We start from the raw sequence: 133,775 nt of genomic DNA on the forward strand, positions 1-133,775 counted from the left end.
ATCTGTTTCAGTGTGTGTGTTGACTGCTTGTATGTGTGTGCCTTGTGGGCCCGGTGATTACTATGCATGACACAGACAGTGACAGTCGCCTTGCATTCCTGAGGTCAGAGAGGAGAAGAGAGAGAAACGGCAGAAGAAGGTGAAAGTGATTTACAAAGCAAAAGAAGTTAGATAGCAGGAAATAAGAGAGCAGAAAAATCAGATGAAAAGCAATGGACATGAAAAAAAAAAAACATCTGTCTTATTTTCAGCAGCATCTTCTAACAGGAAAGTAAAATGTTTCTTTTCATATCAACTTTGCTATTTTTTTTGTTCACTCCCTTGCTCGCTTGTGTGAAATCGCCTTTACTGTCCAGGCCACATTGTTGACATGTTTGACTGTGGTCACCCAGCACCGCGAGGTGCACACACCAACACCCACAGTCACAAGCTCAGGCACTTTAATTGTGGAGTAATTACACATACCATCGAAGGCAAGTGGGAGAGTGGAGAGCTGCGGATCCACTGATGGAGAGCATTCCTTTGTTGTTTGGATTGGTCCTCTCTTGGTCACACACACACACGCACACGCACGCACGCACACACACACAAACATTCACTCCAGTGGATCCCTATTGGCTTCCCAGGTTTCAAAGGAGAAGGCGACAACTCAGTCATGATCTTCAGGTTGTAATGGTCTCATGAAACTGCATTTTAAAATGTTGGCAAGGCAAGATCATCTTATTCTACAAACATTCTCGTCTGAATGGGGTGCAAACATTGAACTCCAAACTACTTCAGCTCCATAGTATATGGTGATTTAACAAAACAAAGCTGCACATTGGTTTATACAACCTTTACTTCCCCACAAGTTAGATCACACAGTCCAGTGGAAACATTTCTCTGTATTAATCAAAGGCAGACTTGGCTTCTTTACAGAAAAAACACATGTTGCAGTTTCCAGTCTCTAATGATACAAAAAGATTTTGGTTTCAGTTCAAGTTTCATTGTCACACTTGTGCTTTGGTTGCATGGTGTGTTTCTGTTAAATTAAGATTCATCATTATTTTTGGAAGCCATTTATGAAGTCGTACAAAGTGGTTAAACACTAGTCTACAAATACACTTGTGAGTAAATGGAGTTTGAGTAACCATGGCTATATCCCTGGTATTAGGTGATGTCAGTGACCAGTGAGTCGACTAAGTCTGACACATCCATTACACACAGATTTGTTAGAGCTCTCTTTAAGACCATGATGACTGTGGAAGTCAAGCTGCTGCAACAACAAATTATACTGTACCTTATACGGGGGGGGGGGGCATGACTATGCTCCTATCTTACTTAGCCAGTAAAAGAGGCAGTCCTCCAATTATCTGTCATTACTTTGTTATTAAAAGCATGTGGCTTGAATGTTTTTACCCACAAAAATACTCATAGCCAGACATCCAGTGATGATACCAGATTCCTCTGAGATTAAATGAACTGTCACATTCCATTTGTAGTGGTTTCAATTTAGAGTATTGATGTAAAGTAGTTTAGATGCTGATTCACAGGCTATTTTGTGCAGTACAATGGACGCATTTATGTACAAAAGAACAACCATTTGAGCATAAAGGTTTGACCAATGAAGACATATTTTGAAAAAGAGTCAAAAAGCCATTTTTGAAGGTTAAATCTCTCTCTCCAACAACTCCAGAGTTCCTGCTCAGCCTTCTGGGATCACATGGGTGTTCAGGAATTCACTTGGGAATGCTGTCAAACATTCGGCGACCCTCTGAAACCCATTGGCCTGGGCATGATGTCATTACAAAAGCTTTATAGCTCTCATGCTAGCAAGCATGCATGGACTCTTAATAGCCGCTTAATGGCTTCTGGAAACACTTGACATGAAAGAAAGTTTAAAAGGGAACTGCAATTTTAAGGAGCATTAAGAAGATAACACTTAGCGGGTCCCTTTTTGAGGATCCTTTGCTCTGTGATGGATTTCTTTATATCCAGCCAAAGTGTACACAAAGCACGTGTTTTTTGATATATATGTATGCTTTAAAAGCCCTTGAATGTAACCAAGCCACTAGGTCTCCATACATACCAGGTGTCATGAGGAGGAGCAGTGGAGAAAGTGGAGCAGGGCTGGGTGCATGAGCTCTCTTCCTGTTTATCCACAAAGAGATCCTCGCAGTGCCAGAGAGATAAGATCCGGCTGCCATGGATAAGCATGTGTGTGCATGTCCTTTTGTCTATGTGTTAGTCTGTACACAAACCCTACTATAGGTTTCAGTCCTAACCAGAGGACCAGTCTAAGGACTACATTTATCATTTTCCAGCCATAACAAAACACCGCAGTTGTGGTCAGTGCGTAAAGCCTCAACAAAATCCTGCATGACTATGGTTTCATTACAGTTCTGAATGATGCCTGTTGTTTTCTTATGTAAGCTCTGTTGTGTATTGTGGAATATTCTCAAACTTCTGCCAAATAAAATGACCTAGCTCTGATGTAAAAGAGCTGGCATCTGCTCCAGCTCCATGATGTCCTCTGTCTGATGCATGACAGTACATGTCGCTGAGATTTTTCAGATGGTGCACATAAATTATGTGAATAGGAGCCTGACACCGCTAATGCCTAAAGCTAAGGTAAGGTGTGTGTGTGGTATAAAAACACCTGTTTTCATGGTGTTTGTGAAAATAACAAATTTGAAAGTTTTTCCCATATTACTTCACTTTGATGGAAACATTCTATACGTTAAATTGCATGTTCTCTATTGACATAGTATCACATTCAGGAAGTCTCTAATTGTTTTGGTTTTCCTTTTTTTATTGGTTTGTTTTTTAATCGTTTAGGATGGAATAAAACCAGAAGCACTGATTTTAATCATTTTGAATAACCCCTCAAATCTGTTAATTTTTTACAATATATTGATCTATGGTGGGTAAGGTTTACTACAAGATGGCTAACGTTCATTTTCTGTGTATCAAATGCCATAATCATGAATAATGGTTAGCTTTGAGTTCCCAAAGGATAAGTTATTCATTATTTATTTGGATTTGTAAGCTGGAGACTTCTACCAAGCCTATTACAAAAGTTGTATTCAAACAGGAATGTCCATACTCTAAACTTATCACCCTTTATCCCTGATTTCAACTTCTTGGAGAATGACATGATCTGTACCATTTTGTTTGGGCACCAGTCTGGATCTTTCCCACGGACAGATTCCTTCAGAAGAACCATGGGCATCAGGTCTGGATTGTGTCCTGTGAAGGGAGAGTAGACTGCATTCCTAGTTTGATATCATAAGCCAAACATGCTTCTTACCCTGATGTATTTTCATATCACTGCTGCCAAGTGAAGGAGTTCTCTCTCTCCCCTTCTACCTCTCCTTGTACCTTTTTTTTATCCTCCCTCTCCCCTCCCCTTTTCTACATGTCTTTGTTGTCTCTTTGAGCCAGTGAGCACAAGGGGTCAAGAGTAGGTGGTCTGTTAACACCTGCACATTATGCTGAGTGTGTGTGTGTGTGTGTGTGTGTGTGCGTGGATTTGTGAGCGTCTATGAGAGAGAGAGAGAGAACGAGCGAGAGAGAGAGAGAGAGACAGAGAGAGAGAGAGAGAGACTCCCGCCTCTTGTTCCCTCTCTAGCTCCACTTCCAGCTGTTTGTTAAATTCCTCCACACGTCGCAATTGGCTGAGGCCGCCGGCTTTTTTACGTTTGTGTACGTTTTGTGTTCCCGTCATGTGTGTGCATGACAGTGTGTGAATGTGACAGAGGATTTTTTTTTTTCCCCCCCACCAGACTTTCCAAGCTGCTAATCAGGGAATGTATTCGTTGTCAAGAAGGAAACTGTAATCACACCAAGAGAAAAGGAAAAGGGACAGACATTTCCCAGGACTTTGGTGTGAGGGTCTTGGAGCAGCAAAGTAACTGCGTCTCTTCCACTGCACGATGACAGAAGTGGTCAGTCCACGTTCAATAATGGTAAGTGACTTGTTTTTGTGATAAATCGCAGTTATAAATGTTCTTATTATATTAAGTCTGTGTTCCTTTAAAATATGGTGACATATTTAATCCCTTTCATGGTGTTCCTACAGCAGCTAATGTTTGATCCAATGCTCTGGAAGTAATTTGTTCCTTAAGTGGTTGATAAGCTTGAGCTACTTTAAGTCGTTTGTTTCTGAGCAAATAAAGAGAAACTTTTGTTTGTTTATTGGCTGACTAAATGGAATTTTTTTACATGCTTTTACGAATTGCCCTCTATTTGTACAATTGAATCTGGTCAAAAGGGAGTAGGCTGCAGAGATGTTGTGTTTTTGTTTTCAAGTGTTGTCTGTTTAATGTCATGTAAGATATTGTTGGTGAGTGCATATAGGAGTAACCCCCATTCCAAAAAGAATCACAGATAATCAGACATTGGTGGATGGTACAGATACTCCCCCCATAAATTATTACATGACTCGTATGTGGATCTACATCTGTTTTATCACAGCATCCGTGCACTGTAAAGAACACAATCAAACACTAGAAAAGCCAACCAAAATGTAAGAAACCAGACAAAGATTTTTTTTCTCATCAGTTCCAACCTCTTTAAAAAGTGAGGTGTTAAAGTATTGACATATCTGAGGGGCATATGTGTGAGTTCGTAGGGTTGGCGCATTGTATATCTACATTGATTGTATTTGATTGTCCTGCCAGAAAACAATATACAGTGTGACATGTTGGTATGTCCAGTTACACAGAAGCAAGTTGTACAGTATGCTGCATGTTATGTCACTGGATGCTTAGACTCTGGTTTTGTCTTCGGTGGCACTCTACTCAAAGAGAATCACATCTGTGTATTTGGTGTCTTAGAGAATTACTTTATGTTGAAGTTAAGATCTCCACATGTTGTTTCATTCCTGCAAAACAGCCAACGCAATGCTAAGCTAATGTTAAAAACATTCAACCCGTCATGTTGGCTCTGACCATGATGTGGAAACCAGTAGATATGTACAACAGACCTGTCATAAGGACTCAATGTACCAATAGTCTATTGTAAATGATGGGAAATGCAGATAAAGGTCAAATATTGAACTTAAACATGGTCATTTTTTTTTTAACATTTTGCAGGAGTGAATTCCAAACATGATTTCAGGATATCGTTCTAGCATTTTCTTTGGAGTAGGCCTGTGCACCTTATATGTTAACTAAATTGGAGGCCATTGTTGCTACCGCAGGAGCCTTACAAAAACTCTTCCATTAATCTTTTTCATCTCTGGATTCTTTATCCTCTGTGTTTATCCATTTCCTTTCCTTTTATCTCCCAGATCCCCCGACATTCGTGTTATCATACGCTCCATCATTCTGCCTCCATCTTTCTTTACTATCCAGGAATAGTTCACAGTTCAGTTCACCCGCTGAGCTAAGTTACTCATGTGGGTTATATGTCCCTCTACAAATTCCCTGTCCCTCCTTGTCTTTTTGTCATATCCGGACCCTTAGAAACCCAAACATCACTTGATCCCCTGCATATGGTGGCGTAGGTAACCCAGGCTCTTCCTTAAAAAACACACACCCTCTTAAGAAATTCAAGTTTCCTCCAACTTTGAGTCAGCTGCAATAACAATAGAGTCTCTTTCCTGTGAGGATCTTGTATTTCGGTAAATGAAGAAAAAACCCTGATAGGAGGGTGAGAGAGTTTGAGTTGGAGGACAATGCTGGTGGATGTTTGTTGTGTTTTAAGCAAAGGCTCAAGGTCAAGCTGTCTTAATCTGCTCGTAAAGTTTTCACCAAAACACAAAAACAAATGCAATAATGGAAACACATACAATCACAGAAACATGCAGACAAGATTAAGTTAATTTAAGTTTTTTTTTTTTAGAGACTAGTTGCAAAAAAAGAGAATTATTGTGTGCCTATAAGTAAAGCCCATGTACATGTGTGTGGTGTGTGGTTTGTGTGTGTGTGTGAGTGAGGGAATGTTGACCTTTATGGTGTGTGGGCATACTGAAGGCATAAATTAAATTAATTAAAGTTTTGTTAAAGACTTAACTGCACACAAAAAATACAGTGTAGTGTAGAGAAGGGAGGAAGATAACCCCAGTTAGCCCGACAGAGAGAGAGGGACTCCATATTAAACAGCATCTGTGATACAATGCTGGCTTTGTCAGGTGGGAGGAGGAGAGGGTAACGCTGGAATGTAAGGGGAGGGGATGTTAGTGAGATATATAGAGGGATGGAGAGAGGGACAGATAAGGACAGAGGCAACGAGACAAATCAGGGAGACTGGCGAAGAAACTGAATTGAATGTTTTTAAAAGAGAATTAAACTCAACGAGAGCATGAGAGAGGAAACTGGCTGGGAAGACTAGCCTGGCCTGCCAGAACAATCAACAGATCCATTACCTCTCAATTCATTTTTTTTTAAATACGTTTTTGAACGCTGACTTTGGAAGACCAACATTTTTCTGGACCACCAACCAATCAGAGAAACAAAACATTGGGACTGCTAAGCTAAAAAATAGCTTCTTTGGCTTCTAGAACCAGACATAACAAGGACCGTTTTTTATGATATGATTAAGCAGTGAACACTAAGCTGTTCCATAATGCAACTGACCAACCAGTATGTAGTATTCCAGACTGTTTCACATGAGAGGCTGCCATGTTGGTTGTTTATGAAAGTGCTTCAGTGGCACTAAAATCAGCTCTATTCTAGTTGAAGTTGTGAATGAATTGACTTGAATCTGGTCAGATTGATATCTGTCTGAATGAATGGGAGCCAGACACGTCACCGAGAGTAAATAAAACATGTGCGCACACATTTCTACGGTTCCCAGGTTATGGAAAGATAGCTTTTTTAAAACGAGCCTGATTCAGAAACAAAAAAGACAGTGATTGTACTGAGGGCAATTGAGAAAGAAAAAACAAGATTTGTTTTTGGCTTGATAGAAATGAAAAGAAAGAGTCAAACACAAAGACATATGAGACCCTGGTATGACTCCAATTCATCGCTTTTAATGATTTTTTGGTCATTGTAAGAAATTGGAAAACTGCTAGATGGTGGAGTCGTGAGGAAAGGTGTTCAAATATTCACCTCAACACATGAAAAACTTCTCCTCAATGATATTCTGCTACCACTTTAATACTCTGATGACACAGTTGGGTTTGCAATAAGGTTAACTGAACCAATGAGTATCTGCGTCTTCCTGAGATTCTTTATCTGATGTGTTGAACTGCTATCTTTTCAAACGTGTCTGATGCTAACAACAGTTAGTTTTCATCGTTGTAGCAAGATTACGGCCAAATTGAAAGTCGCTGCAATTCCATATAGGTGTATTACTGTATTCCAGGTCTTATCTCCATCAGTTGGTGAACCCTTTAACCATCATGTTAAGGAACTGCCTGGCTTGGAAAATCCTCTGCCCAATACCAATATGGACTACTTTAATTTAGCAGCATCGTGCACTGAGGGAGCAGATTACCAACAATGAATTTATAGATTTAAAATAATCTGACTGTTTGTTCAAACACTCTGTTCTACCTGCTTTGTAACACTATGTTTGATGTTACCATATCTTAAATCTCAATCACAATATTCAGAATATTCAGTTTGTACTTTCAGTTTGCCTTGCTGACCAAAAACATTTGATTCCTCTTGTTTTTCCTTGTTTTTGAAGATTGCATCGTCCAGCTCAATACTTGCTCAAAAAAGCTTGTGCAAGTTACTTAACTATCCAACCTGTGCCCTACATTATTCTATTCCAAATAAGTGACATCCACCCCATTGGGACAGGCCTGAGATGTGGTTATATAAAAAAAAAGACTGCAACAAAAAACAGACAGCAACAATAATGCAGAAAGTACTTGAAACAAGAGAAAAATCAAAACAGATGTTGAGGAAATAGAAGCAGAGAAGGGACTCAACATGAAATGAGGGATGAAAGCAGAAGGAGAAGAAAATAAGAAGATGAAACGAAAGCAGTTTGAGAATGCTATGTCTTTCCTTAAGGTTTTATGAGCTCTCGTTCTTCCACCACTTTCACTTTTTTCTTGACCCCATATTTTTCTCTGCTTCGCTCTATCTCCATCTCCAGATGCAGGGGGAACTCAGCACTTTAGGGGGACTCAGCTGCTCTGCAGATGGGATCAAAGAAAGATTTTGTGCTTGTACACTTTCTTGTTCTTGGGTCCTTGTGGTTTTATAATGTTGTGTATTTATGACTTTGTTTCAGCTGGTGTCAAAGTATTCAAGAGGAAGTTGCAGGAGTACATCAGATTGAGAGTCAAGTTGGTTTTATAATCATGTTGGGCCTGTGTGCTTAGGATAGATACCCATTGGACAACTTTCCCTCAAAAGGAAAAATTAACCTTTGGAAACTTTACCAATCTCATTCTTTTCCAGCAGTATTTACCCTCATCTGCTTCGCATATCTCTAAATGATTACCTTTGTAGGTCAAAGATTGTCTATATTTCCCAGATTTAAGAAAGAAAATCACCTCGTTTAAGACACTAGATTAAGTGAGGAGTTGAATCTGATGATTTTTAACTTCAGAACACAATTGCAAGTTCTTGGAAAACGTCCTTGTTCTTTAAATCATAGGTGGAGAGCAACATCTGATAAAAGTAATTCTCTTATTATCAAATATTCTGTTATTAAACTTCATTGTAGGCTAGCTGTAAAGTAAATGTTGCATCATGTCCTCTGATGTTTGGTCAGAAACAATGTGTCGACTTAAAGTCGTGAAAAAACTACAGAAACCACAAAAGCCTGAGAATTGAAACTCAGTTGTCTTGTTCCTCACATATTTGTCATTCACACTGAACTGTGTGGTGTTGTTAATGAATAGTTAGGTTGTTGGTTAAATCCTTTGTCTTTGGTTGTCACAGGCCTGTTATAAGTCTCAATCATGCTTAAATCTGGAACGACTGAAATGATTGGATGGCTTATCTGCCTGTTATTGTGCCTATGTGCTGACCTGCCTACCTGCTCTCGATCTGACCTTACACTTATTAAACATAGAGGACTTGCTCAAGCTAGAGCTAGCAAGATGTCATAACAAAAAAAGTGTGATATGGTTAGCTACAAGAAAGCTAAAGGTAGTTTATATTCCTGCGTTTGGTAATTAAAAAAAAGACAAAAAAAGAGCTTTAACATTGTTTCAGCTGGATATCAATACTGTAGAACACACTTGTTAACATGACAACATAATATCCTCTCGTAAATGAGAAAATCACACTGCTTTCTTTTTTTATTTTACTTTGATAAGCAATTTTTATACATCCACTTAATAACATGTAGTTGTGCTAAAATGTTAGCCTTATTTGGGGTCTCGTTTCTGGCCCTCTGTAAATGCAAGTCTAGTGTTTATTCTCTTTCTCTGTTTCCTTCTCCACGGACTCCTTTAAAGCATCATTTCATACTCTTCTGCTTAAAGATGTTCCCAAGCTAGTTCGTTTTGCTGGTTCACCACAACATGTGATCTCTATCGAACAGCCATTTAATCCATTATTGATATATTTATATACAATGATTTATATATTTACATTTAACATATTTAAAGGCCGGGAATTAGAGGCAACAGGCTTCACATTTTTTATCTTTCTGTTTATGTGTTCACAAATTGTTGTTGGCTGCAAATTCCCAGACCATCCAATCATTTCATACCTGTGCTCTCATAGCCAGAGGCCATGATAGCATCAAGTGTGGTGGTTGGAGATTGGGATACCAGAGCTGAAATCTGAAAATCTAGAAGGGGGTTGACACACTTCACTGCTTTACTTAAACTAGAGTACAACAATGCAGATGACTTGTCTTGACCTGCCCAGATTGGAGCTCACCTGGGGAACAAATGCAGGCAAATGGGGCGGGGGTGTTAGCAACTAAAAGGTGAAAATAAGGATGAATGATGCGTGAAATGGGCATTGGGTTGATGGGAAATGAAAGCCATAAATGGCGAGGGAAAAGCCTTTTTCATCATACTCAAAATAGTCTCCCTTGGACTTTAAAATTTGCCTTTGCATTTGTCCAGCTGATGTTGCCATCATACACTGTGTGTTTGCTTTGTCTACACCAGGTATGAAAAAAGAATCAATGGAATGTTGGGCCCTCATATCTTCAAGTGATAACAAAAAAGAGCTGATGTGTGACTTTATTTGTGGATGTTTGTGCATGCATAGCGGTCAGACGGGTGGCTGAAGTGCAAAGAATAGCAAAGTGTGTGTATGAGTGGGTTTGAAGGCAAAAAGGGTGTCAAAGCAGCAAAGGAAGTGACCTCAGAAAGGAAGTCGGCGCTGAATTAGAGGAAGTGGTTTGAAGCTGACTTTGCTGGCTAAGATTAAAAAGGCAGGAGGAAGGGGCAGGGAGAGGAAAAATAAAGAGAGAAGAAGAACTGATGGAAAAAATGGGTAAAAAAAACACAAGAGCGCACTCCAGTAAAAAGGAAGAAGAAAGCTGGAAATAGTGTGAGGTGAATCTTGTATATTATTACAGGATTATTACAGGATAACAGGGAGGAAGGGAGTAAAACAAGGAGCGAGAAGAGGAGGAGGAAGGAAAGGAGGTGGCAGAAGGTGGAAAAAGGAAATGTGGTTGAGGTGGTTTCCCATGTACTGTAATCATCTCTGCTTTGGTGAGAAGCTTTTCACTCATTCATCTGGTGTGTGCACATGTGTGTGTGTGTTCCCTTTAATGTGTATGTGTGCACACAAATAGAAGCAGGACTGTTTTGCCTGGGTTGAATTGTAGGGTACTGCCGGCCTTGTTCTTGGCACTGCATCTGAGTGTGTTTTTGGCAGTTTTGATTGAGTTCTCTTTTATCTCGCTCTGTTTTTCATTCCTCTTTATAGTTGATAATTCTCCTCCTTTTAATGCCTGCCCTACTAGTGTCTGGCATCCCGCCCCCTCTCCCAACATTCAAACATTTTCACTTGATTTTTTTTCCGTTTATCTTTGACTCCACTGCAAAGTATTTCAAAACAAGGATGGATAACCTGAAGCCCAATTAGTGGCCCCTTGAGGCAGAAGTGTTTTACAATCCAATGTATTGGGTGAAGCAAACAGTACTGAATATTATATACTGCCCCTTCCCTTGCTCTGTACAGCATGCCCTTGACATTTTCCTGAGTTGCACACATGACCCTTACAGCAAGACGTTTTCACGGTCGGACGGGAGGTGTTTCAAGTCACAGTGCAATGTTTCAACATATACAAGATAGCATGCAGACTTTTTACTGGGGGACCGGCATTATAAAAGTCTGGAATAACGTGGGGTAGAAAAATCTGGCTGTTTGCATTCACACATACATTTCACCATACAATTTGAGGAACTTTCAGAAGTGCAGATCATTTTTGAAAGGGGCTAGATTTGTTTTTAATTCAAAAGCTTGCCCATAAGAGCAAGAGGAATTTTTTTTCAAGTCTCCAACGCTTATTTTCCTTGAGTGCTTAACAATCTGCCTGATTTCATTTTGTTATATGAATTGGAATTGTGACCCATCCTTTCAGAGTTGTGTGGACCTGTGATGTAATGGGTAAGATAGAATAGAAAAAAAATGTAACTCACATGACACAAACACTTTGAGAGCACCAGGCGGCGTGATGATAGACCATAAGCAACAAGTTATGGGAACTCTGTTTTCATGAAACATTTCTGCCAGTTCTTCCCACTGCAGCCCAGCCTGTGTGTGCCCTTGCATGTGTTTGTTTGTGTGTTTCCTCTCAAGTGGTATTTTCCCCATGGAACACTTTCACACAGGGATAACCTCACATGGCAGCAGCTGGCCGGCAAAGCACACTTGTTTTTCTTTGTGTGTAAGTGGCTGTCATTGGTACAGATGTGGGCACAATGTGACCCTGCTCTTGTCTATATAAGGTCTGCTTAGTTGGGGAGAATGTTTATATACCTGGACACTCTAAGTACCAATGAAGGCTCTTAATATGTTTAAATCTTTAGTTTATTTAGAAAAGTCATATTTGTGACTTAATGTCTAATTTTTTTTTTTTTAGAACATATAAAATAGACGTAGAAATGTAGAAAAAGCAACTATACACATTTAAATATAAAATCTAATTATTCAAGACGGAACCTAAATACACTCATAGATAATTAAATAAAATGTTTGGTCTGAGCTGTTGTTCTGTTCTCTCCATATTTACTGCAGGACTCTGAGATGATGTTCCAACCAGAGTCGGATCAGATGTCTCCAATTGAACCCAGGGTAAAGACCCCCCCCCCCCCCCACACACACACACACACACACACACACACACACACACACACACACACACACACACACACACACATCTTATTTTTATTACTTGTAATAAATCCATTTTGTTTGAAACCGACCTCTCCACCCTGACTGATGCTTCTAGTCTCCGCCCCTGGACCTGATCGACACAGGGAAAGGGCTGAAGGTGCAGACGGCCACACCTCATCTGGTGAGCCTGGGCAGTGGGAGGCTGAGTGTGGCAATCACCCTGTTGCCCCTAAAAGAAGGTAACACAATCAACAAACACACTCTCCTACAGCACACTCCATGGGTTAGAAGGTCATACAGTAACCGTCTCCCATCCCTTCTCCATTCATGTCTTGAAAAATCCCCACCTGTGGAGATACCAGACCTCTTTTGTCATTAACTCCTTTCTTCCTTCCTTTCTATCAGCCTTCTAACATTTTTATTCCATTTCCCTGATTTACTTCGTCCCTTTTTTTGCCCTCTTTGCATAATAGCTTAATTTCCATGGTTACCTGAGAGGTGTTATTGAAGAAAGCGGTACTCTTTACTAGGTAACAACAAGGTCAAGACCACAGCCTAAACTACTTTCCTCTTCAAGATTCCTTTAGACTAAAAAGAGATATTTACATACTCTACATTCACAACATAATGTTTTTTATCATTGTGAAAATGACGCTACTTAACATTTATAGTACAGGCCGACCCAACAGTTGACCATGCCATTTAGAACAACACTTTGCAGACAGACTGCAACACAAACAGCTGTCAAACATGGGATGATGACTCAAACTACTGTATATGGTTTTATGAGTTCCTGCTTTAACAGAGAAAAGAGACAAATTCTATTCAACTAAAAAAAACAGAACTCCACACTAGCCTTCAGAGAAGTGATATTAAAGTCAGTTCAAGCTGTTTTCTTAATTTTAGAAATTGCCATACATGGTGATCATTATGTGGGAACACGTACTTAACACACACTCATATGCAGGGTGATAATGGTGATGCATTTATAGTTATTTTTAGTTTGTCTGTCATCAGCCATCCACAGGTGTCCCACACTCTCCCTCTATCACTTTCCTCACAGACTCAAACACACACTCATCACATCAGCAAGCTGAAGGTGCCAAAGCCTAAATACTATTCCAGTTAGTTTGCCAATCACATAAAGACAAGTTGATGTAAGCAAAGACACAGTGATGGACATGATAAAGACAAAATCATTGATTGTATAGCTGATAATAGTGCAGGATTCTGTGGATAGATGCAGTAGTTTTTACAAAGTGACTAACTTCAAGCTGACCAGATAGAGTGTATCTGTCCATAGACTGATATTGGTAACTCTCACATGATTGAGTGAGCATGTCTTGTATGGATCACAGAGCTGTCTTTACATTTGTAATACAAAAAGATGTAAAGAAAGCCAAAATAATCTGAAAAATGTGTATTTGTGTCATCTGGTCATTGTTTTTATTTGCATTATTGCACAGAAAAGGTACAGACCAGGACTTAAAGAGATCAGACCAAAGGCTACTGCTTTAGTAAAGTCAACATTGTGATGATTCATATTATAGTTCTTTGTTTTTTCTTAGTTTTTTTTTGTCATAAGCACTACCACATTACCACACTCTTTCACAATCGCTCAGCACGATGTGCCCTCCTATTTCAGAGAGGAATGTTCGCAATGTGAATGAGCCGTTTTAGGAGAACTCAAGATCTGTTTTCTCTGGAACATTCATTGAAGGAGGATAAAAAGTTAAAATTCATAAAATTAACTAAAGATCTCAATCTATCCAAATACAGTAGTTCAACCATCTTTTTTTAAAATGTAACTCCTCAGTACTACTTTATGAATATATATTATCTAAAGCTTTTCATGTCTATGAAACCAAATTGTTTTCTAGTTTTCATTTAACTTTAATCACATGTGTATTACTTGATGTTCCAGGAGTGACCCGCATAGGCAGAGAAGATGCCCCAGTTCCTCAAGACATCACTATCCAGGGGCCTGGCGTCGAGGCGGAGCACTGTCTCATTTTTAATGAAGGTTGATGTCAGTTCTCTTTCTATCACATGATTTCATAAGGCCTCTGCTAATGCACTTGCCAAGGCTTAAGTGTGTAATATATTGTGGTTATTAATGGCCCAGTAACAGAAAAGGCTTTAATCTTAATGTATTATCTAAATATATCACAATTGTTTAGAACTGAATTTACTTCAAAGTTTTAATAGTGAATTGGACTGAATTGCATAACACTGTTCCTCTGACTCTATTATTGTCTGTAACACAGGAGGGGTGGTGACCCTGGACCCCTGTGGACACCTCTGCAGTCTGGATGGAGTCCAGGTCACTGTGCCTACACCTCTCACACAAGGTAAGATCATAGACCGTTATACACAGTCTCTGGGTAGGATACACACACACACACACACACACACACACATGCTTTGAAATGTTGCCACCTACTGGTCATTAAAGGAGGTAGCATTAAAGTTGGCTCAAATGCATGGAGTGAGCCAACTTGCAGTATTTCATAACTCCAGTGTGTGAGAAAGAGAAAGAAAGAGAGAGAGAGAGGGAGAACGAGAGAGAGGGAGAACGAGAGAGAGAGAGAGAGAGATGGAGAAAGAGAGAGAGAGAGAGGTTAGTTTGTGGTTTGGTTTACTTGCGTTCCTTTCAGTGTATGTATGACTCATATGGGCACAGTTAATATTGTGCTGACATTTTGCATGGAAACAGCGGGGTGTACTGTATGTGTGTGTGAGTTTCTGTGTGTATTTTCACATGAATGTATACACTAATGTGTGTGTAAGCATCTCAACATGCTTGTGTTTTGAATGAAGCAGTGCATGTGTGTGTGTGTGTGTGTGTGTGTGTGTGTGTGTGTGTGTGTGTGTGTGTGTGTGTGTGTGTGTGCCCCTGGTTTGGTTTAATTTGTTGTGGTTTGGAACAGCTAGATGCTACAATGAGTCACAGCTTCCAGCAACTGCAAAGCATGCTCTTCTAACTCTGCACTGTATAGAGTGCACAAACTTACAAAACACCCATATAAATGTAGCAGCCTCAAAATATCTAGTGAACTCCTTTTATTATCTCTCTGTCCATTCATGTCCACGTGCCAGTCTGTTTTTCTGTCTGCCAGATATCTTGATCTGTTTATCTCCTGTCTGTTCTCTATCTTCTCTCCTCTCCAGGGTTCTTATTTGGGGTTGTTTCAGCTGCAAAGCTCCCCCTGTTTCACTATTGCCAGCTGTAACAATTTCCACTCCACCCGGTTTTCCTTCCCTTTCCTATTCCTTTCCTTTCCCTTTCTTGTGTTATTTAAAAGAGCATGCAGTGCATTGGCTTTTCCCGAACCATGTGTCCAGCCTTTACTTATGCGCTTTTGTCATTGTCATTGTGTCCTGTGTGACTGAGCCATTTTAAGTTAAATATTGACAGGCCTATTTATTTTCCCGTTGAGCCTGGCCGATTCAAATATTGACAACATTTTGGTGTGCCTACGCACACAAGGCCAGGGTATTGTGAAGCAGCAGGGGTGCAGAAAGGGACTGAAAGACAAAAAGGGGTTAAAAAAAAGTCAAAAGGGCATGGTTTGGAAAATTATGGAGGGAGAGAGAGGAAGAGAGGGAGAACATCTTTCAGGAATATCCAGTGGCCTTGGATGCTCTGGGTTGAGTAAGTCTAACCACACGCACACAAACACACACAAGCATTTACGCACGGGACACATACACAGTTTGGGGCAGCCTGGAGATGATTAGCTATGTTTAGGAAGTGATCTGTTCTGTATTTGGACTTTGGAGCCTGACCTGAAATCACATCAGCTTCACTCCCTTACTAAATGGAACAGCTGGATGTCAGTCTTTAAACAGTGATCTGCTCATAAACATATGACACAAATGTGACTTATTGCATGGCAACAAAAATAATTACAAACGATCAGTAAGCAATAAAGGTTGTCTTGTGCTTTTTATGTAATGTGTATTAAATCTAATAGTGGGATAGCATCTTTTTCTGCATTTCAGATCATGTGTCAGTGGAGAAAAACCCAATTTCCCAGCATTCACACTGGTCTGTGGCAAATGCAAATCAATCTGCTGAACAAAACAGCTTCACAAATAAGGCCTCTCTCCAGTGTCTCACATACACAAGAAGTAGGCTACACATGACAAAATAAAAGGTAGGAGTGCAAAGTTCTACCAAAAAAAGGAAATATCTGTTATTTGCTCTTCAGCATATCTTACCTCTAGAAAGTCTTTCACTTTGTCTCCAGAAAGTCTGGCTGGCTTAGCTACTAACAAGCCCCTTAACTACCCTTCCTCTATTGTTGTTTGCCTCATAACAAGTTAAATTTAATTATTTTTAATGTAGATTATTTGGTGTTTAAATTGAATAAAGCCAGCATGTTAACGCGTGTTTTTGGTCAGTTTTCTCAGCATAAGCTTTGACTTGTCCTAGGTACTTTGAAGAGAAAAAGGAAGGAAAATAGGTAGGTAGACAAAGAAAAGCGGAGGGGGCGTCTACCAAATACCTCAATGTCTAATGGCCTTTGAACCTACCAACTACCAGTAGGGTATATGGCTTATATGCGGTTAGTAGAGATGTGTTTTCTAATTGACAATTAACATTTTTTTCTATTTTCTTTGCTGTGTTGTTCGCTAAAACAGTCGGTAGTGATAGCATGTTTTTTGACAGTTTTAGACACCACGTTGCTTGGTATATTCTTTCTGAGGTTCATCCCCCATTCAATGAAAGTTGGTACAGTCCGGGAGACAGACCTGTAGATGGTGAATGCAGCAACTTTCTTCCTCACGGAAAGAAGTCGGGAGAGTAGACATCCTGCGGCTTTGGAGGGAGGCAAACAACAACACAGGCATCGGCAGAAGTAGTGTAGTTAAAGATTATATATCGTTTTACATCTTTTTTATTATCCATGTAAAGGTTGTCATGATAATTTGGCTGAAGTTCAAAGGAAGACGATAATTGGTCCTGTCGGGATAAGTGCTCACTGAATGGGATTCACAAGGTTTGTAACGGATTTTTAAACTAGCTCTTATCACTTAAATTATACATTTAATCAAGTTTTTAACACTTCTAAATTATTTCATTGCAGACTTCTTTATATTGGCTCTTTGTTTTGTTTCTTGAATGACATTGTAGCCTACCATTGTGCAGTGACGACGAGGTATCTTACAGCTGCTGTAAAACACATCATCTTATAGTGCTGTAGAGCTACTAGCGGTATTTTAATGTTCATACTCTTCACTCTCCCCTTTATACTAACATTAGGCTACTTGGTTTTTAAAACGATGAACACATTTTATTGCTATTTTTAAAGGCTGGAAATGTTTGTTTTTTAATCTACATTGTGTACCTAATTTGAAGCTTTGTCTATAGACCTAAAAAGGCAGCAAAGAAACAGTATGTGCTCAACATCTGATATTATTGATTTTTCTTTCTAAAAGAATCAAAATTCATGGCAAAGAAGCCATGGAGGTGACAATTACATCCATCTGTCACTTTAAATCAAAGGAAATACTAAGCTAAAATCAGTAATTATTTCCATTTTTTTTTTTAATTGAACGTTTTTTTTTATTTTTATTGGGGAGTAGTGTAATCCATGCTACTGTATCAATGCTTTTTGCAGTCTTACTTTGGAGGCATTTTAGCACATTGACTGCACCTTCAATGCAAATGACCTGGGTGTATATGCATGCCCTGGGGTCACACATTGGCTGGCAAGTTCACAGACCAGTGTGACTGCGTATGACAAAGAGAACTAGCCTGTGGCTGCGAGGACAGGTTTAGGATACTTGACACCTAAATACAAAACCTGCTCCATTGTCTTGGATGTTATTGTGTTCTCAAGCCGTTTTCTGCCGGCCTCTGGCACATTTTTTTTTTTTGCCTTTTAGCAAATATTATATTGGAAATAAGTTAATAAGAAATATGTCCTTGTTATCAGTCTGCACAGTGTCCAATTTAGCTTTCTTTCTTTGTTTCAGATGTATTAGTTTTAAAGTGTTGAGACATGTGGTATTTACCAGGCATGCAAACGCTTGGATGAGTTTGAGATAAAGCAGTGAAAGATATCTAAACCTCTGAGCCTCTGGTTGGGGGCCAGATTATGCATCTGTGTGTGTGTGTGTGTGTGTTAGAATGAGAGAGAAAGTGTGAGTGACTGATCTAATCTACAAAGTGTCCCCAGAGAAAGAACAGTCTGTTTTTTTTATGGTGTTACTGTTGTACCCCATGTGCCCCATGCAGGGTTAATTTGTGGTTTTTGAGGCCAATTAACATTCCCATTGGGACCATTGTGTGTCTTTTCATGAAGAAGTAAACTCAACATCAGTTCAGTGCTTTGACGATTACAGAGCAACATTATGAAGGATACTGTTGTTCTTCTTCAAATGATTGATACTGTTTGATTGTAAGAAAGGGGGATATTTTTTAGGTTGTGTTAGGAACTTTTGGATTGTGATCACTGCTTTGGTAAAAAAAGAAAAAACCTGATCAATTAGCAGGCCATGTAGGTCCAAGCACATGTTCAACATGGGATCTTTGTAATTGGTTTATTTTTCATTCTAACCTAATGGTCTTAAATTGGGCAAATTCTCCACTTATGTTAACTAAATAGAGAAACAGTTTTGAGTTCCCCCTCCCATAACATTGTGGTGAGAGAGTTTAATTTTGTTCTCTCAGATCTACATGGGAACAGAAACAGGCACCAGGCGAGATACAGCTCCTACATCTGTGTCATCAAAGACTCTGAGGTCTGACTTTGTGGATCGCAAACTTTAAATTATCCTATAAATGTATACACAGACTTGTTTTCAGTCTGGTTGTTTTGGAGAGGGTCTGTCAATAAGTGTGTATGCATCAGGGGGTGCATGCCTCGACATGGGAGGCAGACTCAATTTGCTAGTAAACAATTAAACACTTAAATTAAACCTGTTTTGTTGTGGATGTCACAAACACACACACATGCTGCTGTTATTTATTTTTGCTGAAGATGTGAAGGAGGATAGGATTAGTGAGTGGTTATTTGTTAGCTAAGAAGTCCGGGGAGGAAATTAGAAAAAGCAGAGGGGTGGGGGTTGTGAACAAATCAGGTCGACACACTTTACCCTCCACTTTAAAGGTGGCACATGGCGAGGCTTTTGAGGGGAGGAAATTAGATTTTTACAAGAGCTGGCTGCTGGCAAAGAGAGGGAGTGTGTATGTGTGTGCTTCTGTTTTTGCTGTTGTGCTAAATACTGAGAGTTACTGTGAGTCACTAGGCAGTCACCGTTATGAGACACATTTTCACACACACATACAGAGAATGACAACATTCAAAAGACAAACACACGTTACTCATGTGTGGCAATAACAAACTCTTGTATTATTAGGCTTTGCTCACGTCATCCCTTTGTGTGTGTCACAACTCTTCTGATCTCTCCGTCATGATGCTTTTGCTTCACAGTATGTATGCACCCAAACCTGTAGGATAGTGTTTACATGAGTATGTATTTGAGACGTTCACAGTCCAGCTGTGTAGACTAAACATTCCTTGCACTGTTTTCATGTGTGTGGTGCAAGCTTCACCTCACGACTTCACTCAGATCTCCACCTGTGCTGGGAAACTACAATTATCAAGAACTCCTCTCTGGGAACGTCAAGGCAATGTTTAGACAGATAGGACCCCTCTTAGTTAAACTATAAGCCCTTATTTGGCTATTAGCATTTTTTTTTAGCTTAAATAACTTGCTGTGGAACTAGACATAGAGTGAGAGTAAAAAGGAACGATTACAATAAGTGAAGGGAAAAGAGAAAAAAACTGGGATATTTTTCCACTCAGTCTTTTTCCATTCACCCTCTCGCTATCCCCCCTCATGCCTCAGTGCTTGTGTCTGACTTCAGGTCTAAGGAATCTGATGTAACTGTAATGGAGCTATTAAGAAGGTGCTGTTTTAGGCTTCAACACACATGTGGGGGTTTACAGTACTGTAATGCTTATTTGAACCTTTCACCCGCAGAGGTGGTTTTCTGTATCCTCTTTACTCCTCAAAATGTGCATTTGGTGTTGGGTTTTCATTTTTTTGGTGCCATTTTTCACTTTAATTCTCCTTTTGTGTGTGTCAGCACTACTGCTGTCTCTTCCCCTCTGAGGTATTTGGACAGCTGTGTCTGGCTGTGTGTATTACAGAGGTTGCGACCCTGACATCTTGTTTAATACCTGGCCCTCTCAGCCTAATTGATGGCCAGAGCAAACACAGTGGTCTGGGATGGCTGGCTATGCACCAGTGCCTGCAAGTGTGTGTCTGGCTGTGAATAAATATTCCAGGCTTAAACAAATATGAAGCAGTACTCATGACTACCTCTTCATGCTTGGAATATATAATGCCTAATATACATGTCAACATAAACTAGTGTAGTAAAGTTAGTTCATATTGTTATACTCGTTATACAACTGTCTGCCTGACTGTAGATCACTCAGTAAATATCTGCTGTTTCTTTATTTGTTTGTGTGTTATCTCTCTCCAGGTTACTCATTGTGTCTGGGTAAATCCTATTTCTTCCGGTTCAACCATCCAGAGGAGGCCAGCAGAATGAAGAGCATGCTTCCCCAGAAGAGCCCTGTGTCTGCCTTGGCTTACAACACAGGTAAACAAACACATGAAAGCACAAACACACACTAGGGGTCTGCTAAACCTCTTCCTTAACCTCTAACCTGCACCTGATCCCTGTCCTTTTTTCCCTTGATATTCTCTCTGCCTTTGTTCTGCCACATCATCATCTTCTCTTCCAGCCCCTCTCCCTCCCCTTTTATCTGTTCTATATGAAAGTCCTTCAATTCCCACCTGTAGATCTTCATCTGCTTTTTTTGATGAAACATCAGACCCCCCCCCCCCCCCCCCTGCCAGAGTATAAAGTTACAGGTAGACAAGACCCACACAGGTGTGTGAGAATAGGATCTTAATTTTGTGTGTGTGTGTGTATGTGTTAGAAAGACTGAAGGGATGGGGGGAGGCAGGTATTTCTCTCAGTTCTCTCACATATCTTCCCTAAACATGTGCTCTCACTGTCAAACACATGTGAAAACTTAAAGTCAAAGCACATTGGAATGTTTTTGTCATCTGGCGCTCCTCCGTTGCCGTGGTGATACTTCTGTCTCTTTATTGATTGATCGGGCTGTAAGATAGGTGTGTGTCTGTTTGCCATAATCAGTGGAATCCTCCCTCCGTAAACCCCTTACATAAGGAGCGCACTCCTCCCTCCCCAGCTTCCAGCTCTCATATTCACACATTCATGCACACGCTTAACAGATTTTCTATTGCGCTATGCTAAAATCGTCACCATCATCATCCAGATCGCCAAGACTCACACACTCTAAAACACGCTCCTAAGGTGAAAACTATGAGCTCAGCATTGAAGAGAATAGAACGGAGTTGATGCACACCAGGCCTCCTGTATAAATCTGCCCATGTATGGACACTAACACCCTGAGTATGTGTGTCTAGCTGTGTGTGTGTGCTTCTGGATCTTATGATGCCTTTAATTTTCTGCCCCATTTCTCTCCACCATGTAAGGTTAGACGTTTTCTCACACTGGCTTATAATCAGCTATGATGTGCACTTTTTGGTGCTTTTGTTTTGTTTCTTTTTTCTTTTCAAAATAACCCATCAAGTAGTGTTAGTTAAGTATTCTCACTTATGCTTGAACATTTGAACGCATATGTTCACTCTTGGCATGTGTGCATATGTAGCATACACATAATGTTTTTCTCAGGCGCAGGCCCACATATGTCAGTTGTTGGAAAACCTTTTGTGTGTGTGTGTGTGTGCGGGCGTGTGTGTGCGAGCGTTTGTGTCAGTTAAACACTGGGTGGTCTTCAACATTGTAATAGGTCCTTTTCCACTTAAATCCACAAATGAATTCAGCAGACTGGACGGGTTTCTCAGATTTTGATTTCCCTTACCTTAGTGTTTTACTAGTGTATTTTTGATGATGGAATATTATATATTTTTTCAATTTGACTCTTAAAATAAAATAAATCAAGTGCCTTTAATTTCTATTGTCAGCATTATTCTGCCAAATGAAATTTTTTTTTTTTTTTGCTGATTTGGCTGCAAGATTTTTGGAGAAGGAAGTAAAAACTGACTGTCAGTTGAGGTTTTGAAAAAGACCCCCTCATGGCTAAAATGGCTTTAAATAAAGGCTTTAGGAAGGGCGGGGGGCCTCCTGAGAGTAGTCAAGAATATTTTGTGGTCTTTTTCATTTCCCCAAATCCTACTCTTAGAAACTGAAGTCAAAAAAGGGTTGCTATGTTTGTGTTGGATCTAATGGATGGTTTGTCAGAGGGTGTATTTGCATGTGTGTGTGATTGGACTCCTATTCTTGGTGGTTAGCTACCATTTTCAGATTGTTTGGGTTGAGTTTGTCCTGCCAAGGCCCCTATCTATGAATAGCTGCTGCTTCAGGTACATACACAGGCCCACTCCCCCCGCCTCATACTCTCTTCTGCAAGCATTTATGCCCCTGCCCCTCCCTCTTTTTCTTCTTCTACCTTCTTTGTTTCCTGCTACTGGTATTGTGTAGCTACATTTTCCAAAAGCTGAACAAATACACTATGTTACATCCATCCATCTCTCAATAGTTATACTTTATACTTGTACTTTGTATCTTCCCTCCTTTTTGTCTATTTTGTTTACCATTAATATATTCCTGTTTTCTTACAGGGTAATTGTAACCCCATATTCATCTTTTGAATTTCTTTCTCAATTTAACTCTTACCCATCTCCAGACTACCTGAAGTTCAGTAGTGACTATGGTCATGCAGTGGTGGGTGGCACTAGCAGTGCTAGAGGCATGCGATCAGCCTCTGAGCTCCGAGACTTGATGGACACCCTGCAGCGTAAGAAGATTGCCCTGGAGAACAGCCTCAGAGCCAACGGGAACGCCAATCCTTCCTACTTCAGTGTCACACAGGTCAGCTTTCATTGAGCTCCACATCTGAATGTATTATTCAGCCTTCTCTGTCAGGCTTATAGAGTCTGTATGGTAAGCCAGGATGTTTGTCTTGGGCTAAGCAGGGTTTCCTGATGATCTAAAAGCCCAGACATGTCTAAATACTGCTTACCTGTTATCACTGTCACAACTACAGTGTTAAACAGCAAAATAATGCTTATTCATTATTCCTGTTTATGTGACATCGCTTAAATGAGGTACCATTAGATGCAAAAGAGTAGTATTTATTGCTCTAAATTTGTCATATTTTTAATGCATTAGATATTACAGTATGTGTTTCCTGAGGTAACATCTGTTTTCCCTTTTCTACCAGTCTCCTCCCACCTCACCGACCACCAGTCCCGCCACATCATCCACAGCCTATCAGGAACAAGCAAGACGGTTCTATGGCTCAGATCGTCCTCCCATGTCTTTGAAATCTGCTCCCCCTCCTTCCCCTGGACGTCGATCAGACCCTTCTTCTTCCTCCCGCACCTTGATCAGTCGGAACCAAGAAAACTACAGCATTGGCGATAGCCGACGGCTGCACAACCCGGGCTCCTCTAATTTACTGTCCACATGGAACGGTGGCGGTTCCTCAATATCTGTGGATGGTAGCAACACCCTCCTCCTGACTCTACCTCCATCCTCCACCCGCACTCCATCAACAGGAGGTGCGGTCAGCATGCCCTCAAGCCCACGTCTTGGCCGCCGTAGCTTTGGCAACCAAGAGCCATTGCCCAGCAGTCGAACCAGGAAGTATTCGGCGGGCTCACTGAATGGGATGATAGTTGGTGGACACAGCCGCTCCCTGCCACGCCTCTGCCCCTCTACATCTCCCCGTGACAACAACAATGGAGGTCTGACCCTGTCAACCTTGCCCCCACGGCGATCTGATGTTGCCGGGGGTTATAAATATAGTAAAGACTATTACAACAATCAGAATGGCAATTCTGACCTCAACCACAACTCCAGCATCTCCAGTCAGCTTTACTCCAATAGAAATCAAATACAGAGCACCAACCAGGGGGAAGGTGTTGTGTCTATCTCCCTCTCTTCCCCTAAGAACGTGCCTTCCGTAACTCCCTCCATCTCTTCTACAACAACCCAACCTGACGTGACCATCCCATCGAAAGCAGGGGGCTCCTCTTCTCCTCGTGTTGCCAAAAAACTCAGCCTGACCTCCACTAGCTCCGTGGGCTCCATCAGCTCCTTGAGTTCCATCCCAGCAGAACTGGCAGGTCGTGGAGTTACAGGAGGAATGGATGCTTATTTGGGGGATAGGAGAGGGGTAGGACTAGAACTCAGCAGTGCCCCTGGGCTTGGATTTGGCGAGAGGAGGTCTTCATTTGGAAAGGCGGGTCTAGAACCTGGGGTGGGGCTGGGTGAGAGGAGGCAGTCATTTGGAAAGGCTGGAGTGACCCCACCTGGGGGTTTCAGGGAACGAAGGGGGAGTATCAGCTCACTGAGTGGGAAGGAGGAACTGACAGACTACCACCAGAGGCAAAAAGGGGAGAGACTACGGGAGCAGGAGGTGGAGAGACTGGTGAGTTTGTTTCCCTCATAGCCCCATTGTCCAGAAATTCAAATTACGGCAACGTAATGTCAGATCAAATTACACTGTGTAGATGAAGCCTGTGAAACTGCATCCAGTGGTTTAGGGTGTAATTTATTTAAGATTACAGATTGGCAGACTTTTGACAGAGTAACTATTTGTTACTGTTAGATTTATAAATGTGGAGATGAAAGTTGGAAGGTTGAAATCACACAAAGACACAAATGTCCTGGAATGACTTCAGGAATGTCTCCCTTCATACTAACCTTCTTCACGTCCCTTCAAACACACTCTCCCAGGGAGTAACACACACACACACACACACACAGTTAGGTCCACCATTACACAGATGCCTCTGGCTGCTTGCTGTGTAATACAGCACTATTCTTAACCCTGTGCTTGCTACATGTGTATGTTTGTGTATGTGCGGTGCATGTTTGTGTCAGTCAACTGGAGGTTCGCCCAGTGTGGTTCGGACCGCTGAAGAGCCACAGAGCACATCAGTAAGATGTCGGTCAGTGGAACCCAGAAGATTAGAGAGCAGAGTTTAAGTGTAGCAGGTGGATAAACATACAGATGCTCAACATATAATGACAACTGGACTCATAAACTCTCTCTCTTTTTGTCTCTCTCTTTCACACAGCCATATTCTGCTAAGTTGTCTTGTGGTTAAATCTGTGAGAAATAGTTTTCTGGAGGTTGTACAAACCAAACTGCTTATCAAGCTTCACACTGGTTTTCAGTTCGCTGCCAGATATCTTTGAATTGAAGTTATACAAGATGGAGTACAGTGGGCCGGCCCTTTTGCCATGATTATGGAGCCAAACTGAAAAGTATCAAGATGGAAAATGTACCTAACCCCAGCAGTTTTACATGATTATACAGACAATTATTTTTTAGTGTGTATCCTGATGTGGAAGCTTCTTGTTGCTTAGGTTACAAGATGTAATCAGTCTCAGTGTTTACTGTATACATTTATTTGCATTTTATGTTGATACCAGTTTCTGTGAGTCCATCTATAGAAAATGTTGTCTGACCTTAGTCTACCCTCTAGTGGTATAAGAGAAACTCTGCATGCTGTCCATACTTTTATGTTATTAGGTTGTGTGCATTCACAGCTTTATCTGGATATAACCTGGAAAAAAACAACAGTGGACAAGGTTAGATCTTGTGTCATTCAGGGTGGTCATCTTACATGCATCTGTTGAAGTCAAACTACGTTTAAGTTATTTTATTCTGTCTTTCCATTCTAACAAGTTTGCATTTGGCAAAGCATTTTCGGCTTAAATAGTTTGGAATTTAAAAAATACAAATACGAGTGCCACAATATCAATGTTGTAAGGCCAAGAGGAAGATAGAGACAAACATTGGAATTTAGATAATGTCCATACTCTTTCTTTAATAACTTTAATAACAAGCACTTCAGAAAGATATCAGATTCATTTAACTCAAATGCTCCTCATTAGTCAGTCTCATGCACCAGATTATTTTTCCCTCTTCCTTTTACACTTTCTTCCACTTTTTTTTTTTTTTTTTTTTTTCCATTTTCTTTCAGATATTTTCCCCCGCAATTTATTCACTATTGGCCTGGCTTTCCAAATGGATATGTCTCTCCCTTACTCTGTCTCTCTCTCTCCTTTGTGTCTTTGTAGTAGTAGACAGCTGATCACTAAACAGACTCCAGAGACTTGTGTGCATTAGAATAGAACAAGGTGACAAACTGACACAGGCTTGTTTAGCCTCTGGTTCATATTACACTCTATAAATGGGTTGTGTATGTTTGTTTGTGTGCATTTACACATACATGCAGTATTTTTCCCCTGTTAACTAATTATTTCTATTAATTCGAATACATTAGTTTTATATTAACTTTTCCTAAAATGAATGCATGAAATGATTATATCCTATTTAGTGAAACAAACGCTTCTGAGAAGCATCTCTTCAGCCTATCTGAACAGGTAACTTCAAAAGCCTATAACCTGCTTCAAATGCCTTCCTAGAGGACAATTTCCCAGAAAGTGTCTTGTTTTCTTAGTGTCAGTACAGCAGACACATTCCTGCATTTGGAGTCATGGCCTGCTCTTGTGCACACTTCCTATAGTTGACAGCTGTCCACCTTCTTATTAGCCTACTCTCTCTCTCTCTATCTCTCTCTCTGTCTCTCTCTCTCTATCTCTCTCTCACACATCACTCTGGACCATACCTTTTTTTCTAACCTCCTTTCCGTTTCTAATATCACATACAGAGGCATGTTGTGCGGCTTACACACCTCTCCCTCAACAGAAGTTACTGCTGAACCTATGAGAGGGTATTTTGACTCCCTGCAGCCCCTGTAACTCCCCATATAGCTCTGTTAGGGCGGTGAGACCTGTAGAAAGGGGAACTCTTGCTCTACGGATCCTACAAGGATAACAGAATCGTCTTTCTATTGCATGCATATCGGCTCTATTGTGTATGTTAAATACATACAGCAGTTGATGGTACTGAGCGTATGTTGGACTAAATGAGGACATTTTAAGCGGCGTGACTGACTTCTGCAATGCTTCCTCAGGTAACCTGAGCATTGGAAACTTTATTCTATGATGTAAAGACATAATAATACTGCAGCAGTGGAGCTGTTGTGACTCTAGTATGGAACATGTGTGCATTTATTTTAACATAAGGCCTAGGCAGGTAAAGTCGAATGTAACGTTGGCATGAGCTCAAAAATGATCTTATGTACTGGTTTGAATAGTCAAATGAAAGCTTGAATTGAGGTACACACATTTGATGCCTATTAGACGAGTCTCACCTTTTTATAACAGGATGTATGTAGTTTACAGATTATCAACCATGACAGACTTTTGAAAATTGTCTTTGTTACTTAGGACAGGGTTATACTTTATTTGTGTTGCACCAAAAGCTCTATGCTGTGTTGAGGTTATTGCACTGACTGAGGTGAAACCAAAAGTGTGTTGACTTTTGGTCAAAAAACACTACTAAAGAATATTGAAGCCTTTCAAATGTACTTCCCTAAAAAATAAAAAAAATCTCTGTTTGTGCTCATCTCAGGAGCGGCAGCGGCTTGAGACCATCTTGTCTCTGTGTACGGAGCTGGGTCGGTCTGAGAGAGATGGAGGTGGCACAACTACTGCTCCGACTTCGGCTGTAGCAGATCTCCAAAAGATCAATCAGGAGCTCGAGAAGCTTCAAGTGAACGACGACGACGATGACGACACACCATCAGTCTTTTCGGACTCCTCGGCTTTTAATGGAACCACAGAGAATGGACACACCGTCTCCCCTGGATTAGAGAATGGTTACTATGACAACGATCTACAGGTACGACAGAGACGCAGCAGCGGCGGCCAGCGAGACAACAGGGCAGAATCCCCTGCTGTCAGTCTGCGAAGCTTTGGCCCCTCCCCTTCTCCTCGTACACAGAGGAACAATGAGGTACATTTATTTGTACATATGAACCCCCCCTCCCCCTCCTTAAAATCTCTGTTGTCATACTGTATTAAGTATTGAACAGTTGACTGATACCTGAATTAGCAACAGACCAACTCAAAGGTCACTTCTTAATGCACAGAGATGTATAAAACATACATGTTTGCAGGGTCCTACCCCTATGACCCTCCTCCTTACCAAGGCTTAGAAAAAAACATTAAACCGAGAAAGGGAGACCTGAGTGCACAGATTGGTTCAATCTAGAGTTGAGAGAATTGCTGAACAGGACGTGATTTTCTTTTTTGGTATATTGGTATTCTGTTTCATTCTGTGGTTACAGACTGGAGTCAGATGAACATTGTTGACAGAGATTATAATCCATAAACAATCTGTTTGAAGTGGCGCCAATCCAGTTTAAATTCTGCCTCATGCACATCCTCTGTAAGAAAAGAGTGCAAGACTGCTAAAGTGGCACCTTTGACTTTGTTCAGCCTCTTTAAAGATTAATCCGGATTAATGTGGGAAGTGGTTATGTGCCCTGCTCTTTTTGGAAAACAGAAGAGTCACAAGTATCAACATACACATCCTTCACATACACAGATGGGAGATATTTACAGCCCATTTATTAGATTAGAGCAGGCCAAGTGTTACCATTCAGAACAGGCAGCTGGTGTTTATGTATGTGGGTGATTGTGTGCTTGTGTCTGCACACATTTCTTGGCTGTTGAAGAACAAAAGTTCCTCGTAGCAAAGGATGAGTAGAATTAAAAATGCTAAGTAGACCTAGTTTCCCCAATTATTGAATTGATAGTCAATATAAATTATGGCCATAAATCACCAATAACAGGTATCATAATTTAGATCTTATCAATGGTGCAATCCTTGACTTTGTTGATAATGCTGTTTCCAGGCTCTAGATGAAGCTGCTCGTTACCGTAGACAAGAAATGAGGCCATCAGAGGAGGAAGTGAGGCGTGTGGAGGAGGAGAGGATCCAGGTGCTGAACAACATGGAGGAGGTGGAGCAAAAGATCAAAGAGCTGGACAACCAAATAGAGGAGTCTTCCCGAGAGGTAAGAAAAATATGAAGAGGGAGGGTGGGGGGGGGGTTCAATAGATACAACACTTCTTTTACCTAACTTGTTTGTGAAACTGAAATGATATTATGTAACATAATGTACAGATTTTAATTAAAGTAAGGATCAACCAGGTATTCAAAATCAGTTCTGTTCAGAAAAATAACAGAAGACTCAAATGACTTCCTTACTCGTGTGTTTATCCTAGGTGGAGGTTGAGCGAGCTTTGGTGGAGGCAGAGATGGAGTCAGAGGCAGCTGCTCTTCAGCAGGAAAAAGATGCTTTAGAGGCACTCCACAACAAGATGGCCGACCTAGAGACCAAGTCCCAGCAAGAAAAAGAAAAGGTATTTGACAAACAGTCCTTAATTGTAAATGAAGAATGGCCAAATGGAAACCTCTCAGAGATTCATTATGATGACACAGCGGCCAAGAGCCTGTTAACATTCAGGCGAGTTAAAAGACAAGAGGACACTTGAAATGCTGAAAGAACTAACCTGAACGTGATTAAGACATTTGATGGTGCACTGTGCAAACAGATTGAACTTCTTTGCTCAGGCACTGGTAAGTGATATTACTGTGAGTTAAGAGTTTTCAACGTATGTATGTATGTATTTTTCCTCCAAAGGTGTTAGTGTGTGTGTGTGTGAGACGTTGAAAATAAATGTGCTATGTTGAGACTCTTATAAATTAAGGGGTCATGTGACTTGCTGGTAGGTGTTAATCCTTCTCATGCCGTCTTTGGTCCAAATATATATCTGTTAATAATGCCCAGGGTGTAGTGGTCACCAAGTGTTACTATCTTACACCCTCTCCTGCTGAGGGAGCGAGTGTGTGTGTGTGTGTCAGTCTACAGTTCAACCAATATATGGTATCATTCACTGAGTGTGAAGTGTAGGTGGAGAAACGTATTGAATTTGTTGTGTGTACGTGTGTTTGGATGTATGTGTTTGGTTTGGGTTTGGACTGAGTGGTTGCATCATTCTGAAACGTACATGAACACACACCCAGTAGATACTGTACTATAAAACCTCATCATGATACAGAGTGTGATTAAGGGAAAGAGAGGCAGATCAGTTAGAAACCAACTGTTTACTTTCTAAGACTTACTTAAAGGAAGTGAAGGTGAATGCTTGGAAAGGTTTGGGTGACTGTATTTGTTGCGGTATTCATAAAAAAACACATTCATCTTTTCATCCATGAACTAGATCATTTCCATTCAATCAGAGAGGAAAAATGACAACAGACAGAACTCATGGCACAATTTTCATTCTATCTCCATGCCACTCCATTTCAGTTTAATTCCTCCTTAGTTCTCCATCCCTTAGTATTTTATTTCTCCAGCTTCCCCGCCCTCCCATCCCTCTAGGCTAATCTTGCTGACCTGGTTGCCGTAGTGACTAACTGTTGCTCCCCCTGTCCCACTAACGCTGCCATCCTCTCTCTGTCCTGTGTATGTGTGTCTGTTTGTATGTGCACATAAACAAATGTGTACATTGGGTGTGTGTATGGGCATGTTTGTGCATCTCTGTGGACATGTGTGTATGTCAGGCGTGCGAGTTGCTGCAGGCAGAAAGGGGCAGAGTAGAGAGGTTGGCTCAGATTGTGTGTGAGCAACGCTCCCAGCTGGACAGCTGCCCTGAGGCCACCAAGGAGCCCCTGCAGGAGCAGCTGGCCAGGGTCAGTACACACACACACACACACTTCACAAATATCGATCAGCTTTGTAAGTGATCCATCTTTTCTATAATACAATTAATCTTTTAAAAAGCTTCTACATTTTAGTGTTTTGTTTGCTTCGCTCATGTATGTTATGGTGGGCAAAATATTAGGAACACCATTCAATATAATGTACTTGAAAAACATCATCACCCACTTCAGATTTAATGTCATATATGAAGTAGAAGTATCACCTTTCTAAACTTGCAAACAAAAATGTAAAATGTAGAAGTTTTGTGAAAGTAGATTTTATGGGAGGACTTTTGTATTGGATTGTATAAAATTGCATAGATGGTCATTATTTTATGGCTGATCTATGTGTACTTGACTAATATATTCATTAGAATATATATATTTTTTTTCCTTTGTTTTCTTTCCTATGTTTTTTTTGTTTCCTTTCTGCTTTTCTACTTAATAGTGTCTGTAAAAGCTCTGCATGCACACTCACAGAGAGGGAAACTCAGAAATTAACAGACGTATGTGTACATAATGACTGTTAACATTTGAAGTTTATGTATACAGAAGATCACAGACCCAGAAAAAAAAGAGCCATGTGAGGGCTAGCATACTATGAAATGCATGTGGACATGCATATAAATGTATTTTCTTAACTGAGTGAATTGCCTGGTCCATGTTGTTTCATGTTTTCTCCTCTATATTTCTAACCTTGTTGTTTGTCTACACATCATATTGTTTTAATAAAGAGGGTGAAGCCTGTAAGAGTCTGAAATATGATCAAAATAACTTTAGAAGTCATCGTAATCTGTGTCCCTATTATGAGCGTGCAACCTGCAACTCAATTGCTAGCCAGGATGAAACACTTTAATAGCCAACAGAGCCCCCTTGTGGTCAAACACTGAAACTGCCATACAGAGAATGTAAACACAGTAATAAGAAAATATGCATGTCCAAATGTTTGATGCAAATAACAGAAAACATCCACTTGTTTTCTATCATTTGGGATTTTAACTTTTTTTCGTTACATCCATCACAGCTGTAGTGTCTTATTTTAAACAAAACCAATTTTGTGCTTTATAGACTGGGGATGAATTTGATCTAGTTTGGGTGTGTTCTTGTCAATGCAACAAATCATTGTCCAATGCATGTCATCATTTTGGACGCGTCGATCTGTTTGTTTTACCTTTTCCTTGGCTTATGCCCCGCATAACTCAAGACTCCCCCCACAGTTCAGCAACAAATAAGAGTTACACATGTTGGCTCCAACAACAAACCTACAAGCACACAAAAGTACAAATTGTGGAGTCCAGAATAGAAACAAGTTATATTTGTAAAACCTAAAGTTGTTTGCCAGATTTAAGATAAGAGGAATCATGACTTATGCTTGTGCATGAACACACACAACAGAAGCTCACTACTCTTCACCAAGGGAACATGAGGAGAAGGTTAAAGGGAGAGAGGTGTGTCTACATAAACTATGGCAAGACTTTCCTACACCTGAATGTGTGTATTGACAGACACCAAACAATCCACCAATCAATCAATTCATGAATCAGCTATCCAATCTGTAAAGGTCGCTGACACGATTACACAGATGACTGCAAACTCATGATCAGAGCCATTTTATTTTTCTGGTCTTTAATTTACTTAAGCTGCATGTGTTTTCTCGTGATGCTCTGTTCTCCGTAATCATTTGTTTACATCATAGGAGTCTCAGTTTGTCTATAATTTAGAAGAATGCTTACAGTGTGTCCTTGTCGCATGTTTACTATAACTGGTTATGCTTTGGTGTCCGCATGACTGCTCAGTGTTGGAGAAACATCTGGGTTCTGTGTGTCTGGTTTGCATCACCTGTGTCAAATCAAATGTATTTGGGTGGAAGGCTTACAGAGCTTACAACCAGTGACAGGGGGTTTTCAACTGGAAAAATGTCAAATGTTCAATTTTAAAAAGGACATTTTTAACTGAAATCAAGTAATGTGTTAGACTGTTCATGAACTCTTGAATGTTAATCACTAAATCACCACTCAGCCCAGTTTTCACAATGTGTCTGAACCATAAAACCTAATGTTAATTACTGCTTTATTGCTGTTAAAATCCTTATTATTATTATTATTATTATTATTATTATTATTGTAAAATAATAATTGTATTAACATGTATTTAACCACCATTCATCCCTCTTTATGTATGTGTGTTTCTCAAATCCTTGTTGTACACTGGTGTCTTTTCTGAAGTTTGTTGCTCTCCTCGTGTGCACTGGCCTTCCACAGTCCTGCCTGTTTATCCCTGCTTTGTTTTCTCTGTGTGTTTGTGCGTAGGACTGTGAAGTGCTAGAGACGGAGACAAAGCGTTTCGAGGACCTTGAGTTTCAGCAACTGGAAAAAGAGAGCAGGCAGGATGAGGAGAAGGAGACCCATACACAACAACTCCTCCGGGAGATAGCTGACCATCAGCGAAGCACCGTCACTCGCAAGGTAACCGCTGTCACAGCAATTTATCCACGCCAGAAGACATCTTCAGTTTGCACTTCAATTACAGACAGAAAACATTGATAGATTCAACTGATAAATTGTTAAAAAAAAAACTTTGATGAACAGCTTAAGTGAGTTTAAATTGGTTTAAAAGAAGCTTTGGTATTAGTTTTAGCAACATGATCTATAAGGGAGCTAAAAACATGTAACATATTGTTTTTTCTTTTTCTTCAGGAGAGACTATTAACACTGAAAAAGCAGGCAGTGCAGATTACCCAGCAGGCTCAGCGAGAGAAGGAGAGCTTCATGAAGGAGAGAAGCAACCTTGAAGCAATGCTACAAAGGGTAGGAGAATTGTCATCGTCTTGTATTTGATTTATTATTAATATGAAAAGGGGAAGGGTCAGGAACGCTTTTAGTTTGAGTATCTTTTGACACGCCTTTTTTTTTCCTTTAGGAGAAAGAAAACCTCGCCACGCTTGAAAGAAAATATGCTGATCTCACCGGTGGCAGAGGTTTCACTCTAAGGGAGGTAAGTTTGATCGACAGCTGTGGGAACAGAGAATGAGAACTGCCTTCCCCTTTTAGCCTCCTAAAGTAAGCAGGATCCTCCTCCTCCTGTCTAATCTCTGGGGTTTCCTTCTCTACTCGTTAGGAGAAAGCCTTACTGGCTGATGTGTGTCAGTCTTTTAGTCATCGGTGCCATTACAACACATCTGCCACATGTCCTCCTCCAGTAAACATGTGTGCCCTCTCATCCCTCCTTTCCTCTATTTCTCTCAAGAGTGCTGAGGTACTTTCTTCTTATATTTCTCACATGTCCCTCTCTGTTCTTCTCTTTGTCCAGATTGTCCGTTCTCCTCCTTCTATCTAGTTCTTTGTATTTCCTCCCCCTTTTTTCCACTCGTTATAACTTGCAGAAACAGTTTGATTCATTTGATGCACAGCTCATACTCACACATATTAATTCCGTGGTAACCTTGTAAGAATGTCTTTTGTCTCGTGTAATCTTCTCAGTCTGTGTTAACAGTGTAATAACTTGTTTGTGTGTCTAAACTTATTTTGATGTGAAAAAGCTGCAATCACAGAATTCTGCATCGTTCTAACAAAGTTTTGTGTTAACATATTAATAAGGCCGACTGACTTCATGCAATGCCTCACCCCTTCTCTCTTCCCCACTCTCAACATGATACCTTTCAGGGCTATGTCACAGTCAGTGAAATCAATGAGCTTTACTCACAGCTTGGGGGGGAACTTAAACCCGCCCCCGCCTCTGCCTTGGCCAATGCCTCTCCAGAGTCCACCGCAAACCCCTCCCCTGATGGCGACACCTCAAAACCACCAGAGGATGAGGTGTGTGTGTAGAGGTGTAAATTGACTGCATATGTAGTGCAGTACAAAGACGTAGATTTTGAAAAGTGTGTGTGTGAACAATCGTGTGATTTTCCCCAATTTCCTTTCTTCTTCTGCACTGTTTGAGTTTTCTGACAATTTTCCTTTCTTCTTTTTCAAGCTCTGTCATTCTTCCTCACCTGCCGACTGTCATTCCTCTTCCTCCTCCTCTTCTTCTTCCTCCTTTTATCTAAATCCCCGCCCCCTTCCCAAAACCCCCTCTGTGCATTGGCCAGAGAACATGGTGTCATATCGAGACCCCTCTCCCCTCCCTGACTCCCCCCCACCTCCCCTTCCTGTCAAAAAACAACATCACCGACACAGGCAGGTAATATGTGTGTGTGTGTGTGTGTGTGTGTGTGTGTGTGTGTGTGTGTGTGTTTGTCTGTGTGTGTGTAAGTTTCAGCCACTGAGTGAGCGCCTTTTCTTGTTGTAAGAGTTATGTAAATGATGAACAATCGATAAATAGTTTACTGTGTTCGTCCCTTCCCTGTTGTGTCGTTGTGTGTTGGATCAGCAATTCCGTTTGTTGGAAGAGAGAAAGAGGTCTGAGAGAGAATCCGGCTCCCACCTAAGTGACACCCTACCCAGGAAGAGAAGCACACCCACCATGACGCCTCAGTTCACTAGCGCAACACTGGGACGCAACTTCTCTAACAAGGTATGCACATATAAGAGGGTCACGTGAATAAATCCACATCGATTATAAGGATGCCATCATTTTTCATATTGGTCCAAACGTTTCTTTCCTGTTTTTTTTATTCTATTGTTTTGTGTATTATAATGAAAGTAAAGAAACTACACACTGTGTCATTTTTTTCTGAATACTTCAAACATTGTTAATCTGTTTTATAGTCCCACCAGCCGCTGGTTCAGAGCACAAGTTGTGGCAGCATTCTTCCAAGAATTTTCTCCCTATCCAACAAGGAGACTGAATCTCGACGTCTGCATAAAGGTACACACCCTTCCTCACATGTACGACCTTCATCTGATAGACACAAACACAAGAGTAGTCTGGAATACATTTAATTTCCCTTACACAGACTTTCTGAATGTTTCATTATCCCTCTTCTCTTACTGTGTATTGACTCGCAAACATACTCATCTTTGGGCTTTCACAGAAAACAATGCACCATATATGGTGATGTCCACATTTTGTGTGCTGTTGTGCACCTCAGTTTTGTTTTATCTAATTTGTTTATCGGTCGTTGGAGATAACTCAGGAATGTAAGTAGTGGAGGGGCTGTTTCATCATGTTGGTGCAGAGTATATATTTCTGTTTGTGTGTCAGCATTCAGCATAGGTTCTGGATTCAGCTGTTACAGTTTGAAAAATGTAATAATAGTTTAAAATGACTGCTTAGAAGTAGATTTCCTCTGAGAAAATCAGCTTTTAACTCCACAAAGTGTACCGTAACACTGCCATATTTATGCTGGCATTTGCTTTTGATTCCACATGTTGCCTCTTCAACTTGAAAGATGGTCTGTAACCTCAGGGAAGCTTTTACCATTTCCGATTTTGGATGTTTTTATGGTCTGAGTGATTGAATGAAAGTTAAAATACTTAAGTGTATCTCAACCACATGTTTGAAACAGTTTTTATATTATAGACTTTTTTATTACACTTTCTCAGGTTAGATATCTTAAAGGATCTAGTCTTCTGAGTTTGGTGGAGTGTGTGTTGTAAAAGAACTGCTGTGTTTTCCGGACACACGCATGTATCAGGTCCCTGAGTCCCTTTGGTCCCTTGATCTGGCTCATCAGATGGGTGGGTCTGCTGCATGGGGAAGATGCTATCAGGTCTTTCTGTTTGCTTCTTTCTGTACCCAGAGGCTGAGTTAGTCTCTCTTTTTTAATATCTGCTCCATGATTTTGTCAACATTCCTGCTCTTGCTTTGGAGAACATCGTCTTTTCAGACTTCTTTGGACTGCATTAAATACTTCAGGACTTTGTTGTACTGCATGTACTCATTTTGCCGACTTTTTCGTTGGTTGTACGTTTGTTTGTGAGTCCTGCATTTGGACACAGATAGCGTCTTTTATCTTTTCTCTGAATGTAAAAAGAGCTTTTCACGCTGGCGGGGCTTTGTGATCCAAAATTGCAACCATCTGTGCAACCTGTTGTCCCAGATGAGGCGACACAGACAGGTAACTAAAGTGTATGCAGAATGGAGAACAGCTCATGCTGTGTGTGGTAAACATCTCTCTTTTTTTTCTTTTCTTTTTCGATTTTCCAGGTCAGCCCAGCTCCCGAGCAGCTTCCCAGACCAACGTGTACCTCGATGCCTTCGGTTACCGTGACAACCAGGCCTTTGACACAATGAGCATTGACAGTACTGATTCTATTGAAACCAGCATCTCTGCCTGCTCACCTGACAATGTCTCCAGGTCAGTGTTCACAGTAGCTGTTTTTGTGCATGCACAGATGAAGGTCTGTACTGTGTCCTACTGTCACGGTTGTATAAATGTAATTTTACTTGAAGGTTTTAGCGCATTAACATGAACCACTGCTGCTCCCATCACTCCTTTAGTCTGATGTAAAAAAGGTTGAGAAACAAAAGGCAAACTGTTTTCAAATGAATAGGATATGACAAAAGACAGAGAAATATTAAAACTTGAAAACACAAAAATGTCCCTTTGTGTCTATAATATGAAACATTGACTGAAGGAAGGAGATGGGGGGGGGGGGCAACCAAGAGAGTAGAAAGTGAGTTAATGTAAAAAGTGTGTGGAGAGGTTTCCCGCCTTGCATGGTCCCTCCTTAGGGAATAAGATGTGTAGTACTGTGTGTATTGTATGAGTTAGCAGGGGACTCTTGATTAGTGTTCCAAGGGTCAGGTTACGGAAGACGGAAAACATGAAGGTGTGTGTGTTTATGTGTGCATATGTGCGTGTGTTCAGTCAACCCCCACTGGTCCAGATGAACTGAGTAAACCAGTATAAATGTGGAGGTACATTTCAGGGGTCCACCCCCCTGTCTGGACTGAAACCATGTGTGCTTGCTTTCCTTCTCTCCTTTTTTACAGTGGTTGCATCTGTCTTTTGTCTCCCCTCCTCTTGTTCCTCTGAATGGTATGCTCTTGGTTTCTGCGTAAGGTTTCACAGTCGCAAACCATTTGCAGATTGACCTCTCTGCATTGTAAGTTTTCCTGGAAGAGAGACTGCCTCAGTGATCCTCGGTATGCTCTCAGTCGGACTGTGTTGTACGGCCTTACATTGGAGTGAAAGATGTGTGCAGTAGAGTCTGGATCAGTGCTGGACACAGAAGTAGTTTGAGGATAGAACTGGATTTCTTTTACATCTTGTCAGCGATGTATCCTGATCCCTGGAGTTACAGGTGTTGGAGCAAGACTTCAAAAACTCTTAAGTAATCCAAATTCTCGATTAGAGAGGTTTGAACTGGACTGTTCGACGATGACCATGAGTGCGATTCCCTCTCATCGACGGAGGTAAGAGAATGGAAGAGGAATGCAGGAAGAGGGGAAAAGATGGATGTTAAAATGAGGTTGGAGAAAGTTTAGAGTCATTTATTTCAGTTTAGAGTTTATTTTATTTAATATTATTGAAGTCGTTACAGGGAAAAGTTTATTTCGATTGTTAATACAAGTACTGGACTAACATTTTGCAAACAATGCAGCCGAAAATACTGATGTAAGTAATTATGCCCTTCAGTCATATTAAGTTGTATTCTCTGTTAGATTTCACTTCTTTTTTATTTCAAATGATTATTTGAGTACATTTGCAGCCTGCAAAAGAGAGAGGGATTGAGATGTGTGGTAATGATTTTGCACTAAGCTGGCAGATGCATTTGAAACAAAAACCAGGGAGCGGGAAACTTTTTTTGTTTCTTTTTTTCAAATCTTCCCTCCTGATCCTTTTTTCTCTTTTTTGATTACTTCGGTTACCCCACTTTTCTGTCTCTCTTTCTCTGTCACTCTTCTTTCCTTCCTGATTTGTTTAGACTGAGTCTAATGTGTACCATTCATCTTAACAATGTTGTGCCATCATCACAGATCAACACTGAGTATCCATTTCCTCTGGCCCTGAGTGTGTGTGTGAGTGCTTGAGTGGGTTTGTGTGTGTTTGTTGCCTTTTTAGTAGGAGCTTAAGCAAGAAAATGAGGGGGATGATTATAGAGAACGAGGGAGGAAAAATATAGTTAAACATGACAAACACACAAAATTCCTTCCTTGTGATGTCAGTCAATGCATTTCATGTGTAGACCGTGTGCTGTCTCTGAGACCTGAAGCTAGACAAGGCGGCTGTTTTCAACTAAACACAGACAGTGACACATCAGATAGTCAGAAAGTCCTGTGTGAAGAGACAGCTGGTCCAATCCTTACATCTTCTTGATTTTCAGACTTTCCCACCATAAAAGGCCTTCAATCAGTATGATAACAACTTTTTAATGAGGTTTCTCTGTACTTCAACCACTTTGATCTTATTTCTCAAACATGGATTGATCTTACAGTGGACTCGTCTTTAAGTATTTCTGTAATCTCACTACGTTGGCACTGACCTGAAGATTCACAGAAAATGTAACACCTGGAAAAACAGATGGAGAACTCCATCTGGATTCAGTTTGTCACGCTTGCTGCGAGTGTAGCAGGTTTAATTGATTGACTTGGCAGCTGCCCAGTTTCATTACATTTCAGTGTATTTCATGTTCAACCTCATGAAAGTTGATTTGGTGTTTGTATTTTCAAGACCATGTTTCTAATGTGTGTGTGTGTGTGTGTGTGCCGCAGTGCCAGTACTTCCAATGTGGCCAAGCTAGAGGAGATGGAGCGTCTGCTGAGAGAAGCCCAGGCAGAGAAGATAAGCCTCATAGAACACAAGGTCACTACAAGATAAAACCATAATCACAGTTACATCCCTTACAGTGTATTAATAGTAGAGACAGGCCATGTATGGAGAGCCTGAACTGTCCCTGGAGTTACATTTATAATAAATATGTCAATTTAAACACAGAAACGTCTTTGTATGCTAACAAAAAAAAATATAGAAACTCTGTAAAATATTTCTGCGATTATTAAAGAAAAAAAATGTAACCAGTCAAATTATTCCTCAGGAGCGAGAGATGGGCATACGAAAGCAGGCACTAGAGGAGGAGCGGAGAAGAAGGGAGGACCTGGAGAAAAGGCTACAAGAAGAGACGTGCAGACGCCAGAAACTCATCGACCGTGAGGTGAAACTGCGAGAAAAACAGAGGGCACAGGTGAGAAAGAAAAACCATTTCATGGGCACGTATAAAGACTTGTGCTTCATCTTCATTCAGAATCTCTCACTGTGTGATCCTTCTTTGGTAGAGATTGTTGTCATAACTCACTTTATCTGATCTAGATTGTACCATGTGAAGAATTCATAAAGGACACAAAGGATGTCATTTCATTTTTACCCCTTAGATCATTTAGATTTATTCACCTTTAAAGTAGTTGACCTTTCACTCTTTGGACAAATCTTTCCATCTTGTTTCTGTAGCTGATTTATGTATGTTTCATGCATACTCCCCTCCTTCTGCATGGTTTCAATCATGTCTGGCAGGTTATAGTATACGCTTCATCCATCTTCTTTTGTTCTCTGTCCTGGTTCATCAGCTGTTGGCAGCAGATGAAAGAACTTGAATCTGTCTTACCATATGATACACATCTGCATGATTACATAAACACCTCATTGTTATTGCATATTCCATCTCCTCTGCAATGAACCCTTCCACTCTTTTCCCTCCAGTCCCGGCCGCTGACACGATACCTGCCGGTGCGAAAGGACGACTTTGACCTGCGCGCTCACATTGAGTCTGCCGGCCACAGCACAGACACATGCTTCCACTTGTCCATCTCAGAAAAAACCTGCCGTGGCTACTTGATCAAAATGGGAGGCAAGATCAAAACCTGGAAGAAACGCTGGTTTGTCTTTGACCGTAACCGACGCACGCTCTCCTACTATTCAGGTAGAACAAGCAGCCTCCAAACTACTACATACAAAAAATACATTTTTATATTTTGTAATTCCGTTGTTCAGAATGTTTTATATAAAATATAAATCAATGAACTGAACATGCTACACTTCATTTCCTCACAATTGTGTTTCTATATTTGTATGTTAAAACACCCATCATCTTCTGCAGACAAACATGAAGCCAAACTGAAAGGAGTGATCTACTTCCAAGCTATTGAAGAGGTGTATTATGATCATTTGAAGAATGCACATAAGGTATGTGTGCATTTGTATTTATGTTGCTACAAACATGTTTTATGCAGGTATCTGATATCTCTAATTCTGACTTTTCCTTCTTCCTGTCACCTCTGCAGAGCCCTAACCCGTCTCTGACCTTCAGTGTGAAGACACACGACAGGGTCTACTACATGGTCGCTCCCTCTCCAGAGGCTATGAGAATCTGGATGGATGTGATCGTCACAGGTGCAGAGGGGTACACGCAGTTCATGGTGTAGGAACATGTGCCATCCTGCTGCCGTGACCCTTTCTGGCTTTAAAGACTTCCGTTTCCCATTTTATCTTCAGATTTTGAAAAATGATGAACGGACATTATAGTCACACATGCTGGAGAATTGACTCATTTTCTGTTCTAAAGACAGTGGCCTCAAGACACTCGAGATTCAGTTCTCACTTAAGAACAGTTCTTGCGCCTTATTCAGGAGATGTGCAGGGTTTACCCTCCCATGCCGGTCCGGGTTCTAACTCCAGAGAGGTTATTAAGTGATCTATGGCCCACTGTGGTGTCATAGAGTAAACTCATGTGTACATCAAAAGAGATTATTGTCAAAAAATGTTTTAATTAACTCTATTTTTCACAAGATTAATAAAACCCATTCCCTTAAATCATGGGCAGAATGTGACTCAAAGACAGATTGGCTAAATGAACCACTTTTAATAAATACAGAAGTGAATCAGAAAATGGATTCAGAAACGTTTAATGCCAACCAATTAACTTTTTCACCAGAACAATAGAAATTTTAAAATGGGTTCAACCAATTCTAAACAGTTTTTGTTGTGTTTGTGTTAAATAATGCATAGTGATTTAGTAAAGTTAGTTTTATTTACTTTCTTTTGTTTTGATTAAACTCCATATATCCTTACTGTGGCATACTCAGGTCTTAACTGTGGATGAGCATGCAGGCTCAGTATGCTCATGTGTGAGTTTATACACAGTCACTAAAGAAGTGCCTGTTCAGACTTTATGTACACATCCATTTACTGGGAGCTTTGAAAATAGCTCCAAGGTGCTATTCTTACACACTAATGATTTTAATCACACCTTGTGTAAAAACATTTAGATCAGGGTGTAGGTAAGCACTCATCTTTGTGATTATCTGTTATTTTTTAATGTGGATTTACCGCTCTGAGTTTACAATAATGTTACCACAGACTCAGAAATAAAGTTCGAACAACTGTCATAATATAGTTACTGCAGGTGATTTTTTTGTTTTACATATATATATAAGTATATATATATTGACTATTAAGGGTCTACTTTTTCGATTTGTACATTTTGTTTCTAAGTTGTAGTTAGTTTTAAGACAGTTATTGTGCATGATCAACTCATGACTCCTATTTGTGCCTTTTTTTAATCATATTTTTGTGACAGTATTTTAACATCAGTGTTTAAGGGCTCCATGTATCTACATTATAAACTAAATGCCAAGCTATCTGTGCTGAGGAAACACAAATGTGGAAAGATGTTCCTGAGTGGTTTTTCTTTTTTCTTTAAGAAAGTAGGATTAGGTTGTCTTTAAATGTGTTGAAATGGTACACACACACTCAAGTAGAGGCCTTAAGTCATCAAGACCGACTGACTGATTATTGTGCTGCTCTGGTCCACGAGCTTTTAATGCATCGCTTTTATTACCACTAATTCAGCGCCAGCTATTCCACTTTGAACACTAAGGCTGCTTTTTGTATCGTTTATCATAGTCTTGCCTCTTGGCATTGTATTTCTGTTCTGTTTTATCGACCAAAGTCAATGTTTATGTGGTGAAATGTATATGTGGTTGCTTTGACTTCTCTTTCATCAGTACAGTGAGAGAAAGAGGATATCTGTTTGTGTTTTTAAGACGAGTACCTGGATGTTTTCCACCAACAAAAAGGGGGCTGTGATAAAGGAAGCGTCATGAGCTTTACTTCTCTTGGAGTTATTATTTTTTATGTGGATTACACTGTATTTATGCCATAACCAATGCATGTATCTTAATTTTATATTCCCTTAAGAATAATAAAAAATGATATATTTTACCTTTTATTCAGTGTTCATGTTTTAATGAGAAAATATACATTGCCTCTTTTGCTGGGATAAGTGCACTGTTTTGACGACAACAGTCACTAGTATCAGGCACAAGACACAAGTTATAAAAGAGAGGACTAAATTTAAAGCATTCAGGTCTTGGTTGAAAAAACAAAACTCATCCTCCTCTGATTGATTCACAATCGAAGTGTGGTTAGCAGTTATACATTAGCCTACATGTAAGGTACACTTTTCAATTTTTTTATTAATTTAAACATTAATTGATAAAGACCTAGTTTGAATTGAATAAGGTATCCAGCTTGCATAAAAAAAATCACAAAGTAGCACTTGTTTATCTAATAAAATCCTTGGGGAGGATCCCAGACCCCCTACAAGGCCAAGGCCCTTCAAAAAGACTCAATGACTTCAGTCCTCTCACATAAATCAGCCATGGACCTATTCTGTAATCTCATGTCAGTAAAGTAGATCTCTATTGGATCACTGTGTTGTATAATTACATGGGATTTATGTAAAAAAAAAAAAATACATGCTCTGATGATGATAGATAGACTACCAGGAAGAGCCAAAAGATTGTCTTACGAGTGTCGGTACGAGTTATGAACATGGAAGTGGAGCACCACCATGTGGCTAACAGCGGTACTGTCAGACTCTCGGCATCAGATACATAGTGAATGTACTGATCCAGGCCTAATGAGCAGCACTTTGTACTGTTATAACTTTCTTCCAGTGCTACAATGTAACAGCCTACATACATAACATGAAGTAACAATGAAGTGAATGGAAAAGGATGACTTAAAATACGTTTCATCCCTCTTTGGTTCAGGTGTACATGTGTGACTGTAGCCTTAGAGCCTTACTCATTGGCTTGCTGGCATATCCCATCATGCTTTGCGGTCCTACTAAATAAAACAGTTTGAGGAAAAAGAGGTGTGGGCGGCTAAATCCTGTAAATCGGAGACGGCGTTCATGTTAAATTGTGCGGGCAAAGGAAGGGCTCTACAACAAATCATGCACGGTGCAGATTTGATCCGCGTAAATAATAACCTACCACCGCAACCCTGACTTAAAAACGCCAACTTTATCAATCATATAGACTATGTTACCTCAATGTTAGGGTACATTTGAGGCTTATGTATCCAAGTGTTTAGCAGCTCTTGCCCCTCGTTCAATTTATCAATCGCTATTTAATTTCGCAGTAACGCTGGTATGAATTAGCTCATGATATATCAAGTGAACTTGTTGATATGTAGTTTGTACCTTGTCTGTCACCATTATTCGTAAGCCTTTCCACTATGTAGGCCTTCTAACAAACCCCTTGAAGTCAACAAATAGAAATATGAAAAAAAACATTGTAAACCGTGAGTGAACTCAGTTTGACAACGAGGTGCTATATATACTCTTTGACTTGCTGTGTTTTATTCGGTTGGTCCGATGACAGTGCGATTTCAAATGAATGCTACAGTCAGAATCAGAAATCCTGTTTCTCCTCCCTCTCTCACTGTCGGCCTCGACCAGCCTTTTGATATTATTTAGCCAAAAGTGTAAGTATGCTGCCAATCCTTCAGTTTAGCAGGTGAAGCCGTCAGACTTGTACACACAGTGACTGATATTTTGCAAGATGTAGCCTATACTGTGTAGCTGCACTTCTCATATGTAGATCAGCTGAAGATGGTCTGTATTCAAAAAAACTAACTCTGCCATTGCACTTTAAATTGCCACTTCATCTGTTTTGCCACTTGGTCACTTTATCTAGTCACTTTAAATTGTTGTTACTAGTTTTAATGTTTTTCAATCAGCTTTGCTTGTTTGCTCGCTCATTTAAACTATTTATAACCACATTATTGTCTTTGCATTTAATCTCATATTCCAACCTCTACATTTTTCATTCTCATTTGACTTATCTAGCATCACAGTTCTAGAGGAAGAACATTTTCGACTCACTGTGTACTTTTTTTGTATATGGTTGAAATAATAATAACTTGGCTTGACTTGTAGGCACAACAAATGATGCATTTAAATGACTAATGAATTTCACTTGATGTACTGGTCAGTAAGAGTATAGGCTTCCTATTATTGAAAATGAAATACACTTCAAATATTGTTTTATAGTTTGAAACCATAAAAAGGTAGCTGTGAACTAAATAATGCAATTTTCCTATTTCCCAACCCTCAGTAAATTTTGATTGGGTCACCATTGAGTTACCCTAAAATACACTGAAACATAACACACCACTGTGTTCTTTAAAGTAGGACACTTAAGAGAAGTAAAGCCCGGATGTGTTGCCTTACTTGGGTCTTTTAGGTTTCAAACAACAACATAATTCTTAAGGGGGGAAAGTGTGTGTACATACACATTATGGGATTTTCTTTTCAGGGTAGGCTACATGAAAGGCCTCTTTTAATTTTTTTCCTACCTCAAAATGTTTGCACAATGCAACTGTCAGCTCTGACTCACCTGTCTTTTACTGATAACTGATAAAAGTACAATGTCAACAAACGCCTCGGTAAGGAACCATTGACAGGCTGAGTTTGCACATAGCACAGCAGATGGTCAGTGACTCTGTTCACATGCTTGCATGGATTTAAGAGTTAATATTTTCCAGCAAGTTTGGGGTGAGGGTCAAGTGTATGTACACTTCTCCTTTGTTCAATACTGAATTAGGATAAAAGGACCATTTTTATATTCACAAGTTTTTACACTCATCTTTTAAATCTGTTTGAATCTGTAAGTGTTCTGGGAACTTTTTTAATTGACAACAATGTTTGAAATATATTTTTCATATAACACCATAAACCATTGGTCTGAAGCAAACCAGTTCACAATATTGTCGGCCTGACTACATGTCTGCAGTGTACACACAAGTCTTGCTCCTTTAAATCATAAAAGTGTAACTTCATATTGCTGCCACTGGTCATTTAATCTGTCATCTGGCCTCTGATCAATGTGCATGGGAGGGTTCCTCAATATAGCTGTGGACCAAAACCATAATAAGTCATTGGGAGTTGAACCTGCTGCTTTATGTATTCCATGTCTCCCCTTTTTGTTTTATCTGTTCTACTTATGTGGCCTATATTTTCTTCTCATTTTATTTCAATTTGTGGAGTGGATGGGTTGGATTACAACCAAACCATGATGTGTCATGTAGAATAACCACCCTGTGAATCCTTGCCCTCTCATTTGGTCATCCAGCATTATAAATTGTAACACGCATTGCATGTAGGAGAAAAAAAAAGATGAATGTAATTTAGGGCATTGACAGTTTCAGTGAATGGGATGTTAAAGGATTCATTGATAATAAGATCAGTGGGCCACGGCTGCAGTGAGTGCTTCAGCGGCTATCCTGTCTGATTTCTCCCCTGGATCAGTTCAACAAGCCTTGGCTATAAATAGAAACAGTGAGTGTTCTTGGGCAGACCACTGTGGTAGTGTGTGTGTGTGTGTGTGTGTGTGTGTGTGTGTGTGTGTGTGTGTGTGTGTGTGTGTGTGTGTGTGTGTGTGTGTGTGTGTGTGTGTGTGTGTATCTTTAAGAATTCAGCTGTAACTCGAGCCCTACAGGCTAGAGAGAGAGAGAGAGAGCGAGAGAAAGAGGGGGGGAGAGAGAGACACCAGTCACCCTTCATCGTTTTTATAATCGAGCGTCGAGCTGCATGATCTGCACCTCTGCAATCACGCATGTTCCGTGTTGGGTTGGCTTCTCGGTAAACAGCGCAGCGCTGGCGCAGGCAAACAGCTCCGGGCTCGCTGCTGCTGCCGCTGCTGCTGCTGCTGCATCCCCCACAAGTTGTTAGCGTGTGTGGAGGCAAGAGGCGGGCTGGCTTGTTTATCAAAAATGACTCGACATGGCTGTGGCTTCTTCTTTCGCTCAACACACTCGGCTTTGCGAGCGACCCTGGAAACCATGACACGTTAAGTGAGAGTGAGGCGCAGATCATCTTGATGAAAGTCATAAGGTAAGTCAACTTTGGATCGTGTATGTTTTCACACCACGGTGATATTTTTTTCTTCTTCTTCTTTTCTTCCTCCACACATTTCCCAGCAACAGCAGCTGGCCAAGCCAATGCGACGTGAATTGGCCTTGTGTGTGTGTGTGTGTGTGTGTGTGTGTGTGTGTGTGTGTGTGTGTGTGTGTGTGTGTGTGTGTGTGTGTGTGTGTGTGTGTGTGTGTGTGTGTGTGTGTGTGTGTGTGTGTGTGTGTGTGTGTGTGTGTGTGTGTGTGTAGCCTACCGTTCTCCTTTAGAAAAACCTGTTTACACCAACAGTGGGGGTTGTCCTGCGTGTTTGTTTTCGGGTTCTTTTTGACAAGCATCTCTAAAATGCGATCCGGGGATGCACATAGCCGAGTTATTTTCGTGGAGCGATCGTTTCCTCTCGTCTTACGCAAGCGCACGTTAACCTTGTGTAGCCTACCAGTCGTTATAGAAACATTCCAGTGGGAAAACGGTCTCCTCTGTGGAAATAGACATCACTTACAAGAAAATGAAACCTGTTTTGTAGGCGGGTCCAAACACTCAGACAATAAATCTGAATAGGTCTGAATAACACTGCATGTAGATTTGAAATTAACTCCTCTTAACTCTTAATGTTCACTTTGTAAATGCATTTTCATGTACAAAGATTTGTATGATGATTTTTTTTCCACCAGTCTGAATTGTTTTCATAGTAATAAACACTTTCTATGAAACATGACAGGTCTATCTTTTAATTAAGGCAAAACAAGTCCTCCAGGCGGAACAGATTTTAAGAGGAAGTGTGTGAGCAGGTTGTTTTCTCTTACCTAAGAAAAAAAAAAAGAAAGAACAAACTGGTTTTATTGTTTACGTCTTATCGTTGCTCATAGTTTCGTTGGCTCATTAAAAGTGTTGCAAGTTCACCTTTTGACTCTGCGAAAAACACCGTCACGACAACAACCAATGTGTTTGTTCAAAAGTATTTTTGTTGATGTGTTCTTGTCTGCTGAGACTGCTTTGCTGTCCATTGTGTTGCAGCTGTTTCCTCTCCTTAAGTGACCTTTGTAACCGTTTGCCCTTGGTAACAGGGTCATGCCCGGGACTTGCAAGATACAAACATGCATGTGTGCACCTTAAACAATCTTTCACTGCTCTTTGTAAGGATAGCTGAACTTAGCCTTACTTGGACATGTATATATCCCCTCAGTAAAAGTCATAGAATAGGCTCCTTAAGTGCCCATCTTATAACAAAAAGTCTCTCTGCCCTGCAGCATGCTACATTAGAGTTCTGGTGCTTACTGCCCACTAATGCATTACAGGCAGGCACAGGGGGAGGCCTCTGTAGAAATTGGCCTTTCAGTTCCCCTGTGGCTTTTTTCTTGGCCACAGTGCTTCTCTGAAGTTCACTGTTTGCCTTTAAGCATTTCTTTTTGGAGTAAGGCAGGAACAAAAGCATGTATAAAAACACAGGGGCCAGAGCTCCAGGGAGGGAGATGTGTGTGTTTGTGTCTCTCTCTTGGGAGGTACTCTGTTCTACTTAATGGAAGATGTAAACGTGTCTTTAAAATTAACTTGATTGGCCTCTTTCCAATGGGCTGTCACAGCCAAACCAGCCTTTATGGAGAGAGCTCAGTGCATTACTTACAACAGTTCAATACACTGGCTGCAGTGCACCTCTGTCACTGACATACATTCAAGCCAGTGCATGCGGAGCTGATCATTTGAGACCTTTGTTGTCATATAAAGAGCACTCACATTTGATCCACATATAGATATGACAAATAGATTTTGGGGTGAATTTAGGTCATGGTAAAGGATTAAAATACACATCCTGTCCCTTTAAGGCCTTGATTTTTGAATCACACTATAGCTATATAATGGATAAACCACTCATTACTTATCACTATGCATTGCACCCAAGTTTTACTCTGCTAAGTAAAAAGGGACCTCAAACATTAGCCTCTAGTAGATGATCCTGTGATAAGGATTTTTACATGTGTAGACATTAAGAAATGTGTTATTTAGTTTTTAAGAAAGCACCACTAGTCATTCCAAAAATATTAGAATTGATGTTTCTGTTTTGTTCAAAGATAGTATGACACACATTTATTTTGTAAAATTGACCAGTCATGACATGCTTTTGTTTAATCATACACAAACTGGACCAAAATAAAAGGCTTCTTTTTTGGCATGTTTGTTTCCACAAAATTCTCATCCTTACAAAGCAGGGTCAATGCAATCCAAATAATGGAGGATTTTTAATGATGAATAATGATGTATGCAATTCAAATGTTTAAACATAGGGGTTCAGATCACTGATTCAGAGCCGGTTTAAGAGAGAGACAAGTTTCACTCCACTGTGTACCGACCAACAAAAGCATTGATGACAGTGGTGGAAAGTGACATCTGTGAAACATGCATGTGTGCCAGGATGTGCGCTGCTCTGCTACATGCAGCTATAATCACGAAGTACTTGTAGTTAATAATTGACATGTCCTCTCCTGCCAGTTATGATAATTCTGACTCACTGTTGTCATCAAAGTTTGCCAAATACACTCTGTGAAGCTCTGGCTGACCTAAAATTATAAAGTAACGGCAAATAAAAACAGAGTCACTGACACTTACGCATTTTCTTTTTTGTTTTTGTTTTCAGACCCTTGAACTGACACAATAGAGGGTGGCAAACGTACCTAGTTTCCTTTCTGACGTTTTCCCCTCCCTCTCTCTCTCTCTCTCTTTCCTACCACAGTTGGGTTGGGTGGCCATGGACCCATTCAGCCAGCTTATCCTCACCATCTCGGTGACCAGTTTCATCACCTTCCAGTGGCTCTTCCACAAAGTCAGCCCCTGGATGTCCACGCGCATCAGTCCCGGCTTCCTCAGCCTCAGTGACAAGCAGAAGGTGGAGTGGAACTCAAGGTGACCTGACGTGAACCCGATGAGTCGCCATGTTCACACGCTATGTATAACCCAGAGTGTCACACTGCTCTCAGCTCACATATTGGCCTGAGGAAGGGTTTTGTTTCAGCTTGGTACAAAATTTCTGCACTACACAGTCAACCCCCACATTTCCTGTGACACAGTTTCTGGCTCACTGGTAGGATGCCTCGTGTATTTGTCAATGTTTGCTCTACTGGCCAATGCAGCAAGGTGCCGCTTGTGATTTTGCATGTAATGAAATAGTGTATTCAATATTTTTCTTTCAGCTTTTGGTTCTCTGCATTTGGTTCACATTAAATTCAACGCATCCCTGATTGACAGCTAAAGCTTGATTCATTTTACCGATTCCAAAGCCTACAAAATGTGTGTGTGCGTTGTTGCTTGTCTCCGTCATTCCTGTAGAGTTTGGTAACATTTAGTCACCAGTTTCACTCCAGACATCTCTTGAGTACCTGCGGCATGAGCAGCAGTAAGGCTAGTATTAAACAAATCCACATTTTTAAGTTGTAATCCCTGAAGTCAGTCTTTTTCAAAGAAGATTTCAAATGAATTAGCTTCCTGTAAAACCCTTTCTTATGCACTCTTCCACTGATACTAGCATCGAGGGAAAAAAAAACGATACGTAAAATGAAAGTAAATATAAAAGCTTTGCTAAACTCTCTACTGTTAACATCCGGCACATTTTGAACAGACACCATGCTGTGTCACCTTAGCCCTACCATACTTAAAATAATACTAAACACACCTTTTTATAAGGCAATGAATGAGGACATTTTTGTTTCTCTTTTGTACTGCATTAAAAAGTGTTTCCACATCCTCACTGTAGCAACAAGTAATACATTGGATGAAATAGGCTACAACAACCTTCCTCTAAAAGTCAGATTAACCTTGTTGCATTTCATCACCAGAACAATTTTATCTTCACAAAAAAGATCCGACAAGCAGCAACGCTCGAGGGGCGCGGTGCTCATACTGATGACTCGATTATTTGATCAGGAAACAACGGAGTGTCATCTGTTGTCAGGCTTCTGTGTTTTTTTTGGGGGGGGGCATGCTGATACTGACTAGAACAACTAGATTAAAATAAAAAGGAGAGAGAGGAGTGTGTTCGTGTCTTGAGGGAAGCAGAGAGTCTGCTGTGATCTTGAACACGATCAGAACAGTGAAAGCTTTTTACCGTCGATTGAAGGCCATTCACTCCAGCCTGCAGGGTCCGACTTCCTTGTGTCACTCATTTTCATTTCTGTCGCATACGCCGCTTATTCCACATGAGAGCACTTGTGAAATTGAAGTGATCACATGGTTCACGAGCAAAATGAAAATGAAACGATTAGCGTAGACGGATCCAGGCGCTGGGGGGGGAATCCCTGCCCGGGCTCATGACTTTGCAGATCCTAATTTAGCAGTCTTCCAGTTAGCGTTGCTGTCATTCTGTCGCACTGATGGATGCTAAGGACTGTCTCACTGCCTTACTGACTGAATGGGACTGTGTGCTGCTCTGCCTGACCCCTCAGCAGTGTTTAATCTCTTACTCTAATTGGTCTGCATCTGTGTGCAGCCCTGACAGGCAATCAGTTGATTCACTGTGCGTACTAAAAATTCAGCACTCTAAACCACAGAGTAGCTCCAAGGCGCTTTCCGTGAATGAAGATGAATATTCATTACTCCTTTTTGGAAAGTGTATCGAACAGGAAATGACTGATAAGTCACACAGGAGTGGAACGTCACATCTGTCTGTGCTTGTGTTTCATTTCAGGACGGTGTCAACATTTCACGCACTGTTGGTGGGAATCTTCTGTCTTCACATTTTGATGTTTGACGACCCCGTCAATGAAGACCCAGTCTGGTGAGAGTTTGGACATGAACTGCATTGTTTTAACCGGTCACTTTCTGTGCTGCTTATTGTTGCTCAGCTTTTTTAAACAAATATGATCAGGCTCTGGCAGGAGGGAAGTATGCAAAGAGTTTTCTTTTTGGTTGGGGGGGTTGTCCCCTTTGACCCTTTCTCAACCCCCAAGCACAGGAGTAAAAATGTAAAGAATGGATTAAGAAGTGTGTTAAGAAGGTAGCATCCTCTGCTAATAAGCTGACCTTTGATTGGGTAACAAAGGATTATTTCCAAAGCCAAGGGGTGATGTTAGCATCTTCGGCAGCATTTTTGGTTCAAAATGATGATATCTACCTCTGCATGACGAAAAGGAAAATAAACTTCTTACTGTAAGTAAGGGTTTACTTATCCATGTCTTACCTTGTTTTCTTTTTTGATACTACCAGTAATCCCAGAAGTCAGAATTAACAAACACTTACAGGTGACGACACAAACCAACACACAATGTTTTGCTTTTTTTTTTTTTTTCAACAGGGGAGATCCTACACTGGTGAAGACTAATGTTGCCATCACAACAGGCTACCTCATATCTGGTAAGCATGAAATACATGTTTTGAAAGTTAGACCTCAGACACGTGTATGTATGTACAGTCATTAGCTAAACAATTGTAACAAACTTTATTTTTATATCAATTTGTTAATGAAATATTTAGGGATTTAAAAAAAATAAATTATTAATCAGTTGTATGCTCTTAAAAATGTTTCGATTGTACCGATGACATTTGTCTCCTTTCCCCTATACTTTTGTTTTTCAGATCTGCTGCTAATATTTTACTATTGGAAGGCGATAGGCGACAAGTTTTTTGTAGTTCACCATCTGGCAGCATTGTATGCTTACTACTATGTACTGGTGAGTGCTCTATTGTCCAATAGCAGAAAGTGCAGGCAAGATGGGAAGAAGACAACCAAGGATGAACAGCTCTGTCCTTTCAAGCTGGGTGTTTAAATGTAGTGTCCATTTAGGAAGGGTCCATGCAGCTATACAGCACTGGCTGAGAAGGGACAAGGCAGGCTCAGCATAGTGTGTGGTGTACCCCAAAACTGTGAGAATACAACAGAAAAAATGAGGATTTGGATGGTTATGGATCAATTTTGTGTGCCTGAGAACTTTGAGCAGAAATGAAGCATTTGCTTAGGTAAGTTAAAGAGGTCATGAACCGACACGTTGCCATATTTTTGTCCGTGAGACAAAGACAGAGAGAGCTGCAGTGTTTGTTTTTTTCTATTTCTGGGGAGTTTTTGCTGTTGTTAGGTTGTGTATGTTTTAAGTTGTTATGTGTTCTTAAGCTCGCCTGGAAAAGCCCCTGAAGTCCCAAAAAGTAAAAGTGCTTTTACATTTAAAAAAAAAACTTTTTGGGACTTCAGAGGCGCCGCAGATTTAAGATGTTTAGCACAAACATCTTAGTGACAGAATGAGTAGCACTGGTTTCAAGTTGACACTCAGGTTATACGAGCGTTCATCGCAAAAGCCCCTTCACAAAAGAACATTATGATTGACCTTTGTTATGCCCACATTTTTTGCAGGAAGGCTGTAACAAACGTCATTCTCTATCACTTTTGGTCAATCAAATATTAGCTCAGACATCAACCTGATTATAGTATCATTACATATTGAACGCACAAATAGGCGTCTCATTGGTTAACTGCTCAGCTGGTTTATCTTTAGATCTGGTGATAGTTTGGTGTACTCAGCATTTAAGGGCAGTGCTGTTCACTCTTGGTTTAATCTGAAACCCTCTAGGTCGCCAGGATCTGTGGATAATAATTTTAATAAATGAATGACTATGGTATTTTTTGCATGGAATGCTCAATGATGGTACTGGCTGATGTCCCCCCTCCCCCCCCCCCCCTCACTTTGTCCTTACAATCTCTGTGCTTTCTGTTTGTTTTACTGACCCCCTTTAATGTTGTGTGGCTCTGACGTAAGCTGAACGTGTCTGAGCTTAGTGCAGCTGAATGCCTAACTGTAACCACTGTGTGCATGCTGGCAGCTCTGAAGCCTCTTACACAGACAGGGTTCCTTTCTTTTTACTGTGCATGCAAACAAACAACCACTTACCTGCTTATCTACAGTACTTTCCACCTGTCTGTCGTTATGCCAGAGCCTATAGTTCTGCCTCTTCTTTCTCTTTCTTACACTCCTCCTGCATCCCCCTATTGAGGGAAATCTGACTCCCACTCAAGCCACTCAAATTATACCGTCCCAATGACCCCTATATGATAAAGGGCATTCCCAGATAGCCCCGCCCCCCTTTTTTTATTTCACACCATGTTGAATTATTGTATTGTCAGGTGTAATCTACAGGTTTGAAACTGTAATAGAGTTACTCAGTATTTTGACTCATATCATATACATTTTGTTAAGCAAATAGAGTCCCCTTTGTTTCCCTTCAGCACGTGTCATGTTTACATTTGATACAGAAAATTGAGTTTTAAAGGAGGTGTTCGCACACCCAATTACCTCATGAGGTAGATGCCTAGGACATCAAACTGTCACTCTGAAAAGAGAAAATCCCGCTCACTACTCTTGCTGAGCATCACCAGAGGGATCAAAGCTTTGTGATTTTTTTCTAATAAACTGGTGATGCTTAGCAAGAGTAGTGAGCGGGCTTTTTTCTTTTCAGTGATACAGAAAATAATGCAGAAATCATGCAGTGTGCATTGCTCTGTCTCCAAGCCCAGTACTTGAAAAAAGCTTAACTTTGTCTCATAATATGGATCCGTTTGACATCACCTTCAGCAAGTGGTTTGGACACATGTTTGATCTCAGTCCTGTAGTCCAGATTTACAATCCTTGCCATGTCAGCATTCCAGTCACTGGCTGGATTAATTTGACACGATATTACAATCTTACTTTTTCTGTATATGTAGGTATTTAAAAAAAATAAAAATACAATTAAAACAGTGTCACTTGGTTGGAAATAAACTAAGATATTTTTTTACTGACTTTAAGTCCAGCCCTTCACTTGGAGAAACAGTGCAAGCACTTGTATCTGAAACAATTATGTAAATGACATGAAGCTAGCCATACTGTTACTGGACACTCATTACTGTTCCCTCAGACCAAATCCACATGGGATAAGATGAAAAACAACCTAGAGCTAACTATATTATTTTGGTCATAATACATTAACTGTAAATCATTTTCCAGTTTTTTTCCAGTTTTGTGCCCAGTCAAATTGTGTCCGATGTCATTTAAGTCTAAATGTGTTGAGTGTGTTTATGTGGAGATATTCTGGTCAAATACACAATAAATTCCACCTACTCAATACAAATTTAAAAAATGAAGGCACACAGCCAAAATGAAGGCTAAAAGAACTCTATTTAGATTCAGGAAACCCTTTATTCAAAAACTATAAATTAGCTACATTTCCCTGGCTTGTTGGTATGTTTTGATTATTAATATGTCACTCACTAATGTCTTTGTCAAAACTGTTTGTTTTTGTAATTTAATTTGTTGTTTTTGTTTGTTTGTTTGAACCTATTAGTTTTTTTCGAGATATGAAACATAATATAAATAATAATTCCGACATATATATTAGATGCACGCTTCTTCTCAGTCTTCTAAGTGTTGCTTTCGATTTTGCTTCCAATTGTGGTGGCATATTATTTATTTTCTTCTTCTAATATCTCTGTCTGTATGTCTGTCTGTTAATCTGTCTCTGTGTCCTCTGCTGACTTTAACATAAATAGCCCCTTTCCAATACCCTACATGCAAAAACTACCAACATCAGGTCGGGTTGTGTCATCCCGTTCATGCAAAAACTACCAAAATGGTTGTGTGTCATTTTGAAAACCCAGAGCAGGTCTTGATCTAGATTGGGACTTCTTTATTCCTGTCTTGTCTGCTGCTATTGCTGTTGTGTTGCACTGAGCAGATATGATGCCCAGTCACAGTATGGACTTACCAGTTCCTAGATGTACTAGCATGCTAATGCTAGGTGGAAACTTCACATCATATGGTACAAAAAAAAACTGTAACCTGTTTGTGTCGTATAGTAAGTATGTTTCACTGCAAAGCTTTTGTTTCAGCCGTGATGGTAAGTTTTCCTTTAAATGCATTCAACATCACGCTGCTAGCCAAATAGCACTGAATTATTTGTTCTGTGTGCACATTTGAGTGAAACTGAATGCTGTGATTTTGGACTTAATTTTGAGGTTTAAAGCCTGAATTTTTATGTTCAGGGGCTAAGCAAAACCATAATGACGTGAGACACATATTTAAGTGCAGTGAAATCACAGCGCTCAGTCTCATAATGCACCTTTTAACATGGGAACACCTAATTCAAATGTGTTTGTCTAACAGCACTTTTCACTATTCCAGTCTGTATGCTTAATATTCAAGGGTTACAGCTGGTTTCCATGTCAACATCTGCAGTGTTTAAGACGGGGTGTCCTGAATGAATGTTGGTTTTAAGATCGTCTTCAGTCAATCAAGCAGCTACTGAACATTTCAGGAGTTAGATATATTATCATAAGATCACTTCAAGGCTTCACAGGGGCTTGTGTCCAGGGTCAAAAACAGGTGTTCATAGTTTCCACAGACATCTGGAATAGTTTCCACATTGTTCCACTATTAGATCAGATACAAGCCGAGTAAAACCTGCTGAAGATGATCTCAAACCAACACAACATGTGATTCAGGCCCTGATCGTCTAAACAATGACATGTCTAGCAGTAAGTGCTTCTTACTCTGCATGGCTTTTGATTGCTTCCTTAAACAGTGGCTGGCTGACTGTATGGATGTACCTGTATTTTCAAAGGTTGTTCTGTGTTTCTATCTGCTCAATACCTTTTTAGTGTTGCAGTGGTATTCACATGCATTTCATTGCTGTGTGGTATTTGCAGTGTGTTTTTTTTAAACAAGACTTAAAGTATATTGTTATTGCATTGATGATTAATAATTAACTAATTAATAGTAAACTATTATCAATTAATACATGCAAAAATGCTTCAATTAATATGAGCATTTTTCAATAGCTTTTCGTGTGGAGTTGTATTAGGTGCCAGTTGATTTACTTCTTAAGGTTTTTCAGTATAGTGGCAATCCTTGGCTAAGAGGGTAGTTAAGCATCAGGTTGATTTCCCTCTAGATTTTCTGCCCAAAATTTCCTCCTCCCTAGAGGATAAACCATTACTGTATTCGACAATTGTGCTGTGCCACGCACGAGCAAATGTGTCAACAGTCCACACGAGATAATAGTAAAAAGCGATGAATTGACATGTAATGTATGAGTGCATCCAAGGAGATTAACCCTTTTTGATTCAAAGACGTTTCAGAAAGCAGCCACTGCAAATGAATGGCTTGACTTTAAATCAAGTACTGTTCCGCTCATGTTAAGTAAACAGACTACATTTATAGCTCTGATGCACTCTATCTGTTACTTTGCACATCACCAGGTCTTTATTCTCCTGTTAAAGGAATAATGGCTTTCTGCTCACACAAAAATTCAATTTCATCAGGCTGAACAACTAGGAAGTCAAATTAAATCACAGTCTAATTTTGGACCTTGAAACTTGAAGGAATAATTGTGAGCCCTGAAGGAGTAGGCTGCTTTGTGAGATCTGACATAAAGGTCTATATTTAGTGGAGACTCCATCTAAATTTAGACCTTTGTTCCCCCACACTGTTAAAGTATTTATTGTAATATGAACATCATATGGTTGGGTTTGCTGCTGCTGCCCTTGGAATTGTAGACGTGCCTTCGGTGTGTAGTAACTCTAAGAAGGAGGCAGACAAACAACAGCTGTATGCTTTCTGAATTAAATGATTTGGTGTCTTCTTGTTGTCCCTTTTCATGTTTTCTTGTTTTCTTGTTTTCTTGTTCTTGCCTCGTCCTTCAGGGTCATGGAATGTTGCCTTATTTTGCTAACTTCCGTCTACTAGCTGAGTTTTCTACACCATGTGTGAACCAGCGGTATGTATCTGCTCACACATGACCTGGCCGTTTGAGTCTTTAAATGCAGGATCAGTTTACAACATTTCTGGAGACTCCACGTCAGATCTTGTGCTAATTGTTAGGAATTTAAATTACATATAACCCATTGCTCTTTGTGTTCAAGTGATTATTTGAGGGTCTTACAAATCCTGTTTAAACCATTTATCTGGATTAAGTTACAACAAACCTTGGAGAAATGTCCCATAACATTTTGTATAAAGTGTTAAGTTACTCTTGACTGTCTTAGCTTAGCATACTCATATTTACTTTCTTTCCTGTGAGAACTGTTTTCTTAACTTTATGTTGGGTTTCAGCTGGTTCTTTGAGGTACTTGGTTATCCCAAGTCCTCCCGGCCCAACATGGCAAATGGTGTTGCCATGGCCGTCGTCTTTTTTATGGTCCGCATCGCCGTCATGCCGGTCTACTACAGTCGTATGTATGCAGTCTACGGCACGGAGGCCTTCTATCTGGTGCCCTGGGGAGGCCGCGTAGCCTGGATCGGCTCCAGTATCTGCTTGGACATCATGAATGTCATGTGGATGCATAAGATCGCCCGCGGCTGCTACAGGGTGTTGCAATCGGCACGAAAGAGCAAGTCTTGTGCACCTCAGGAGAACGGGAAGATGGATTAAGAGAGCATGATGTCGTTGTTCAGAAAACAGACCAAGAGGAAATGACATCACTCTCAGTGCATCGGCGAGCAGCAGCTTTGACACTTGCCTGTCACTCCTGGAACGAATGTAATGAGATTTGACGATGGACCGTGTAACTGGCCATCCCTAAGCCATGAAATGACCTCTAAGCAATACCCCTTGTGCATGGCCAATTATCTTTCTCTTGAACAATTTCCCCCCACACACACAAAAGGGAGCGTCCTGGGAACAATGGACTGTTTGCCCGTCCACAAGTTGTCAAAAAGTTTACTTTCTTAAAAAAAAAAAAAAAAAACCTGCTGAACAAAAAAACTTTTTTTTATTATTACTGCAATCCAGTTTCAGAATAAAAGTGACGACATGCAAGTTAATTTTGGTGACATAAAGATTTGAGGGATCGTTGAAAACGTCCAGTGATTTCTCCATAACGGTCAGTGCCATACAAAATCATCATCAGATGCCTGTTCAAGAGAGCATCAAGCATCTGTGTTTTTTTCATTATATCTCATGAGGAGTTTGCAGGAAGCAGAAATTGCAGGGATTTGACTGGCACATGATGGATTTACATAAAAGTGCTTTCACAGAAAAGAGTATGGAGCCAGGATTTTAAGGAGTAATTGGAATATGTTGAATATGTTCTCTATTTATTGTCTTGCTTGGTATGAGGTGGACCCTTTTTTTTTTTTTTTTTAAAGATACCATTAAAGATTACTGTTTTATCCAAAAGGGGACTTTTGCTTAAATTAAATGTTAAAAGGGAAACTGAATGTCTAAGCTTTGTTTGTACACTGATGTTGAACATGCAAGAATATTATTTTTCCTTAAAGAAGTAACAAGGTGACACCAGATTTTTAAATAGCATTGCATCAACAAACACATGTTGCAGACACTGTTTCGTAGGACACGGCTTTATATTTATTTCACATTGCCGGTTAGGAGGCTTGGTGCCAGTTCAAAGTCAGTGTCGCCTATAATGACTTAAACAGATAAAGAGAAACTGCTTTAGTTGTCCATCCAGCGTCAGGGTTTTGAAAGAGTTATATAGTTACTATCACATATACTATTTCTGATATCTTTTCAGGCACAAATGTTTAAATTGACTGACCCCTGGGCAACTTTTGCCAACAAGCCGCATGCTACTTTGTTTTCTTTTTTCATGAAGGCACTGGACGTTTTATCCAACGATTTCTATTCAGTGTATGATTTCATGACATTCATTTGGAAAAAAAACAGACTTTCTTTCTGAAGTTTTGATTTTTGTAAAATCTAAGACATGAATCAGTGTTTCAGATAGCTATAGCTCTGTGTATCATTTTTTCAGAGCATTGTGCTACAAAAAGCATCTGCCTCATGTTACATATGATTTTCAATCAGCTGTTTAACACAATGTCTACTCCCACATTTATTCATCTGATGGATACAAGGCTGTGTTTATTTCAGGGGATACTAATATATATATATATATATATATACAGAGGAGTAGTGAATATTCACATGAGAATATTTTTCTTAAACATGTTTTCTGACAAAGCCGTTTTATGTGAGTCATAGCTAAACTCTGAAAACAGGAACAAATCTTTTCAAACCTTTTAAAGACAGATGTATCATTTGTTCACATTAGAAGTAACCATTCATTGATGATTTACAAAACATGTACTTGAATTTGAATTGTAAACATGTCTTTATATGAGCTGTACATCAAAAAGCTGGCGTCAAGTGTTTTGTGAAACAGAAAACAGGGATTGCTCCTTTTTAAAGCAAGCCTTGCCCTGTTCAGCATTTAATTTTGTTGCCTTTTTAAAAAAAAAAAAAAAACAACAACTTATGATTGCACAGTGAATCTTTTTTTTTTTTTTTTTTTTTTTTTTTTGTCGCATCCAACTCCTCACGACACTGAAAAATGTGTAGTTTTTCAGTGATTTCACATTTGTGTTTTTCATGTCTGATGCCTGTCCAAAGTGATTCTTTGGCCTTTGTATTGGATCACTTTGAAATAAGGAATCATGGCTTTCTGCGGCTGGTTGCTTGGTTGTTTTTTGTTTTGTTATGATTTTACTGTTTCTAAGATTTATTTCATGCCAGTGCTCAAACCGTCACTACTCCATAGTAAAGTTATTTTTTCTCATCTCCATGAGCATACGACTGTGCCAACCTGCAACCATTGTTTTTATGGTTGACATTAATTCTGCTCACTCTGTGGTTAGTCACTGTACACTAAGGTCATTTTAGTTTGGCATGGTTAAACAGTGTGAAAGCCGAACAGATAGTGTGTTTGGAACAGGGAGCAGGAAACAGCTGATTATGGGTTGTTGTCATCTACATTACATGTAGATATCACTATCTCACATCTAAGAGCCAGGGTGTAGTGTTTGTTGATATTTTACCCGTATTAAATAGAAATCATGCATTGATTTCAGAACAGTGGGCGACTTCTGGTAGAATTAGGAGTGGCTCTGTATGCATGGTCAATATGGTCTTCTAATTCATGCACCCTCTATAGCTGCATGTGGTATTGCATGGGGATTGCACTGTAAACAAAATAGCATATACATTTGCAAAACAAATTCTGTCTTTGTTTTCTATCTGTTAGTACATGTAAATAATGTTTTATTTAAACGTTATTCTTGTACTGTGCCACATAATGTCATTCACAGACGGTGATAATGATGTCATTTGAGCATCATAAAGCAGATATGAAGTATGATATCCAGCACAGAAATAATAAGAGGGAATACTTGAATACTAATCAGCACAGTTTATAACAATCTGGGCTGTGCAAATAGACATTAATTCTGTTAGCATTTTGCATTATATGCCTACCGTTGTCTTTAATTTATTAATTTAAGAGAAGTAGACATAAAAAAAAAGCAGATGCTATGGGGATACAGAGAGCGTGGCGCTGCTGTCAGCTAAACTGGTGTTGGTGTTTCTGTTCTGAATGTTGTGTGGAGGAGAGGTGGGAGTAGGTGGAGTGTTTAGTGACATTCTATGAATGTGTTGGAGAAGAGAAAATATTTGTCATTCACATTTTATGTTGTTATTTACAATAAATACCAAATTAACTGATATTGGGTGTATTATTTGGGTTGTTACTTGTTCTTGCTCTTGTTGTAAATGTGGATTCTTTTTATGCTGCTAATGACATAGATAAAATCATTATGACAGATTTTAGCCCTCATTGTCTTTAAGAACTTTGCTCAACTTAGCATTTGCGTGAAAACATTAGTAACATGTTTAGTATCAATCGATTTTTAAATACCAATCACCCTGTACTTAGGTCACTGAAAGTCCTAGCTGGGGGACTGTTAGCCTGGCCATTGGTTTCCGCACTCCAAGTACACCTTGTGTTATCCTCAAGGAGAGCGGCCCGATTATGGCTGGTTCAGATGAGTTTTATTCCACTGCAGTCAAGAGAGATGGTCACAGGGACCTCTGGAAAACCTCTCTGGCTCAAGTGAGCTCAGTCCATCTACATATAGAGGATTACTGAAACAAAGGCTAATCAAAAGACAATAGATGGAAGAAGACACGTTGTCTTTCTCTGAGGGGGATTTTCTGGTAGGCCAAACCCACAGGGAGGTTCAAATTAGGTTTTCAAGTAGCTGCAGACACAGTCCCCACTACACATTTATAGAGGCGCATAAGTAATGATTTACTTCTGTATAAGTCTAGATTTGTTTGGGGTAGGGGTAGGGGGGAAGATACTGACTCTATCTTTAAAACAAAAAGGGCCCATGAATAGATCCTTGGCAAATGCCACATATCTTTCTACGGTCAGATTCCAAATATCTAGAATTGTGAACAGCTAGAATGTGACTGATTAGGTTAACTCATAAACTTGAACCACCTTCAACCAATAAAAGGAAACAAAATAGCAAACTGTGTTTCATGCTTGTGATGTGCTATACTAAATTTCCCTTCTTTCACCAGCAGGGGGCCTATAGGCGAGAGAGTGGTGTTGGAGTCCAGCTCCCAGTACACAAGTTATCAAGGCTGTACAGTACGTGCCCGTTGATTATTCTTTATCTAGCAAATGAGCTAGTAACCAGAATATCTTATTATTACAATGTATACATCTGCTGAGCAGAGTTGGTTAATTTTAAGTAAAAAAGCTCAAATGTAGTGTAGCAGACCTGAGAGAGCAGTTGAGTGACTAACAAGTAAGCCTCCATAAACATAAATGTAAAATTACCATCATCCTAATCAGAGCCCTCTTGACCTCATTAGCTCACAACTTTTTTTAATTCCATGCATGAAACACCTCAAATAATTTAATGTATGACACAAAGGCAAACTGAAAAGCTTAATATGCCAGTCATGGTTAGTTTAGCATTATAAACCTGCAATCCCTGCAGAAGTCAGTGGCCCAGTTAAGCCACCCCAGTCAAAAAAGTCTGGCTACACCACTGTTGAAAGGCCCAACACACAATTCTTGATTACAAATTGATGAAGTGACAAGCTGTGAGCCTTAATCCTGGGTGGATTGTTAAAAAAAACAATCTAATTTGATTTGGCAAAACCAGCAGGTGACAAAATGGCGTACAGCTCTTTTTCAATCTGAGCATAGTTGACTTCGCTGTCTGACAGTGATTTAGACGCATAGCCAATAGGCTTTCCTTCTTGCAGTAGGACTGCACCTAGTCCATATTTCGATGCGTCAACTTGCAACCTGAGCTCTTTGCTTGGGTCAAAGTAGGCTAGTATCGGACCTGGTTCACGTGTGACTAGCTCCTTCATTTTCCTGAATGCTTCGTCGTGTTATGTATCCCAAACAAACTCACTTGACTCCTTTAAAAGGTGTCGCATGAGGGCATTGATGTCTGAGAGCATGGGGGCAAACTTTGACAAGTAATTAACCATGCCAAGAATAGTCTCTAGCTCATCTTTATTTCTGGGTGGCTCTATGTCTCTTACAGCAGAAATCTTTGCTGGATCAGGCTTGATTCCATCTTTGGAGATGTGGTGTCCAAAGTAGCTGACCTCTGTGGCACACATTTTGCTCTTCTCTGGGTTGAGCTTGACTCCTCGCTCTCTGCAGCGTTGCAGCATTGCACAGAGGTTTTCGTCATGTTCCTCTTTGCTTTTGCATTCTATCAGAACATCATCGACAATAGCAGTGACGCCTTGTAGACTTTCATAAGTCTCATCAACTTTCTGCTGAAACTCATCTTGAGCTGATTTTAGTCCAAAAGATAGGCGGAGAAATCTGTATCATCCAAAAACAGTGTTGAAGGTGGTCAACTTGGATGATTCCTCTGTGAGCTTGAAAGCCTAGTGGCCTGACCTGGCATCCATGACACTGATCAACTTCAAAATGTTTTAATGCCAAAACAAGTGCTAGAGCCTCTTTCTCTATTGTGGAGTACACACGTTGATGACGGTTACATTTTTTTGAATAATAGGAGACCGGGTGTTAAACTCCATCGTGTCCATCCTGAAGGAGGACAGCACCCGCTCCTACGTCACTCGCATCAACCGCAACTTTGAAAGGGCGTTCAAACACAGGCGCAGCTAAAACCGGAGCATGAGTCATTAAGGCCTTTACACAGTCAAACGCGCCCTGACAACTGTCAGACCACTCGAAACGTTTCTTGGGACTCAACAGGTCGGTGAGCTGAGCCGCAATTAAAGAAATTAAAAAATAAAATAAGGTGCGATGCGACTCTGATAACTTTCCAACAAATATCAGAAACCTTCGAAAATATGTCTCCTTGAAATTACTAAGTTAATGAGCAGTCTGTTTTCTCGTGTAGCACAGCTGTGTAATGATATAAAAATATTTTCACAGAGCCATGATGTCCAAAAGGAAGTCCAGGATAAAGCCTGTCGAAGATGCAATGTCATACATTCTGTCTTTGAGAGACAAGCCAGTTCTGCAAACCAAGCCTGGTTTGCGGAAAGATTTATCAACAATATCAAAGGTATGACCTCAAGCCCTTTTGGTAGCAAAGTACAGCATTGCATTTCTAAATACTATTCATTAACACACACATTTGGAATGAAGAAATATTTAGGCTACTTGTCAGAAGATATTTTACAGAAAAAAACTGGCTTCAATCTGCTGCTTTGTTAAAATCCAATGCGTTCAGGTATAGGCATGTCTTAATAAGCCTGAATTCTATCAGAGAAGTTTCATGTAGACACTGGTGAAATCAAATATAGTCAGTTAATTATTTTATGAATGTAAAAATAGGCCAGTCTTCTATTTCCATTTTTACATGAGTTTTTACATCGAAATGGATCATAAAGTCATGTCTCGTTTATATTAATTCTAGGCTGTAAGCAAGAAGGCTTCTGCTGTGGCAGTAGAAGCAAACACGTTCCCTACAGTGCTGACTTCCCATGAGGATTCAAAGGGAGATTATGCTGGGGCACAGGTAATAAAGTAATGTGGATAATGCCGTTACAATGTCATGATTTGGTCTTTTCTAGTTTTGTTTTTCAGTGTTTAGTGTTTCTTCATGTTCTAGTGTGTTTTGTTCAGTCTTGAGTTCTGTGTGTCCTCAGTGTTTCTTGTATTCCTGCCTCTGTATGTTTCCCTGTGTGATTGCCCTGATTGTCCTCACCTGTGTCTTGTTAGTCTCAGCTGTGTCTGATTCCCCTGTGTATTTAGTCTCTGTGTTTCTTCCCTTCCGTGTCAGTTCATTGTTGCATGTTGTTGCATGTAGTCTGGATGTCGTTTGTTGGTATGTCAGTTTTTTGCTCGTGCTCCTCTGTGGCTACCTGGTTTTGATCCCTGTGTTTTTTGTTGAACTTTTGTAAGTAAGTTTTGTTGCCTTTGGCCTTTTTGTTTAATTAAATATTTTTGTTTTTTCTGCACTTGGGTCCACCTCCCTTGTTTTACACACCGTACCGTAACATACAAAATATGTATGTTAACTTACACAACACTATGCAGTTCCGAACTGTGTGGAAGGTATAAGCATTGTTTTTCTGGTGCAGGTTATCAGTCAAAGTTGCAAGTTTTATTACACACCGTACTGTAACAGAATGAACTGACCTGGACAATGGACCCAGCGGAAACCTTGGAGGGAATGGATCCTTTTTCAAAGGTGGATTATTTTCAGTACTTTTTTCGTTTGTCCCAACACACTGCTAGGGCCGAGCAGTCTCCTTGGACTGGAACTCGGCTGGCTATTTTTCCTGGAACCTGTGGAGGCCAAAGAAGAAGGACTGGAAACCACGGAACCCGTTGTCCTCTCCTTCCTCCACTGCCCAGCACCCCAGAGTCTCTGCCTCAACCCGAACCCCAACCCAGGCCCCAGCTCAAGCCTCAGCCTCCCTGTACCTCGGAGCCACGGCCTTCCTGTGTTCCAGCAGAGCGCTGTCTGCCACCAGTTACGGCAGGGCGTTGTCTGCTCCCTGTTCCTGTTCCAGCAGAGCGCTCTCTGCCACCGGTTGCGGCTGAGCGCTGTCTGCTTCCTGTTCCTGTTCCCGCAGAGCGCCGTCTGCCTCCTGTTCCTGTTCCCGCAGAGCACCGTCTGCCTCCTGTTCCTGTTCCAGTAGAGCGCTGTCTGCCACCAGTTACGGCAGGGCGCAGTCTGCTCCCTATTCCTGTTCCGGCAGAGTGTTGTCTGCTGAGCCACGTCTGTCATCGGGGCCTGCATCTGCTGAGCTGCGCCTGACACCCTTGTCTCTGTGGGAAGCCCTGCCCACTCCTAGGACTCCTGTGCCCTCGTCTGAGGCCCTGGCGACTCTTGCGCCGTCATCAGAAGATCTGCTGACTCCTGCCCCCTCGTCGGAGATCCTGCAGACTCCTGCACCCTTGTCGGAGATCCTGCAGACTCTGCCCACTCCTGCGTCCTCGTTGGAGGCTCTGCCGACTCCTGCATCCTTGTTGAACATCCTGCAGACTCCTGCGCCCTTGTCGGAGGTCCTGCAGACCCTGCCTACTCCTGTGTCCTCGTCAGAGGACCCGCTGAGTGTGCCTTTCTGTGACTCCTGTGCTCTCGTCAGAGGACCCGCTGATTCCTGCTCCCCCGTCGGAGGCCCCGCTGATTCCTGCTCCCCCGTCGGAGGCCCCGCTGACTCCTGCTCCCCCGTCGGAGGCCCCGCTGATTCCTGCTCCCCCGTCGGAGGCCCCGCTGATTCCTGCTCCCCCGTCGGAGGCCCCGCTGACTCCTGCTCCCCCGTCGGAGGCCCCGCTGACTCCTGCGCCGTCGTCTGAGGCCCCGGCGACTCCTGCACTGGCGACTCCTGCGCTCTTGTCGGAGGTTCCAGCGACTCCTGCACCGTCGTCTTAGGCCCTGGCCACTCCTGCGCTCTCGTCGGAGGTTCCGGCGACTACAGCACCGTCATCGGAGGATCTGCTGACTCCTGCACCCTTGTTTTTCTGGTGCAGGTTATCAGTCAAAGTTGCAAGTTTTATTTTTAGGTTGATCAGTTGCAGTTGTCAGAGCTCATTGCCATCTTGTTTTATATAGCTTAACACCAGGTGACATACAAGCAGGCTCCTGCAGTGGAAAAAGAGACCGATGTTCTTCCTGTTAACACTAGAACGACCGGCATTCTATCACTACTAGAAAGGCCATAGCGGTCATTTTGACTGTTTACAAATTATTTGCATATCATTTCATTATCAAATATAAGAATAAATGGATCTGTAATGTTGTGAAAGGTATGATAAACTTCAGGACACAAACATTAAATTCTAATGAATTTGAATAGTTTATCGAAAACAGCAGCCGGCGTTTTTTGCGAATGGAAATTATCTCTGTATCATTCTCAGGTTCAGAGCCAGTGTCAGATGAAGTTTCGAGAGACCAGGAGACATCACTTTCCGTATCCGAACCTGCCTCCATCAGACTCTACCTCATCAAGGCTCTGGAGCACGGCTAAAGCCTCTGTGGCAGCCATCCTCCTCTTTTCTGACATTTTGTTCTATTCTGTTCTAAATCAGATCCTAATTTACTCTATTCTGCCTTTTCAATGTTGTTTAATTCAAATGTATGTCTTCTATTCTTTTTACATGATTTTAGGCGGGTAAGCTTTCTATATTTATTTAAGTCGTTATAAACAATAGTTGCTAGGCAACAGCGATGCGCACCTTCAAGTAGTGGTGGGCGATATAACGATCTTAGATCGTGAAGGATTTTAACTTGCTGACGATCTGCCAAAGCAGGGAGATCATAGAACCGGACTAATGTGTTTATTTTATCATGCTGCAGTTTATGCTCCGCAGAGGTGAAAAGTAAAGTCCGCAAAAATAACTCCATCTCGGTTATATGCAACTGTTCTGATATTTTTCCAAACCGACACGCTGTGAGCAATAGTGAACTTATCTGCATAGTGTGCAAAGTTAAGATTAACCTACATCTCAGATAGCGACATGGAGAGACGTCAACAGTCAGAGACAGACAGGGCGGCGCTCAGACAGTCAGTGATGAGAGATATAACCCCGGTGTTTAAAATGTTGCTGTCGGTGTTTCCTGCTCTCTCTCAGTTTTTAAAAGTTACTATCATCCTCTCCACCCGAAGCTCACCTGTTGTGATAACTGAACTTATAGGGATTAGGCTAAACGACGTTACACGTTGTGTTCAGCAGGCAGGTGAGAGTGAGTAACCATGGTGACTGTCTGTCTGTCAATCAACAATGTCCCACCCCCTCTATGAATTAAACTCTTCTGTCAGTAAAACTTACTTTGATCATGTGTCACAGAATGAACACATTCTGTATTATGTTTTATTATATTTAAACAAAACTAAAGTTAGTCCAATGATGTCATAAAAAAACAACAAAGGCTGCAGAGCCTGTATGAAGCTCGAGCTGGAGGAACTCTGCAGGGCTAAAATAGAAAAGAAACACAAGAACTTGAAGTCTACATGTTTTTAAATGAATGCATCGCTGTGTTAAAATGTTCCTGATGAACATTAAAAGAGGACCTCAATTTGATCACATATTGATCAAATTGAGGGAAAGACATTTCTGGTGCTAAAGATGTTCTGGGTGAGACCTCCAGACCTCCTACAAAGATGTTTTTCAAATAGATTAAACTCATCTGCACAGTTTTTGTGCATTTAAAAACATTATACAGGGAAATAAGTTTGGTTGAGCTGGTCAGCAACTTACAAATTTGTCTAAACAGTATGAAAAACATTGTGATAAAATCATGATATGATATTTTTCCCATATCGCCCACCTCTACCTTCAAGAGTGGGAAAAAGTAGCGAATACTGAAATGATACACTGGCTATAATGCATGCAGTCAATATGACCGCTATGGACTTTCAAGGTAGAAATACTTTTGTGTTTTGTGTTTTTGATAAAATAACAATGCTAGAATAAAATATAGACACATTTATTAAAAGTCATGGTCCTGTAGTTACACAGGTTTTATTTTAAGTAAGTTACTACATTACAAAATAAAAAAACAGTCAAAATGACTGCCTTGGTCTTTCTAGTGTTAATCTGTCTCTCCATGATAAGGATGAGGATGCTAGCCCAAAGGTAGTTGAAAGAATGAATGTGGTTGAGTTCTGGTACAGGCTACACTATTTACTTGACTGACTAGTTTTTATTTGACTTCCATTTGGTCAGTTAACTCGTGATACACACTCACATGTTCCTGTGCATGTCTTCATGGGGCCCTCTATATTACTCTTCCTGCAAGAGATTATTCCAATTTTTCTCTTCCACACACACACACACACAATGTCCTCATGGGGCCCTCCGTATGGACCTCTCTGACAGTGACTGTTAACCTATAGGACAACACTTCTCACTATACAAACTAAGGGTTTCACAGTACAACTAATGCACTTTATGAGCAACTGCATGGTGAAGAAAATATTTTGAAGTGAGATCCCTTTTTGGGCCTCTTTTTTGATGTCAAGATAGGGAGACCTATAAGAATGACCCTCATGGGGCCCACTGTGTGGATCTTTCTTTCTGTGATTGTTTATCAATGGGTGACTCCTCTCACTTCTAAAGTTACCATTAGTATTCCCACTTCTAATTTTACACATTCTAAACTGATGTACAGAGGACATGGGGGCCTAGTGGGTGTTAGGTGTGCGTTTTCTACTGCAATTTATGAGGTCTTCCTGTAAGTCTCTTGTGGATGCTGCTGAGAGGCTCCTGTCCCTGTCTGATGATCTTGTTCCTAGTCCTTACGATCTTGTTCAAGGGGTTCAGTTCAGCACTTATTGCTCCAAACCACACTGGGTTGGTAAAGGTTCCTCAAAGCATCCGTAGAAAGCTCAGAATACTTTTGGCTGGCCCAGAAACTCTAGAATAACAGTTGACTGCTGCTCTTCAAAATAAGCTTGTCGTTGATGGGGTTGCCAAGATATCTACACCCTTAAACATGCTTATTTTTACTGCCTTTTACCTCTAGTGTCAGTTATAGTCGAGCTCCAAAAAGGCATCTGCTTATAATGTCAGGCACAGGGGCTTTATTCGCATGTATTCTCTTGAGCACCCCCTTAGTATTCCTTGGACGAAAACTCTACATATATCAGTGTAAGGTTGGTACTCAGTTCCTGCCACTCCAGTTTGCAGCTGTGCGTAGGTTGGACTTCAGTGTTTGGAAGTCCAGCAAATGTCTTCACACCTTTCAAGACATCCCTGGTTTTGGCCTCTTGGAAAACCTTTGTCTTTTAATTCCTGTCTTATTTAATTTTTTAGCCTGCCTTGAATAAGTCAAGCCTCAGTCCTGTTGTCTGAAGCAAAGACTGATTTCCATTTTGTGTCTTTCAAATTGTTAGTGGTCCTGGATTCTCATCATTATCACTTTTAATACAATAACCATGTGTTCACAAAGATAATATAATTTGTGAGAACATCAATAGCTTCCGCCACACTTGTCTGGGAGATGAGCACTTCCCAGTCAGTGCACTCATTGTCTTGCAAGGCCTCAGTGGCCTCATTGCACAGTTGCTTTTTAAAAATGGCCTCTCTTTGTACCCAGTTGCTAGCATTACAGAGGCACAGGAGTCAGAAGATGAGGCCAGTGTGATGTAGGGATGCAACAATACAGCCAGCCCACGTTTCAATACGTACCTCGGTTTTTTGGTCACGGTTCACAGTTCGGTTCTGATGGGTCGGGCTGTTAAAATGTTTCCAGTGTTAAGTATTTTAGGCAAATTTTACAGAACAGCAATGGATTAAGAAAGAGAGTTACTTTTTTCATATTAAAACTATTTATTTTACTTTGAAGCAATTCAGGTGCTCTTTGTTGTTGCCTAGTCGCAATTGTTGCATGCCTAGTTTGATGTCACTGCCAGACAGCACCTCTGCAGCATCTGCCCGAAACCAGAGAAGCTCTGCAAAAACTAGAGATGAGCTGAGAAGAATAATGTACAAATTCTTACCAGATGCCAGGATGGCTGAAGCCCAGGGGTCAGAAGATGAGACCAGCACCGCATCACTACTAGAAAGCACCTCTACAGCATCTGCCCAAAACCAGAGGAGGAAGTTTGCAAAAAAGAGAGGTAAGTACAGCACAATATACCACTGTTTTCTGTAAATGCATGGTTGTGACCTCGTGAGGGAGAAAAGATGTGAAAAAAGTTGCGCAGCCAGCCTGGTCTGTGTCGTCGTCTTTTCCAGCACAGTGTGCACTCAGCTTTCAATACACAATGAATGGGGATGTGTTTTTAATCACGTCAGGTCACAGTTAGTGGCTGCTGCACCCGCAGTAATGACGGCGCGTGTTTCTGTATTTTATACTGGTATAAAGGTCGCACCGGTGTATAAGACGCAGCCAACTTTTAAGATGAAAAAATAGGTATTAAAAGTGCGTCTTATACACCGAATTTTACAGTAATATTTGACTTGAGTTGAGTTATATATGACTAAGCCATGGATAAGCTAACTTTAAAAGACCTCCATCACTTGGTCTTTATTAGGTTGTAGTTCTATGACACTTGTGTCCAAAAGATAAGGCACCCATTTAGTAAATGGTTGGTTAAACTGTGTATATTTTTCTGACTGTGGGAGAGTCCTGTATGGTCTCTCAACCAAGTCAGTACATCATTGGATGACCAATTGAATCAATCTGATAGTATTTCAGTTCTAGTTATGATTTAATGTTCTCAAAACTCTGTAACTTGTCCTTTTTATGCCCGTTTAGGTAAACAAACTGCTGTTAAAAGAAACTGGACACCAGAAGAATGTGCTGCAGTACAAAGACATTTAAAGAAATTCATTGTGATGAACCAAGTCCCAGGGAAGGAGGACTGCCAGCGTTGCATCGATGCAGAACCTCAAGCCCTGAAGAGCAGAGACTGGAGGGCAGTGAAATACTTTATTAAAAATCAAATTTCTTCTCTGCGAAGAAAAATAGAGTGAAAGTGTTTCACTGAATGAGAAAATTATGACCTTGTAAACTAAGCATGCAGCAGTTTTTTATATGCTGTTTTCTCAAAATAACAAAACTCTGGCTTACTTTATATTATAACTTTCTCATAATGTTGTAGGTTATTTCATCATGCGCATTACACTGTTGTAATGTAATGCGTTCATTGTTTTGTAGTATGTTCAGATTATACCATTATGAGCTTTGATTACATTAAAGTAATTACATCATGTGTAGTTACATTTTTATTTTTAGTTGTTACCTAAAATGTTTTAGTTAAATATACTATGTGTAGTTGTTCTTCTAGAAAAAGTAAAAAAACACACGCACATCACTTATTTAGGTGCTGAGTGGGAAAAATACTATACATGCAAAAAAAGGACTCGCAACACTAAAGCTCCCAAATATAAATGTGTTTATTTGCTAAAAGTGTGTGTGTGTGTGTGTGTGTGTGTGTGTGTGTGTGTGTGTGTGTGTGTGTGTGTGTGTGTGTGTGTGTGTGTGTGTGTGTGTGGATAAATTTGAAGTCTCAGCCAGCTAATTAAAAACTTTAAATTAAAATGTTTTCTGCTTCTTAGTGTGCCAAGATTGGACCCTTCAACCAGGATCTCAACCAGTAAAAAGAGTCTCAGTATTTAATCAGAGTTCAACTCGTGCTATGACAATGATTTATTGTTTCTTAAAAAAACCTTTATAGTCTGATTAAAAGAAAATTAAACTCTCTTACCTTTGACTTTTATTTGAAGAGGATCACAAATAGCATTTGTCCTGAAAGGCCAGTTCATGATTCTGAAGTAGTATACGCCTTCATATGTCGTCTTCATGTTGTAAATCAGAGTGGTGCAGTTTTTCATTCTCAAGTTTCCAGTTATGTTCATTTGAAATTTGTTCACTGTGCCATCACTGTTAAAAACCACATTGTTTGGATAGGAGGTCTCTTTGTCTTCTTTAAACCATATTCCAAATGTTTCTCTTGTGTTGTCAAACTCTTTTTCTTCTTTAACACTAAAGCTACATGGGATTTTCAGACAAGTTCCACTCAGTGCTTCCATCTTCTTTGGTGTAGTGATGAAGAGCGCTGACCAATAAGTCCGACATTCATCCGACGCTTCTGTAAAGCAGACCATCAGTTATTATAATGTTGAGCAGGATCTTCATATAGAGGATGTTAATGAGAGTCTAAGAAGTAATGTGGTGTGCTCTGGTCTTTTTCTCTCTTGTTCACAAAGTCAGTCTAAAACATTTCACTTTTCAGTCGGGACATGAAGAGATGAAAGAAGAAACTCTATCTGCACTCTTCTCTCTGCTTTGTTTCTACAGGAAGTTCAAACTGTACAGATTAAACATCTTTGAATGAAAGTAAGTGAACAAACAGCTCACCTGAAAGAGAGAAGACAGTCAGTAACATGATGGCTGTTACCGTGTTCACTGACAGGACTGCAGTAACACCCATCACCTGGAATTAAAAACTAAGTTACTCTTCAAAGTCCTAGTTAAAGAGTTGGATGAACAAAACAGTCATTTTCACTTAAAGAAAATAAAAGCTGCTGAAAACTAAAACGATAAAACATAAATAGCAGTCATAGCTGATCTTACCAAACAAACCTCCAGGAGCTTAAACAGAGAAAATGGAGAAAAAAGACGATTTTTAAATTTCAGCAAAACTGCAACAAACCAGTCACCTCGCTGCTAAGACACAAAAACCACAAAAGATTTCTTCCTTTCTTCTTGTAGTGAGAATGAGGAAGTTAGTGTTTGACACCTCTTCTTTTTTATTTAAAAAAAAATTGGTAGCATCAACTAAAGATGGACAGTTAAGAAGAGGAAGAGAGAGAACGTCACCCACTGAAGGACCCAGGTTAGAACTGAACCTGGTCCACTGAGATAAGGACTCATGCTTTAAATGGTACATGCTCTAACAAACGAGCAACATGGCCCTCAAGCTGTTGTTGTATCTTTGTCTTATCTAGAGGGCCTGTTGGTTTAAAAGTATTAATGTGGATAATAATGATCCAGATTTGGTTCTTTCTATGTTGGGTCATGTGATCCAGCTCATTTTTAATCCCTTTTTTAGCTCAATCATGGATTTGATCATCCTGATCCAGATACAGACTCTTGGGGATCAACAAATCCAGATCATCAGTCCTCTAAAAGAGACTTCACACTCCATACTTTTCCACAGGGCGCACAAAACTTAAAACAAACTGGAACATGCTCACAGTCACTTTTAATGTCATATTTTGTTTTGATGTTAATGCTATTTGGTGCAACATTTTATGTGAACAACATCACTAATTTCTTACAATCTTAATGTGTACCTTATCTACTTTGTCAGTGAAGCAGTACAGCAGGAAAAGAGCCACAGGCCGCCCACTTGAAGGAGGACTATACTATCACTGATCTTTTTATTACATATGGAAAACAGATTTGGATTCAAACCCTCAAAACACAAAAACTGGAAAAGTCATTTTTGTATTTTCATCATCTCAAATGTCTCTTTTCATTCATCCTTATTTCTGTTTAGAACATTGAAAGCTTTCCATACAAAGGAAACAACATCGAAGCTAAAAAAAAGAAACCAGCACAGTCCTACACAATGTCAATGCCCTTCTGTGTGAATGAGGAAGTTTGCTTCTGATGTTTTTTTTGTTCAAACTATTTTGCTTTTTTTGGATAGGTGCAGTGTAAGATGGACAGTTAAGTTGAGGTAGAGAGAGAATAACAGCAAAGGGACCAGAACTGAACCTGGTCCACTCACTGTGGTGAGGACTTTAAATGGTACGTGCTCTACCATCTGAGGAACTGGATACCCCAAGCTTTGGCTGTATGTTGAGGTTGTTTATTTTATTGGTTTCATGTTTTAATGAGTGTATAATTTAGTAGAATATTGAATACAACATACATTAGACTTCTTAGTAAATTTAAGAAAATGTAAAGACATGAACAACTTCTCCTTTGTACTTACATTTCATATCACACTTCTTACACAGCATCATCAGTTCACTTTAAACCATTTCTCTTTAACCAGAGAAGTGGTCATGAACCACACAGTGACAAACCTAACACTTTTCACACGAGCGTTTCCTTGCACTTAGAGTGTTGTGGTTTAACACCATTGCAGCCCCCCTCCCTTACTCTCTTGTATGTGTTATTCATTTCTCTCTGTTTCTCCTCTCCTGTGTGTCCTGAGGTACATGGCTGTGTGATTACATGTGGGTGTGGTTTTCTGTGCAGGCAATCTCCCTCTCATTACCGGCAGTTACCTGTCTTGTTTTGTATCTGTTACGACGACGTGCTTTAACTGAATCTTTATTTGCAGTCGTGTACTCTGTACATTCTGGTGAAGTCTTACTAGGAAGGTGAACTTCTCACACATACTAAACAGAACAGGCTCCATCTGCATACACTGCGGACCAATCACAATCAGGCTCAGTCAGCAACCAATAGGAACACATGTTACTAACTTACAACACAACAGTGTTGCTAGGCAACCACAATGATATTCTGTGAGAATATTACACCCCCCTCTTAGAAAAGATAGACGTAACACATACTTTCAATGACAGTATACATGGCATAATGTGCTGTTAGTGAATAAACCCAAATCAAAATGTTTAGTAAAATCAACTCTGCATCAGAATACATCACAGCATATAACCAATGAACATTTCTTTTTTCTTTAAGGGCAGCGATCTGCCTACACGCTTTTACATTAGTTTAGAAGTCCAAAACAGACCTGGGCTTTATCTCTTGTCCGTACCTGGTCTGGTAAGGGACAGTGTGAGGAACTGTTTGAGGGACAGTTTCACTTGTGATCTGTGAGGTGAGTGATGTGGGACTGTGTGGTGTTTGCTGCTCGTTGTCATCAGGTTGTCTGTCTGTGTGTGTGTTGGGTGTTTCTTTTGTGGCAAGAAGGTGACGTCTGTTTCTCCTGTACTCTTGTCCTTCAGGTGTGTGTGGTAAGATCTGTTTGGGCGCGGTCACACTGGCCATCCGTACCGCGCCCAAGCACGCTTCAACGCTAAAGTCCAGTGTTACCGCTCCTTATCGTGCTCAGGCGCGGTACACTTCCTTGGCTTTGGCACACTTCGGAGAGGTGTGCTTCGACACGGTACACTTCATGCACGAGCACGAGCACGAGCACGCGGGACGCTGACAGCCTTCATTATGGAGAAATCCAGAGTTCCATGGCTGTATCTGACTAAAATGACACAATATAAGACACAAAGTAGTTGTCATGCTCCGTGTTGTTCTCTGTGTTGTGCAGGCGGCCGTGCGGCCGAGTCCGCGTGGACGCCCGCAAATCGGAGAACAAATAATTTATTTATTTATTGTTGTGTCTGATTAAAATGGCTTAAAATAAGCTGTAAAGTCAGTAAAGTAGCTGTCATGTTCTCTGTGTTGTTCTCCGATGTGCGGCTGCGGACTCGCCTGTGGACTCGGCCGCGCGTCTATTTTATTTTGTAATTTATTTATTGCTATGTCGGATTAAAATGGTTTAGAATAATCTGTAAAATCAGAAAAGTAGCTGTCATGTTCTGTGTTGTTCTCTGATGTGCAGAGGCGGACTCAACTGCGTGTCTCTTTTTCTCTCTCTCTCTCTCTCTCTCTCTCTCTCTCGTCTGCCTTTTTGTAAACTGAGCACGCTTCATAATAACATAAAGCGTGCATGTGTTGTATTACGACGTTATGTACAAGAGGTAATCGTGCTGAGGCACGGATAGTCCTGTGTGGCTGCGGGCCGCGCTGGCCAGCGGGGGAATGGCACTGCATGGAGCCAATCGTGCTTGGGTACAGCACGGTACGGATGGCCAGTGTGACCGCGCCCTTAGTGTCAGCAGGCTGAATGATGACTGCAGGCTTCCAGTATCCTGGATCTTGGAAACGGATATTTTGTCCTTCGTGCAGCTGTGTCATCTGCTTGGCTGACCTGTCATAATATCGTTTCTGGGTTTGTTGCTGATGAGCTCTCCTGGTATGAGCACTTTGTTGGCTGACGATCTTGGGCTGAAGCTGCTTGTGGGTGTTGGGTAGGATGGAGCGTAAGTGACGACTCATAAGTAGCTGAGCTGGTGATCTGAAGTTGTCAACCGGTGTGTTGTGGTTCTCTGGGAGGCTCAGATAGGCATCCTTGTGATCAGCTTTGGCTTTTTTCAGGAGTGACTTGGCAATTTGCACAGATGTTTCTGCAAGACTATTGCTCTGGGGATAGTATGGACTTGTGGTGATATGGTTAAACTCCCATGTTTTTACAAAGGTTTCAAATTATTTACACTTGTACTGGGGACCACTATCTGATACAACAGTCTCTGGTATGCCGTGTCTGGCAAAAGCTGATTTCAGTTTGTGAATGACAGCAGAGGATGTTGTGCTGTGTAGCTTGTCAAGTTCAAAGTACCTAATGTGATAGTCTGTTGTGACTATGTAGTTCTCATTGTTCCAGGTGAAAACATATATAGCAATTGTTTGCCATGGCCTATCAGGGATCTTGTGGTTTACAAGGTGCTCTTTAGTGTTTGAGGATCTGTGCTCGAGACAGGTGGGGCACTCTCCAACCATTTCCTCAACCTGCTTGTTCATCCCGGGCCAAAACAGGATATCCAGGCTCTCAGACTACATTTTTCTATGCCCAAGTCAGAGGCATGTATTCGAGACAACATCTTTGTGCGTAGTGAGGCAGGGATGAGGATTTTCTCACCTTTGAAGATGATGTCGTTCATCAGAGACAGCTCATCACAATGATTCCAGTACTCTGTGATGCTTACAGCGCATTGGCTACATCCATTTTTATCGTATTTGTTAGAAGCATCAGCTGTGTGTCTTTTTCAGTCTCTGCTCTGATTTCTTGTAGCCTGGTGTCGCTAATAGGTAAGTTACTGTACACTGTGTGCACCTGCATGTCCATACCTTCTCTGAGGGTGTCGTTGTGGTCAGACAGTGACTTTCTGGAGAGCGTATCTGCAACAGGAATGTCTTTACCTGGTCTGTGGATGATGGTGAAATCATATCTCTAAAGTTGAAGTATCATCCTCTGTAACCGTGGAGGCGCTGCTGTCAGTGGCTTTTGCCTGATGGACTCAAGTGGTTTGTGTTCACTTTCCACGATGACGTGACTGCCATAGACATATTGGTGGAAACGTTACATCCAAACAAAATGGCGTACAGCTCTTTTTCAATCTGAGCATAGTTGACTTCGCTGTCTGACAGTGATTTAGATGCATAGCCAATAGGCTTTCCTTCTTGCAGTAGGACTGCACCTAGTCCATACTTTGATGCGTCAATTTGCAACCTGAGCTCTTTGCTTGGGTCAAAGTAGGCTCGTATCGGACCTGGTTCACATGTGACTAGCTCCTTCATTTTCCTGAATGCTTCGTCGTGTTATGTATCCCAAACAAACTCACTCCTTTAAGAGGTGTCGCATGAGGGCATTGATGTCTGAGAGCATGGGGGCAAACTTTGACAAGTAATTAACCATGTCAAGAATAGTCTCCAGCTCATCTTTATTTCTGGGTGGCTCCATGTCTCTTACAGCAGAAATCTTTGCTGGATCAGGCTTGATTCCATCTTTGGAGATGCGGTGTCCAAAGTAGCTGACCTCTGTGGCACAGATTTTGCTCTTCTCTGGGTTGAGTTTGACTCCTCGCTCTCTGGAGCGTTGCAGCATTGCACAAAGGTTTTCGTCATGCTCCTCTTTGCTTTTGTCCTCCATCAGAAAATCATCGACAATAGCAGTGACGCCTTGTAGACCTTCATAAGTCTCATCAACTTTCCGCTGAAACTCATCTTGAGCTGATTTTAGTCCAAATGGTAGGCGGCGAAATCTGTATCGTCCAAAAACAGCATTGAAGGTGGTCAACTTGGATGATTCCTCTGTGAGCTTAAAAGCCTAGTAGCCTGACCTGGCATCCATGACACTGATCAACTTCAAAATGTTTTAATGCCAAAACAAGTGCTAGAGCCTCTTTCTCTATTGTGGAGTACACGCGCTGATGACGGTTACATTTTTATGAATAATAGGAGACCAGGTGTTAAACTCCATCGTGTCCATCCTGAAGGAGGACAGCACCCGCTCCTACGTCACTCGCATCAACCGCAACTTTGAAAGGGCGATCAAACACAGGCGCAGCTAAAACCGGAGCATGAGTCATTTACGCAGTCAAACGCGACTTGACAACTGTCAACTGACTCAACTGGTCGGTGAGCTGAGCCGCAACAGCAGAGAAGTTGCTACGGAAGCTAGGATAATACCCTGCCATCCCCAAAAAACGGCGGAGCTCAAGTCGCGAAGAAGGAGCAGGGAATGACAGGATAGCCTCTACTTTAGAGTGCACCGGCTGGACTTGCCCCCGACCGACGATTTTTCCCAGAAATGTAACTGTACCCTGGCCAAATTCACATTTTGCTAAATTTAGCGTGAGATTAGCGTCATGCAGCCTGTTGTATATGTTCGTCCCAGGTGCTCAAGTACACCACAATGTTGCCAAGGTACGCCTCACCCCCCCCCCCTCCACACCTGAGAGCACCGTATTAACCAGGCGCTGAAAGGTTGCAGGTGCATTTCGCACACCGAACGGCATCATCGTATACTGCAAAAAAGAGTCAGACGTAACAAACGCAGAAATTTCCTTTGCTCGAGGAGTTAACAGCACCTGCCAGTAGCCTTTTAGTAGATCGAGTTTTGTTACAAAGTTAACACTATACCGACATGGTCAACACAATCCTCAACTCGAGGCGAGGATAACAATCCAGTTTAGTGACTCCGTTCACTTTCCAGAAATCCGTACAGAAACGATCAGAGCCGTCAGATTTACCCACAAGGAGGCACGGCGAACTCCACGAACTACAGCTGGGACTCCAGCATGTAGTCAACCTGATTGTTTAGACAGAGACGTTTGTCAGGGTTGACTCTGTAAGCGTGTTGTTTTATCGGGGTTGAATCCCCCACATCAATGTCGTGCTCTGACACATGAGTTTGAGTCAGAACATCAGAGAACAAGGAATTATGAGATTTTTTTTTAAATAAGCACATCTTCACGTTGGACCTGATTTAAATGTGGAAAACAAGCATCACGTTTGGACAACATCTCAGATGGACAGCTCCGGTGCCGCTTTGACCCGATCGATAAGTTCAGCACTGGACATCGCCAAAACTGCTTTTCTCACTTCACCGAGGGGGAGTAAAGGAGCAGCATGTCTCTCAATGTAGTGCTTTAACATTTTAATGTGACATAATCTTGTAGGTCGCCTATGTTCTTAAGTGGCTACTATGTTGTCCCGGTCATTAATTTTGTCCTTTATTACATAGGGGCCGCTGTAACGAGCCTGCAGAGCAGAACCGGGAATGGGCAACAACATTAGTACTTCGTCACCTGGGCTGAAACTTCTGTTTTTCATGTCTTAATGAAAACACAGCTTCAGAACATTCAGATATAGAAAGTTAAACATCAAGGCCCATTTTCACAAACATTCTGAGAGTCCTCTCTGAGACCTCCTAACGTCACTTAAAAAATCCTAGAGAGGATTATTGGCTTAGGAGTGATATGGGAACATTCTCAGAGCGACTCTGAGCACGGAAGGGAGGAGGCATAGTTGACCCCGTTGCTATTTATGACATATTGTTTTCAGAAGCTGTGATTGGTTGATCCAAATAATGGAGAGAAGTGCTCTCTAGTGATAATGGACATAGACAGACAGTGAAATCCATAGGGCTCTATCATAGAATCAAGTCAGACATTATGTTATTATGAACACTATGAAATAAACATGTGTGTGATAATTATTCAAATGTACACATGATGAGAGTTATATCAGCATTTATTAGATATTGGATTTACCTGTTGAGGTAACCAGGAACTCAACATGCATGTCTCACTTTGCACTGACAAAAGTCTAAGATGGACTCTTAAGGGCTAAGACGCTTTGTGAATAAGTTGAATCATTACAATGATCTAGTCTTAAGTTTAAGGGGAAATTCTTAGAAGTTGTCACGAGGAGCAACTTTTAGTATTTAGGAGGCTTCATGAATAAGGCCACAGCATTACATTAAAAAATATCTCCTTATACATTTAAGTGGGAAATAGGGAACAGACTACTTTCCTCTTCCTGCATACTAGCAAGCTTTGCATGACGTAAATTACACATAATACAGATGATTAACTAATAAAGATCATAGAAGGAAACTATAAAAAAGCAATAGTACATTAAGTTAATTCATTTATTACACATACAATTCAGACTATAAACATATTTAAACATTAAAGATTATTTTTCTCAGAATCAATAAAATATTCCTTCAGATTTTCAGTTTCTTCTTCTTATCAAAAGTCTCACTTATCATCCTTGTTTGTCTTTTGAAAATTGTTTTTCATAAGAAATAAACAGCATGACAAAACCGAGGTTCTCCTAATCGGCACCAAATCCACAATTTCAAAACCTGACAGTTTTTCTCTCCCTGTTGATCACTCCTCAGTTTCTCTCTCCCATCAGGTTTAGAGTCTGAGTGTCCTCCTCGACAGCACACTATCCTTCAGAGCTCACATCAATAATGTCACTCGGCCCGCTTATTTCCATCTACGTAACTTAAATCACCTCCGCCCGTCCATCACATCCAACAGTACCTCCATCATCGTTCACACCCTTTTTAAATCTCCCATCCTCACTGTTCCCCCTCTCAAGTCCAACCACAAACTTCAACTGGTCCAGAACTCTGCTGCTTGCATCCTCTTGTGACCCCCCTCCATTAATCACATCGACTTCAAGATTCTGCTCCTCACCTTTAAGTCCATCCATAACCTCGCTCCTCTCTACCTCTCTGATCTCCTGCACATCAACACACCCACCCTCACTCTCAGGTCTTCACACCACACATCTGTAATATTGACTCTCTCTATTTTTAAAGCTCATCTCAAAACACATCTTTTAAAACGAGCATTTTCTGTCTGATCATTTTCCATCCTATCTCACAAAGATTTCATACTCTGTAAATTTCTATTTTTAATGTTCATTTGATGGATGTATTGTTACTCTGTTGTTTTTATCTCTGCTTTGTAAGTTGACATGGAGTGCTTTGAAATGAAATGTATTATTATTATAAAAGAAGCTAATATAAAAAATAATTACAACAACAATACCATAGACCAGCACAGTCCTTCACAGTGTAATGATTTGGCTGCAGTACATTACAGTATTTTTATGTTATCTGCCTTTGAACAAAAACATCCTTCCTGTCGTATCCCATCCTTTGTTCATCACTAACCTGCTGCAAAGAAAAAACATTTAATACAGAAAAGAGAAATAGAGATATTGCATTTAAGATGAACATGAAGTCATCCTCTTCTCCTTCATGAAGCTTGCATCATAACCACTCTGTTGACATAGTCTGCTTCTTCTGCGTCCTGTTTGAATGAAACAACACAGAGAGAGCGGTGTCAGTGCTGTGTGGTGACTTTGATGCAGCTACAAGAGACAAAGCAGCAACACTTGGACTTTATCTCTGAAAATCAAAGTCAGTTTAAGTTCTCCTGAAACACTTTTCACTGTTACCATCTGGTCTCCTGTCGCTGCTGTTGGACCTGAATATCTGAAAATCATTTTCTCTGGATCAATTACTTTATGTGACTGTGTTGATTAAATCTTCAAAGAAAGCTACTCAGATAACTTCTCTCTTTTATAACACATGCTTCAATCTCATTTTGTAGAAAGAATGATGAACCTGTCCTCATCTAGTAACTCACCTTCACCTGTTTGTTGAAGCATCTTGACTTTAACCAGCTGAAAGAAAAAGAGATCAGATAAAAGAAATAAGAATCAAACACTTACACTGTAAAAATAAAAATGCAATGAGATGAATAACATGAGCCACAAATCTTCATTTCTTATGACAGTTTGTCTCACCACTCAAAGATGATGACTGAACTGCAGAGCAGCACGATTCCCAGGATCTTCAATGTAATGTGGACATCAACCCCAAACAGATCGGAAATCAGATTTTCTGGAACAAGACATCATGATCACCTGCTACTAGATGGAAAAAGCTTTTCATAGCTGTAAGATATCCTGCACTTTAATTTAATCTTTTAACCTCTAATGTGAACGTCTTTGTTTCATTTATTTATGTAGCATTATTACACATGAATTCAGTAAGAATTGTTTTTAGTGAAAACAAACAAATGTGATGATTCAGTTCTAAATTTACCTGCAAATCTCAAATGGATCTGTGGTGATGTCTGATTACCAAGATCATTCATGGACACACAGTAATAAACTCCTCCCTCTGTGGCATTAAAGCTGTAAAACTCTCCTTCAGATACGATCATGGGTCCATCTCTGCTGATCTTGAACCAGGTGAAGCTGCTGACAGGAGGATTGGCTCTGCTGGAGCAGGTCAGGTTCACATGAATACCTGCTGACACCAAACCTGATGGACTGATGGACGCTGAGGTGTTTTTAGGAGAATCTGAGGAAAATGTTAGATAATTGTATTTCATTAAAAACAGCAAACATCTTTAAAATCATCTCATTCTGACAGGATCCAATAACAATCTCTGGTTGTCTCACATGAAACTCTGAGAGTCTGTGTCTCCTCTGCTGTCTTGACTTCTTTTCCTTCATTCACAGGATATGTGGCAGAACAGGTGATGTTGTATCCATCATGTTTGTCCGTCAGAGTGATCTGCTCCTGGATTTTAGTCGTGAAGGTTTTATCTGGGTTTTCCTCCATGTTGTTGAGAGAGTCTTGTTTGAGAGTCCAGGTGAGTTTAGGAGGGGAGAGTGGACAGGGAGTGGAAGCTGAGCAGGTTATAGTGACAGACTCCTTCTCCTTCAGATCTCCTGAGATGATTAGTTTGGGGCTCGGAGGAGAATCTGTGTGTTCAAATCAAACAAAGATTACTTTAACCAATAGACTAGCTGACAGTGACTGTCCTTTCTAAAATGCTTTTCTACTATACTCTTCCCAAACTTCCAGCCACCGCCTGTCATCATTACCACGTTAATATTCTGTCATGGAAACTTCATGGAGGTTTATAATGTCATATATGAAAATGTGTGTGTACTTTGTAAGAAGGAATGGTAGGATACTTATCATTGTTACATTGTTAGTTTTTTTTGTGTGTGTGTGTGTGTGTGTGTGTGTGTGTGTGTGTGTGTGTGTGTGTGTGTGTGCATGTATATGTTTGTGTGTGTATGGGAGAGGAGGGGGGGGGGTTGAAAAATGTTACAAGGAAAAAATGGTCCTAATGATGTTAAGACAAAAGCTGACAGCACTGTAATTAAAAACTTTAAATTAAAATGTTTTTCTGCTTCTTAGTGTGCCAAGATTGGACCCTTCAATCTCAACCAGTAAAAAGAGTCTCAGTATTTAATCAGAGTTCAACTCGTGCTATGACAATGATTTATTGTTTCTAAATAAAACTTTTATAATCTGATTAAAATAAAATGAAACTCTCTTACCTTCGACTTTTATTTGAAGAGGATCACAAATAGCATTTGCCCTGAAAGGCCAGTCCATGATTCTGAAGTAGTATACGCCTTCATATGTCGTCTTCATGTTGTAAATCAGAGTGGTGCAGTTTTTCATTCTCAAGTTTCCAGTTATGTTCATTTGAAATTTGTTCACTCTGCCATCACTGTTAAAAACCACATTCTTTGGATCGTAGGTCTCTTTGTCTTCTTTAAGCCATATTCCAAATGTTTCTGTTGTGTTGTCAAACTCTTTTTCTTCTTTAACACTAAAGCTACATGGGATTTTCAGACAAGTTCCACTCAGTGCTTCCATCTTCTTTGGTGTAGTGATGAAGAGATATGACCTTGTAGTCCGACATTCATCCGACTCTTCTGTAAAGCAGACCATCAGTTATTATAATGTGGAGCAGGATCTTCATATAGAGGATGTTAATGAGAGTCTAAGAAGTATTGTGGTGTGCTCTGGTCTTTTTCTCTCTTGTTCACAAAGTCAGTCTAAAACATTTCACTTTTCAGTCAGGACATGAAGAGATGAAAGAAGAAACTCTATCTGCACTCTTCTCTCTGCTTTGTTTCTACAGGAAGTTCAAACTGTACAGATTAAACATCTTTGAATGAAAGTAAGTGAACAAACAGCTCACCTGAAAGAGAGAAGACAGTCAGTAACATGATGGCTGTTACCGTGTTCACTGACAGGACTGCAGTAACACCCATCACCTGGAATTAAAAACTAAGTTACTCTTCAAAGTCCTCGTTAAAGAGTTGGATGAACAAAACAGTCATTTTCACTTAAAGAAAATAAAAGCTGCTGAAAACTAAAACGATAAAACATAAATAGCAGTCATAGCTGATCTTACCAAACAAACCTCCAGGAGCTTAAACAGAGAAAATGTAGAAAAAAGACGATTTTTAAATTTCAGCAGAACTGCAACAAACCAGTCACCTCGCTGCTAAGACACAAAAACCACAAAAGATTTCTTCATTTCTTCTTGTAGTGAGAATGAGGAAGTTAGTGTTTGACACCTCTTCTGTTTTATTAAAATGTTTCCCTTTTTTAGTAGTGTGTTTAAAGACAGATATGAAGGCTATATTAACCTATAGGTCCTGATTGGCCTCGGCTTCAAATGTGTTGCTTCAAGGAGAGCAGGAGACGTGCATTCAGTTCACCAATCATATTTATTTAAAAATGATATACTTGGTGCTGGAGTACCTGAGCAAATAGAAAGCAACACAAAGCTCAATAGAAAGGTATTTTTTATTTTATTATAATAAATATCTAAAAGTTATAGCTACTGATTTAAATAAACTATAACAAATATAACCAGACAGGGTACTTACCGCAGGGAGATTCTATCACAGACTCCACTAGATACCACCACGTGAGCTCACTGTGATCACTAACGCTGCAACTTACACTGCAAGAAAAAAGACAATCTTCCAAACACTTGAGTGTCCACCACCAGCAGGCCGACCACACCACATGCAAGAAGTGGTCTGGATCCCATGCGTACTCCCCGCAGCGCGTCCCCGCAGCCTACAAATAAAATAAAACAAAGACAAGCATGAAGTCCAGTTGGTCCAGTTTCACATAAAGGTTACACATTCATGGGTTTAAATATGGGCAGGTACGCAGTAAATTATCCACCACAACATGGACAGTGAGCATAACAACCATGGCCGAGTCCAGTTCAACAAACAATCTCAGCCAGACGACATGGATGAACTGATTCAGGCAATGCAGCAGTCTGACACTCGTCTATAATGAGGAAGACATGGTAAACATCATTTATATAAACTAGATAAAACACCTTGGAAGGAAGATCCCTCCTTCATTATCAGTTAAAGTTACCTCACTCAATCTGAGGCCCTGATTAAAGGAGACACCTGGAAGGTCAGCAGGCTGACACTGGGAGGGAGTCAAAGGCTGAATTTCCTAAAGAATTAAATCACATTAGTCATAGGCCTACAATTAATCATACAACAACAGTTATTTGTAGCCTACCTCTTCAACATGAGCCTACAGAGCATATCAGTCAGGGTAAATCAGGACACAGCTCATTACATCTGAATGAACAAGAGAAACCTCATTAAGTATCTGACCAAAGCACACAGTCACTGTTTCTCCCCAGAGCTCCCTTACCGGCACACACCAAGCAGTCCCACCACACATCTACCAGGAAACTCTCCCTCAACCTACCTACAGAGGGCAGTGTTCTCAGCTCACACATCAGCCCTCACAGGTAGCATCAACTAAAGATGGACACTTAGAAGAAAAGAGAGAGAATGACACCCACTAAAAGACCCAGGTTAGAACTGAACCTGGTCCACTGTGATAAGGACTCTGCTTTAAATGCTTCATGCTCTAACAAATGTGTAACATGGCACCCAAGCTTCATTGGTTCCAAAGGCTTGACCAATTACCTCGGATCATTTGGCCCCTTACAATCTATGAGGTCCCAACTTCAGCGTTGGAGAAGCTGGAAAGAGGGGTCACAGGATAGATTAAGAAGTGGCTTGTAGTCCCACACTGCCTGACTTCCATAATTCTCTATGGAGATTATGTCCTTAAAACTGCCCCTCAGCAGTCTCACGGAGGAGTTCAAATGTGCTAAAGTAAGACTTTAGATGACACTGAAGGAATCCAGAGATGCAGTGGTGAGGAACAACGCACCAACCCTGGCAGCAGCGGAGCAAATGGAGACCAGCAAGAGCAGTGGAGGAGGCAACAGCTGCCCTTAGACATGCAGACATCGTGGGGCATGTTCAACAAGGAAGAGGAGGATTGGGTTGATCATGTTTTACCACCACATGATCATGTAGGCAACACAGAGACACAATATGTCCTAGAATCTGGTGTTATGTGAATTGCAGCAAAAAAAACAAAAAAAACGACATAATTACAGACGTCTCTGCTGAGGTGGAGAAATATAACATGTCGGCATTCTGCCTGCTCGTTGCCTCACATGGAGAAGTGTGCACATCAAGCTTTAATTCCCTCTTCTTATGTGATAAAAGTTCACTAATCCTAACGGTGACATATGTAAAAGAAACATACGATTACAGGTTATGATTAAGGTGAACTTTTAACATTCATCATACAGAGGCTGATTCATAACAAGACCAAACCAAATCCATTCAACCACAAATATACAGCTGTTCCTTTAGTGTAAATATCTCTAATAATACGGGTTGGGGTTGTAACTCTGGCCGCTGTAGCTACATTTTTTATTTAGATGAAAGATCTGCATTAAGTACTATGGATCATCACAAGGTGTTTATTGTTTTGCTTTTAATGCAGCTGGAATTGTAAAAGTTGTCATTGTTGAAACTGGACTAAATTAAATAAAGAGTTTCCACAATCAATGAAAAAAAATCATTGCATTGACAATAAACAGAATTGTGGACTGATGAAAACATTTAGTTGTAGAGAGCTGTGCAGCTACAGTGGCTACAATGATACAGTGGAAGGACTTGTTCTCATTAGAAGAAAACAAACTACCTCTGGTTGTTATACTTCCCCTCTTTTTATATCCAACCACTTCTCTTATAGGCTTATCAGACACTCACAGATGTAGTTTCATCTTCTATATAACATCAAACATGTTGAACACACTGACATGTCAAACTATTTGTGTTTATTAAAATAGAAAAGTGAGATGTGTCTCAGTTTCCTTGTACTGAAAGAATTACTAACAATGCAACTTTATAACTTTCTAACATTTCCCAAGGCCTGATGAGAAATGCTTCAAATGATCAAAATGGGTTTTTTTTGTTTTCCCTTTTCTTATTTTCTTTTTCAAAGTCGAACGAACAAAAATAGGGCAGCAAGTCGAGGATACCCACTTAAATAATATTAGGCGTCTGGCAAACGAGGGTAACAAAGGCTGTAAAGTCTGCTTCTAAGGAGGAAAGTGATACTGTGGATGGAGTAACACCAAATAGTGCAGTCATAGCATTAGGTGCAATCGGTTTACCAACAACCTTTGAAAGTGACCCTAAGATGTTTTAAATGTTGTTGAATCAGAGGTCATCTACACTGTTATAAAGCTGTCTCAGTACTGCTTGCCTGTTCTGCCTCTCTGTCACTTCCTTTAGCTGCATTACAGCTTCACTGCATTGCTCCATCCATCCAGCAGATGTCCTCGTTTGGAGACACTCAGCCCTGCACCATATTTACTGTCTCTTTTTCAGACAGTATTGTGGATGGGTTTTTTTTTATGATACATGTAGTTAACATCATAATTGTTTAAAAATATAGAAGTTTTACATCTTCATCTGGTTATATTTTTTTCCTAACTTTAGCGTAGAGATCGTCTGGACTGCCAGCAGTCTGTGCTCCACTGTTTCCTCTCCCGGACACTTTGACTTGTGCATACAGTGTCTCCTGCTGCTGTCCTCGGTCCTGTACCGAGTTAAAGGACTCTTCATGTCTCATCTTGGAGAAATCTATCTCTCCGTAATGGATATTTTCTTGTACTTCTTCCTCTGTTTTCCTTGCTGGCTCCTCAGCAGACATCTCTTCACCTGGTTGACTCTGAAAAAAAACAAATCACCATTAGACCTGTGGGTTGAATACGGTGGCCGGTAGGGGTCAAACGCTCAGCAACTGATTAAACGACATACATATAGAAAAACACGCAGCATGTATAGAAACGCTGCACATTCAAAAGCAAATGCAAACTACCACAACAAATGCAAAGACACAAACGCGCTACAAAGAGGCAAAACAACTGCATAAGCATCAAACGCGCTGCAAGTACAGAAACGAAACTTAAGTCAAAACCAAACACACACAACCAGAAGACAACTGCAAACACAGAAACGCTGCAAGTTCAGCCTTAAACGGAAGTGCTGCAGGCCTGTAGGGGCGCCGTGGATCTGTTTAGTTTATATACTGGAGAGAGTAAGAGAGACAGCTAGGATCAGAAAGTTATGTTTGGATAGGGAAGTTGTATCGTTGAAGACACAGGATAACTTCACTGTTACTGAAACGCGATGATTAAAGCGAGTCCGACCGGGATTTTGACATCGGGGATGAGAGTGTGGGTCTGTGGATGAGAGTGTGGGTTCTGTGGCTGCAGCCCCGGGATGCCTGGAGCTAGTGCTAGCTCTGGGGCTGTGAGCTCCAGCTGCAGCTCATCCCTCTGCACCCGCTTTACCAGCCTGACACTTCGTGCTTTCACCGTCCCCAGTGTCCGGGTTGAACTCACTACTCATCTCTTTGCTACAGTTTAACATTACTCCCTGTCATCAAACATGTACCGGGGCTGCTCTCATTGAATCCCTCCTCAGGTCGCTCACAGATGCGGGAGGGAGACGGAGAAGCGGATTTATTATCTAACCACCGGGCTATGCCCCACTTTCTATTATAGGCTGTTCTGTGCACAAAGGATATGCAATGCCATGTGCAATGTACATTATCTGCTTTAAACAAACAAACAAAAAATCTCTCCTAAATACAGGTTGTTTGTTGTGTAAATCTTTAAGTTTGTCCACTTTGAGGTGAAGCATTTCTAATTTCATTGAACAGTTATATACTGTCCATAAAAGCTTTCTGTTACAATCTTATTGAGATACATAAGAAAAGTCCACAATTCCTATACATATTTTATTTTTTTAATCAAAACAACACCTCTGCATAGTTGCCAGTTTGTGGAAACCCACGTGCAGTTTTGACTCAACCCACCAGAATAGAACCACTTATATCTTCAAGACGATCAACCAAGGGGAGAAGGAGATCAAGAGAGGAGAAATACTCAGTGAGCAAGAGACAGAAAAGAGAGAGAGAGAGTAGACTCCTTTTGGGGGAAGTCAAAGTTCTTCATCAGAGGAGGAGCTATTTTTCAAGTTTTCTTCTTCATCAGAGGAGGAGTCATCCATAGACACCGTTTGCAGTCCCAAAACACTTTGGTATATTGTACGTGCTGCACCCCGCAGAGCTTGAACTACGGACAATCTTCTCTTTAGCAGACAGAGTAGCCCCTCACGTCCTCTCTCCGTCAACTCCTCGGTGCTGCCTGACAATAGGACATTAAATTGAATTTAAAACAAGAAAAAAAAAAAAAAGCTACAAGCAATTTCCCAAAAATATTTATTGTACTTACTTTGCTGGCTGATGCCTTCAGAAAGCTGGGATGAAAGCTCTTCAGTCGTGCTCCTCATGTACTCCCAGTGCTGCTTGACTTCACATACCACCATAACCTCCTCTTCTTTCAGTCTGGTCAGCAGCATTACCTTGTCATGAACGCTTTTTTTCTTTGCCATATCGCCATGTCCTGCAATTCATGACATTAAAGTGTTATCAATAATCTAACGTTTCTCTCAAGGCATGTGCATCAGAATAGTGTATTCAGTGTCTTTCAACATTTGTACTCTGAGATAGAAATTTTGGCTAAGCAACACACAGCCAGGCTTCTCTCCCATGCTGCTATCCCAGTACTTCAGAGGGGCAGTGATTGCAATACAATAGGACAGTCTGGAAATTACATTTAGTCCAGAACAGAGCCGCAAGACTGGCGCTGAACTGTGACAGAAGAGCTAATATCACCAAAATGCACTTTACTTTATGTTGGTCATTGGTGAAAGGAAGGACTATCATTTCTCTGCTTAACTTTTTTAGAAATATTTCAATGCCAAATATTTTGTTTGATCAATTATTCTTTAGCTGCAAGTTATGACTTCAATACCAATCATGCTTCAAGAAGTCACTTTACACTTACACCAGTCTAACCAGTAATACTGTTTTTAAAAAGAGTTTAAAGCAATATCTTATGTCACAGAGGCTGTTATCATTACCGCTGTTTTAATTATTTCGATTTCTGATTTCAGTATTTGCTACTTAGGTAGTGGCTAATGGGGATACTTAACATGAGTTCATTCAACCTTGTTGCCTCTTTTCATAATCTAGAGGAAAAAGGATTTTTTTTGTCTCCCTGCGTTGCCCGATTCAATTAGGGTGTGTCTCAAGCACTTTGCAACACCTAAAGAGAAAGGGCAGCTGATTGCTTAGACTCAAAGTGGGCAGACAGGATTTAAAGACAGAAATACGCTCACCCACTTACAGACTAATGAACATCATTATGAGCAAGTCTAGGCTACTACAAAACAGTTTTTTTTATGAATGCATCGGCTATTTTGATAATGTATAAAAGGGTACTGATTTCATTTAGTCACTTCTTGAAAAATAAACAAATCTTCATTGGTGGTGGCATTTTATCTCACCAGACTGACGATACAGCTGATATTTTCACTACTTGATGCTCAGATACAGTCCTTATGGTCTTTTCCAAGTCATTTTGACTGGTTGATCCTTCTGAAGAGAATTACAAGATTAATTCACACCAATATCAGTTTCGATCAACCCCTTTTCATCTTACCTAGACCAGAACAGAGCCAGTGTTTGAATTGTGCAAAAATGAAAATTTTCACTGTAACTGCTGTCCACTGCTGAACATCTGACATGTTGAAGCCCAGTCATATGAAGTTGCTGTACTGAACTTTAATTTATTCTTGAAAGGAGTTCTAAAATAGCAGGTGTCCCTTGAAACGTAGATCTCTGACGGGACTAACCTGGATAAATGAATGTAAAATAAAAATGTTCACTCACTCACTTACCTCTGGAAGCATGGACCCTTCATGTGCTCAATCTACTAGTGGACACGAGAGTGGGACCATTCAAGACATAGGTAGTTTTTATGCTTGTTTCCTTACTTGTCATGTAGTGATTAAGTTTTACCCTTGCTTTATAACTATAACTCCTCCCTTTATTTTAAAGGCTCCCTGATCCAAGAAGTACAAGACCTCTTGGGACCCACTCAACAACCCGCCCCATCACTTGCAGGATTTGAAAATTTGAAGCACAAAATAAAAGTGAAGGGAAGTGAAGCAGCTGCATAGACAAGCTAATTTATGTAGTTTTTGATTTCCTTGCCTAATATGCAGTGTCCTCAATTTCCCACAGACATTCAACATTTGTTTTGACAGACTGTACAAAGGATTTCAGAGGCGTCCGAGGACCTTAAGAAACTCACCGCTGAGTTGTCTTTACAGGAGGACGTGTTATGTGTTACTATCACTCTATAACCTTGACCCACTTGTGACAGTCACATGAAACCTCATCCTCCCATCCAACTCGCCTGCAGTGATTTTTCCTTAATATGTTTTTCTCACCGATGGATTATTTTACACATCCTGTCAGATGGGACCTGCAGTATACCAGTAGAGTCAAATCTGGTATTTCAACCAACAGAAACAGTTTTGATTATTTCAAAACTCAAGATCTTTTATGTGTTTATGTACAAATGATACAGTGCATTGCAAGAACAAATATATTTCACGACAACAGTAAAGGAAACATTTATAATTCAAGTGGGTCAAGGTTATAGAGTGATAGTAACACATAACCGTATGTGTGAAAGTGTAAGTTTTAAGTGAAATAAGCGCTTTAAGTAAAGTTCGTATAGGTATTATTTTTTCATAGACATTTTTTTATTAAGTTTCATTTTTGGTAAACTGTGTTACTTGAAAGACACAATGATGCTGGTATGCATAATAGCTATGCAACAGGTTGGCTTCTGTCTTAAAAAGCAAGATCAAATTAGTAATTTTTTAAATAATGTGTTATAATATATTGTACCTGAGTACCAGGTGAAAACCCAGACACACAATGTTGTTTAGAATTGGCCCTTATAGCTCTATTCAGACTGCCACCTCAAGGCACAAAATGTACGTCCCTGTGACGTTTCGCCTTCCATATAAATGTCAAGTTGCTTTTAATGTCTTGTGTGAAGCATTTTCAATAACATTGTTGCTGCTTTATAAAAAACATACCATGCCATGCCTGATCATAAAGTAGTAATGTCTTAATTGAGCCACTAGAGGGCAGTGTTATCATGTTTTTTAATCTCTGGTCTCTATTGAGATGTCTGGAAGCTCAATAGATCATCTATACACATCACCTATGAAAAAAAAAAAGGAATGCAATGAAGTCTGTGGATACCTCTGTCAGGAAATATGGAGCAGTTGCTTTCAAAACACTGTTCATGTTTCTGCACTGCCTTAAATAAAGGATCACAGCTTCTTAAATTTTAGCATGACCCACATCTTCAGGTATACCATTCCCAAACACTTTTCGGATAGAGCACAGGGTAAAATCAGCAATATTTGTTTTTCTACTTTAGGCAATCCACCTTATCGTCTCTAAAAACCACTATTTAACTTGAGTTGACAGGATAAAAGAGATAGCATATACAATCACTCAGTAGAATATTGAATCACTTTTAAAATACTTTCACTGAAATCATGGGAACTTGGTCCCTAGAGCAGTAAGGTATTGTGCAAAATGTTTTTATCAGTATCACAAACACTGATAAGAAATACCTACCATTAAGCACTTCAGAGAGCCAGATTTGTTTGAGTTGGATATGACCTCAGTGAACTCAACCTATGTGTAGGAGAAGAGAAGCGTTTTTATTAGTGTGTGTATTAGCAAACTATAAAACTTAAAAAACACCTATAGGATTTTTGTAAATCAATTTTGATGATTGGAGTGATTGTGTGTAGATGCCTTTGTGTTTAAGGATATTTATGGACTGAATAGAGGTTGGTGAACTCATACTAATCTTGCAAGACATTAACAGTCGCTGTAAGAGTGATACATAAAGTACATACAGTAAATGCTGTATGAGAATCAAAGTCACAGCTTAATGAATCAACAAATCTAGCTCTTTATCTTGTGAAATGTTCTTTTCACTTCTGTTTTGATATGTTTAGTCAATGTATCAGGACACCTCTATTCAGTGTTTGGTTTTGTCAGTTTTGTGAGAGTTTATGCATTCAGTAAGGGGAAATTGCCATACTGCTCCACACAGTGATCAAAGTGCAGAAACAATGTTAGATATGTTTCCTGCTGGCAGGGTTTGAACCTCTGATTGAAGGTTGAAGACTGACAAGCCCCTCCACAAACATACACATAAACACCAAAGCAAGAGTACATGACACATTTTGTCACTTTCATACATTAGTCTTCTGTAAGAGGTTGATAAGCCCTTTATTCAAAATACGACTTAAATAAAGTGTTTCATTTCCCGCTAATGCTTTCCTTTATTGAAGTCAATCTTTAAATGATGTATATTGTAATAAATCAAGAACAAGTCCCTTTTAAGTGGGCCAGGAAGGGTCATAGCAGCCAGAGATAAAACACCTTTTGTTGCTGAAATCAGAAAATCTAAATTTAAAACAACCTGAACTACACTCTCTCAAACAACAGAGAGCATATCCAATCTTACGTATAGTCGGAAAAGTGTGAGCAGCTCCTGTTATGAAACAGGTTGATAAATGTTTACAGAAATTATGAAAGTGCCATCTTCAAGGCTGAGTGGGTGGAGACATGAATTTCTGCTGGTTGACTAAATGGTCCAGAAGATATTATGCAATTTACGTTTTGGAGTTTTTGTTCCTCCATTAATATAAATATATAATTTTACCTGAAGGTTACTAAAACTACTTTAGTAAAGCATTTCATAGTGAGCCAGTTATCTTTTGCAGAGGCTGTTTAACAGTTAGGTGCTAAAGCTACAATCCAAATGACAAAGTAGTGTCTGCCTCCTGTATCATTGCAATACAATATTTGGGCAATGGCCAGGAGGATTTCTGTAAACTTAATTGAACAACTGTGATTTTGAGAGCAGGGCCAGTTCCTGGGGTCGGCCTACACTGGCTTTGGCCCCCCCGGGTGTAAACCCAAAATCCTAAACTGCGGTTGCTATTGCTTAGCATACACTTGAATGACCTTTGAGAGCTACAAATCAAGTAGGATTTAGATAAGTCAAGGGAGTATATCAAGATTATTCTGCGGACAAACTGGTCATCTCAGGACAGGTTGCCCTTAGTTCTGAGAAATAAACAGAACCCACCACCCCCACCTCATGCACACAAACACACACACATAAACTACTATCCAGACAAGAGGTCAAAGATGTCCTGCAGCTGGCAGGTTTTATTTACCTGGAAGTCATAAAATATATTCTTCCAAGAAAACATAATTACACATGAAAATAAAACAAGTGATAGTGACAGCTATACAGCAAGTAGGTTATCATTATTTCCTCTGATGTAATTGCAATAAAGCAATATTATTATATTATTGTAGTCACCACAGCAGATACATAAGGTTAAGGTCTAAGGTCATACCAAATTTACACTGTAATTTCTTGCAGGCATGTTACACCATTGTTTTATAGACTCTGTTACAGTATAAAAAAATATAGACAAGGGTTATAAAGAAATCATTATCTAGTATTATACTCATACAAATAAATTAAAAATATAAGGCCTTACAAGACAAATTCCTTGTATGTACTTGGCAAATAAAAACGATTCTGATACTTGTGTTGGCCAATGAATGTTGGTTACAGATTATGCAACCTCGTCACAGAAGCCATAGGTGCTCTTACACAGCAGCTAAACATTTTAAAATAAGACTTTTTTTAAAAAAAAAAGCAAATATCGAATGAGACGATTATGAAACAAGGAATGCTTTTAAAAAAAAATGTATTAATGATTTTTTTTAATAACGGGTAATTAAATAGCAAAAGCAAAAACCTAGAAACACGCACAGTAAAAAAAATGGATGACTAAGAGTCAAAGTTGAATGCTGTTCTGCGAAATGAGCCACGATATGTCTGTGCAATCACCTTAGAGAACGGTCCAGAAAGATAAGTTCATAGTTCGTTGCCAACCTTTCCAAGAAAGACAAGTAAACTTGAAAGGGAGTGGTTAGCAGCGCAGTATATATTTAGACACCTCCGAATCTTCTTCATTGTAGCCCACTGTCTGCAAACATGGCAACACACTTCTGTACGAACGCCGAGGAGAGTCCGGAGCCTCTGAAGGCTGAAGTTAAAGGTAGCGTCTATTCTTACACAGTTAAATGGCATGGAATTACCTAATTTAAATACTCAAAGTGTGTGCTTCTCTGTGCTTTTCTTTGTTTAGGGACTATTCCCAGCTGGCTGCAAGGCACATTGCTGCGCAATGGCCCCGGCATTTTCTCTTTAGGGGACACCAGCTACGACCACTTCTTTGACGGGATGGCCATCATGCACAGCTTCGCCTTTAAAGATGGTGGGTTTTGCTATTCTAATTTTTAAAGCATAGTTGTGCAATTTAAAAATACTGTTGTATCCATTATTAACCGGAGATCATGCTGAATGTACATGTAGAAAAAAAAACCCTTTTTGTTTTACAGGTGAAGTGACCCACAGGAGCAGATTTCTCAGAAGTGACACCTACAAAGCCAACATGGCTGCAAACAGGATTGTTGTCTCTGAAATGGGGACAATGGCATATCCAGATCCCAGCAAGAACTTTGTTTTCAAGTAAGCATACTCTTAATTGAATTTAGACCAAGTTTCGAGAATTGCATTACGTTTTTGGTTCTGTATAGACTTGGTTGTAGTTTCTGCGTAGTTCTGTTAAAAGCCTACAGATGTAAGTTTCCTCAGTGTTTCTTGTCTTGTGTTCATTCCTTCCTCTGTGTGATTGCCCTCATTGTCGTCTCCTGTGTCATTAGTCTCACCTGTGTTTGATTACCCCTGTGTCTATTTAGTCTGTGTCAGTTCATGGTTGTTTTTCAGTATTGTAGTTGTCTGTCTATGTCAGAGTTTCTAGTGTTTCCTTGTTTTCCCTTTTTTGGCTTTTGTTTCTTGTATGTTTTTTGTTTTGCATCTAATCTTTTTGTTAAAATAAGTAGTTTTTTTTCAAGCATCTGCACTTGGGTCCAGTTTGTTATCAATCTTTGACACTTCTCTAATCTCAAGCATACACACACACACACACACACACACACACACACACACACACACACACACACACACACACACACACACACACACACACACACACACACCACAAGCAATGACAATAATGGCACATCACATATGGGGTTCTTAAGGATTGTATTAAGATCATGGTGTCCGGTGGAGGAGCGCAGCACCTCATGTGACCTCGCGTAAATAATGGAGCCAGTGGTTAAATTTGCTTTACGCAGAGAGAAAAATAACGAGTTTGGTTGAAAAAATGGCTGGGGAGACACGGATAAGATGGATTGTCTGTTCTTTAGCGAGAGCTGTATATATTTTTTTTCTTAAACTATCTTGTTCTTTTCAGGGCCATTACCTTTCTCAACCACACAGTGCCCGACTTCACTGACAATGGTGCAAGCAATTTCATGAAATACGGAGATGACATTTATGCTACCTCTGAAACCAACTACATCCGCAAGATTGATCCTGTTACCCTGGAAACTCAGGACAAGGTAACATTGTCTAGGATCCTGTCACTCAACCACGGTCTTCATTAAAACCCAGCACAAGTCTATTTCAACGCCTTCATTTAATGTATTTCACAGGTGGACTACTTGAAGTACCTGCCAGTAAACCTGGCTTCATCCCATCCTCACTATGACAAAGAGGGTAATGCTTACAACATGGGAACTTCAGTTGCAGAGAAGGGGAAGACTAAATACATCCTGTTCAAAGTCCCTGCTGTTTCTGGAACAGGTAAGCTTTCTAAAACATATTTTTCCTGAACCATGGTTGCCCTCTTCTATCAACGGTAGTTATCAAAAGATTACCATATACCGTGTGTAATGCAACTGTAGAATGACACACGTGGGCCAGTGAACGTGATGTGCTAACATTATGGGCTCTAATATCTCAGCTTTGTTTCTGATAAATGTTCAATATTATCAGGACAGCTGAGGAGTGAAACAGACCGTGACCTTTGCTTTATAAAGGGCCAGTATGAGACTCAGGGCCATACCGTCTCATATCCCCCTGTAGCTTCAAACCCAACACTTTAAATTCTGCAAAATGTAATTTAATATAATCAGTTTGACAATGTTATTTTACACATGCACACATGTAAGGCACCTTTCAGCTGCTGAGTGTCCAACCTTTTCTTTTAAGGGTCTAGGAACTCCCTATCACTACTGCGCTTTAACTACACTTTATCATGAATTAACTGAACTTAAGTTTTCATATACAAACAGATGAAAATAGTGCTTTCTTTAACCATTTCTTTTCATTCCCTTAGAGAAAAACAAGAAAGTTCCTGTTCTAAAAAATGTGGAGGTGATCTGCAACGTTCCCTGTCGCTCTCTGCTCCAACCCAGCTACTACCACAGCTTCGGTATGACTGAAAACTACTTCATCTTCATCGAGCAACCTCTGAAGCTGGACATCCTCAAGATGGCCACTGCATACATGAGAGGAGTCAACTGGGCCAGCTGCTTGAAATTCTGCCCTGAGGAAAATGTAAGGTGTCTCTGCTGTCTGTGCTTTGTTGTGCTCTAGATTTCTTTTTTTTCTTTTTTACTGAGTGCTTTCTTTCTGAATATTCTTTTACAGACCCTGATCCACCTGATCGACAGAAAGACGGGCAAAGAGGTCGAGACAAAGTACTACACTGGATCAATAGTCGTCTACCATCATGTGAACGCTTTTGAGGAGGACGGTCATGTGGTGTTTGATGTGATCGCTTACAAGGATAACAGCCTTTATGACAAGTTCTACCTGAGCAAGCTGAAGGAAAGCTTGGATGACTCCTACTCCAAACCAAAATACAGGAGATTTGTACTTCCCATCCGCTCAGACAAGGTAGCTTATTTTGGAAAATTTAAAATTCATTCATGCTTAAAACTCTGCCAAAATGTAACCTTTTAACTCACATGGTTTGCTTTTTGCCTGCGGTTTTGCAGGGCATTGCCGTTGGAGAGGACCTGGTGAAACTGAAATATACAACAGCCAGTGCTGTGAAGGAAAAAGAAGGCAAGCTGACGTGCCAGTCTGAGGTGCTCTGTGAAGGTATAATCCATTACACTTATATAATTATTTTTTTTTTTTCTATTGTTCAAGGAGGCTTTCATTTTACTTTAAGTATTTTATTTTGAGATGAGATTTTTTTTTTTTTTTTTTTTCTTTCCAATCAGGCTTTGAATTACCACGACTGAATTATGACTTCAATGGCAAGAAGCACCGATTCGTCTACGGGAACTTTGTGGAGGAGTCTGCTTTGTCAAAAGAGGTAACAGTCCTTGTTGTTTCAGATTTTAGTGAAAGAAGTTTCGGTGGGAACATCCGTCTTTGTGACTACTTGCAGTCCCATAAGTGTTATTTGCCAAGAGAGATTTGCAGACTCTTAAGGAGCAGAGATATTAAATTCAAGGCTGTTGAGAAATACATGTTCCCTGGCAACATTGTTTTATCAGAGGGAGGAAGCCATTTACAGAGCTGAGATATACAGAGCAAAAAACACCAAAGGCTGGCTGTTGAACCCAATGCCATCTCCATCGGGTGTACTTGCACGCCAAGGTATCTGAAACAATGAAGAGAAACTCTAAAGTCAGGGTGGCTTCAAAGCGTCTCGCTGTGTGTGTCCCTGCATACCCACTGTAGAAAATAAAAATCCTGCAAAGAGGAAGTTACCAAAGGAAACATCCACTTTCGATCATTTTCATTCATTCCCACTTGAAGCTTCATCCCAACAACAAAAGAAAGCTTCCTGTTCTCTTTAAATTAGAATGGTTTGTAGATATGAGTATTGCGTGCGTAAAAACCCATGTGAATTAACTGCAGGACAAAGAAAAGGAAATAAAACAAAGCATGTGTAATGGTGAAAAAAAGTAATTGCAGAACTTCCTTGAAGGATGATGGGGTCCCAATCATTTAGTTCAGTTCTAGGAAAAGATTTTAAAAAAGCCTTTTTAGAATTGGTTTAAAATTACTTGAAATAAGAACTTTTGAAGCTTGAGTTGACAATCATCATTCTTTGAACCTCCCAAAAGTACAAGAATAGTTCATGTTTCATATATACTTACTTATAAAATATTTTTGTCAAAGGAGCAAGACTGATCGATTTTTTTTTTTTTTTTTTAAGATTTACACATTATACTATAATAATGAACACAAATGATTGAGATGTTGACAAAGTTTTGTAAAATCACAACTGCAGTCATTTGATGATGTAATTAAAAGATGTTTTTACTCAACATTCACTCATACAGTCTGAACTAAAATTATTTTACAGAGATGCTTTTTTTTTCATTCACTGAGTATTCAGAGAAATTGAATCCACTAATGAAACAATAAGAATATCAGGATTTAGACTTAAAAAAAAAGGAAGTTTTCTGACTATTTTCCAAGGAATCAGTCAGCCTGACCTGATTAATGTACACCCGACTTGTACTGAGAAAAGAGCTGGTGCCAGTTCATAAATGTGGAGAGCCAACTGTGCTTAGATGGTCTATTTTACAGCTTTATAGCTCTTCCCCAAGTTTATGGCTTGAAGGCAGAACAAACTGCAGCTTATGCAGTTAATATACTTGACCTTCAGGCTAGTTGCTAAAGCATCAGGGAAGAAAAACAATGTGTTCATTGGCTACGGTTATCATATTTCAAACCTAATACTCAACGTCAAAACAGAGACAAAGTTGAATAATAATCAAACTGTTGCTGCATGCTGATTATCCCAGCTTCTGTGAAGGTGTTTTCAGAAGCAGTTTCAGGAATGATGAGTGCTTATTTTAATTGCTATCATATGAGTAATTTATAAGGACTGAGAAAGTGATTTATCAATTTTTTTCTCCTTTATGAATTCCTAACTGTAGGTTGGGAAATTGGACACAGAAACCAAGGAAAAGCTTAAATGGAGCGAGGACAACTGCTGGCCGTCAGAGCCTGTGTTCATCCCCAGACCTAATGGAGAGTCTGAAGATGATGGTGAGGACACTTTGGTGTGTGTGTACAGCACACAGGTCTGATGTGATTCCTTAGATATTTTAATCTAACAAAGACCTTCTGTCTTTTCTTTTACAGGTGTGGTCTTAACATCAGTTATCAACAGCAACCCAGGCCAGTCCAGTTTCATCCTCCTGCTTGACGGCAAAACATTCAAAGAAGTGGCTCGAGCGTACGTGAGCACCGTGCTCCACAAGGATATGCATGGGCTTTTTATCCCACAATGAAATCAGTTGGTTATGTTCAAACGGCTTTGCAAAACGTAAACTACCTTTCCTCTTTGAGCTTAAACCGACTGTATGAAAAACTAATTTCTCTATGAAAGCTTTTGAAGAAACTGGCAGATTCATTTGTTTCCTTTGGATCAAACCTTTGCTTATGCTTGTATATTTATAAATATATCTGTATCTCTGTTATGTTGTCAACATTATTGTATTGCACTGTTATTTTACTTGTGCTTGTAACTTTTCATTTAAAAAAAACAAATCTAGACAGTATGAAGATTGTCAGACTCAATTCAATTAGAAAATCTGAATGAATTCTGGAGTTCGATCATACAGTTGGACACCATCTCTCTTTTTTTTTTTTTTTTTTTAACCATTAGGCTATGTTGATTAATCACCTAGCTTTACAGATCATTATCTAAAATAGGTTTACATTTAATTAAGTCTCCACCAGACCTTGAAGAGACAGAGAAATTCAATCCACAAAAAGGATGTTTTTTTTTTTTTTGTCTGAAAACAGGTTAGCTGTGTTTGAAAGTAAAGTGTGTGCCAAAGTGACACTTCTCTTGTGAAAACAAGGTTGTCTTGAGGTGTCATAAACCCCCGTCTTCTAGCAAAGGCCCCAAGACTCTTCACTCACCGCTGCCTGTAGTCCCAGGAAGATAATGCAAATCAGGCTGTATTGCATTGCAGATAGACTTGTTGATTAACAATGGGAAGGAGATGATTTCTGGTCGAAAAGTGGATTCAAAAGACTTAAAATACTCAACCTTAATGCAAGAAGACAGGTTTTAATAGTCACTGCAGAGATCTTCAGACTATCTCAAAGCACATTTAACAGCAGTGTTGAGGCAAGATGAAAGCATACATATTGGGCATGCATGAATTCACCATGTATAGATATAGACGATTACAATTGTATGGAGAAGAAATGTATAAAACACAACTATAAGAGGCATTCTCACTCCTGAACTCTTTCCTGTTTCATTAAGAAGGAAAACAACAAAAGATTATTCTGATGAAAATGTTGGAAGAATTAGAACTGGATACTTCACTCCCACCATTTCACCGGAAACCAAAGAAACACCCTCTAAGATGATAAATGATGTTAACCCCTGTTATGAGTTTCTTTCTGTATTTTTGGTGATTTATAAAATTGAAACTTTAAAACATATGTTGTTTAGTTGTGCAGATGCAAGGTTTTTATGGGAATCATTTCAAAATAAAATTTCTTTAAAAAAAGCTCTTAAATATATTGAAATGTAAAAAGCTCAACATATAAACTACAGGTTTTGATTCCAGATTAGACCTCTTACTGTTTTTCTTTTTCTTTTGTTTTTGTTTTTTTCTATTTCTTTTCCTTGGTTCTTGCTGAGCCTGTTATAGCGTGTTTTGTACCTTTAATTGTTATAGCCACACTGTGATTATAAATAAATGCGACCCCCCCCAAGGGGTCTGGACCTTTGGAAAGTATACCCCCCAGACAGAGTGTTGTTGAGGGTTAGATCTTTAATCCCAGAATTAGATTTAGACCCTGGGTCCTGCAGATGAAATGCACAGAGTTCCTCAAACCAGAGGAACTATCTGTCAGAACTTGGGACCTTTTGAGGAAGGTCCCTAGTTCCAAAGGAAAGTTCCTTCGGTCAAAAAGGGGCTTCAGTCAGCAGGTGAACAGGACACCCACTTGCTGCTGTTTTTTATCCTGCACTACAACAAGCCAAATGCAACGAAATTTGGTTCTTATCTGCACTGTAAAGTACAAGTTCGAATGACAATAAAGAAAGTCTAAGTCTAAGTTTAAGTCTATATTCACCCACCAATGACAGATTACGTCACATTCATCTACAGTGTAAAGGCATTCGTTTCCTGCTTGGGTATTACTTTTTAAAAAGGGTTAGGATTTGATGCACATATTATTATTGACTCTAAATATGTTAAAAAGTTAAACAGACAAGTAATGCAATAACTTGGACAATGTGGCCCTTCTGAAGCATTTTTCCAAACTAACAGAAGACAGCAATTACTGTAAACTAGTTTGTATATGTATTTACCACCATCTTTTGCATATCATAAATCCATATTGTCTTACCTAACATAGGCCTTATCTTTGGTCTATACATGTCGAGGACACGTTCCATCACATGGGCTATTGATCAAAGTTTCTAGCCTCAGCACGGAGCACAGATCACAGCACATGGCACGATAATAATGTAACAGTATCTATAGCATAACAGAAGCTTATCAGTCATCACGAAACTCTAATGATGGTGGTTTTTCAGTGGCTGAACAGCAAATCTGATGTTGACCACTAGAGGGAGACAACGGCTGTTTTTAATCAGGTCAACAGAAGAAAAACTTCTTTTCACAGTTGGGATTTAATTGCACATCAAAACTACAATAGTCAACAAAATCAAATAAAAAGGTCAATCACAGTGAATTCAATGATACCGCAGTGTTATATATGTAGATAAAACAATGTGAGGGAGGGGGGAAAAGATGATGGGATCATAGTTCACGTACAGTTAAACGGTGCCTTCCATTAAATCACACTATATCAAATTAAAGTGTTTCATTTTAATCAAATGTAACTGGCATCTTACCCAAATAATAAGTCTTTTAACAGTTCAAAGGTGAGTCTAGATAGATTGGTACAAGAGGAGGCAGTGTCTCAAAACAAAATGCAAGTATTTAGAGGGGTAGTTATTTATGATGTTGAGTGATTGGAGAAGAGTGAATGCAGCATTTATAAGTATTTTGTCCAACCATCAAAAGCCATTCTAACAGACATCCCCGTCACAGTGAAATACACATTCATTACCATAATAAACTATAACACGGTATAAAACAATGTGGTAGTGCAATAAGTACTGTCAGTGTTTTAATCAATACATTTGATACAGAAACATCCTCACACACACACACACACAGTGGGATTGGCTTAAAGGCAGCGTATGCAAAGATACTCAGGAACTGCTGCCACATGGACTTCCTGTAAGTAGACTAAAAAATATTTCTACCTATGAAGACAACTTCTGCATCCGTCTCAATCCCACACCAAACGTCTATAGACTTCTCCCCTGACCAGCTGCAGTGAATTAATGAGATCATACTATTTGATTTACTAAGTATCAAACCTGATTTAGTTTTACACAAGATGTTTGGAACGGCTGGAAACTTATTTTTTTAAATTCTTACTCTAAAAAGTATCAGCAGCCATCTGAGCATCTGACATCAAAGTCCACCTCAGAGGGATTTTGTGATCTCCACATACAAAGTTTAAACGTTCCCGAACTGTAAATCAGAGTTAGATCAATTACAGATTTTTATTTTCTTCTTAAATACTTAATATCAGGGGGACAAATCCATGTATTGTACATGTTAAGACCTAGAATAACCCCTTACAGTATTTTGAATCTTTACAGTTCATCGATGACTTGCTCTAATATTAAAATGAATTTAAAATGCTGCGTATAGGGAGGAAAGTGTGCATTATCTAGTATACAGTATATCATAGATACATGCTGCCTTTAGAGGAATTGGAAACTAAACAAGCAAGTGAACATTTGCTTGAACTCAGCTGAGGTGAATTCCATCTGTTGTTTGGGCCAGATTTGACCTGACTCCCATGAGGTATTTAAATGTTAGACTGCAACATGATTCACTCATATTTCTTTCAAATCCAACCACGACTGTCTCAGACACAATGCCTGACAAAGATATACAAAAAAAAACAAAAAAAACAATACCACTCTCCCTAAGGTGTTTTGTTTATCTTTAAAAAAGACACATAGTGCAGTTTTGAGATCAAGAATATACAAATATACCCACAAAAAAACATTGAGGGAGACCGGATATAGCCACAGTGTGTACTGATAGATGGAGTAATGTGTGTTTGCAGGCAATGGTGCAAAAAGTGTAGAGGAAGAAAAGAATGTCCAATCACACCATGTTTTTCCCCAGCCACATGGGGATGATTGATTTCGGAATAAGGGAAAGTACAAAGTTGAATTCACTTAAACCTTCCCCTAAAGCCTTTAATGGCCCGTTTTCCTCCTCTCCTTTACTCTTATTAGGACCAATGACAGTCAAACAGCTGGTTATGGTTCTTTATGTCAGACTGCATCATGCATAATATCCAATCTCATATCAGCAGCTACGAAGGAAAGGCAGCAAGGGAAGTAGGCTTTTTAACATTTTCTACACATCCAGGTGCAAAGCGAGAACTGAAGCACGTTTGCCTTAAAGTGAGAGATGACTACTTTATAGCAAGAGTGTGGCAGTGCAGGATTCTTCTGCGTCTCTTCATAGTCTTTAAGTGCAACCGGCCAGCTAGAGGCCGAGCATTTAGGGCTCAGATAGAAGAAGCTGTAGTTGGAGTCCACACTTGTCAGCAGGCCTATGCCGCCTAGCTGCCCTCAGCTTGTGTCTCCTCTTCTTTAGCTGGAGTGTCCTGGCTCTTCTCTGTGTCTCCACCTTCATCTCCTGACGGACAGAGGGAGACAGAGTCAGTCAGCTTCATGCATAAGTAACTAACACAGAGGCAGTGAGGCGAAACAGGTTGATTGAATCAGCGAGTAAGTCAAACATGAATAAAGCAGGAACACAAGTCACCAAGGTAGACCCACAGAAAAGTCAACTCATGACAGCTCATCTTATGAAGAGTAGACCAAAGGAGCGCATATTTGTAAATTGAGGATTTTATATGTATTGAACCCCTGACGCGCAGGATGCCGTTAGAAACAGGAAGATTATTTACAGTATGTATTTATAAAACCCAAGGCATTAGATCACAAACTAATTCTGATTAGTAAAATAAAGGTATTATAAAATTGACAATGTATTTTTCTCCTGGAGCAGGAGATCTGTTATTTTATATTCACACTACACAGCTTCTTGAATAAGTATTCATTTTAAAGCAATTATATGCAGACAAACTTTTGGGCTTTGGCACCCTCTGGTGGTAGAATATAAAAAGGATACTCTACAATCCTTCAACGCTTTAGTCATGCTTTCCTTCTAAGCACCTTTATAAACCCCAAATTGTCAATACGAGCACCGTTTTTACCATGAGTCTATGTTGTTTGAATGTGGTGTCTCTCACCTGACTTGTTGATGTTAAGTTGTGCCAGACTCTGTGACAGGTCAGCGGGTCCCTGTGCCCCAGGGGCGTCTGGTATTTCATGGATGGCATTCCTGCGGCCGGACCTTCGAGAGGCGATGAAGTCCTCAAAGGTCGCCTCCACATCCGACATCGCTAACACACCTCACCATAGCAGGGCCTGGTACACACAGCAGCACACACTAAACACAAGCACAAAATGGCACATTGAAACACAAACACACATAAACCAGCATATTCCATTTTGGGGGAGAAAAATGGCAGAATTTGTTTGGGACCCTTCGCACTCTGTCCTGAGCAACTCTGCAAAGGATGCCTCAGCAGTTTTTATTGACATAAAGAAAGTGGCACAATTGTTTAGCCATGCACTCAGGAATAAATCCCTACCTCCTCTTATTTTATAACCTAATCCGTGTTTAATCTATTTTAATCTCTGGGGTCTAGGTTAGAGGAGACTCCACAGACGCAGAGGAGGCACAATGGTTTGCTGAAGGACACCTGGCCAGAGGAACAGACATATATCACGATGCATGCTCTCTCTGACTGATGCCATCCAGCAACCAAAAGCAAATTTATAAAGGGGGAATTATGGCACCAGGACAACTCTGTATTTAAAGGTCATCCTACTTGGAGTATGGTGTATGATTGGAGATGCGTTGCTACAGAGATTTAGGTTAAACCCTTCCGTTGACATTCCAACACTGTAACAATCTGCCTGGCTGAAGCTGTCCTTCAGCTCCAGGCTGCTTTTTTGTTTTACTAATTAAATTCCATCAGACTCCATGTTGTTCATATACATTTTATTTTTAATTAATGCACTTATACAAGGGTTAAAACAAGTGTTCATCTGGACTCTTAAATGATAATAAGGCTTGACAGTCTTCAAAGTGGGTTTTCTAAATAAAATAAAAAGATTCTCTAAGCTTCCACATCCATTTGTGGCAAGAGCTGAGCAAGCTGTGATTGACCATGGCTATTTTTAGAAACCCCCTCTGTCATGATCTGAGCACGTTCCCACTCAGCTGTCATTTTCAAAATGGTGTCAAGATGGACAAGACCCAACAGATGTTAGCCATGTCCAGTTGTAGGTTGTTCAACAAATTCTGAATAAAAACATTGTGTTATTGTTTCATCAGAGTCAAACAGATAGGTCAGTTATGTTGATTAAGAACGGATGTTTTTTAATAGTATGAAGACTTGTATGTCACAGACTTTAAATGGCTTCTACATGGGTCTCTCCCTTGAATAAAAATGGACAAAATCAATTAAGCCAACTTATACATATAACATGATGAACCTTTTTTTTCCTGTGTCTGAAAAATGTATATCTCAAATTTAAAAAAAACCTGAGTGAGGTTCAAAATAATTTCATAAAGCAAATGAAGCTTCATGCTTACTGACAATATGCTAACTTGGGTAAATGTTTTTGTCATTGTTTATATGTTTTCATAACTTATTCATGAAGTCAACCTGTCACTGTTGGTAAATGTAGACATTTAGGAATTAAGATTTGGTTTGTTTGGTATAGCTCAAAAAGACAGAACATCTTTGCTGTGTGTTTTCTGATCTTTAAAATATTAATGTTACAGTGTACATAATTTAGTCACACTGTCCTTACACACCCATGATGTAGAGCATCAGCAGCTCATCAGTGTGCATCCTGCTCTTGCAGAGGCATGCTCATGCTGTCCCTCTGGCGTTGCTCCCATATGAGAACCTGAGCTCAGCTGGCCTGAGCAACAATCATTCCAGCACTGGTTCCAAACAAATGATCAAATCACTGGATAAAACAACAGGCCAGCAACTCTGCACTCTCTCACTCACTGAAAAGAGAAAACATGGCTGCTCCTGCTCAGCAACCCTTTCGATTTGTTTTCTGCTGCACACAATATTTGTAATGATGATGGGAGAACAGGATTGGAGTCCCTCACATGTATGCCAGTGTTATTCTAGGTGGCCTGGTCATAAGTGGGAATAAAGCCCAACTCTCTACCTCTTAGATACACAGACTTGTAAACAAACACACTCCTGTACAGCCATTTAAAAGAGTAATAATATCATTCACAATCACCTCAGTGCAATTTCAATAAGAGCATGATCATATGGCACCCGTATTAAAGTTTGATCTAATTATTGATGCCCAGCAACATTTATCACCTATTAAAGTCTAAGTGGAGGCGTTGCTTCAAGCACAGTCGTGCTCAATGGAGCTCTATTAAAAATCACTTTCATTGTTGACACAGTCAACAGCCATTAATGGTGAAGGAGCATCAGCCTGCAAATACTGATTTGAAAAACAAATAGCCATATGTATTTCTCTAGTGAAAAGATTCCCATTGAGTTCTCTCAGTGCCAGTAAACACAGCCTGCGTGGATAACATGTCACGTGGAAATAAAATGCCATGCATGCTAACTCTATTCCTACATTAAATATTTTCTACAGCAGAGTACCTGTTTGGGTCAAATGGCCTCCGAATATTTGTATCAGCAGGAACGCAGCGTCGGTATTTCCCGTTGCGCTCAAGAAAGAGGATTTACCAACATCAAGTTAAAGTTACAAAGAACTCAAGCTTCCGGCTGCAAATTTCAAAGTAATGTCCCGGTATGTGTAGCAAATAAATAAGTTATTGAAATTAACTTTTTGCCTTACTAGTCAATTAAACTCTCGTGAGAATTGTGTCTTGCTAATTTATTCATTGGATTGTAGACTATATTTATTCAGAAACATTTGGCCAAATAATTGTATCCAGATATGATATTTATTGATAGAGCAAAACAACTATAGGCCAATATAACTTATAATGTAGGCACATGCGATCGTGATATCCAGATTTTTTCTTTTATTGTCAATTGCATGGTTTTCGGTAACAAAATAAAATTAACAAAAGTAGACAAAATAGATGAATAATTCATGCTTGAGCAAAAGGTAATAGACAGTTATCATTAACAACTAATTTTACTTTAAGAAACACACATTATTGTAAAACAAATATTCTAAGTGTCTGTGTTGAACACCGTCCTCTATTCTAACAATGTTCTATGAAAACTAAAAGGTCAGACGACAGCTGAAAAGACAGTGAGGTTATTGTGAATCTGTGGTTTGTGTGTGTGAAACGAGGGGTGCACACTCACAGTTTGAGAACAGTGATCTGTTGTGCTGAGAGGCTCTAGCCATTCAGTAACACGTTGTCTGTGGTCTCATAGCATCTGGCTGTGAATTAACCCAGTCAAAGAACATATGCCATACTGGGAAGTGGGAACATCAACGTGCTCTGGGCAAGTGTTTGAGCCAATAAAGAAAACAAGAAGAAAAAACAGTTTCGTTGTCTTGGCACTCTTGCATGTCAAATATGAGGAAGGGAGTCAAAGATCAATATTTTTCAAGCTGAGTTTGCCACCACGAACCCTGTAACACAATCAGAAGCAAATATTATTGCCCACTCTGCAGAAAATGCCAAGATATGTGTAAAATCATGGGTATCCAAGTGTCAAATGTGATGGCTTAATGTGACTTGGTTCCACTCTGTATTTTGGTTTTAATGGGGAAAAGAGAATAATAGTCTCTATACATTTAATTAACCTAAATCGTTCAGTAACAACCAATGAAAACCTTGAATATTGGCACGCCAAGCGTCACCAGCAGACAACACAGTTGCTATTGGTAGCCAAAGATCAGTATTGTCAAGATCATTCACCTTCAATTGCAGCCTTTAAAACCAGCGATAAATATTCCAAAGGCTTTCATTTTCATTTTCTGAGATTTCACGAGTTACGCGATGAAATGAAAGTTTAGGGGAGAACAAATGAAACACATTTTGCTGCGTACTAAAAATTGAATTAGGAGTATCACAGCTTGAAGAAAATGCTTCTCTGTTGTGACTTCTGTGTATATTAGCGAATACGGAAGTGAGGAGCGGGGTATTATTTCATGACTTCCGGTTACTGCTGGCCGTTGTAGACACAGCAGCATAACGTTCACCTAAGGATGGAGGAATTTGAAGGTGAGGTAAATTTAGCCTTCCAGGTGTTTATTGAAACATTTTGTGGAAAAGTCGAACTCAAATCCATCTTGTTGTTATACCGTGTAATATGTGTATTTATCACTAATTTAGCTGTGAGCTTTTGTCAGGCAAACCTTTGTTTGGGGTTTAGCTTAAGTACTGCTAGGTGACGTCAGAGATGAAGCTAGCCGCTGTCTGTCTGAATGGGTGTGATCGTTAGCCGCTGTTAGCATGCTAAATAATGAAGTGAGAAAAGCATTATTATTGAATGAACCGCTGGGTGTCAATTGTTTTTAATAGTGTTTCATGGTTACCGTGCAAATTAATGATGAGGTTTACATCTGAATGACATTCTAATGACTGTACAGTTATTCACCTCTTCCTTGTTTATCTTGCTGGTCCGTGTAAAGTGATTTCTGTTTTCCACCCTTGTGGTTTGGGCATTGCATCAACAGTACTTAAAACTGTATTATTGAGACCAGGCTGTGCACTTTCCATGTATCAGGGTGCAAAATGTGTCATCGCAAATGCTGTTTAAAGCGTTAAAGATGTCAGAGTTTATACAAGAAAATGGATTTGTGTCAGGGGGATTTAGACATTTATCGGTCCTTTGCTTTTGGATTGTATTACTTCCTTGACATGTAGCAACAATTGGCAATGTAATGAGAAACCTAATGTTTTTCTAAACATGTACATTTTATCATCTATCGTCCATATCTTTCTTCATTACAATCACAATTGAACCTTTCTCTCCTTCAGACGCAGAGGCTCCTCCTGCAGAGGATCTGGTCCAGTGCCACATTTGTCAAAGATCTTTTTTCCCTAAAGTCTTGGTAAAAAATAAACATTTATTTTCATTTCAATACATCCCTATTAAGGGTTTATCTTGATATACTGTTTCAGTCAGAGGAAATTCTACAGGCTTGTAATAGCAGCAATATTGTAGAGATAATGCGTCAGATTTTAAATTTGATGTGCGATTTCTTTTATAATTTCTATTATCACTGATACATTTCATAAAGCATGTGATGAAAAACTGCTGAGTCTGTTGAGTTGACAGTAGTATCAGCTGACTGGATATCAGCTGTTTGGATGTGTCAGTAGCTAGCGGCTACATTTCCAAAGTCAGTAGTTCCCAATAAAACAAAAGAAGCTGTTTAACATTGAAGGTTTCAACAAAGGATTATTGGTATTTGTTAGAGCAAATGTGTAACATGATAACATGATTTAAAATGCTGACTAAGGACTTGTTGTAGTGCTAAAATTGATGATCAAGTCACAATCTAAGAGTGCAGTTCGTAGATGATGGTTTCTGTGTGATGGCGTGTTACCAAGGATACCAAAGACCATTTGGTGGGTTGGTATACTTTGCTCTATCAAAGGGGCGGCGTTCACTATGAGATTGCTGCACTATTCAACACTCACTTAATCGACCTACTATTATGTAAAGCATTTTGTACTTGTTATTGTTTCTGCAGGGAACATGTGCTTTCCTGGTAATTCAAACACATACATAACTGTTTTAGTCTCTGCACTCAGCCTCATTAGCTGACATTGGCTACATTAATGCATGATGCATAACAGCATTATTTTGTTGGCAGGTGAGCATTTGTGTATGTATGTGTGCTCCTTTTACATTAGGAGATTAGAAAGCCTGCTGCCATTAATGTTAGAAAACAACTTAGCACTTTGTATTGATATGTCATCTGGCGATTGAAACACAATGACAGCTAGGATAATAGAAAGTTAAAGATCTTTAATGTTGGGATCTGGCAAATGTTTCTTAAACATGTGGAAATATGTTGCCTTTGATGTAGCTGGTGCACACTGCTCATATTTTGCTCTTTCTACAGGAGAAGCATGCTAAAATCTGTCAAAAGTCAGTAGTCAAAAGAAGGAAGACTTTTGACTCCAGTAGACAGAGAGCTGAGGGAACAGACATCTCCGTACTCAAACCTATCAAACCAAAGGTAAGACCAAAGTATAGGAGGGGGGCATGGGAATCCAACTCAAATATCCAAGTGAAGAAATTTTTTTATAAGAAGAAGAAAAAGGTTGTATATCTAAGTTTAAAAAAAAAAAACACACACTTGAAAATGTGTTCAGAATTTCACACATTGTCAAAACATTGTTGTCAATAAACAGTTTTACGTTGGTTTGAAAGTTTTCTTCTACTTCTATGTTAAAATGACACGCGCCTCTCTTTCATTTAACTGTCCAATCAATATTTATAAAACTGAAGAAGGATTCTTAAGCCGAAAAGCTAATGAGAGCAGATCTCCCTTCAGATTTATACCCTTCTTTATGCTGCCTTACTTGAACAATATCTAAAATTACATTCAGCCTAGATCGCTGGAACACAGACAAGAATCAGCTGTAAAAACACCAACAATAGCTCACGTCTTACTTTTTCCTGTTCCATTGAGGACAGTCACTATTTTGAGCTTATCTTCAAATGTAAATACCTTTTTAATTGTATTTCAGTCACACAGTTCATCCACTGAGAAAGTAAGTTGATTTTCCTTTTTTTATTAGTCCTGTCTTTCTGTATACCTGATGTTTAGTGGCACCGTTAGTCCGCTGAAGGCCAAGAGGCATTCATTCACTATTTCTTGCTTTATTAACCCCCGGTTCTGTAGTGTAATAAAAATACATTGATTGGGGCGCTGTTGGTACAGTGGTTTGTGCGCATGGCCCATGTATGGAGGCTGTAGTCCTCCAAGCAGGCGGCCCAGGTTCAAATCCAACCTGTGGCTCCTTTCCCGCATGTCATTCCCCACTCTCTCTCTGTCCCTGATTTCCATCTCTATCTACTGTCCTATCTCTCCAATAAAGACACAAAAACCCAAAATCAAATCTTAAAAAAATGGATTTAGATAGTCTGGAGGAGTTTCTATACTGGCGGTGGTATTACTTCACAAAGCACTTAAGTTTTTATATCCCCCCCCCCCCCCCCCCCCAGCCTACAACTGACAATAATTAAGTGTATGTAACTAACCTTCAAACTACAGTCATACATGTTTTCATGAAATCTCAAGGTCTTAATAAGTGATGACTTATAGCCAATCCCTTTTAGTGTTTTGCTTTGCATTTTATAGCATCTCAACAACAACACAATCTTTCTCTTGTCTTGGCTTCAACTATTTGCCGCTTCATGCTTTGTCCTCCTGCTAACACTTCTGCAGCATGAAAAAGAGGACACACCTGGAGTTTCTCCCTGTATCACATCACTGTCCCCTTATTAAGGAGCCGAAACATGCTGTGAACATGTTGGTGGGATGGTCAGAAATTAAAACTATACAGAAGTGTATTCCAGTCAAGATCTTAGAGAATTGGGATTATAGTTTTTATAGGGAATTAATGAGAACTGCCATCACCTCTCAGAGTCATCAGTGTTTGTCAAACAAATGCGCTTAATGAACCTGTAGAGTGTTACTGTATAGGGGGAAATGAGAAGTCAGCAGGGCTATCATGTTGCCACAGCAACAGCTCAGAGGACACTCTGTGAACTACTTCTGTCAGAAATTATCAGATGTAGATAAGACACAGGCTGCCACTATGGAAGGAAGGGGATGTTTTAATAGAAATCCCTTTCAGTACTAAGAGAGACAAATGCACAACCGTTTCAGTCAAACCATGGCTTCAATCTTCAAAATGTAGGGCTAAAGAGAAAAGACTAATTCAATAATAATTAAGGGTTTTGATTAATAGAAAATTTGAGATTACAACTCCCTTTTGTCATCTTTGTGATTTAAAACATTGTCATTCTTAAGATTATTAAAAAAAAAAAGGGGGCTAACAAGATAAAGTAGTTTTGCAAAAGTCTTATTTTTAAAGTCCAGTTATCTGTCATCGCTTCATAGGAGACCTTCAGTTTAATTAACGACAGCTTATGAGATGGCAGTGATGAGGTTAACCATGACCACAGCTCTAGCTGTCTAGGTTGAGTTAATAAACTGTCTGTTACAGAGCGTGTCCTCTGTTTCGCCCCATGCCAGGCAGAACCCCCTAAGAAGCCATCCAATTGGCGCAAGAAACATGAGGACTTCATAGCTACCATCCGGGCTGCAAAGAACATCACTCAGGCTATGAAAGATGGGGGGCCATTACCCCCACCTCCTCCTCCTACTTATGACCCAGGTAACAATATGTTTTGAGAAGACTGCATCAGAGTATGAAACAGAATGATAGCACACACTATTAGTACAGTGGTCACTGCTATGCGACTCTGATTGCTTGCTAGTGCACATGGTTCCTTTCTAGCCTGTTGTCAACAGTAAATACTGACAAGTGTTTGATACAGTAAAGTTGGTAGAAGCTGAAAACCTTTGTTAAAAGTTGTGAATGTGGGCTTGCAGTTTTTGCATCAAAATGTGGAGTCAGTCTTTAAATACTCGTCAAATCCTGTATGCAGAGACATATAAAGGTGTCTCTGCATACAGGATTTATCTACATCTCTGCTGGGGTTTAACAATTAGTGGTAGGTTTATTAACCTCCTTTTTCTTTGTCCTCAGACTATGTTCAGTGCCCTTTCTGTGAGCGGCGGTTCAATGAGAGCGCAGCTGACAGACACATCAAGTTCTGCCAGGAGAAAGCCGCCCGTATGCCAAACAAGGGCAAGTTAGGAGATGCAAAGAAGCCTCCTGCACGCACAGAGGTACACACACACTAACAGTAATATATGTTGAAATGGACAGAATATTTGTGTCACAAAAAAATTCAGCATGCATTTGATAGTGATAAATTAGAATATGATACACTGAGTGAGTATATGCAAACACAGTTAATTTATTGCTTGCAGCTTACTTCTCATAATAGAAGAAAGCTGTTCACTGCCAGGCTCAATATTGATTTGAGAGGGTGTGACTATCACTACTCAACCAGTGTCTGCCAAAAGAATTGGTGACGCATTTTTTAAATCCTTTATTATTGGCAGATCTTTATAAATTGGAGGTGTTGTCCCATCATCCATAACAATTCCTAGCCTGTTTTTCACTGCTGTGAAACACCCACTATGTAGCAGCTGTAGAATTAACACTGTCACTTAGCAACAGCTGTGGCACAAGATTGGAGAGTTTCAATTGGCAGCCAGTAACAAACCGCCATTGATCATTATGTCACTTTAGTTACCCAGTGTGCAATGCTCAAGTAAATGTATTACATTTCTTAAGGATCTGTCCGTCTCTTTAAACAGGTCATATTATGCTTTTTCTGGTTTTATATGCTCTTTAGTGTGTTTTCCAAGTGTCCTGTGCATGTTTAGGCACATCTATTTGCAAAAATTCAAAGTCTGCATAAACGCAGCTTCTCCTACCTCCTCAGCGTTAGCTGCAGAGTTAGCTGCATGTAACGCTCGGTTCTAGCCCCCCTCGAACATTTTTTGCCAGTGTGGCGTCTTGTCAGTGTGAGATCACTGATCTAAGCCCATTGGCTCGTTGTGGCAAGCCCAGCAGCTCATGTTGCACGCCTGTTAACTTCTGTAGCACGCCCACGATATGCCGTAGCCTGCAGTAGTGCTAAGGCGCTAATGTTTATGCTCCCCTCGGAGCAAAAAGAGGCTGCATTCCCAATATGGTAAAAGGGGCGTGACATTTCCGAGAACCGTGCTGAGCAACTGACCAATTACGGCAGAGCCGACAGGCCAACCAATCAGATCAGACTTGGCACACGTGGGGACTCTGAACGTGGGCACTTCAGAGCCTGAGAGAGAGAGTCAGAAGCGAGCCGGTGCATGGAGCGGCAGTTCATGAAAACAGACACTTTTTTAGAACTTTAGCTATTGTGAACATACGTTAGTAGGTACATAGATTAAATATATGAACCCCAAAAAGGGCATAATATGACAACAATAACAGTCCATCCTTGACACTAAACTTCACCCCCATAAAACACTACCCACATGAAATGCTTCATTATTATCATTGTATTATTGTATTATTATTATTATTACTTAGGTCAATATATCTATATACATATATACTATACATTCTATATATTTTTTATTATATTATTATACTAGTCTATATTATATAACATTTAATTATATTACACTATATTGTTCATATTGCGCTATATTATATTATAGTATACTACATTATATTATATAACTGCACTCTGCATTACTGTGGTACAACACTGCCTCTCTTCTCTGCTGTTTACATTACCTGCTGCTATTTATTTATCATACCAAGTCACTTTAATCATCACTTGTCACTTTATCTTGTCATTCTCTTCAAATACTGTCTCAATTCTCAATTCCCCCCAGTTAACTTCAACATTCATTTTTGTACTGTATATACCCCGTTTTTAATTTTAATTTTAATTTTAATTTATCTGTTCTGTTTAATGTGTATTTGAGCTTTCTTGTCTGTGCTGCTGTAACGCCCGAATTTCCCCTCTGGGGATCAATAAAGTATTATCCTATCCTATCCTAGTATGACCTCTTTAAGTTTTTTATATATTGGCAGCTTAAATCGATTATAGTTTATTTTATTTATACCTGTTTTCGAAAACAAATGGGTGCAAATATGTGTACATTTAAAACAAGGCATGTCTAAAATTAACACATCAACTACCAACCCCAGTCCATGTGTAGTCTGCCCTCTGTAAGGAAGTTTAGAAGGCTACAGTATGATACATGACATATGTGTTATATTCCTATTTCTTTGTCTCCTAGTACAGCAACTGTCTTGAAGCTTCACATCCCTTAGCCTCCACAGCTAGTATTTTCTAACCTTTACTTTTGCCTGTGTCTTTGTCCAGTCCAAGCCTCCTGCTTTAGTAAAGAAGATGAACTCTCCTGCTGTGTCGACCATCCCTTCGGCCTCCTCTCGTTTACCCCAGAGATCAGGCCTTGGCCAGCCCTCTGGTAACGGCACAGCTGTGTTGATGTCGCCTCACTGTTTTTTTTTTTTAATTCACAGCAGACTTTTCTGCGTGTAAAAATGTGTCTCTTTTGCATTTGTAGTTGTATTTTTCTCCATCTCTGTTGCTTTAGGAATCCCATCTAGTAGGACCACGTCTGCAGGTATAGTGAGGAATAACCCCTCTGGTTGCGCAACCCCTCCATCAGGGTCAGTACACACACATACACACACACGCACACACACAGCACAGGATGCATCGGGTACTTTTGCTTTTTACTCAAAATGTTATTGAGCAAAGTTTAACCCTTTCTGCGACTGAAGAATGATTAAATGTCAAACAAAAACATTGTTTTATTCATTAGTGAGTTAAACTATATGTATTAATACAACATCTTTAACTTCATTAATGGAATCAGAAGTGTTTTCATCTTTGTCATTCTTCTCTAATGTTTACTTTTTCCTCTCAGTGTGGGAGGTAAGACCAGAGGAGTGGGCTCTGGCTACGGTCCTGTGAGGAACTCGCCGTCTGGGACTGCACCCAACAAGAAGAAAGTAGACACATACATATCAAGGTGAGTTCACAGAAACATTTGCTGCAAAGAAGTGATGCAAAGATGCACCATGATACAATACTGTACATGCTCTTACTATCCTGCCCTCTTGTGGTTTGTTAGTGAACTGCACACAGCTCACACGAGAACTCTGTACTCAATAACCTGCTTTGCTCTATAAGTAATGCATGCTAACATAATTACACCACAAAATAGATCCATTAGTTTGACTTGAAAATAGAATTATAATGAAAATTCTGATAATTCAAATGATTCAATTTTTTTCAGGGTTCCTTAGTTGTAACCATTCTTATGAGCACACTCAGAACAGTAACTTAGAAAAAGAAACGTCACAGTTTGCATAATTTTTAATATTACACTTTTATTATGACAGTTCAATTAAAATGAAGCTAAAATGCATGATGTGCTATCACCATAAATCAATGCAGGAGAGTCTATGCATTTCTCCATCAGTCTGACACTAAAACATTCTGTTAACTACATTGACTTATTTGAGTCACTTAATACTTTTAGCTGATGTCCAAGAGTATCTTAAACAAACTTATTATATGATAATCCTAAAAGTAAGTACAGTTTCACCAGACCTGCTATAAAATGTCTGTAGTCTGATTCAAAGTTTGAAGATTCCAACATTGCTACTTGGTCAACTTTGTTACCTTTCTCAGGAATGATGTCGATGGCAGTAATGACATTGCAAACGGTGGGATGAAGAGCAAGTTCTGTCATGCTTGTGGGACCAGATTTCCTGTTGAGTCTGCCAAATTCTGCTGCGAGTGTGGTGTCAAGAGGATGTGTCTTTGAAGGAGCTTAGGAAAAAGTAAATCACATGAACGCACCGGTACTCAAACTAGAATCAGTTTCACCAAACCTATGATGAATTGAAAAGTTCCTGTCGGTCTGTATTTTCATGCTTGACTCTAATTTCGTAGCAGTAAATTGATCATATGAGGCTGTGAATTTTCTTTCGTAATCGCTGGTTAGTCATGGAATTTGCTGGTCAACACACTTATCCCATAAACTTGTACTTTAGGTGTGTACTAAAAAGTATAACTTTTACGATCTTTAAACTGTAACCACCCTACTCTGCACTATATTTTGCATATTGCTAATAAGGATTTTTGACTGTATGCAGGTGGAATTCTGACATGAGCTTATCAGGAAAAAAGTAACGTACGGGTCAGGTTCATGATAGTATGTGAAATGATTGACACATAAAGAACAAACACAGCTCATTAGGTTTTAATAAGCATCCTTCCAATTGTTGGATACGCCCTCAACAATGCACATTTTGTCCATCAGTGGACAAAATGTACAAGATTAACGACCTAAAGAATCTGAAATATATTTAAACAATTTGAAGCCAGTAGTGCGTCTTTAGAAGAGGTTGGACAAGAGATGAGTCAGAGTAGAAAAAAGCTAAGATGTGGGTTCTAAAATGTAAAAAAGAAGTAAAGACAAAGTGTTAATGACTCTTTAGAGGTGAGTGTGAATGCCCCTACAATTCAATTCCAGTCAACCCTGACCTGAAAGTCAGTTCCTTAGCCCCTGTTTCCTATGCCTCCTCAGAATACAGAGTAGACTCTTAAAGTGCAATGTCATTGACTACTGAAAAAAACTGAAATTTTGGAAAGATATTGTAATGTTTTGTCAGGGACAAGTCCAATGAACAAGCTTTCATAGCTCCCTCTTAGGTCACTTTCCAGACAAGGTTTGTTTCCAGTAATCTCATTACAATCATAAGCCTGACCTTTCCAGATATTTGTAGTATTTAATCCGACAGTTTTAGTCCTACTTTTTCTACTATTTATTTTCTTATACACTTTCATTTTTACTGATGAACAATGACTGCACCTTTTTTTTTTGTTGATGAGTTGAAATGTGTTTTTATTTGGATTTGAATGAAACCTAAATGCACCTGAATGTGTTTGCAGTTGCTTTTCCTTGACAGTGTTTCTCTTAAGTCAGTATTCATTTCATTTAGCTAGTCAATAGTGAATTAACACTAGTCATTTTAAATGCTCTGTACAGGTTTGGTTTATTTCTCTGCTTGATATGACAAACATCATACAGTTGTTAGATACACTAAGAGGGAAAAGCCTCTGCTCCAGGTGTGTATTTATCCTTCATTAACCACAAAACTATTCAGAGATTAATTATTATAATCTTTGATCCCTTTGGGAAGAAAAGGAATTCATTTCAAGTCACAAGAAGCAAGCTAAATGTACGTAACATGACAAGATATCAAATGTGTGCTTACTTGTTGGTGACAGTTGTGAGGCAGGATACGGTTGTGCATTTAATGCCATATATATTTGTTTTCAATAAATTTCTAAGAAGAAAAATGATGTTGTTGTGAGAGTTTCTGCTCAAGGGAAGAGGTATAAAACATTAGTTTTTGAAACCAGTGGAGTAAGAGGGTCATAACTACAAATCAATACACAAGGCTTTATGCAGTTTGAGATATAAATATATTTGGGTCCCATACAGTAATAGTTTCATTTTGTGGCTTAAAACAAACAGAAGATTTAGCTACATGTTAATGCATTGTGTTTACCCTGACTGGAAATCAAAATGGCCATAAGCACTGAATATGGCAGCAGGGAGAATGAAGGGGACAGTAACTTAGGATTTCAACCTGCCTTTAATATTTTTTTTTTTAATAAGGCAGTTGAAAGGAGTCATTAATCAAAGCTCCATCCAAATGTGACGGAAAAATACTTCCCATGAATCCCGGGCCAAAAGGGAGAGACTTACACTCAGCCAATTGTGGCAGGATGTGCTTTTGAAATATCAATCTTACTCACTGACTTATCAGAGTCAAAGAGAAAACAAACCACTTGACACACAGCCAAAAACAACTTCCCTGGATACAAAAATATAAAAAAAAGGAGCTTTAGATAACTAAGATAAAGACATGTCAGTGCTAGCCGTTCTACTCCAAAAGTGAAAGTAAAACTAGTAGAGCACCTTAATATGCCCCGTCATACTCTCTTTAGTGCATGGAAAAATCATAGCATATTCTTTCCAAACACATTGCTTTAAGGGAACCCTGAACGCAGCATGTAGCTTTAAATCTTTAGAAATACAAAAATATATAGTTTATATAAAGAAAACACTTGGCCATCCAAGTTTTCAGTATGTGCTGAGCCTCATGCTGACTTTATAGAGTCTATAAGAAATTCTTGAACTTTCCACATAATAGTGGGTCGAATATGTGCTTCCCCATTTTTTAATTATTTTTTTACTGGCCCCTCGGACTTTCTTTTCCAGTTGGTTTGATAGCTTGTGCCTGGATCGCTTGGAATTCTTCTCAGAATCAATAGTCATACAACACCCAAAACAGGAGAGATACACTGGAACTCGACAGGATAGCTTAAATTGAAGTGGAAGCTTCATCTCACGTGATCCAATGAAGGACTACATGATTGAGGAAGAAAATAAGGCTGTGCTGGTTCTTTGCTTACTATAAGCTGGAGTTTTGCCTCAGGATGCCAGTAAAGCATTCAGCATCTGGTAGCATTCTGTCATGTTAGACAGGATTTCCATGGCCTTGCAAAGTTTTTTCTCCCTCTTGTTTTTTTTTTTATCCTCACTCGTTTGTCTTGTCGCTTTCCTCTTCCTCTTCAGTGCCCCGACTGGTGGTTCAGTCTAGTCAAGAGAAGGTGACATGCAAACACAATGTACTGGTGACTAATGAGTCCTGTGTCATTATGAAGTCAACACAGGCTATGCATGACAAAACTTAAGTCTGACTTTTAATGACACTGTGTTATCACAGCAAATCAGTCTGACAATATGGAGCTTGATCAAAGTGCAGTATGTTCGATCAAAAGCCAGCAAGAGGCAACCAAACATTCGGAAACTAACATATCACCTTGTGAGTCACTGTATCAAACCTGTGCTGCTACAGCAAGGTGTGAGGCGAAATGAAGGCCCTTGTTTGCTTCACTGCATGACTCAGACATCAAATATGTGTCTGTTCAATCAAAACTCATTCTGATCCTGCAGACTCTTAAAGGTGCACTGTGTAGATTTGGTAGTGAAATTTTAAAGTTGGAGAAGGGAAACATTTCTATGCTATATTTTCTGGAATAAATACATAAACTTCATCAAAAGGCACACTGTTTGGAGCTAAAATGCTACCAGAAGAGTTACGGTTTCACTGTTGCGGGCCCCCCACCATAACTTCCCATGTATCATTTTATCTCCAAACAGTGTTACAGGGACCAAATTTTTCTCTGAGGACAGTTTGAGTATAGAGTTATGAGCATATATCACAGAATCTGTACATTTCTCCAACTTTCACATTTCTCTACCAAAACTACATAGTGCACCTTTAAAATGATGTATTTCATTTAGTTTTCCAGGATATTTTGGGGGGAAAATACTAAATGAAATCCTACTTTTTTTTTTATTTATGCAGCAAAGGCAGGTATAAAGGAAGCATACACTTCTGAACTTTAAAACAACATGATCATTTAATTCATATCATTATAGTGTGTACACCCAAAACAACTTTGGCTGACATTGCAAGCGGAGACATATTTAGTTCAAATGAAATGTTCATCTCTTTTTGAAGTGTTCTATCCACATTAGTTCACTAATAATTTAAAAATGAATATCCATTTCTTCCCCCAAATCCACACCTGTAGCTTGTGTTTGCTTGTTACAAATTCAACTTGTGTGAGAAACAAATCAGCTCATATTTGGTTACACTCACATAGCCGACCAACTATGTAACTGTCAGTGAGTCACCCATTATGTGGTAAAAGAAAACAGAACAGTCTGCTAACATTCCTCTGTCTTCTTTAATCTCGCCCAGAGAAACCGAAAGAAAATTGTCACCTTGCTGCTGCCCCTTCCAAACATGCTACAATAAACTGTATTCGTCATCAATTCACATCAAGGATATTAAAAAATGCTTGGACCTACCGTCTTCTTGCAACTGCACCGTATTGATCGTTGGACCAGTTGGGTCAGTCGCTTTGCTTCGGGAAGCCTTACTTTTATCATTTCGCAGTTCAGGGTGTGCAAGACGCTCACAACATCCTGCAGAACAGAGAGATATGAGTCCCTGCAACATTTCACTCACATTATACCTAGGCTTGGATAACAGTTGCGATAAGCACTAGAACAGCAATACAACATTGAAGAGTGCTCAAAGTATTTGGCTTAATGATGGGTGGGTATCACTTTTTCGGCTGCTATCAGCATCACCACCACAAAGGATGTCGAATGAGATTGATATCTGAATTCTTGAATGATCTTTTCATGAATCTCTAAATAAAATATTTCTGCAACAATAAACTAAGCAACCAAACATATCACCACATAAAATGAAAGAATAATATATAAATAAATCAAAACTGGGGCGCTGGTGGAGCAGTGGTTAGTGCGCCCGCCCCATGTATGGAGGCTGTCATCTTCCAAGGTTCAAATCCGACCTGTGGCTTCTTTCCCTCATGTCATTCCCCCACTCTCTCTCTCTTCCTGATTTTCCGACTCTATCCACTGTCCTATCTCTCAAATAAACGCACAAAAAGTCCAAAAATAAATCTTAAAAAAAAAAAAAAAACGTGTTACTCACCTCATTTTGTGATATGCAGCTTTGTGGCTTGTTTTTCAGTTCTAGGCAGGTTAAGTTTTGTTGCAAGGATGTAATGTATTCCGTCTATAATGAATGAAAGACAGGATGACAATGGTCAATATTGGTAAAAGAAAAAAAAATGCTACTTGATGAGACAGGCATATATATTGTTATTGATCACTTTGTAAATCTTTTCCCCACTTCATTTATTTGCAGAAGCAGCTTGTTTCCTTTGGGTTTTTTTTGTACAACTGACTACTTCTCTCGTAGCAGGTAAAATGACATTAAAAGGAAAAGTAAAAGATGAAAATGGAAACTTGATTTACAGATACAGATCAAAAACTTGATAACATCTAACACCTTTTATGCGGTTGCAGCTTCTTAAGAGCTATGTGTATTTCCAGTGTATCAGCACATTTGAAAGAGTTGTTCTAACTTGCCTGATTCTTTTTACAGTATTTCATTCACTCCTCAAAAGATTAGATTTCAATAAAGAAATGATTAAATGGTCATGGCTTTCACATGTGTCCAATATAGACGTGCAAATCCGGAAAAAGTCCCCAACCTATTGTATATCTATTCTGTTCTTGAGGACTAGGATTAATCCCTTTAGATGTAAACTTGAAGATGCAATAGCAGCTGGATAGCTAAGTATTTCAATTGGTGTTTTACTCACTGTGTTGGTGAGATGAGTTTGCAGGATCGCCATATAGTCGTCACTAACTTCTTTGGGAGGCCTTTGGCTGTCACAGGACAGAGCTGGAGGTAGAAGCAGAAGAGCGAGGAGAGCGAGGAGACTGGTGCACAGAAGAGGCTGAGAGTTTATAGTCCCAGTGTGAGAGATAAAGATTGGGAGGGATGGAGAGTTCAAACAAATACTTCAAACCACATGTGCATGTAGAGTCTAACATTTTTTTTAATCCAAGAAATCTTTATAATCCTCAATATCCATTTAATTTAGAACAGCTTTGTTTCTGTTCCCACGAGGTTTCGGGGATTGTACCTCTGAAGCAGTCACACAACTAAAGGGAAATCAGTTTCATTAAGTCATGAAACCCTGATGATCATTTTAGTGTCTAGCTGCATCTCAAACTAATCACCCCCTTTGCACCATAAAAACCAATAAAAATACCTTCTAAACATCACAACCAGATAAAACAGTTGAAGTCCTGAGACAAAACCATCAGACCACAGAAGTGTCAATATTGAAATGTGTACACAGTCATGGAAAGTAAGTGGCATTATTTTTAAACGGTGTACTTGCACAAGGTATTTAGATTTAATAGGTTAGCACATTAAACATAGGTTACATTTTAAGGGGAATCTTTTTTTTTTTCCCCACTTAATAAATCTGATAGATTAGCCTAGTTTAACATAATAGGAAGATAACACCCAATTCATAGGTCTATATTTTTAATATACTGCACAGTTAAAGATTCAACAATGAGTCATGGGACATTTCTGCACTTTGACTGACTCAAATCAGCTATACAATCCAATAATGCCACAATCCTCTGAACGGAGCCCTTCTAACCTGTTACTGGGAAAAAGAAAACTAAAACTTTTCTCAAGTGGAATCCAGTCTCGGCTCTTCCCGTAAATCCTAAATCTATTTCAGTTTCCTTATGACTGGCAAATCGGGAAGTTATTTATTCGGAATTCCCCTGTCTGGGAAAAACGCCTCGAACACAGAGTGAACGAGCCAGTCGGTCGGCGGGTAAGTCTGGGTACGGATGCAGGTGGACTCGGTTCCCGGTAAGTTTCTACGCTGCTTTACTTGGTACGGACATTGCATATGTGCTTTATTATCGCGGCTCCTAAACTAACTAGTCCTCGTCTTATATTCGGCTCTTATTTTGTTTTTTTTTTAATGCCAATTTAGGCTATACCAGTGCGTCACAACTTGTGGCTACTTGAATCTACTACGTACATGCAGAACGCTTCTTTAAGTCTACTTACCATTGGTCATTCTTCATTCATATTCACCTTGGGCTACATCTGGAGCTCTTTTGCGTATCGTCATTGCTGCTCAGTTAGTTTTGCGGGAGCTCTGCTGGCTGGGACAACAATCCTCCTTACCCCTTGTCCTTCTTAACGCACGCAACTGTGCAACCGCGACATGTGATTTTACTTCCGTCCTGGAGGTTTCATTTTACTCCCAAGTGTAAAATGTCCAGTTCAGCCCTCCCAGTTACTTGACTAAAACCACTGTTTGCGGTGATGGAGACCAACTATGTTTGACCTCTCATGCACCGTTTGCGCAATGTTAATGGCAGTTTTCCATTTGTGATGATACCCCTAACCCCTCACAGAGACCCCACCTCAAAACAGAATGACTGATTATAGGAGCCATTCATAAAAAAAAAGAAAAAAGAAAAACAGCCCACACAACACCACTAGCCGGTGAACGTCCCACATTAAGTGCAGCTACAGTAAAAAGTGATGTTTCATGTCAAAAGTGAGTGTTCGTCATTACTGTCCACACCCAAAGTTTTTAGGCCTCTCCGAGTTGCCATCTTTTTGTCACATACCTCATTCATTGATTACATTTATATTAAATCGTGAATTTATTACAACATAGTGAGTCAGTATTGTCATGATTTGGTATTATTTAGTTTTGTATTTCAGTGTTTAGTGTTTCTGGGTCCTCCTCTTGGTTTTCTCAATCCCTGACAAATATAGCCTCGTGTTTTTCATGAACCCATAATCTACTGTATCATAATGACAACATGTTTAAAGCTCCCTGTGGTGGCTATTTGTCATGAAAAAACAAAACAAATTAAGATCATTTTACAAACAAACTGCATAAACTTAACAAGCGGCCACTGATGCACCAATCCAGTGAGATCGTATGCAGGCAATAATTGCAATAAATGTCCAGTCAGGAATCACTGTTTCTTCATTTTAATTTGGATCATGTAATCGAACAAACATTTCATGCTGCATTTCATTCATTGACCTGGTAATGTGTCACTTCCTGGTGCATCAACCCCAGTGACACACACCTAAAACATTTAAACATTTCCCCTCAACCCAAGTGCGTGGCAAGGTGCCCAGTGTGATTACAAAACAAATGCAAATAAGTAGAAAATGGCTCCTACACTCCCCCTTAAAGTGGTTATGTAACAGACCTAAATGAATACTTTGGTTTCTTTCGGAGCCATACATTTAAACAAGGCCATAAATATTTTTATGTCATCATTTTCAACACTTGTCACCTCGTGTGGACAACAGCATGCTGCCATAACTTGGTTTGCTATTTGCTAAGATTCAGGGTAAGTGATCTGCAAGACAGTTAAAAGACGTAAGGGACAAGATAAGCAAAGATGTACTGTTGTCTCCAAGGGGCCCCAGGGATGCACAAAGTCAAGGTTTCTCACAGATTTAGAGTAGATTAAGATACAACATTAAGTTGTGCATACTACAAAAGCACAATCACCTTTAAAATACCCTTTGGGGCAATTAAAACTATTTTATCTGTCAGTACCTGACTACACCTGTCTATGTAAGATAACAGCCTGGAAAATGCTATAGCAATAAAGATTGACTGTAAATGCAGTAAACAGTCTTTATAGCAGAGCTTTTGACTATGCATGCATGCTACTAATTTGGCAGGACGTGCGAGTCTGTAAAGGCAATAAAACTGATATTGATCAAGAGAAAATCTATCTATTAAATAGAGGACCCAACAGAGAACACCTACAGCATCAATATCTGTTACAAAAGATGCCACAAAGGGAGGGAATTTTACTTCAGACTGAATATAAAACACAGAAAGAGTTGTGAAATATCATCACTACACATTTCAACAGACCCTTGGATCATGAAGAGCAGGCTTGCCTCATAGCCAGAACTGGAAAGAGTATTTATGTTACAGTCCAAAGAGGTAAATAATAATAATAATAATAATAATAAATTTTATTTAAAGGCGCCTTTCAAAACTTTCAAGGTCACCTTACAGAGCAGAGATAAAAACAACAACACAATAAACTTGCCAATAATCAGCTCAAATCCTTATATAAGGACATGAATACATCTGAGGCTAGCAATAAAGAACATGTAAAAGAGTTTATTGAGTTAAAAGCAGTCGTCAGATGAGTATGACAAATCCACTTTGGAAGGTTTGTAAAAAATAGTTAAGTTCAACAGTGCATTCAAGGAAATGAAGCCATGAAAAGGTCTGAGCCCTTAAGGGTACCCGATAGTACCCTTCCTCTATGACTGCTACAATATCAATAACAAGGGTAGAGAGCTGCTGAAATGACTCAGCAATAATCTGTAATCATAGGTGGAAGGAAAATCGTGATCAATCGTGGGAACAGAACCTTTTTAGTAATCAAAGATTATTATTGTTTTTTAGTTATTCACCAAAAGATAAATGTGATGAACCTGGATAGTTATATCTTTGTGTACCGACAGGTTGAAAATATTGACATATCGGCTGTCTCCTCCCCCCCCCACCCCCCCCCGGATTAAAATGCTGTACTCGGGATAAATCAGGAGTGTCGTCTCTTTACATTGTGCCAAAAATTCGAGCAGTTTAGTTGTAGTAAAATGTTAAATAGTTCTTTCTATTAAAACAATCGTGTCTTTGGGAGGGATTTAAAATCAATTCAACAGAGAGCATGTTCTTTCTCATGAATCAAAAAGCAATCTAATGATTCTGTTTTAATCCTAAAAGCCTACCCAGGGACAGGGGTTGAAAATTAACCACGGCTAGAAACCTGTATGTGCATGCCATCGACTTTGTATTTTTCAAATGAAGCAATGTTAATTAAATGTGTCCCTAAAATAAAAAAAAATGTATTCCAATCCTTTCCATTTTCAGTAAGATATGAACAATCAAGATATATTTCTATGAGTGTAACTGATAAATACGAGGCTCTGATTAACAGTAACTTTGAAACAGCTTTTTGAGAACGCTGTTTCAAGCTGCAAGGATTAACTCGGTAAAAACTACAATTAAACCAACATTTCTATTCCTAACAGTGCTTGTTTCTAATACCAAAAGATTTGATCGAAACAAGGGTTCACATCAACTCTTTAATTAAACCCTAACTCTAGTGATGCAGGATCATTTAGAGAGACAGAAAGAGGAGGGAGGGGGATTTGCTTATCCAAACGAGCACAAGTACATCTGAAAAGGAACTTTCTTTGTCTCAGTCCTGTTGTATGAAGAAGCTCGAGTTTCTCCTGCAACATCACTCATGCAATACAGCATCAATACCTCATTTATTTTTATTCCTTCCAACTGTTTTTAAAAGGTTATAACATGGTTTTCAATGGATCGTTTAAGATATGGTCAAATTCAAAATCCATCTTAGTCGTAAATAAAATTCCCGTCAAACCCACTGTTCCATCTTCACTGATAAACGGTCCTCATTTGCATGATGTACAAATGGATTGAAGTGTGGAAAGGAACTTTTTAAAGATTGCGTTTTTGATTTGCACCACTAAACGCACCTTAACTTACCATCAGGAAATACAAATGGATCCTTCTTACAACAGGTATGCGGTTACTGTTCCATAAGACTTTCTCCAAAGGGTCTGAGACATTTAAGGAGGCAGTGGGAGGAAGAGCTGGGTGCAGATATATTTCAATCAGGAGAGACTTAATGAAGAATGAACAAGTATATCTTTAACAATTTAGGAAATAAATGTGCAAAGTCGGTGGGGATTAGACTCCATCATGACGACTCGGAGGGGTAATGAGGCTGATAGCAGGATAGGATACCCCCCCCCCCCCCCCCCCCCATGGAGTCTAGACCCTGGTGGTGGTGGTGGTGGTGATAGAAGAATGCAGGATGTGATGAGGAGGACATATCTGAACTCTGCTGAGCTGGAATGGAGGGGATTGGGGAGGAGGAGGGTCACAGCGACTGCACTGAAATGACAAACTGACTGTGGAAGAGAGAGAACAGATTTTAAGATTTGACCGCGGCAGGATGATAGGTTGAGAGTGGTCGTGGCAGAGTCGGGTTGGATGAACGCCCCAAATCATCTGATCACCAGAGCAGGGAAATGGTGGAAGTGATAGATAGAAAGTGGCTAAGTTGAATGGAGAAATTGAATAAATGTGAGAGAACATAACCAGTCATCCAGCTTGAACTTAACACTGAGCTCCATAAGTGTCAGTTTAGCAGCAGGCAATAGGAGCGTTACACTCATCATTAGTCTGACCTCACTTGTCCCAGATGTAATGAGGAGCCGGCCATCGTCAGTCATGATGTGTGCCAAATTAACAACATCTGGACTGATGTGATTGGAACTTTGGGGTTAATATGCAGCAAATGTGTTATTTATTTATGTACCTACTTTAGTGCAATGCCCAACAATGACTCCACTATAAGCAAAAAGGAAGGAGCTAGTTTTTTTTTTTTTTTATAACAATGGGGACCAGACGACTAATTGTTTTATTTGGAAAAAGGAACCGCCAGTCAATAAATGCTGGGTGCAGCACTTTATATCCAGCAACTGTTTTTTTTTTTATTGTATTTGAACACAAAGTCCCCTCTGCTTGTAAGGAATATAATAAACCCTTCTACCCTGGCCCTTTCTTTTATTTTCTATTTAGTATTGATTTATGTAATTCATACAGTTGTTATTATTTATTTAACCCTTTCCATTTGAGTATAATTAATCAAAAATGTTTATGTGATAAAATGATAAAGGTTGATTTGTCAGGCATCAAATTTAATTCATCCTTGAATCACTTTTTTGTGTTTCAGTGAAATATTAGGAACATTTTCGTATAAAGATTTGAATTTGAGTGGAAACTTTTATAAGACAAAATTAATTACAGACTTTCTTTAGTTGCTGTCCACCTGCTCCACATTTGAACACAGATTAAGCCTAATTCATCCTACCAGAATGGAAAATGAACTGTGATATTTTGAAAAAAGGAAGAGACCAATGGATTGTAATTTAGTGGTCAATGTCATCATCGTTCCAGTCGACGATGATGAGGACGATGCAGGACGATGCTCTAAAATATGAAATTTGTCATCAAAGTAGCGTTGTTTTCATGAACAGTGAGTGGAACATACAGGTAGATTCTTGGAGTACTGTCCCTTTGTGTGTGATCTGGTGTGTTAATAAACTTAGAAAGCCAAAGGCTTATCCACACCTCCACAAAACATAATGTCTGCATGTCAACATAGAGGAAAGAATAACAGATTTAAAAAAAAAAAAGGATATGATTAAAAAATATATATTGTAAAGGTCACAATAAGAAGATCCTGATGGGATTTTAAATTTGTTGAGGTTGCAAGTTATATTTGATCTGTCTAAACAAGGTGTAGGGTACTCACATCCAAAGAAAAACTTACACCGGGACTGAGTTGAAAATCAAACTAAATTTAAGAATTCAAAAAGAGATCTGAACACTCACAGCAACTTTAACATCAAAAGTAACATTTCAATCTCACAGATCTTCTTCAGGCATCAGATCCATAAGATCTTCACTTTTGGGGCATAAATTTAACTCTATAGGCTAGTGGAAAAAACTGTCAATATTGTTATAATTTCCAGGTTAACACCAAAATCATTCATTTCTAAATGAGCTAAAAGATATACATGTATTTAATCCACCTCAGATATTATATTGCATTTCAAACAGGTAGTAGGAAGCAGGAGGACAGAACATCTGCAGCTGAGGCACAGATAGGATTATAGTGGAATCTGTGCAACATGAATTTACACTCAAATGATTAAAATTGAGAGGGAAAACCTGCTTGCCCTGTTTTCCACTCCAGGAGAGTGATGAGATATTTAAAAAAGATTTGACTATTACTGATTATAGGCCGGTTATCTGCGGGTTTTCTAATAAAAAAAAAATGCTTTCGATTACTCGACGAGACCTTCAAAAAGTGGTCTTGAGACCAAGAACAATTTCGAGTAACACTAGGGGCACGTCTATTATTTGTGATTTTGTAGGGTAGCCTACATAGTTATTGGTAGGTGCTGGATGTTAGAAAGATGTTCCTACCTTCCTTAAATTGTTTATTGAATGATAGCATGGAGAAATCCCAAAAAGGCTACTGTGTTTCAGTTTGTGCTTTCTGGTGTGGGCCCTTCGCTCGTGCGTGCGTGCGTGTGTGCGTGTGCGTGTGCGTGTGTGTGTGCGCGTGCATCAAGGGACCCAGAATGTGATCGGGGTAACCATGACAACAGTAATCAAACACACAGACGATGTTTCTCAGCAAGATTCCTTTTGTTTCCTGCTGCGTCAGGACTCATTCACCAACTCTGTGCAGTGTGTAATGAGACAATGAACATGAGAGGTTTTAAGAAACGTTACATTTGTTTTAATTTGGATTGTCTTTCATCATTCGTGCACTAAAATCACTCTTTTTTTGGATGTTACTTTCCATTTTTTCTATTCCTCTGATGTTGAGTGTATATACCAACAATGAGAAAGACTTCAATACAAATGTTTATAAGGTTTTTCATGGCAAACGTGAGGTTTGCCCTTTGCTAGCAAGACTAATATTTCTGGTTGTTTAATACTTCACATGTAATGTGATGCACATACTGAACGTTGCTGTATGTTTCATGTGTATGATATCTACTGTACATATAGACTAAAAGATTCAATACATTTTTACATGATAAGGAATGCAGCTGTGTTGCATTATTGTTTTGAAATGTAGCTGTTTCTGGAAATAGTCCTGTAGTTTTCTGTCATCTATGGGTCTGGTTTTTTAATATTATTTAAGCAGACGAGAAAAAATAAATGTTGAGGCAGCTGTTGATGGTCTTTATGTTAGGAGTTTTTTTTCTGGACAAGATAGTCTTCTAAACACATCAGATGCTTAAACCTTTTTTTTCTATATTTGTTGTTTTGTTGACTAATCTGTTTCAGTTGAGTTGCCAGTCAGTGTTGTTGTGTTTCCGCTCATTTACTACAAAGCATTACTCCTATTGTAATATGCTGACCGGCTTATTATTCTACTATTCAGGAACACACTGCTTTCATTTATTGCCAAATTGGTTGAGAGAGAAAATCCATCATGATACAGTCACCTTTGTTTTTTCATAGTGTTTTTTTCCCTCACTGTGGGGATGCAGAATTTAAAATCTGGCTTTTCTTTTGGTTTTGGAAAGTGGGATCTATAATACCTGAACAATAGTTACATGACGCAAAGGATGCAGTTGTTAAGAAGTTAATGCAGGTGAATTTGTACTTGTCAGCATTTTCTGAAAAAAGTCTTAAGAACTATAATTATGTCATTGTTTTATTACAGTTATAATCATTAATATATATCAGCTCTTTATTGGCAATGTTGTGTTTGTCTTTTTTATTAGCCTGAGAACAATCATTTTGTTATCTCTGATATAATGATTAATACAACCACATGCCAACTATATATTATCTGTAACATAACCATTTAATGAGGAACATTAAAACATCAGATGCACATTTCAATATATATTGATTAATAACATTTTTCCCAGCGCCCTCATCACCTCCTGTAAATGTTGTCATAACTCTTGTGCACACTAACGTACTGTAACCGGCTTTTTATGGCAACGTACAGACAGACATGAGGGTGTGATGTCCAAACAGATCCTGGAATAAATCATTGCTTCATTTGCTTAAAGTGAAAACGACAACCCTGAAACCAGTTCTCGTAAATGGAATTGCAACACTTTGTAAAAATTGGGAAGGTTGTGAAAACAGATTGAACTTTGAATGAAAAAAAAAAGAAGGGGGACGGGCATATAAAAGGAAGGAATTTTCTTCATCTTGTGTAATTTCACACACCCACTGTTAGAGGAGTTGTGTCACTGTATGGACAACTCATCTTGCAATTTTCTTTACATTATCAATTTTTTTTTGTACTCTGACTAACTTATGTTAAAAATTATCTGCATTATCCTAATTTTGCGTAATTAACCCTTTTTTTCCATCCAAATGTGAAGGGTGTGGAAGGCCAACAAAATACCTCAATGATTTTTCAAGACCATTTTGTTACAGATCACCTACACTATTTAAAATAATTCATTTTTCCAATTTACTCTTTGTCAAACCTCGAAAATCATAGACATGACTCGTCCACAAAACACTGGTCTCTAAATATAAAAGCGTGTGACTGTTGCTGGAGTTTGCATGTTCTACCTGGGCTACATATATTCTCTCTCCAGGTACTCCAGCTTACTCCCACAGGCCAAAAAATAGGCTTGTCAGGTTAAGTGGGGACTCTAAATTGCCCGTAGGTGCGAGCATGTGCATGACTGGTTGTCTCGATATGTCAGCTCTGTGATAGACTGGCAATCTGTACAGGGTTTACCAGGGATTTGCTCTATCCCCCCCTGAGACCCTGAACAGAATAAGTGGATGGATGGATGGATGGATGGATGGATGGAGGGATCATTGATGCCCTAATAAAGAAATTGGGGGAAATCGCTGAAGGCAGCTTCCAAAACCTGAAAGAAAGTGGATTCTA

General features: G+C 39.7%; 7 protein-coding genes and 1 long non-coding RNA gene across 19 annotated transcripts; 5 read left to right on the plus strand and 3 right to left on the minus strand.

Moving 5' to 3' along the window:
• The first annotated feature begins 3,566 nt into the window (after nt 1–3,566).
• On the plus strand, nt 3,567–43,029 carry phldb2b (pleckstrin homology-like domain, family B, member 2b). Of its 7 annotated transcripts, XM_065949053.1 has the most exons (26): nt 3,567–3,947; nt 12,105–12,161; nt 12,319–12,442; nt 14,128–14,226; nt 14,471–14,554; nt 20,710–20,829; nt 22,970–23,154; nt 23,507–24,718; nt 27,779–28,162; nt 29,067–29,228; nt 29,440–29,577; nt 30,782–30,910; nt 33,229–33,384; nt 33,616–33,726; nt 33,839–33,913; nt 34,037–34,174; nt 34,582–34,734; nt 34,895–35,101; nt 35,291–35,434; nt 35,629–35,728; nt 37,010–37,160; nt 39,521–39,611; nt 39,844–39,990; nt 40,503–40,722; nt 40,900–40,985; nt 41,084–43,029. In XM_065949053.1, the coding sequence occupies exons 1-26, from the start codon at nt 3,915–3,917 to the stop codon at nt 41,222–41,224; spliced, it is 4,647 nt and encodes a 1,548-aa protein (XP_065805125.1). In that variant the 5' UTR covers nt 3,567–3,914; the 3' UTR covers nt 41,225–43,029. The 7 variants fall into 7 exon arrangements, with proteins under 7 accessions (XP_065805125.1, XP_065805128.1, XP_065805127.1 ...); XM_065949056.1 differs by lacking the exon at nt 34,895–35,101 and having other exon boundaries at nt 3,569–3,947; XM_065949055.1 differs by lacking the exon at nt 34,037–34,174 and having other exon boundaries at nt 3,569–3,947.
• A 3,574-nt stretch (nt 43,030–46,603) lies between these two features.
• Nucleotides 46,604–61,469, plus strand: tlcd4a (TLC domain containing 4a). Of its 2 annotated transcripts, XM_020641658.3 has the most exons (7): nt 46,604–46,983; nt 49,730–49,899; nt 51,677–51,766; nt 52,283–52,341; nt 52,564–52,658; nt 57,653–57,726; nt 58,062–61,469. In XM_020641658.3, exons 2-7 carry the CDS (start codon nt 49,745–49,747, stop codon nt 58,378–58,380), a joined length of 792 nt encoding a protein of 263 aa, XP_020497314.1. In that variant the 5' UTR covers nt 46,604–46,983; nt 49,730–49,744; the 3' UTR covers nt 58,381–61,469. The 2 variants fall into 2 exon arrangements, with proteins under 2 accessions (XP_020497314.1, XP_065805131.1); XM_065949059.1 differs by lacking the exons at nt 46,604–46,983; nt 49,730–49,899 and adding an exon at nt 49,927–50,077.
• Nucleotides 61,470–61,774: 305 nt separating this feature from the next.
• LOC136177246 (uncharacterized) lies at nt 61,775–72,626 on the plus strand. Its single transcript, XM_065949164.1, has 5 exons — nt 61,775–61,855; nt 64,677–64,778; nt 65,501–65,738; nt 65,811–70,833; nt 71,475–72,626. The coding sequence occupies exons 1-4, from the start codon at nt 61,775–61,777 to the stop codon at nt 66,566–66,568; spliced, it is 1,179 nt and encodes a 392-aa protein (XP_065805236.1). The 3' UTR covers nt 66,569–70,833; nt 71,475–72,626.
• Nucleotides 72,627–80,495: 7,869 nt separating this feature from the next.
• Nucleotides 80,496–88,977, minus strand: LOC109977570 (myelin-associated glycoprotein-like). Of its 3 annotated transcripts, none has more exons than XM_065949121.1 (8): nt 88,459–88,977; nt 84,803–85,695; nt 84,150–84,533; nt 83,256–83,561; nt 82,894–83,154; nt 82,593–82,689; nt 82,433–82,469; nt 80,496–82,093 (listed from the first exon to the last, which is right to left on the minus strand). In XM_065949121.1, the coding sequence occupies exons 2-8, from the start codon at nt 84,873–84,875 to the stop codon at nt 82,040–82,042; spliced, it is 1,212 nt and encodes a 403-aa protein (XP_065805193.1). In that variant the 5' UTR covers nt 84,876–85,695; nt 88,459–88,977; the 3' UTR covers nt 80,496–82,039. The 3 variants fall into 3 exon arrangements, with proteins under 3 accessions (XP_065805193.1, XP_065805192.1, XP_065805194.1); XM_065949120.1 differs by having other exon boundaries at nt 88,429–88,977; XM_065949122.1 differs by having other exon boundaries at nt 84,803–85,371; nt 85,500–88,977.
• Nucleotides 88,978–89,761: 784 nt separating this feature from the next.
• On the minus strand, nt 89,762–95,894 carry LOC136177214 (uncharacterized). Its single transcript, XR_010664851.1, has 4 exons — nt 95,855–95,894; nt 93,544–93,603; nt 90,266–90,436; nt 89,762–90,178 (listed from the first exon to the last, which is right to left on the minus strand). It is a non-coding gene; the product is annotated as an uncharacterized lncRNA (long non-coding RNA).
• An 11-nt stretch (nt 95,895–95,905) lies between these two features.
• On the plus strand, nt 95,906–101,454 carry bco1 (beta-carotene oxygenase 1). Its single transcript, XM_020641670.3, has 11 exons — nt 95,906–96,065; nt 96,156–96,284; nt 96,409–96,538; nt 97,329–97,476; nt 97,570–97,720; nt 98,256–98,476; nt 98,570–98,818; nt 98,920–99,025; nt 99,151–99,245; nt 100,828–100,939; nt 101,036–101,454. The coding sequence occupies exons 1-11, from the start codon at nt 96,002–96,004 to the stop codon at nt 101,182–101,184; spliced, it is 1,554 nt and encodes a 517-aa protein (XP_020497326.1). The 5' UTR covers nt 95,906–96,001; the 3' UTR covers nt 101,185–101,454.
• A 2,036-nt stretch (nt 101,455–103,490) lies between these two features.
• pkia (cAMP-dependent protein kinase inhibitor alpha) lies at nt 103,491–108,868 on the minus strand. Of its 2 annotated transcripts, none has more exons than XM_020641671.3 (3): nt 108,752–108,868; nt 106,283–106,482; nt 103,491–105,663 (listed from the first exon to the last, which is right to left on the minus strand). In XM_020641671.3, exons 2-3 carry the CDS (start codon nt 106,431–106,433, stop codon nt 105,587–105,589), a joined length of 228 nt encoding a protein of 75 aa, XP_020497327.1. In that variant the 5' UTR covers nt 106,434–106,482; nt 108,752–108,868; the 3' UTR covers nt 103,491–105,586. The 2 variants fall into 2 exon arrangements, with proteins under 2 accessions (XP_020497327.1, XP_020497328.1); XM_020641672.3 differs by having other exon boundaries at nt 106,283–106,460; nt 108,752–108,854.
• A 1,370-nt stretch (nt 108,869–110,238) lies between these two features.
• On the plus strand, nt 110,239–120,085 carry zc2hc1a (zinc finger, C2HC-type containing 1A). Of its 2 annotated transcripts, XM_029278846.2 has the most exons (10): nt 110,239–110,301; nt 111,061–111,134; nt 112,155–112,271; nt 112,786–112,809; nt 114,300–114,441; nt 114,817–114,959; nt 117,065–117,170; nt 117,300–117,375; nt 117,636–117,740; nt 118,406–120,085. In XM_029278846.2, the coding sequence occupies exons 1-10, from the start codon at nt 110,286–110,288 to the stop codon at nt 118,539–118,541; spliced, it is 939 nt and encodes a 312-aa protein (XP_029134679.2). In that variant the 5' UTR covers nt 110,239–110,285; the 3' UTR covers nt 118,542–120,085. The 2 variants fall into 2 exon arrangements, with proteins under 2 accessions (XP_029134679.2, XP_065804814.1); XM_065948742.1 differs by lacking the exon at nt 112,786–112,809.
• The last annotated feature ends 13,690 nt before the right edge of the window (nt 120,086–133,775 follow it).

The sequence above is a fragment of the Labrus bergylta genome, chromosome 20 (genome assembly GCF_963930695.1).
Source record: "Labrus bergylta chromosome 20, fLabBer1.1, whole genome shotgun sequence".
Taxonomy (NCBI): domain Eukaryota; kingdom Metazoa; phylum Chordata; class Actinopteri; order Labriformes; family Labridae; genus Labrus; species Labrus bergylta.

Coding starts and splice junctions, on each gene's coding strand:
- bco1 (XM_020641670.3), top strand. CDS start 96,002: ATGGCAACACACTTCTGTACGAACGCCGAGGAGAGTCCGGAGCCTCTG. Junction 96,066..96,155: donor TCTGAAGGCTGAAGTTAAAG/GTAGCGTCTATT, acceptor TTCTTTGTTTAG/GGACTATTCCCAGCTGGCTG. Junction 97,477..97,569: donor CCCTGGAAACTCAGGACAAG/GTAACATTGTCT, acceptor TGTATTTCACAG/GTGGACTACTTGAAGTACCT.
- tlcd4a (XM_020641658.3), top strand. CDS start 49,745: ATGGACCCATTCAGCCAGCTTATCCTCACCATCTCGGTGACCAGTTTC. Junction 49,900..51,676: donor AAGGTGGAGTGGAACTCAAG/GTGACCTGACGT, acceptor GTTTCATTTCAG/GACGGTGTCAACATTTCACG. Junction 52,342..52,563: donor AACAGGCTACCTCATATCTG/GTAAGCATGAAA, acceptor TTTGTTTTTCAG/ATCTGCTGCTAATATTTTAC.
- zc2hc1a (XM_029278846.2), top strand. Junction 112,272..112,785: donor TCAAACCTATCAAACCAAAG/GTAAGACCAAAG, acceptor ATTGTATTTCAG/TCACACAGTTCATCCACTGA. Junction 117,376..117,635: donor TGCGCAACCCCTCCATCAGG/GTCAGTACACAC, acceptor TTTTCCTCTCAG/TGTGGGAGGTAAGACCAGAG.
- pkia (XM_020641671.3), bottom strand. CDS start 106,433: ATGTCGGATGTGGAGGCGACCTTTGAGGACTTCATCGCCTCTCGAAGG. Junction 105,664..106,282: donor ACTTAACATCAACAAGTCAG/GTGAGAGACACC, acceptor TCTGTCCGTCAG/GAGATGAAGGTGGAGACACA.
- phldb2b (XM_065949053.1), top strand. CDS start 3,915: ATGACAGAAGTGGTCAGTCCACGTTCAATAATG. Junction 33,727..33,838: donor TTGAAGCAATGCTACAAAGG/GTAGGAGAATTG, acceptor TTTTTCCTTTAG/GAGAAAGAAAACCTCGCCAC. Junction 39,991..40,502: donor GAGAAAAACAGAGGGCACAG/GTGAGAAAGAAA, acceptor TTTTCCCTCCAG/TCCCGGCCGCTGACACGATA.
- LOC136177246 (XM_065949164.1), top strand. CDS start 61,775: ATGGCTGGTTCAGATGAGTTTTATTCCACTGCAGTCAAGAGAGATGGT. Junction 61,856..64,676: donor GGAAAACCTCTCTGGCTCAA/GTGAGCTCAGTC, acceptor TATTAATTCTAG/GCTGTAAGCAAGAAGGCTTC. Junction 65,739..65,810: donor CAGAGCGCTGTCTGCCACCA/GTTACGGCAGGG, acceptor GTTGCGGCTGAG/CGCTGTCTGCTTCCTGTTCC.
- LOC109977570 (XM_065949121.1), bottom strand. CDS start 84,875: ATGGGTGTTACTGCAGTCCTGTCAGTGAACACGGTAACAGCCATCATG. Junction 83,155..83,255: donor ACAGACTCTCAGAGTTTCAT/GTGAGACAACCA, acceptor CATTTTCCTCAG/ATTCTCCTAAAAACACCTCA. Junction 82,470..82,592: donor TCAGTCATCATCTTTGAGTG/GTGAGACAAACT, acceptor TTTTTCTTTCAG/CTGGTTAAAGTCAAGATGCT.